Source organism: Crassostrea angulata, chromosome 5 (genome assembly GCF_025612915.1).
Source record: "Crassostrea angulata isolate pt1a10 chromosome 5, ASM2561291v2, whole genome shotgun sequence".
Taxonomy (NCBI): Eukaryota; Metazoa; Mollusca; class Bivalvia; order Ostreida; family Ostreidae; genus Magallana; species Magallana angulata.
The window spans coordinates 55,936,565-56,072,937 of NC_069115.1; the positions used below are offsets into that span (position 1 = coordinate 55,936,565).

Consider the following 136,373-nt stretch of genomic DNA (forward strand, 5'->3'; position numbering starts at 1 on the left):
CATTCAAATCGTAAAAGGCACTTAGAGGAGGAAAGTAACAAATCTAAATTAGATGTAAAACGAACGATTAAATAATAATAATAGTAAAATAAAATAGATAAATAAGAAAAATAGTTGAAACAAATCTGTTTATTTTTCTTTCAATCAATTATGCTCGCATTCCATTTTATTAAAGATCACCCGGCAAGGAAAGCAATATGCTTTCAATTTTTTAAAACAAACAATTAACATTATTAATTGAAATTAATACTTTTGACGTATATAGGGATATACCATATTAGAAATAGAATATTAATGATACATACATGGATATGTAATTATATTAACATTTATGATTGTAGCAAAACAAGTAAGGAAGAGCAAAGTGAATACAGAGACAAAGTCAGAGTTGAAGATCAAGAGCAAAATGATCACAGGAACAAAAGAGTATTAGAAAAACAAACTCAGAATTAGAATGGAGGAACCAAAAGCTCAAGAAAACAAATTAAGTATTAGGGATGACCAAATGACTGCTGAAATAATTCAGAAGAGAGAGCTAGAAGAGAAAGATCGAGTCATCACACAGATGAAGAAAGATTTGGAAGGGAGGGACCAAGTTATCTTAAAGATGAAGAGAGAGCTTGAAAGGAAGGACGAAGAGTTAGAAAAAAATGATCAGTATTTAATACAGATGAATAATATGTTGAGAAGAAAGAACCTCGAGATAACAAACAAACAAGAAGAGTTGGATAGGAAAGACCAAGTCCTGAAACATACAAGAGAAGAATTGGAGATGCATTTAGGAGTATTGGAGAAAGCATCAGATCGAGATGTGGCAAACAGACTTGCAATGAACCAAATTAAACGTATTATAACAAAGACAGAAAGAGAAAACAATTGAACCTAAAATCTGTAATTGGATCGATCACATCATCATCGAGAGAGGTAGCGTATCAAAACAGCTGATTGTAATCAGTTATCTTTTCATTTGTTAAGTTTCATTATTTTCATCAACACATGATTATTGGTTTTTTTTGTAGCCAAAAATTCCGGTATTTGACTTGCCTTATGAAATCTTTATCAAATTAGGACAAATCAAACCTCTTCTCTCCAAAGCCAAATGAAAATACTTGTACATGTAGTTCCTTATTTTTGTTTACTTTTTCCGTTTAACATGCCTATGTATTAAGCATACAAATGTAATGAGCTTTGGATAATTTAATGATGATATAAAATGTCTTAATTTAGGCTAATAAAAACACTTTGATCTTCCTGTAATCCTAGCTCTCACTAATAATACATCATGTTATTTATTCTTGATAATCATTCTCAACACCATCCATTTGTATAAGTTTTTGTAATCGCCTATTTATGTGGGAATTTTTTTTTATAAAATCCCAACATAATAAAATTGTTAAACTAATTGTTAAACTGATTTGATTTAATTGTTAAACTGTTAAACTATGTAAATGTATTTGTATTAAGTTACTGAATTGAATGAAAATTTTGTATTTATTGTATTAATAGTATGTAGATAAAGCAATACTTACGAAAAGGGGACTTTATCGAACAAGAAGATGTATACTATATTCCATCTATATATTTTAATTAATGTCACTTAAATGATATTTCAATTTGCCTTATTCAAACTTTAAAAAAAAACACAAAAAAACAAACCAAAAAAAAACCCCACACACACAAGGGAGATTTCCTATTCTGTTTTATTCATAATTTTGTTTCATTTTGAGATAATTGTATTAATTCTGTTTATTCTTTTTCACGAAATAGCTGAATTATGTTTTATGTATTGTATATATATATAATAAGAATCATTGGAGAGGAGACGTTCTGCTGTTGATAGTTATTCTGAAGATGAAACAGTTCTTAAGTTTTACTTTGGGCAAGTAATATTTGCGTAATATAAATATGTTAATGTATATTTATTCTTCTTTTGAAGTGAGATATTCTTAACGACTGTCGACAACTTTTTATGCGATTTTTTTGCCTCGTTGTTACATGAATTAGATAATTTTTCCAGTACATTTGTATTAAGTATTGTATCACTGTGTGTTTATCCTTTTTCATGAACCGGATAACTTATCCAGGAATGTCGTACTGTATCATACTGTTTACTCTTTTTCATGAAACGATTCTCGTGCAATTACAAAATTTTTAGAAATCCTTACTTGTCTTGATGTACATTTGTACCATTTGCTGACTTATTCTATTTTTATGATATGTAGATAAAATGAAAGCATAGAAAGGGACATTCTCTTGATGATAGTAATTTTGAGGATGATTTATCGTCCTCTTTGTGTGAGAAATATTTTACATGTTATATTTCTTTTATTTGATATTCTATGTGTATTTGAAGTGCCATATCCTTGACAATTGACACAATTTACACAGATGCTTGACATGACTGGTATATTTTTAAATGTATATTAATCATTGATTGGCTTACACGTTTGAAAGCTGATAGGATGGCTATAATAAAATATTTATCTAACTTGGATGTCTAAATGTATAGCCCTTTGGTGGATTCAGGTCTTAAATCTACAAACCTGTAAAAAATATATTTTCTAGTAGGAACCCATTGTCAAAAACTGGCACCTTCTTTTACTTCAAAGCATAGATCCGTCCTTGGTATAGCCTTGTCATTAAAGCATTGGTATTGAATATGAATATTGGGTTGTTCCCCTTTTCTATGCATTTCATTTTATGAACGATCCAGATCAAAAAATTGTTGTATTGAATATTGAAACCATCTTTCGTCTGCACCAGTTAATTCTATTTTGCATTTAAAGCATAAGGAATCATTCTTTGAGTATTATGAGGTGATAATTTCGGTCAGAGTGATCAAATCCAATAAAGCCCGAAGGGCTTTATGATAGTCCGACCTTCTAGCAGTTTTGCATTGAAAAAATTGAAATTTCGATAAAATCACTTCCAACTTTTTTCTTGATTCTACTATAGAAACTTCGGACCACTTTGGATGAGCTTCCACCTCGGCCAAACAAATGACATAAAGGTCAATTTAAGGTCGATGTCATTTGAAATTTAGTTAATTAGTGAGTTTTTATACCTCTTTTCTTTAGGATGGTACAGAAAAATTATTTCATGATCTAATAAGCCATTTTAAGACATTTCAAAACATAGTCCCTTAGCTCATACTTTGAAATAGTTACTAAGTTCTCTTTTATATGGAATGCATGTTATTGCTACTCATAAGTACACTAAGAGAGGTCTACAGTCTAGTCACACAAAAAGGATATGAAAACCATTCTAGCAGTTATTGCCCCTAAAAGTATTGAAATTTCAATAAAACAACTTCCAACTTTTTTACTATTTATCATAGAGACTTTGGAAAACTTGGGATTGGAGCGTCTACCTTGCCTGATCAAAATGATCATATTGAGCAATCTAGAGAGCTATTAGAAAATATGTACCTCGTCGTAAACATTAAAAATGATAGGATGAAAAGTCATCTAATTATTTGAGAACAATTAGTCTACTAGATACTTTAGGTTTGTTACCTACTGACTACGGAAATATAACGGGTTGATTAGTTTCATAGACTGCAAGACGAAGCCGACTCGACCATGAAACTGGTCAAACCGATATATTTCCGTAATCAGTAAGCAACGAAGAAAATACGTGCTTTGTTTTCCGAGGACCATAATTTACAGTCGAACTTTAAAAAAATTTTGTTCTCGTTTTCAAAAAGTCTTTGAAAATTTTCGCTGCACCACTGTTAACTTTCAATTTTTTGTATTTGAACATTTGTTTTCTCCGTTTCCTCCGCAGAGTAAGTAAAATTCGACGCTTCCATCTAATTCTGCCCCAGATACAATAAATTGACGTAATTTTAAAGAGGAGATTTCCCCCTTAATTTATTGGCCGGTGTTTTTGATTTTATACCTTTTTAAATAGTTGTTTGTGTTTTATTTTAAGGGCCTGATTAGAAATGGAAATGTAGGCTTCGCCGTCTATAAGATTGGTCAAGTCGATATATTTCCGTTGTCAATCAGTAAAAAACCTAATAAGTAAAGACTATATTGCCCGGCTAGTTAGGTTTATATTCGGCGATCTGTGTACTGTAAGTTCTTGAAATAAGTTAAAGTATTATAGAGTAGTTGCCCTTTGAAATTACGTCACTTTCGTTGTGAAATAATTGCTTAAACATCTGCGCGGAGAAACCGGATAAAACGTATGAGTTTAATAGCAACTAATCATTAAAGTGAACGGGGTGTATGAAAGATATCAAAGACTAAAAATAAGTGAAAACGATATTTGGTGGTTTCGAAAATTAAAATAAGTACAGTCGTATTTTTGTTGCTACAAATGATATTTTCATCTGTAGACGATATTGTACATGCCTTTAAATTATACTCTTTGTCAAAGAGGCCTGTTCCAAAACAGGAGACGTTTGTGATTTAATTAAAAATACTATATTGGACAATTGACAATGATACATTTCCCTTACTTTGGGAATGATTGGAATGTTATAAAAGTTTCTTTTCATTGATCAGTTTAAAATGCTTAATGCGATATGATTGAGCACCTCGATCAAGTTACTACAATACGAAGATGGAGCGCCAACATTGTTCCGACAAAAGTAAACAACTAATGCACATTGAAACTTAAAATTCCCAATTCGTCAAAGGCCTCGGAGAGCATAGGAATGAACATTCACCACCTTTATATCACTTTCGCAATTTTCTTTTTTTCTTTTTAGTTTTGAGGAACTTAGAGGCGTAGACTACATATAGACACAAAATATTTCTATTCTTTAATCATCTTTCCGATTTACTTTTACTGTATATATGGACCCTTATGAATATTTCTTATGCATTATACCGAAGACTGTTATCTTTTCATATGGTTGTAAATATACATGTAAAATTTTTATAGATATTTATTTGGTGTACTCTCCTAGCAGTTAGCGGCCAACGCGCTAACCACTTGGCCATTTAGGCAAGACAAAAATCTTGCTTACAATGACGAACGAAACGAAACACCGTCCGTTGAGATACAGGTGGAATACAGTTAAACGATAATATGAGAGGATCGGACCGTAAACATTTCATTACTCTCAAACTGACATATATAGGCCAAAAGTGAAGGATATAGATATACATAAAGCACAGGGAAATTCACTATATTGGAGTTCCACCTATACGCCCAGGCAGGGACTTGAACTCACGACCTCTGAAACCCATTCTCCTAGCAGTGAGCGGCCACCGCGCTTATCACAATAAGTCATGAAGGTCATTTTGTGAAAGTTTCAATTAAATTGAAGAATTTCTATCCGTGTTATCGCCGATTATGGACCACCAACGCTAGAAAAAGTCAAAAACGTTAACGTTAATGGGAAACTTTGAGAACGGGTCGTCATTAAATTTTGTGTGCACGCAAGAAATCTCTGATGGAGACCAAAAGATTCTAAAAAATGGAACTAACAATATCTTGAGTACTCGCAGCACCCCCCCCCCCCCCCCCCTACAGCCCGGATCTTGCACATATGAAATTCGCTTTATGTCCTTATCTAAAGTCGAAATTTCGTGGACAGAGATATTTGGACCTAAATGATATACGATTTGATACAAAAGACATGATACAAAAATTTGACAAATAATGTTGTGAACGTATATTTTATAAATAGGTTAATGGCATGAAAACTGTGTGAACTAGAAGATGTTTACTTTGAAAAAGAGTGACATGTTTAAATTGCCTTTCAGTAGTTTGACGTCACCTGACGTCAATCATGAAATATGAAATGGTGCTCCGTAAATCCAATTCATGCAAAATAAAAATCGCTGTAATCTTTTGAAAACAACTTCAAAATCATATGACTGTCGTCATGAGAAAAGGGCCCTTAAGGTCAAAATTTCACAAACTCACTTTTTTGTCAATTCTGATTAGTCAACTCTTTCTGAATACAAATATACTAAGATATCCAAGATCTTGTGTATTTTAAGCATTTTATGACAATTTTAGTAAGACATGTTAACACGACTTTGACGTAGCTCGTCGAAAACGTCACGACGTAACGAACGTCAAATTTTTTATTTTGCATTAATCTATTTATTCTACTTTCTTTCATCGTCTTTAATTGTTTGAAGTAGAGTAAAATTTTCTACAATTCTATATTTTTTACAATTTTAACAAAAGAGATCAAACATTTTGAATATCCAGATATAGTTAATGTTCTGCACACTTCTGATGACTCCACATGCAATAACCCCCCTACCCGAACATAAGATAGATCGATAAAGTATATCTAAGGAAAACAAATATCAAACTTAGCTTATCCCCAACCTTTAAATAAATCAAAGTTATTTAAGCTGCCGAGCAAATGAAATACTAGTAAGCGAACATAAAGATGGTCAAATTCGATGCCTATGTTTCCACAATTTCGGGGCACTGTCAAATTGCATACACGAATTTATTTTCAAAAAGAGAAATATTTATTCTTTTTTAATTAACCCTTTGCCCGGTAATTTTATCGCATATTTACTGATATTACTTTTTAAGTATCTTCATAATTCTGATGCAAGTTTAAAATCAATTATCAATAGTTGTTTTTGAAACTCGGATGTTAAGGTGTTGAATTATTGTCATGATTTCTCTTCTCTTTTATATGTTATCAACAGTTTATTCTTATAAAATTACCGATGGAAAAAATCGGCTTTGATTGTCTCACTGAAAAGTAATTACAACTACAAGAATGTGGACAGTTTATTTGAGGAAAAAGATTTTAACAAAAATGGCATCTTATATTTATAGATTAAAATTCACATCCACTTAGTATGATTCCCTCTATTTCTTACGAAAATTGATTGTAATTCACAGCTATAGAATGAAATCAACTTGGTCCAGTTCTAACCATGCATTTACCGATCAGTCAAAATCTTCAGCAACCTATGAAAAATAACGGATTGCATGATGACGCCGAACTCAAATTACCATATCTAACGTACTGGTGTACATTAACAATAATCTAATGACTTTTACTTACTTTTTATGATCAATTCAATTTATTTATTTATTTGTTAAATGAAAGATGTGAATATAAACAATAAAATGCTTTCTTAGGTGATACATGCGGGCTATAAAGATAGCCACATTACAGAAACGGGTTACATGAATTTTTTCGGTATTAATCGCTACTTTTTGTTTATGTTTATATATACTCGAACACCCCTAATTAAGTGTATCAAATACGACAGACAGCCACCCCACCTGCTAAATCTACACTTCTATTCAATCGCATTGTAAGTTCACGCGTACCGTTGTATTTTTGTGATGCGATTTTATAAACCATAATCGTATCGTTGAAATAATTAATTATATATAAGCATTATTTACTTTTTTTCAAAATGCAAAATTTCAAATAAATTTCAATAAGACTTCTGCATTAATAATGTCCATTCTTTTGCACTTATTGGTAGTACAGTGCTGATAGACATAGCTACTCAATGAGAAGTAACATTTTTACCTGTTGACTAAATTTAATTTTCTTATTATCGATGTTACACGATGAATGAATCTCTCTCTCTCTCTCTCTCTCTCTCTCTCTCTCTCTCATTGAATACAAATAACGGCCAAGTGATAATCAATTTTAAACAAAATGACAACTTAAATGATTGACGTTTATAGAGTGCATAAAGTTGCATACGGTATTCCGAAGTTTTAAGAAATATCGCGATTCTCGGATTTTTTTTATTGCTGTACATTGTAACAAACACACTTAAACATTAACTTCAGTATCATCGAAATTTGTTTCTTGTGTAAAATAGAAAAGATGGGAAACCATCATCTGTGAATAAGAAGTGTACGGCCATGCATGTTATGAATTGTAAATGTCGCATATGTAGTGTTTTATAAATATTTATCGATAAACATGAATTGATTTATAAAACGGCAATTTTATCGACTTGATATCAAACGTATAGTAGTATAATGATTGCGTTTACAAACCTGTTTAATTTAAGGAATTCTGAATCATGTACGTAACTGATTTGAGATGAGTATAATCATATAAAATGCCATAAATCCATGAAAATGTGGTGAGTTTTCAGGCATGTTATGACTGATTTTTTTTTTGCATTTAAGTTAGCTCAAAAAGTACACACAACATGTGGATTTGGGTTGTTAAATTGCCACAAAAAAAACAACAAAATACTGAATGTTGCGCTCAAACAATAAACAAGTTTTTCATTCATACATGTATATATACTTTTATGTTGTTTCATTAAAGGCACTAAGAATCAGATTTTTCCATGAAATCAAATGGATACTTCAGAGTAGATTTTTACGCTGTTCAAATACTTCTCAAACTCTTCTAATCGGTTAGTTATAGCTTTCTAATTCGTTAAATAATTTCAAAATTTGATCGCAAATTCTTAAATTGTAATAGAATATACGAGAATATATTTTGTATGTTGGCAGTAGCACTATAATTGAGACATAGCCGCTACTCTCATGTTCCTTCCGACTAATTAAAAAAAAGTGTAGAATCGTCTCCTGTGAAGTGAACTTCCAAACTTATGATTTGAAATATTTGACTTGTATTGTTTCACAGTAATTACTGCAAAGATAACTGTTAGATTTCAACAATACTGCTCTGCATCGATTCGGTATGTCTCAGCCTTCAACCCCTCTTATCAACAACGGGTGTGCAGTGTAGTTTTTTGTGTTTTGTTTGTTTATTAAGGTCAGACGACACGTTCCTCAATTTTATATAACTTTTTCCAGGAAATTGTTAATTGTTTACTACTACTTTGACAAGCTTTCTTGCAAAAAATTAGGTACCTTACCAGGCATTTCTGCAAAATGCTAGAGTAGTCAATTTCCTATATAATCTTCTTGAAAATACACTTGAATTGCAGATATGAAAATAAATAAATATAGCAAAATTCACTATAATAGAACTCTATCTCGGCCGGGGAAGGGCTTTGAACTCAAGACCTCTAAAACCTATACGCTTCTGGCAGTGAGCGGCCACGGTTCTTACCACTCGGCCATCTAGACATCTAAACATATCCAAGTAAATTTTAATCATTTTAAAAATAATTATAAAATTAACATTTTTTATTTGAACTCTTTATTACGAGGAGATACAAAAAAGATTCTCGAGGAACGTGTCGTCTGACCTTAAATCATACAAATATTGCTCATGCAAAGTTCAGTTGTATAATTTTACTCAGATTACTTTATAAATCATCATCGGAAATCCATGACCAGTCTCGTATTCAGTTATACGCGTATGCGAGACGGGTATTTGGTTTCTAACAATGATTTATAAAAAAGTGATTTCCAATTAGAGTTTTTCATCACACACTACAATGTAAAATGTGGTGTTTTAGTCTCATAGCGGATGCAAAAGCAGCAATTTTACGACGTCTCAGCATCAATTTGTATGCAATATTACGCGTTCGATATGTGAAGATATTGACGGTACATGTGTATATTTCATTTATCAAATGTTTATTTTTTTAAATTAATATGTGTTATTTGACTAAAAAAAAATATTAATCGCGGTATAAAAACAAGGCCAGACTCTAGTATTCAGAAAACACAACACAGACGCAGAAAAAAATTGAAACAGAAAATTAAAAAAACTGCGTTTACAATGCCACAACTTTGACGTCGTTTTCTGATCATTGTGACGTCAAAAGATAAGGGCCCTTTTCTCATGACGGCAGTCATATGGTTTTTAGCATACTTTTTTTCAATCGGTAGTCATTTAATAAAACATTCGTCATCCTAAAAAGAACACAGTAATTTTCCAAAAATCACTTTGTCTGCGAACTTTTCTAACAACACTCGTATACTCAGCATAGATAGATAGATAGATAAATAGATATTAGATAGATAGATAGATATATGGCAAGACAGACAGACAGACGGGCGGACAGACAGAGAGATTCTGAAAAAGTCATGATTTCACAATCATTTCACTCCATAACAACAGTGTACCATGTGCGGATCTAGAAGGCGGGGTCTAATGGGTCCAGATCGACAATCCTCCGGTAGAATTACATAAAATGTGCCTCTGGTCCCAACCCGAACAGTGGAAAAAAATCTGGATCAGTGCATGTATACTGAAGCCTCAAATACAAATACTAGTAATATACGATTTGAAATGGTTTGAAAAATACGCAGCCGATTGGGGTCGATGCTTTGTATAAAAGTTATCTTGTTGTACATTTCAGGCACGTAGCATCAGGGGGGGGGGGCAGGGGGGGGGGGGCCTGGCCCCCCCACTTTTTGTCGCAGCAACAAATTTTTTAAAATGTACATATAAAAAAATGAATCATAATGGAGTTGGCCCCCCCACTTTTTTGGAAGTTAGTAAAAAATTGATATGAAAATAAGGAAATGAGTAGTCAAATTGAAGTTACGGCCCCCCCCCCCCACGGATTACGAATTTCATGATTTGGAGGAAAAAAGTTTTAGTAGGGAAGAATTTTTTTGGAAGCATAGTTGAGTCTCCATCCCCCCCCCCCCCCCACCCCCACGGATTAGGATTTTGACGATTTTTGGAAACTTTAAATTTTCGGTTTTTTTTTTTTTTTTTTTTTTTTTTTTGCTTGTCAAGATTTTTTGGATGGGTCTGCCCCCCCCCCCCCCCCCCCCACTTTCAAAAACGATACTACGTGCCTGCATTTAAAGGAAACTGCGTATTAGGGGTATATTTTTTTTATAAATGTATCTTTAAGGTTGGTACGTTGTTCCATAATCGTGTCTACCTGTCACGTGGTGTGTACTATTTCGAAAACAGTAGACATAAGTCTAAGAAATTGGACGGCACTTTGACATCAAAAGGTATGTTTTTCCAATTTAGAGGCCAGAGAATCAGTTAATTTAGGAGCCTATATATTTCTGAAAGAGGTTTATACCATCGTTTCCCATTTTGCCTGCACACGTTTAATATAAATGGAAAGTACCTTTTCGAAATTTAGATACCGGTACCTTTCGATACCCACGTTACTACATAAAAAATACATAGCCTGTTTAGGCAGGTTGTGTAATTTTCAATATTTTCGATCAGTGCTCTCCGTCTAATCAATATTCATTTCAACATTTCAACAAATGTTCACAATATCTATGTATTTCATTTCTTAAGGAAAGGTGAATTTAAAAAAAAATTAATTTTGTTTTCTGCCACGTATATTAAATATACGTGGCAGAAAACAAACACTTTGACATCAAAAGGTATGTTTTCTAATTTAGAAGCCAGAGAATCAGTTAATTAAGGAGCCTGCATATTTCTAAAAGAGGTAACCATATTTGTACGCTAGCTGTCTCCTTTTTCCGATTATATATATAGTTTATTCTTCGACAATTTTTTCGCTAATGAATATTGATTATATAATTACAATAATTACATAACTTTCATGACTACTACTAGTTAGTTAGAATACATTTATTGAGTGTGTTTTTCTCTTTCTTTTTATGACGGAATTGCAACACCTGCATCATATTTCTGATCGCACTCATGTTAACCGTGTTTTAATGTGTGCACAGTTTGCTAGTGACGAAAGACTGGTGGTAGAAGAACCTGAATTATACACCAGCTTATTTACATGTTCAGTTATTTTAACTAAGAGATCAGCTGATAACAGTGACAATCAAGTAATCAACAAGTCGAATATCTCGGATATGGGATAACTCATATCTAGTTTTGTTTCTCCAATGATCACCACCTTCATAGTCCACATGAATCATTATAGTCAGTTATATCTGAAGTTTTCCTGGATCAAAAAAAAATGAATAGTTTACTTGCAAGGTAAATGTCAGAACCCGCGCCATTACGAAAACTAAATTCGGACTAAAATGATGAAAGAAAGCGTTTTATTGTTTTATATTTACATCTTCTTTGTGGTAAAAGTAACTTTATAATTATTTATCTACATGTTAACGTACGTTAGATTAAAGAAATCAAACAGTCTTCGAATTTGAGTCTGACATGAGTTATCATGATTTTTTGTGCAGTACGTGACTCTTAGGTTTTTGAAGATTTCGACCAATCGACAAACTGATAAAAACTGTATCGTGTAGATTTCAGCACGGTCAATATCTATATCGCTGTGATATTACAATTACAATCGTTTTGCTTACGAAAAAGAGAAGACAGTGTTTGGGAATAGATCATTACAATGTTTGTATCTGTCATTCTTTAAATTTGGGAAACCTATATATATATATATATATATATATATATATATATATATATATATATATATATATATATATATATGTATTTGTATATATGGTCAGTTGATATTCTGGGCAGTGAAAACACAATAAAAAAATGACAGTAATAAAGCATGCCATCTAACTTTGCATGGAAGCGTAACAAAGATTATTGAAGAGATCTGTTTATTTTGGATGATTGTGTTCATACTCAAAGTTATACAAAGTCTCTTAATCAATAAAAAGAAGTACTTTCTAAGGACAAGACACTCCCTTAAACAACAACAGTTGACGTCGAATCTTGCTTAAGACATATTACCACTAAATCATGTGTTACATAGACCACTGTGGTAATAAGTTAATTTTCACACGACTGATTGCTGCAAAAGCCTTACTTAGCTGGTGTTTTAATGTTCCTATTAAAGTGGTCCATGATCTTTAAGTGGAAACTGTGTGTGCTTAGAGCAAATTGCTGTTTAAGATGTAAGACAATTATATTGTTAGCTGCTTTCTTCTTTTTGTTTTTATTGAAAGATGGGGACGATATCTGTCAATTTCCTGTCTTTGCGCACCTATTTAGTGATATCTAGAAGAAATAGGTCAGTGCTGGTCTCATCTCTTAAGTTATTTCATATTCAAAAAAGGCCCACTGGACAGTGACCTTGTATGGTTAAAAAGTACAAAGAACTTAGATGATGACTTTATCATCCATTGCCAGAAAACGCGTTGGACTTTTTTTTGGAGTTGGCCTGATTTCTTTCGGCATTAATACATATCTGAACTGTTCGTTAAAGTTGTTTGCGAGAGCTAGCTAGTGAGTTCCTGGTTATAACGCCATTGACATTCCTATATGCTTATACCCCAGATGCTTCACATTTAGCTTTCAACAAATGACTAGAGTTTCCTGCGAATCTCTGAGGCACTAGGGGTGATAAATGTTATTTATGTTTACTGTTAAGCAAAGTGGATGGTGCGCCGGTATTCCTACTTGAATGCCAGATATATAAATCGTTGCATATGCCAATAGTATATTTATGGGGCAAGGATTACATTTTATTTCCCACCAATGATTTATAATAATTTGATAATGCTGGTCAATCCTATGCCCTCCGTATTAGATCAGGTGATCGAACAAGTTATCCGGAGCTGGTGATCAAAGTCAATCTGATCATCATATTACCCGATCCCACTTTGATCGTTATAATCAGGCCCTTGGATTAAATCACAAACAGCTCTGAAATGCATATATTAAAAAAAACCTGCAAATAAGTTATAAAATGACACTAATTTTAAAATGAATAACACTAATCTGTATTTTCTCGTCAATAAATTTTGATTCTAAACACTGGAACATTAAATATTTTTCAATTATTGTACATATTTTAATTGTTTGTTTATATATCTGTTCCAGGAAGACTTCAAGAAAGAATGTTCCAGAAGTCTCCACAAAGGTGCAAATTAGAAAACTGCTTCAGAAGCTGAAAGCGATATCAACAGAAGACTACGTAAAACAAATGATGGAGGAACATTGTGAGTGAAATTCTTTTAATCTGAAATGTTTAGTATATTAAAGTGAAATACGTTTGGACGCCCTCCAAACTGGCTACCAATGTTAACCAATTTATATCTTTCTTTGTATTTCTTAGGAAGACAAAATAGTAGCAGAAGTATCTTGCATATCTTAAAATTTTAACTTCAAGTTATTGACATGAAATATTGAACAGAATCTCATTTTTATCCAATGTCTTAGATTTTTTTTTCAGTGAGTTAATAAATTATACAAATAATTGAAATTTCAAGATCTTAGTAGAAGAAGGATATTTTTAGGACGCACAAATATTTTTTGGATATACTATTCGTAAAATTTTGAATGTGGACAGGCTATTCAAATTCAGTATGTGTATCAATCATGTTGCAGCAAATGAGTGTCAACGATGTAAAGAGTATGAGAAGAGGTACCGAGAGGCAAACGAAGAGTTAGCGAAAAACAATGAAGAAATCACAGCAATGCGGAAAGAGATGACAGCGATGAAAAAGAAAGAGAAAGAGATGACAATAATGATTGAAAAGATGAAGAAGAGGGAACAAGATATGACAGCGATCAAGGAAGAGATAGAGAAAGAGATGACCGCGAAGAATGAAGAGCTACAGATTACCAAGAATGTATTGGAATCCGCATTTATATTAGAAAGGACCGATAAAATTATCATAAATCAAAGAAATAAAGTAATTAAAGAGAATGACGTATTGATTAATGAGTTGAAGAAAGAAATCCAACGTCTGATAATGTCTGATAAGACTCTTTGCCATATTTGTTTTGAAAAAAAAATCCCTGTTGTCTGCATCCCATGTGGTCACATTTATTCTTGTCGAAAGTGCACACGTTATTTACCAACTCCTAGTTGTTCAATGTGCAGAGCACAAATAAGTGAATATCAAGATATTCTTTGGGCATAGAATGACCAATTTTATATTAAAGACATCTGGATCTCAATCATTGACAGTACAATCATACATTTTATTCAATTTTATACATGATATTGATTTTTGCCTTGAAAAAATAAACTTTGTAGTTTTTTTTTTTCATTTTCTTATTTTTGTATGTATTGAACACATACTTTTCAGTACGTTCAGCTGTCATTTTTATAGTGTCTCATATGTCCTTGAAGAATAACGTTAACATCATTTTACATAATGTGTTCTAATGAATTTTTTGTTGTTTTATTGGCATATGTCACTTGAATACTCACCATTACTTACGTGTTATTATTTAAACAATAAAATGCTTTCTTTGGTGATTCATTCGGGATATGAAGGTAGCGACATTGCAGGAAAAATACATAACCCGCGTAATAGACTTATCGTGTATTACGATTAAATGTAAAGAGATATAATTGACCTATAAGTAAATGAATGTTATACATGTTTGTGATGTCTATAATGTTTGTGTTGTTATAGTGGTGTGCTTATATGTTTTATGTATTGTTTTAGGGTGTAACAATTAACATAATCGATCAGAAGATATATAATTTAGAACCCTACAATCGTCTTGGTGTTTCATTTATTCGCTCAAGAACGGTTACATTTTCATCAATTGAGTTAGAGGGAAAGGACCAAGAATTAGAAAGAATGGATCAATATCTAATTCATATAAATAATATGTTGAAAATAGAAAAATTGTCGAGATAACAAATAAACAATATGAATCGGACAGCAAGGAAAAGTCCTTGAACAGACAAGAAAAGAATTGAAGATGCATTTGGGGGTATTGGAGAAAGCTTCAGATAGACATGTAGCAAATAAGCTTGCATTGAATCGGATTAAACATATTATCTCAAAGACTGATAAAAAAAACCCCAAACTTGATACCAAGATTAAGATCACATCATGCTCGAGAGAGGTAGTTTTTCGGGACAGCTGATTTTATTCAATAATAATTAGGCATTTCTCATTTTTTAGATATTGTTCATAATGCCATCTCTATTGTGCAATGTTCAAACTGTGAAAAAAAAAACACACAATAAAAACGAAACAACCCCTTTAATTTTAATTTTGATTCAAAGTGTTGTTTCATTTTGAGATTATTGTATTACTTGTCTGTACAATTTTTCTTGAAATGGTTCTAATGTAGGTACCGAAATTATGAAAATCCGTGATTGCTTTGATTTACATTTTTTTTTGCACAATTATGTTATATATTTATTGTATGTACTAGATAAAATATGATTATTGAATGTGATACATTCTCCTGTTGACAGATGTTCTGACGATGAGAGATCTTCATTTGGTGTGGAAAATATTTTAAATTCCAAATCAATGTTGCTCTAATATATATTATTCGACTATCGAAGTGCCATATCCTTGACGATTGACAAATGTCATGGATATGCTTGGCATGCAAAGAATATTTTTAATCTAAATTTGGCTCGCCATACTTGTCTGAAAGCTGATTGCATGATTATAATAAAATTTCAATCTCAGCTTGGCTGTCTAAGTTAATAGCTTTGTCATTCAAGCATTGGTCAGCTAACAATATTATATTAATATGCAATATTAATGTTGGGTTGTTCCCCTTTCCTGTGCATTACATTGTAAGAAAGATATAGTCCAAAACCGCTTTAAAAAACATTGTAGTATTAATATAACTATTAAACCACCTTTTCTCGTGTGCAACGGTGATTTTCTTTTTTGGTACTTTGTTTTAGCTCAACTGACTGGTATATTTTATGTGTATCTCTCAACGTTTAATAAATTCCCAAAATAAAGTATTTTTTTAAAATAAACTAGATGATGTTACAACTTAAATAAGCAAGCTTAGAAATTTTTTTCAACAAATGGTTGTAGAGAGGTCACAAATGAACCCCTTTCATATGTTCCCAGATTTTTAAATCTTCAAAATAAGTCTGTAGCAGCGCAGTTTGACGGGTGATTAAAAAGGCATTGTCCTGTTCTTGTATGCATACATGTAAAACAAAATGACATGTAGGAATTTATATTAGTTGCTTTTATATCTTTTGTCAACATTTTTTGGCCAGTTTCGAGCAGGAACAAGCAAGTTTAAGAAATGTTTACCTTTTTATCCTCAAATGTAGAAGATGGCCGCACATCCCCATTAACGGATACCAACAGGGGGTGTATATATATATATATATATATATATATATATATATATATATATATATATATATATATATATATATATATATATATATATATCACGAATCCGTTAATATCCGTTAGTCTGCAACTTTGGGGGTTTTAGAGATGTAAGTGATTTATTTTATTTGAAATTTAATTGGGTTAAAGAGATTAAATTTGGTCACATATTTCCATAATTTGGAAATCTGATCAATTAGTTTAAAGTTAATTAGTGAATCATAATTAATTAATGTTACAGTTTAAGATTTATATCTGAATCAGACCTACGAAACATCTTTTGGGAGATTTTTTTTATCAGTGTTTACATTTAAATTAGGGTAGGTGATTTGAGTTAAGTCACATTCAGAATTTTTCTGAATCAGACTTTTCAAATATTAAAGTTGTTGTGGATTTACTGGAGTTATGAGGGTATTTCAGTGAAAACAAAGGGCAGGAATTAATTTAAGGTCAGACGACACGTTCCTCGAGAATCTTTTTTGTATCTCCTCGTAATAAAGAGTTCCAATAAAAAAAAATTGAATATTATAATTACTTTAAAAATCATCAAAATTTACTTGTATTTGGTTATATGTCTAGATGGTCGAGTGGTTAGAACCGTGGCCGCTCACTGCCAGAAGCGTATAGCTTCTAGCGGTCGTGAGTTCAAAGCCCCGCCCTGGCGGAGATATAGTTCTATTATAGTGAATTTCGCTGTGCTGTAGATGTATTTATTTTTATATCAGCAATTCAAGTGTATTTTCAAGAAATTGCATACTCTAGTATTTTTCAGGAATGCCTAGTCAAAGTAGTTGTAAACCACTAACAAATTCCTGGAAAAAGTTATCTAAAATTGAGGAACGTGTCTGACCTTAATGTTGTTTTGAGGAGGCTATCTATTTATTCATTTTCCGACTTATTTACTATTATAAAAAAAAACCAAACTAAAATTATTCATCTGTTCGAATTACAATGTTGATCAACTGTAAAGTTGTAAAATGATTTTATTTCGACAATTACATTTCATGTACTAAAACAGCACACTCAAGCTGACATACTATTTCCTCTATGTTAATACTAAGGTGTGATAAATATATAATAATATATACATACTCTTTATCCAATATCGTATCCTGTATTAGCCCTTGACCAATATCAGCCCTTACACTTTTAGTACTCTTGCCCCAACCGGTATTGACCATGGTGTCTCGGGCTAATACAGAATAAATGTTGTATGGAATATTGTATGCACGTGTGTTATCCTCTATTTGTTGTTTTATTATCAGCACACAAAACGGGCAACTATAATCAAATAAAATGTTTTGAATTCTCAACAAACATCATTAATTTTTTCTAATATGTGGAATCTTATAGTAAATTTAACTACAGCCACAAACAATGGACTTATAACAATAAAATATTTCTTATGAAATCAAATAAAAAAATGATTTAATTGATGTTAAAAAGATTTTCAAAGCAAAATTATGATTTTATTTTGAAAACACATTTAAATACTAATGTTTTTTATACTTATGCCTGTGTGTTCTTTTAAACGCCTTAAAGTCATATGGCGTTAGCATGAAGCCAAAAAAAACAACAACAACAAAACCAAAAAAAACACCAAAAAAAAAAAACCCAAACAAAAAACATATAAGGGGTCTGTCATAAAACAGTGTATATTTCTATTTATTATGAACTGTAGGGAAACTCGTTGGCGCTTAAATGAAAATGAAATCTATATAAATTTTGACACTGATCATAGAGTTCTGATAAATATATAATCAGTACTGGACATAAAGATATGGTGTTACTAAAAATAACTGGATTGTGCATATCAACTTTAGCAACACTAGGTTAAATTATTTATTAGATTTTATTGTTATTTATGATTTTGTGTACAAAATAATCGAGCAAAGGCTAGCCGATATTTATAAATTAAACATTTTCAGACTGAACTAGTTCTTCAAAAGGTCAATTTAACTAGAATTTTGTGAATAATTTGTATTAAAACATTATGAACAAATCTTATTGATAACAAATGAGATTGTCAAACCTGGTAGATTTTCATAATGTATTAATAAAAAAAAGTGTGAAAGAAATGTTAAAACAAGTGTACGCAGATGAGAGAACTTGTGCAAATTTTTAAACGAAGCCACATCCTAAGAATAACCAATTGTAAAATTAATTTTTATCAGATATATCTATATACTGACATGGTTCAATATCTATGTAATTGTTTACTCTATAATAATATTCATATGTTTTATAGCTTTAATATGCCATTAACCTGAATTTCAAATGCATCATACATTATATCATATAGTGCTAATGTAGTAATATATATATAGATCTGATGAAGGTTAAATAAACCGAAAACTGAACTGATTCTTGCACGTTCTTAATCTTCTACAGTTTACTTAATCTTCTAAAGTTTACTTAAATGATTATATTATGATCCACTACCAAGTTTCATCACCACCAGGACTTCGCGCTTAACATGTTTTGTAAGTCTAAAATAAAATTAAAGTCTAAGTCTAAACGTAAAATGTATAGTTGGTAAGTCTAGCCAGCCTCCTTTGCCACATAAAAAATCCCGCATGCGTACATGAATTTCACACTACCAAATTTCTTTTCCCCTTCTATTTTAAAAAAGATTCTAGATCCGCTACAAAAGAAAAAAATATCAAAAGCAGATAATGAATATTCAAGCTGTGCGCGCGCATGCATTTGTTTGTATATAAACAACCTGCGCATCCTCAGGACAGAAGTAGTCCGTCTGAAAATGATCAAGTCCGTCTGAAAATGATCAATGTCTAACAAAATGCTTATCAAATATTCTTGTATAGACATTTTGAAATTGAAAAAGGAAAGTGTGTTAGTATTTAGTTATTAAAAAAGGATTCATTTATATTGGGAAAATACGATAGCGGAGAAATATGATGAACTCTGCTAGGTTTACTCTGTGTGACTTGGGAACAATAATAATGCGTAAAATACGGAAGGTAGTTAATGTCACATTTATCAAAATAAGAAGAAACATATACATTCCAGGAAGAAATATAATTCTAAATGCAATAAGAAGTTGCTTGGTTAATCTACATTACATAACAATTGTAATAGATTGTGGACATTTAGATCATGTATATGAGAATCGCTCTCATTATGGTCACATACGTTGTTTTCTTTAGCGATAAAATTTATTTTATTTTGTGCTTTACAAACATGCAAAGAACAAGGTAACTTTTTTTTTAAATTGAATATTTTAGAACAAAACAATTTCCAACTTCATTTTAAAACGCATACACAGAAATCCGTACAGTCAAAATAAGACAGTAAAACGCTTATGCGTTGACTTTGCAAAACCGAATGAAAAAAAAATAACTAAGAAAAGCTTGAACGATCACATTAAATTCAAAACATTTTGCAGCAAATTGGAGCATTTGAGAGAAAGCACATGCAAGGCGTCGAGAATATCGCGAACTAACATTTTTCTCTCTCTAGTATAGCCTTATTTCAAAGAGGTGCAAAGCGCCTGCCTTATTCCAAAAGGGGTGTAATTCGGTAATTCGAGGTCGACATTAAAAAATTAACTACAAAGCTAAAGTATATGAACTAGCAGGCACGTAGCATCGTTTTTGAAAGGGGGCAGACTCATCAAAAAAATCTTGACAAGCAATAAAAAAAAAAAATAATAATAATAATAAAAAAAGGAAAACGTTACTTTTCAAAATTCCGAAAATCTTAATCCGGGGGGGGGGGCAAGTATACTTTTAACTAAAATTCAACTGTTTATTTCATTTTTTTTCGATTCAATTTTTTTTTACATTAACATTTTCTGTTAACCTACCTCACTACACCCAAACTTAAGCTTTTTAAGACACTATATACGTCAAAAGATGGCGATTTAAATATTTTGTTAAACTGTTTATATCGTTCAATTTGCCTGTATATAGTCGTAGCTCAGTGGATAAAGTATTTGGCTTCTAAACCGCAGATCATGAGTTCGAATCCGCCTGGAGCTTTTGTTCATGTTTACTAAATTAAATTTTCGAAAATGTAATTTTTTAATCCAAAATTGCATATTTTTTGCCTATTTGACTTAAATACTTCTTATCCATTATGATATCTATCATGATCAAGTAATTTTCTGCTGATTTGAGAAAATATTTTAAGGTGTAGTGAGCCACCTTAATTTAATTTTTTGTATGTGAAATTAAGAAAAATCTTTGCTGCGCAAATAATGGGGGGCCATGTCATTTCTAAAACCTTTTTTTTCATATGATTTTCTAATTAGACTTTACAGGCTGAGATCATGGAATAGATTTCCCCATCTCTGGGTTAAATAGACTAGTCTTTGTCCTACTGTCCTTTCTGATATATTTCATTTTGTCAAATAAAATATACAACATGACTAGTCATGTTGTATATTTTATTTGACAAAATGAAATATATCAGAAAGGACACTACCCACCCCCTTCCGATATTCTTTCATATGGCAGTTTAAAATAGTAACATAGTTGTGTGTACATAAAAGATTTTCTTATTTTTTGACCTCTTTTTGTCACAGTTTGACATAGGACATATTAATACACAATTTTGTAAATTATTGAATTGAAAATATTTTTTGTATAAAGTATATACAAAAGGATTAGAATCAAGTTCGAACATCTTACTAGTTCTTCACAAAATGTAAATAGTTATTATGTTGCACAACTGTCTTTGGAAACTTGACAACACAAATGTACATGAAACATGAAGTATAATATCAACAACTAAATTTTTTGGGTTCTTAAATGTATGTCTGAACATAAGAAAAACATAAAGTTATTTACCTCGGTAGGTTAAGCAGCATTAACCTAAAGTAAAAGGTGTGTATCGATTATAACCTCAGTAATACATCCATAAATTGACATCTAGCATTTGAGCATTTCTTACAAATGAAGAAAAAGTAATTGGCGTCTTCACGCGAGACACAGGAACACAAATGCGAGGTTAACAATATTGCTTCTATAAAGATCATAATTTAAAATGCAGGTGTGTTTTAGTTTTACATGATCATAATTTTATTAAGCAAACGTAGGCCATATGAAAAAAGTGAAAAATAGTAGGGATTGTTCTCAAATTATTTCGTACACAGAAGTAGAACATGTTAAAATTGTTGAAACACATTGATTTACTCGTACGCGTACACGTGCAGTTTTTTTTATTAAACAAAACCAAGACTTGATACATGTCATTGTATCTGTGAACATACTTGAAGCTCCACATTAATACCATATTTTGCCATTGATGTAACTTGATTCAACGGTTAAAACCGGGAACGCTTGTCCAACTCTATAGATGTATACCTTAATTAAGGTTTGCATGGCGTTCCATATTTAGTACGAGGGAAGCTGTAGTCGGCTATACAATTTAAAATTATTGAATTGGAATAAACTATTTATTTAAAAGGAAATACACAGAAAAAGTAAGTTTTCCTAAATATTTTAATCATCCACATACCTATTTTTAGCTCACCTGAGCCAAAGGCTCAAGTGAGCTTTTCTGATCACAATTTGTCCGTTGTCTGTCGTCGTTGTCGTTGTCGTTGTTGTCGTCGTCGTCGTTGTAAACTTTTCACATTTTCATCTTCTTCTCAAGAACCACTGGGCAGATTTCAACCAAATTTGGCACAAAGCACAACTAGGTGAAGGGGGTTCAAGGTTGTTCAAATAAAGGGCCACGCCCTTTTTAAAGGGGAGATAATTGAGAATTATTGAAAATTTGTTGGTATTTTTCAAAAATCTTCTTCTCAAAAACTATTAGGCCGGTAAAGCTTAAACTTGTGTGGAGGCATCATCAGGTAGTGTAGAGTCAAGTTTGTTCAAATCATGGTCCCCGGGGGTAGGGTGGGGCCACAATTGGGGGATCAAGTTTTACATAGGAATATATAGAGAAAATCTTTAAAAATTTTCTTCTCAAAAATTATTTGGCCAGAAAAGCTCAAATTAAAATGGAAGCATCCTCAGGAAGTGTAGATTCAAGTTTGTTCAAATCATGGTCCCCGGGGGTAGGGTGAGGCCACAATTGGGGGATCAAGTTTTACATAGGAATATATAGAGAAGATCTTTTAAAAAATTTCTTTTTAAAAACTATTAGGCCAGAAAAGCTCAAATTAAAATGGAAGCATCCCCAGGAAGTGTTGATTCAAGTTTGTTCAAATCATGGTCCCCGGGGGTAGGGTGGGGCCACAATTGGGGGATCAAGTTTTACATAGGAATATATAGAGAAAATCTTTAAAAATTTTCTTCTCAAAAACTATTAGGCCAAAAAAGCTCAAATTTGATTGGAAGCATCCTCATGTAATGTAGATTCAAGTTTGTTCAAATCATGGTCCTCGGGGGTAGGATGAGGCCACAATTGGGGGATCAAGTTTTACATAGGAATATATAGAGAAATTTTTTAAAAATCTTCTTCTCAAAAACTATTTGGCCAGAAAAGCTCAAATTAAAATTGAAGCATCCTCAGGAAGTGTAGATTCAAGTTTGTTCAAATCATGGTCCCCAGGGGTAGGGTGGGGCCAAAATTGTGGGATCAAGTTTTACATAGGAATATATAGAGAAAATCTTTAAAAAAAATTCTTTTAAAAACTATTAGGCCAGAAAAGCTCAAATTAAAATGGAAGCATCATCAGGAAGTGTAGATTCAAGTTTGTTCAAATCATGGTCCCCGGGGGTAGGGTGGGGCCACAATTGGGGGATCAAGTTTTACATAGGAATATATAGAGAAAATCTTTAAAAATCTTCTTCTCAAAAACTATTAGGCCAGGAAAGCTCAACTTTGAGTGGAGGCATCATCAGGTAGTGTAGATTTAAGTTTGTTCAAATCATGGTCCCCGTGGGTAGGGTGGGGCCACAATTGGGGGATCAAGTTTTACATAGGAATATATCCATAGAGAAAATATTTAAAAATCTTCTTCTCAAAAACTATTAGGCCAGAAAAGCTTAGATTAAAATGAAAGCATCCTCATGTAGTGTAGATTCAAGTTTGTTCAAATCATGGTCCCCGGGGGTAGGGTGGGGCCACAATTGGGGGATCAAGTTTTACATAGGAATATATAGAGAAAATATTTAAAAATCTTCTTCTCAAAAACTATTAAGCCAGAAAAGCTCAAATTAAAATGGAAGCATCCTCAGGAAGTGTAGATTCATGTTTGTTCAAATCATGGTCCCCGGGGGTAGGGTGGGGCCACAATTGGGGGATCAAGTTTTACATAGGAATATATAGAGGAAATCTTTTAAAAAAATTCTTTTAAAAACTATTAGGCCAGAAAAGCTCAAATTAAAATGGAAGCATCCTCAGGAAGTGTTGATTCAAGTTTGTTCAAATCATGGTCCCCGGGGGTAGGGTGGGGCCACAATTGGGGGATCAAGTTTTACATAGGAATATATAGAGAAAATCTTTAAAAATTTTCTTCTCAAAAACTATTAGGCCAGAAAAACTCAAATTAAAATGGAAGCGTCCTCAGGATGTGTTGATTCAAGTTTGTTCAAATCATGGTCCCCGGGGGTAAGGTGAGGCCACAATTGGGGGATCAAGTTTTACGATCCTTAAAAATATTCTGGGAAAGTTTAAGGTCCAAAACTCAGTACTTAGTGTGAAAGCACATGTTATGAGATTAAAGGTAGATTTAAGTTTGATGAAACCATGATTCCCTAGAGAATAGTGGGGCCACGAAATGGGGAAGGGGGGGGGGGGGTTATAGGAATAGAGAAAAATCTTCTTACAGGTACAACAACAAAAGGGGCTTTACTAAAAAATAAGAGGTGGATAAAAATTGGCAGATTTTCAATTTTCTTTTAGCAAGATCTACTGTACTCAGTTGTCAAGATATTTTGATACTGTAATGCTAATTTGATCAGAATTAAGGCAATTGTTGCTCAGGTGAGCGATGTGGCCCCTGGGCCTCTTGTTTTTAGATGGAGTCAAGAAAACAGGGAGATTAGATAAAAACAGTTGTGCACTAGGCTAAGTTGTACTGAGCACCGAACCTGATTTGAAACTGTCTTGAAAGTGTGTTTTCTACTTTCATCAGATTAAACAGACAAACTTATTGCAGATTAAACAGACAAACTTATTAAGTTATATGTTCTGAATCATCCAAAGTTTATCCAATTTAGGTTTTTTGATCCTCGACAGTTTTATTTTAAATCTGGATATGTTATGATCCACCCACCCTGTTCCATTCCTTTATGCAGAGTTGTCTTTCGCTGTGACGTTCAGGGACAACAAATATCATTCATTAATTCAGAAAGCGATCTATATATTTTTTGTTATAGATTAGCTTTTATCAATGTAAACAACAATTATTTACTATCTTTTTACTATCTTGGGGGGGGGGGGGGGGGGCAGCTAATGGGATATGCTAACAAAACCACATTTATAATTGAAGATTTTACTGGAATACATTATGATGCGTGTTTGCAGTTTTCTTTAAAAAAAAAAATTTGAAACTCTCAAATTTTACATTCAGTTCAAACTTTGACCATTGAATTGTGCAAGAATTTTTTGGATTACTGAGTTATTACGGGCCGCCGGAAGGCGGTCCGTTATTTGATACACATTTAAATATTGTCACTGCGTTTCTGCGGGATAGTTCTTTTTTAATAGAATTAATACTATGCTTATTTTTATGAATTAAACGTAAATTTGCATGTAGAAATATGTTTTATGCCTTTTAGAAAATATCACATATTTTTTTGTTTTACTCGTAAATGAAAGGTAGGCCATACTTAGTAGATTGTCGTATTTGGCGCGTTTTTATCGAGACTATAATCTATTCGGAAAATTTCGGAGTTCTTCATTCTTTTCAAAACAATGCATCAGGATCGGTATGCGGGACATACTAAAGACCTAAAATACGAAAGACCTGAATGTCATTAAATTTTATATAAATGATACATTTGAATTTCTATGTGCCGTGTCAAATAAAATGACTATATAATGCGTTAAGTTTTCATTCAATACAATGCAACAAAAAAAAAAAAACAAACAAAAAAATGGTTTGAAATACCCCAGTTAGCACAACAACGTTATTAAAACGTTTTAACAACATTGTGAAAATGTTATGAAAACATTTTCAAAAACGTTATTACAGCGTGATTCTGTGTGGTTTTTTTTACGTTATAATAACCTTTTTTTGTAAACATTGTTTAGCAATGTTTTGAAAACATTTTTTTGAAACGTTATGAGAACATTTTATAGAAACGTTATTACAACGTAATTCTGTGTGGTTTTTTTTACGTTATAATAACGTTTTTTGTAAACATTGTTTAGCAATGTTTTGAAAACATTAGTTTGAAACGTTATGAGAACATTTTATAGAAACGTTATTACAACGTAATTCTGTGTGGGTTTTTTTACGTTATAATAACGTTTTTTGTAAACATTGTTTAGCAATGTTTTGAAAACATTTTTTTGAAACGTTATGAGAACTTTTTAGGAAACATTTTAAAAACAATTTTACGCAACAATTTTAGAAAATGTACCGGAATCGTTTTGATAACCTTAGTGAAAACATCTTGAGAACATATGTTATATATTTTAACATAATTTGATATAAAAATCTTCAAACACTTCAAAAAAATGTTCTCAAACTCTTTCAGTTTTGTGTAAATATAAAATAAAAACAACAGTTAAATTTTCTTTAAAATAACATTTGTATTATTGAAAGAACAATCAATTGTATTATGATTCTGATGGAAAATTGTGTTTTTGAAAAAAAAAAGTCCATATTATTCGGAGTCTGGTGGGAATTCGCCTTCTTTTGGATTTGATTTCTTTCCACGCTTTTTCTAAAATAAAGAAGATTTCAATGTAAAATAAAATTATGGAGATGACTATTTTAAAATGTGTATATTCTATGAAACATTTGATGAAGACATTAACAAAGAGTGATATTGTTTATAACTGTATTATATAGACTGTAGATTTTCAAATGATTTTAAAGCCTATCTAACTCTAAAGACAAGACATTTTATTTACTTTAGCATAATTGATTCCCCCAGGAAGATGTGGAGCAAATCTCAAAACGTCCAAGACCTCTCGTTTAATTGTCTCAAACGGGATAGTTTTCTTCGATGCTTTGCGAACAGCAGCTAAAAAGATTTGAAAAAAGGAAAAATCGGTTAAAAAATGTATATATATGTATTTGTAGATGGAAAAATTCATTAGATTCAGGTTAAAATAACATGACCTATAAACACAAAAACAAATTCAAGTTCTTGAATACTTAATCAAAATGCTGTTTAATACTTACAAAGGATGATTTTGTAGAGGGGTGTGCCAATAAAAGCAATTTTTCCTTTTTGTCCGGTTCCACTGAATTGGCTCATGCAGTTATTTGTCATGATACTTCGCATAACTGCTCTGCAAATCTCTCCAGCATGCTCTCCACCCTGGAGAGAGGCCATGGCATTGATCTAAAACAAATGAAATCAGCAATTTAATATAAAAGTATATTTTATTGGGGATGAACTATTCCTAAATTAATTTACTGATACAAAAAAATATTTACAGAATAATAATTTACATATCAACCATCTTTGATCGCTTTAATTAACTCATTATTATCTTTGTAAACATACATTTTGCATAAACTATGTGCATTTGGTTTCTTACCAATTTCTTCTTTGAGTCGTCATCTAGAGAATCCTGGAATTCTTCAACTTCTGCTGAAGTATTCAGTCTGTTACCAGAGGGTAATAGACTTTCAATAGTATCCAAATCAACGTCCACAGCAGAAATTAGATGGTTTTTTATTGCAGTTATATCCTGTTGCTGCTTATCAAGTTTGGAAATAACTAAATAAGAAATAACAGTTTGCTTTGTTAAATTGGTCTCATTAAAATAATTTAAAAGATATGATGTATATAATCTGGAGCTTATTTACAGACCTTGTTTGAGTAAGTCAGAAATGCTTTCTCCCAGTGTTTTAGTTGCAGATGTTCTAACATCATTGGCAGCGACTAAAAACAAAATCAGTTTTTGTGAATACATGTACTAATTAATATAGCTCCTCCTACAAAGTTTTACGATGTATTTTAATTTCATATAAATAACATACCGGGTAACTGGATAGCTACTGATGGGGTACTTCTTGGTGGTGTAGCTGTCCCAGCTGATAAGGCTGACAGTGTACTTTTTGATCTCGGGGATCTGCGAATGGAGGTAGTTGATGTCAGCAATTGTCTTTTTACTGAGTGTGTGGCCAGGTTTTGTTTCTTCACTGGCACAGAAGATGCTGGGGGTGATGGAGACAGCGGCGAACTGTCTAGTGATGGTAAGGTAGGCATCTTCTTTACAGGTGTTGTACGTTTCTTCTCCTTCTGGGAACATGTGTTTTTTGGGAGAGATGGCAGTGTTTTACCTGTGTTAATTTTCAATAGCTTTATTTATTTGATATTAAAATGTTTCAAAATAGTGCTAAATTTGAATTACTGGTATAAAAATTGATAATGATAAATGTTTTACCTTCAATGTCACTTTCGATATCAGTATCGTTATCCGATTCGCTTATCAGTCTTGCTGGAAGCTTCCTTTTTCGTGATTCCTCCTCACTCTCCAGATTAGATGTCTCTTCCGCTTTTTTTAGATATTTCCTGGCTGTGTCATAGTCTTCGTAATCTGTTTTTTAAAGTATTTGTCAACAACAAAAGTATCGGAATATATTGAAAACACCTGTATGTTGGTAAATTTATATATATGTATTTCTTTATCAATTTGGCAGTCAAGATTTTCAAAAGTGTATCATGTTAGTTTCAAATATTAAAACTTTATATTTTACCTTGTCCAATTTTCCTGTATTTGTACTTTTTCCAGGTGTCCTTGTCTGGTAGGGACATTTTTTGTATTTTTTTCTTCGCATTCAGGTGTGGCCAATAACAGTATTGCTTCAAAAAAGAAGAAAAGGACGTAGATGATAGTTTTTAATCTATTTGATACATAATTCATGAGGAACAAAGGGTTTTTAATTTTCTCATGACCAAGCTATTATATTGAATCAAAGTATGTTAACCTATTAAAAAAAACCATGATTTTTGTTGTACAAATAAGCATTAATAAATATTTTGTTGAGTAAATAATGTATACATACTCCTTCAAGCCATGATTTAGGTACACATTCTACACTTTCGTCATCCACAAAATGGACTACAGCAAACATGTTTTAAATTGGTAATGTAAGATCTGGAATATAAATTTAATGTATTCTAAATATTTAAATACATTATTTCAAGTAATGAATTGAACAGATACCTGGTACAAATACCCAATATTAAACCATTCTTTGCTTTTTTGACATTGTACAGATTATCAATTAAACTGTAAGAATCACATGATATTGATTCAAATTAAGTAATGATGGTTTGTATAAGTAACTGCTCATAGCTACCGGTATTAGAATTCAAGCAACTCTACCTATTTGCATTCCAGTATTTCATTCAGATTCAAGACATATAAGATATTATTAGCAACAAAAATAAATATAGTATTAAATGATAAAGCACATACCATTTGTGGTACCATTTATAGATGTTCTGGTGAAAATATGTTACACTTGAAAGTTGTGTTGCAATGGAATAAATACATATCTGTTGTCATGGTGAGAAGGCACCTTCAGACACCTTGTTGTTAGGTTTTCAGCATCAATGGTTTTTATTGTGTAATTTTGATTTAAAAATTCTGCATGTCCAATGATGTAAGATTCACAGGGATAAGTAAAGGAACATTCGGGTGAATAGTATTCTCTGCAGAGGAATGCCTGTTTCTCCCTGTTGACAGGGCGGATTACTTCACAGAACCTCTTCCTATCTGTTCTATACACATTGTTGGGACTTTTGACCATTATCTTTTTAACTTTAATTTGAGCTGGGACGACATCTGTTTCCATGGACTCAAAAATCCTTTTTACCAATTGAGCTGCAGGATTGTTGCCTCCGCGAACTTTTCGTTTTAATTGTTGCATATAGTTTTCAAAAGGCCAAGCAGCACATTTCTCTAATGAACCAAATGTATCAGCCTCAGACTTTAAGTGCAACAAGGCATGCACATTGTAGACACAAAACTCCTCTCCGTACAATCTGCGGCAATTTCGTACAAAGTAACAAAGTAGGCGATGTGCATAAGTTGCATAATGCAAAACAAGATCCTCATTAACTAAAATAGTTATTGCTACACAAAGGCACATGAAATGTTTGTACAAGTTATTTGATAAAACACCTCTTAATGCAAATTGTCCTGTATATAAAAGGAACTGGCGGAATTCAGTAGCTTTCCATCTATCCACTTCCTCAAGACCCCTTGGTTTTCTTGCAAACTCTTGAGGTATATATTGCACAAAAGAAATGAGTTTTGCACTAATCTGAGCAACTTGATTACTGGACAGTCGATTATTCGCTCTCGGGCCCCGCATCCAAGTTATGAGAAGTTTTTTCATTACTCCAAGGCATACCTGATGCATGTAATCTACAGGGAAATCTTTTATCATATCCATTGGCAGGTCAAGAAATGGACAGCAAGCATCTTTGTGATGTTCTTCCTGTGTTTGGTTACGGAAGGACTCATTTGTTCGGTAAACAAGATTTTCAGTTAATGGGTAGGTCATCCGTCCCAAATATTGCCCACGTTGCTCACATTTGTCACATCCATAATACCCTGAATATTGTTTGACGCACTTAACAAAAGCCTTTGCTGGTGCATCACAAATAATGCATAGAAGTTTGATTTCAAAATGTTCTTCATTGAAGTCAATCCCATTAGTTATCAAACTATTAATGTCAGCAATTGTTTCATTTAAAAATTCAAGGTTCGATGGTTTAGATGTTCCAACAGTCAACGTGATTGGAAATGGTTTGGGGGGCTTCAAATTGCAAATAAGTCCTAAAACTGGCCATGCAGATGTTTTGCTGCTTTTAAATAGGGGAAGTCCGTCAATGTTCAAAGACAGTATTAATTTGCTATTTAGGGCTTCAATTTCTGTTTGGCGATATTTTTTTAACGTATCCAAAATCATTAGTTTAAGTCCGAAATGAAAGTAATTCATATTAGATATTCTTTGCAGATCAATGTTCCTTGGTGTTTTAAGTAGCGTGCGCGAAGAAGAAGGAATATTTGGATTAACAGTTTTTTTTAATCTTTTCAACAGATCATCAACTGCACTTGCCTTGATTTCGTGTGTATTAACCCATTCCCTTAGTGTATCGATTAATGCAGTTTCTCCATCACAGTCATCAGATTCATCATCACTAGATGAGATATCTGCGGCAAAATTCAAACCTTGTTCTGCTGTGTTGTTATTATCTAATGGTGCATCGTCATACATTTGCCGATCATTCAGAACCGGTGCATTTTGTGTATCGTCAATGTTTTCATTAGGATTTTCATCTTGTACAAAACTTGAACATTGAAATGTGTCAGAATCTGTATCTAATTCAGACTGTTGCCTTTGTTTTCTACGTTTTTCAGACATCCATTTCTTGTTGTATAGGCGCCGTTTGTTTTGTTTTTTATTAGGGTCCATTATTTGTTTCTAAAATAAAATAAAAAGGGTTTCTTCTAATTCATAATAAATTTTTACTTGTGTTATAAAAGATCCAGACGTCTTAAGGTATTTCTATTAAAAGAATAAACAGTACAACCAATGTACTCTTAAAAATTTTATCGTGTTTATCTCCTTTTTGTCAACACAGCAGATCGTATGTGTAACTGCACGAGAGAGAGAAAGAGAGAGAGAAAGAGAGTGAGAGATACAACAGTAGTTGGAAATGTGTAAACAATAAGAAAACAAAAACAAATGCCACTCTATAACATTTAATTCAATGAATTGGGTGTTTTATATTGAGTCATAGGGTTTTTTTAATTATAGGGGAGGATAAATTGTTGCCTTGTTTGCTAACAGGAAATAGTAAAACAACCACCCCCCCTCCCATTGTGTTCACCTGTTTAACATTACAAGTCTCAAATATATAAACTTAAATAGACTATAATTTTAAAAAAACTACCATGCATATCATGCTTCATAACTGGCATATATACTTGTAAATGTACATCACATTTGTTAGTCATTGTAAATCATGATCTGAAGATTTTAAATTTTTCTTTTGTTAACTTCATGTAGATTTGCAGAATGAGTCATCAAGATAAAATTATATACAAATCATGCTTGCATTAATATATACCCAGGCATTAATTTAAATTTGAATATTAAATACCAAACTATACTCACATTATGTGACTGTAATTCGCCTCTCGGTCTTTGTGTGAATAGCGCGCGATTGGGTTTTACAAAACTTTGACCTCAAATCGCGAGAAAATTGCATAAGTAGGATCGGCTGTAAGAGGCTTGGCCATAGCACCCCGCTGTGTCATTCCATTAACTCTCAATCAACACATTGAGAGAGCAAGGGAACTGATTCCCTAGGGCAGCATCAGTAAATGAACTAGCTGAAAATTGCCTTTGTTCTAAATATTGAGATAAAACTTTTAATAGAGGAGGTTCAAATTTAGTGAATATAATTTTTTGTCTTATTGAGTTTCAAATTGATTACATAAATATAAAGAGTAAAAATGATGTCACACAGTATGAATACTGTTAATTAAGGAAACATGCACAGTTCTTCTATTACAGTTTTTTTATTACAATGAATTTTACTTCTATTACAATTAAGCGCTATCTGGATTTACACATCCATTTTCAAGTGAACCTACATAAGGTACTTTATATAAAAAGGTGGTTGAATTTGAAAATTAAATGTAATTTTTTACGTTTTAACAATGTTTTATCAATATTTTTAGGCAATGTTATGTTAGTGTTTGCAGGAAACATTTAATTTTATGTAATTGTTTTAAAAATGTAATGAAAAAAGGTTTATCTTTATATTCATATTTAGGTAATTACCCTTATAGGAAAAAATGATGAATTAAGAATGCTTTTAAAATCAATATGAAAACGTTTCTAAAACGTATTTGTAAATGTTTTTGGGAGAAATGATTTAAACATTTTTAGTAATGTTTTAACAATGTTTTATCAATATTTTTAGGCAATGTTATGTTAGTGTTTGCAGGAAACATTTAATTTTATGTAATTGTTTTAAAAATGTAATGAAAAAAGGTTTATCTTTATATTCATATTTAGGTAATTACCCTTATAGGAAAAAATGATGAATTAAGAATGCTTTTAAAATCAATATGAAAACGTTTTTAAAACGTATTTGTAAATGTTTTTGGGAGAAATGATTTAAACATTTTTAGTAATGTTTTAACAATGTTGTGAAAACGATGGCATAATCGTATGAAAATGTTTCGTCAAAAACGTTTGCTTAAAACGTTTTAACAACGAAAAAAAAATGTTATTAAAACATTTTTTAAATGTTTTATTGACAACGTTTACTGATAACGTCCTTACAACAGGAATAAAATGTTATAAAAACGTTTTGTGCTACCTGGGACATAATCTCCAAGAGAAAAATGATAAGTTGAACTTTTTATTAGAGTAATGTAAAAATCAATGTGTTCTCCATTACTTCATACTATGGCAATGATCATACAATTTCCGTTAGAAATGCTTACAGTAACGAAATCGATTCTTTATGATAATAGTAAAATGTTAAACTTCAAAACAAGTTGCTGAAAGTATATTAGAATTTACCATACAAATTAGTACAACCAACTCTTATTTTCTTCCTTGTGGTGTGTTTTTATGTAAACAACCAATGATTTATAAAACAATTATATTTTTTGCGGCCCATTTGACGCTTGCGTCAATATGATTTCTTGTTAATTTATTTATATTCATTTATATCACTTCTTAGTTATATATTTAACAAAGTATTCGTTATATTTTACACAATTTTTCAATTATTGAAAATTTATAACATTGACAGTTTTTGCCATTGTACATTCAGAAATCACATATTAAGTATATATTTCATTATTGTTCATTAATTATATAAATACAGATATGATGTTGAGTAGCTTTGTAGAAATCAAAGTACTCATAGTACTGAAAAGCGCTAACCCAGCTTCTGTATGTGTATAACAGATATATGTATATAACATTTCAGCTTCTGTATACGCACTAAATACTACATGACAGTCCTTGCAATGGTGTATGTAGGCCCCGTACATTAAATTCACAATAGCCCGTATATTAGATTCACAATAGCACGTAAACCACTGAAACTGGTTCCCTAACCAGTTTAAATGATGTATACTTCTGCTCATAGGGGGCGGTTATTCGATGCACCGGTAGTAGAAGTCTAACTACAATAAAGCACTGAGCTATGCTTAGCGCTTTAAAAAATATAAAAACTTAGTCAGAGCTTGTTTTTGTGAAACGCCGGTAAGCGATTTAAGCTATACTTGCCAGAGCACGGGAAAAAGACGAAGCTAAACGCATTCACCAAGATCTTTTTATTGCATCCTAGAATTCCTTCGCGCTCTCTTGAGCGTCTTTTTTTGGTGCTAGAACCATTATGACGTCGTAATGGATTTATCAGATAAATATATAATTTCTTATCGTATAAAATTCAATTAGCTAGATTTGAATTTATAATTGGAAAAGAAGTGAAGTAAATGCATACGGTTCCATTGATTTACTTATCTAAACGTGATTTTAAATGGAAGAGTTCCAACCTACACATATACTTTATTGAACAAAATGTGACTATGTAAGTCACGTATTCTTAATAATTATAAATGTTTGTATAAACTACATTTAAGCTTTCTGAAATATTTCCCTTTATGTTTCTAAACTTTTATTAAAAAATGTATAAGTTTGCTATGACGGTCAACACTTTACGTCGAATCATAGAAAATGAAACAGTTTCTTTATACTCTATATTCAATCATGGGAAAAGTAATCCTAAAACCTTCGTCATAGAATTATTTCGTACTCAGAAGTAGTTAGCTGAACATGTAAGAATTGTTGAAACACATTGAATTACCTCTAAATCGCATACATCTCACCATACAATAAAAATGCTTTAAAAAGACTAAAGCAACATATGCGTACTGAAAAATAATCTGTACATATCATAATTTAATCCCTGCAATCACAATGACTGCATGAAATTAAAGAGCCACGCACTGTCTTACGCATTCAAATTTTATTTGGCATCACTTTAAAATAAAAGATGTACTAGTATGTATGTTAAACATGTAAAAATCAATCATGAAATTAACAGTTTGAAATTGACTCTATGTCTTCATAAAGTTGTCTATGCACAGAATATATGTTTTGAATTTTTTCTTCCAAAAATAGAATTAACCGCATCAAGATCTTACATATTGAGAGAGAGAGAGAGAGAGAGAGAGAGAGAGAGAGAGAGAGAGAGAGAGAGAGAGAGAGAGAGAGAGAGTCTCCAGTATTTTATTGCAAGTTTAGTAACATGTAAATACTCAGACCACATTGCGGTGAGTTGTGGTTGCAAACGTTTAAATATGTTTTTTATCTCAAAGAATGTATTTGATAGAATTTTTAGGAATATAAATAAATCTTTACAGAGTTGCAAATGATATAGAGTAATTTACTTGACACCAAGGAAATGTCACACTGTTCAGTTCACAGATTGTTGGAGAGAAGAGGTAAGTAATATTAAATTCCAAATGTTTCAGTATGAGCTGGGATGTATCATACCCAAGTAATTAAGAGGAAGTAAACTTTGTTTAATTTTTTCAACAATTCATGTCCTAGTCAATTTAAAATAAGAGAATTATTCTTCGGAATTAATGAAAAATGAACAAATAATGTTTTAAACCAGGTTGTGAACGAATGAATAATTATATAGATTAAATAATTGTCTAGCTATATATTGAGAACATAAACACATTTTTTCTTTGTTCTTAGTGAAAGTCATATATATCACATTTATTTATTACAAATGAATTAAGTCCCTCTCTCTTTCTCTTATATATAAATAAATAATAAAGCTATTAATTTTAATATGATATTAAATCTTTAAAAATTGTCGAAAGAGAATGGTGAGCAATCTAAGAAGGACCAAGAGACACAAAAAATGTTGGAAGAAAAGAACCAACAGCCTGCATGGATGAAGAAAGAGATAGAAAGAAAAGACCAAGAAATCACAAGGACAAAGATAGAATTACAGACAACGTTGAGAGTATTGGAGAAGGCCTCAGATCGAGAGGTGGGAAATCAACTGAGACTGCGACAGACTGAAAGGATCATCTCACAGAAGGAGCGAACCATTGAAGAGCAAAAGAGAATTATTCAAAAGCAGGTCATATTGATTCATAAGCTGAAGGATGAAAAGCAACTTCTCTCTGATCAGAAGTTGTGCAAGATTTGTTGTAGTGAAGAAATTCGGGTGTTCCCCATCCCATGTGGTCACCTCACTTCCTGTCGGAACTGTGCAAGAAATACTCACGAATGTCCAGTGTGTAGAAAACGCATTGAAAAACTTGAATCTGCATTTTTACCTTAGAATTACATATATTACATTCGATTATTTTCTGGATCTGAGATATTGGCAGTGCGTTTACTAAAAGAATTGTTTATATGAATTGTAATTCTTCTAAAGGGTATTTATGCTTATGCTTATTTCCAGGCATTTTTGTGTTTTTGTTTTTGTTTTAAATTTAACATTTGATATGCGCTACATCTTATTTTCTTTTTTATCGTTTTATGTATGTACAAATAAGGATAAATGTCGTATGTTATTGGGGGACCAATCAAAATCATGCTCGGTTCTTATCTATTGTCTGTTTAATACGCAATGTTTATCTTTGTTTGTTGGTGTGGGACGATATTTGTTGCAAATTTTACTTGAAATTAAAATATTTATAGTCTTTTTACATTTATCAAAAGGAATTGTATGTTTATCATTTTGTTTAAAACTTTTCTATATAATTTTTTTTGGTAAAAAGTATTTTGTACATATCAATGACAAACCAAATATATGTTTGTTTAAATACCTCTTTAGCTATTCGTTATAAGTTTTACAGATTGTAAAACTTGATGTATCTCAAACTTAATTTTTATTTGCTTTTTAAACAGGTTGAATGTTTTTGCTTCATTGTGATTTAAACTGCATTACGTTTCCAAGAGTGTTGTTTTATTTCGAGATTTTTATATTATTGTATTACTTGTGTCCATTCTTTTTTAATGGACAGGCTCCTATGCAATAACAGAAATTCTGGAAATCCATGATTGTTTTGATTTACATGCATTTGTGTCGGTTGCTGTATTATGCTTTATTTATTGTAAATATATATTGTATTTTTATTGTATAAAATATGATCATTGAAGGGAATATAGTTATTCAAAGATGAGATTTCCTAGTTTTCTTTGCAAGAAAATGTTTTTGCATTCCACGTTATATTTCTTCTATCTTGTATTCGAAGTGCCATATACTTGACGACTGTCAAAGTTCATACTGATGACAGGAACATTTTTAATTTATATTTATAAATGCTTGTATAACATTGTCTGAAAACTGATCGCATGGCTATAATAAAATTTTACTCTCATTTTCGCTGTCAAAAATTATGGCCTTGTCATTTAAGCATTGATCAGCTACCAGCGTCATTGAATTTGAATATGCAGTTGTTCCCCTTTCCTTTAAATTCAATTTTAAGATTTAAGATTTAACACTGTAGCATTAAATATTGAAACCATTTTCCGTGTGCACCGTGATTTTTGTTTTGTATTTTGTTTTAGCTCAATTGACTGCTACTGATCAGGGACTGTATCTATAATGTGTATGTTCTCTTTAAACGTTTACAAGTCCCAAATTAACGTCTTTCATTTGAATAAATTAGGTTCGCTATTGTTTTCATAAAAAGAATTTTTAAAAGTTCTGAAGTGTTGTTTTGTTTTGGTTCTTCATTTCCATGTTCTGTATATATCTAATATTTCTATTTTACTCTTACTTTTTACTGTTATTGTTTGTAATCACAACATTTGACAATCATGTAATTTTTAAAATGTTAATAAACAAGTTCTTCATTATTTTCTCTTTCCCTCTTGATATTCTATTCTGTTGGTTATTCTTGCCCAAGATTCTTGAAACTTTTAAAAATATCAATATTTGTAAGTTGCTTTCCAAAGAGCGATACGATCGTTAATTATTAAAACCTAGAATTTAAAATATAATTGAAGAGTGTGATCATATTACTTCTTCGTTTCTAATCTTAAGTTTTTAAATACACAACAATAACATCAAGGGCATTTAAACAATAAAATGCTTTCTTTGGCCATTCATTCGTGATATGAAGGTAGTTATACATATCCCGCGTTAGCGGGTTATGTAATTTTTTCTGCAATGATCGCTACCTTCATAACCCGCATGAATCATTAAAGAAAGCATTTTATTGTTTATATTAACATCTTTCGTTTTACTAATTAATAAATTGATTATGAAAAGTAAGTAAAATTCACTAAATTATTGTTAACGTACGTAAGTACGTTAGCTAAAAGAAACAGCCAAATCGTCTTCTGTGAGACTTTGAGTCTGACATCATCATGGCTTTTTTGTGCAGTCCGGGATTTTTGTTAGATCACTGTAGGTTTTGACCAATCGTTAAATAGGGCGTGTCAATTCCAGTCCTGTCAGCCGCTGTAGATTTCGTCTATAATCAATAAACGGGGCGTGTAGATTTCAATCTGGCTGTTTCTATAGAGCTATGAATTAACTATAAGTTTCCGTAAGAAACAGAAGGAATAATACTTGGTAGATTTAAATATAATTAGCTAACTTACTTGCTGAATGTTTGTGTAGCGATTAATGGGCGGATCTAACATCTAATTTTACATTACATTGTGTATTTTGTAAGTAATGAATGACGTGAAAAAGATATTTCTGTGCACGTGGTTTCTTAGACATCCAATCTAAAGTTGAAACAATTACAGTCGTATTTACATTGACATTTACGTTGATTTAGTGATGCTACAAATGATATTTTCATCTGTAAACAGCTAATAAAGCGATATTGTATATGTGTTTAAGTTATATTCTTCTTGCTCCAAAAAAAAAAAAAGACGGTCATGACTTGAGAATATTTTACTTGACAATGACAATAACATTATCTGCTTCATTAGGAAATGGTTGAAAAGTTTCTAAAGAGTCTTTTTATTGATTTTAATGTGCTTTGTGCCATGATGGTACACATTATTGAAGGTAAATACAATACTGCTTTGATCTAGATGGAGCGCCAACATTGTTCAGACACATATATAAATGTAATATACAGCGAAAAACTTAAAATCCCAATGCGTCGGAGGCCTCAGACTTTAACGTTGATAGAAGAGAGCTATCACCCTCCTCTTTTTCCTCTTCCTTATCCTCTTCTTTCTTGGGCTCTTCTTCTTTTGGTTCCTCCTCTTTTGGTTCTTCTTCTTTTGGTTCCTCTTTTACCTCTTCCTCTTTTGGTTCCTCCTCTTTGACTTCTTCCTTGGGTTCCTCCGTCACTTCTTCTTCCTCTTCGCTGGCTTCTTCGGAAGTTTCAAATTCCACAATCTCGTCATTGAGTTTCTTACCCTTCTGTACAGCTGTTAGCGTAGCCGTTGGTTTCTCCTCACTTGTCTCCTTGACAACAGCTACTTCCTCTGTAGATTTAGTTTCTTTTTCTTCAGATCCGTCTTTCGCATCTTCTGAACCTTCACCTTTCTCCTCTGACCCTTCACCTTTCTCCTCTGACCCTTCACCTTTTTCCTCTGACCCTTCACCCTTTTCTTCGGTTTTACTGTTGTCCTCCTCCTTCTTCTCCTCTGATTTCTTTTCCGGTGAAGCTTTTGATGTCGCCGCTTTTTCACATTCTTTGGGTACAGTATCACAGACTTTGATATGCGCGTATTCGCCCCCTAGATCAATCTATAGAAAAAAAGATGGTGCGGACATTGAATATACAACAAGTTCATAATGTTCTTGATATAGTTCAACTCCATATTCCTGTATATGAATTTTTTTTTAATTATGAAAAAAGAAATTCCAGAAGCAAAGAAAAATAAACATCATAAGTAATAGCAACATCAAACAATAAAGCACACGGGTATACTTAAAATTTGATTCCATGAAAAGTTAAATAGTCACTTCCTTCATACATAAATCAGAGCTAATCCTCCTTGCTTTGGGGATGTATAGCGTAATATAGGAATGTTTACATCCTTATCTAACAGTTCATACAAGGAAGTTAGACGTCAAAGCGGAACTTCGATTTGCATGTACAGGTAAAGGGGTGGAGATTTATGTGGCGTATCCACCTATGTTCTTTTTCGTCAGTGTGTGTTAAAACTGTATATAGATCATAAGATTTACGAATCACCAGCAAACACTAGTGTACAATAGAGTTTAATGAAAACAGTATAAACCTTCAATTTCCCCACTATCGTTCAGGTCACAAATAACAAATGATGTCAGTGACCTAAATCTACTTATTATGAATCAAGTTCTTGAATATCTGCAGACCCGGTGGAACTCACTTCTACAGCATTGTGTACATTCATTTAATGACATTTACGAACAAGTATAAATTGTAAACACCCACTAACTTTCTTAATTCCAAATTATTCAGTGATGTAAAAGAACGTGTATTTTGCGACGGTCATCTAAATTTGATTCAAATTATTGAAATATAGTTTCAAGCAGTAGTTTTTAACAAATACCATACTACTATCTGATTAGACACGTACCTTTACATAATAGACATTCTGTGCTACGGCCTGCTTCCTGAAAGACACGGGTTCAAAAGTTGTAAATTCTTTTCCATACTGCGCCTCGACATCAGCTTTCACCTACAGTCAAGAAGTATTGAAAAAATTTAGTTCATATTGGTAGGTTAAGATTCTTTTAAAACGCATTCTAATTTGCCTTATTAGATACAATTTACGTCATTTTTTTTTTTTTTTAATACTAAAAATTACTAAAATTTGTAGACAGAGTATTTTGACTAATTAAAAGACTGTGTAGCCAAAAAATAACGACAGTGTATTCTCAATTCTTAACTATAAAGTTTACTAGTATATCGGTAATAGAATCTGAATAAACCAAGTTGACTCGGTTTATTCCCACGTAGCTAAAATTCTGAAATTCTTATTCCCACCTAGCTAAAATTGTGATTTTCACACCTGAGTGAGCACTGAGTATAGTCTGTTTTAGGTGTGAACTACCTGTATAGAAATCACCTGTGATATACTGTTAGATATTATTGATAATATGTTTTAAAAATGTTTAGAACTATTAATTATTGAAAGGTTTCATATTTATAAATTAAATAAATAAAATAAAATTCAAAATAAATAAATGAAAAAAGGAAGATGACCATATATTCTGTATTCTGATGTTAACATATATCAATTTGATTTCTATTGTCATTCTTTTGAGCTACATGGATAAATTTGATTCTGGCTCTTCAAACCCGTCATCTATCCATATAACCTTTTCATGTGATTAAAAAAATCAATTTTAAATTTATAAAATGTTCTTATAAAAGTTAGTACAAACTTTCCAGATAAAATTCTACACTGCTTTATATGCAACGTTGCAACAACAACAAAAATTACATCAAATTCATTAACTTGATTTTTCCATTTTATCTGCAACTTGATCCTTTCGGGAAAATTAGCATAAAAAGTGCAACACCCTCTTTGACCAAAATCGTGATCATGCCCAGTTAATGAAACTATGTCTGTTTAACTTCTCATCACTCAAAAGAATGAATATTGAGTAATTTTAAATAAGATAAAATTTACCCAAGATCAGTCATATAACAAACACTTTTTAATTATTAAAATTTACATCTTTTACAATTAATTTATTTTTTTTTTTTAAACATAATCTGAAGAATTTGTCTGTTATTTTTTCATTCAATTAAAAATTTACGTAAGGTCAATAATTGAACAGACTATAATTCACCTGTAACTAATTTCCTTTGATCTTTGACACCCTTACCTGTGCACCATTCCCACTTAGCTAAAATCAGTCATCCATAGAAAATTCAGAATTTTAGCTAAGTGGGAAGACACCGTTGACTCTACATAAAACAGAATTAAGCGACGAAGTATTAAAAAGAGGGAATGTGAAAAATTGATGCAATGACTTAATGTAGCCGACTTTGGTTTTCTTTGCGCATACTTTTGCGCATTCTTGTAAAATGCCGTGTACAGGCATTTGCACTTTTTAGGAAATTGTTTTGATAACTTTCCTAAACTTTAAGACAGTTTAAGAAGTAAGTATACAAGTTACCAATAGAGATAATTTGAATTTTCAAGTATATTTTATTTATTTAACGCTTTCCCGTTGTTTGGTACATGTATATAGGTAAACGTCGCCATTTGGCATTTTGACGTTATGAAAAAGTGAAGGTCGTAATAATTGATATAAAAGAAAAAGTAAAAGTGTTTGCCTTGGAAAGTTTACGTATAGAAATATGCTTCCCTCGGGGTTATATTTTGTTATTTTTAAATCAATCCTTTGTACTAATCTACTTTTAAATTAGTAATACTCCACAAAAATAGAAAATTCAAATTGAATTTCTTTTTATATTGAGATGATTTCTTATAAAAACAAGACAGTACAAATGAGTGTTTCTAAGATATATGGTAAAAAAAGGATATTACCAATCACATATTGCAATATAAGGACAATATCTATCGTAGCATATTTTTATCATTATGCTTCAAATTGCGAAAAATTACAATTTACTAAATATTTCTTCAGTAAATGTACGTGATTTTGAGATGGCCCATAAATTTTCAAGAAACTTTGCAGATACACTAAATTTTTAAGTAGGTGTATGTTATGCATGGTGACATGTAAAACTAAAGAGCTTTTCTTAAGTATTTTTTACTCAAACATTCCATAGTTGGCCTCCTTAAGTTACTTTCATTTTGTCTCTTTTAAATTAAAAAGAAAATAATAAAGTTTTCTGTATATTTACCTTTGAGACGAGGGCTTTGACCTGGTCGTCTGCTGTGGTGGTTTGGGACAGTTCCCCGGTTGTTGGTTCCTTGTTCTTGGATTCTCTGCAGCCCATGGTGACGAAGATGTCAGAATTCCTGCAATAAGAACAGAAACCATTGACTATAAACAGCAAAATATTCAGTCACTTTATTAACACTGACCAGCACTTCTTGAATTTAAGTCCATGAATTCCGACACTTACTCTAATCGCTACAGGGAGCTGTGGCGTGTGGTTCTGGCGGGCAGTCAGACAGACAATGGCTGGTCATTCCTCCTCCCTGCCTCCTAAAGGTAGAGAGACATGGCGGACATCCTTAAACATTCAGGACCTTAGTCGCCTCCCTGACGTTCATGTGTTATATAGCGCACCTCTACGTCCGCATCCAATACACACATCTTGTATGAACTACTCTCAATAGTGGTCAATAGGGCATCCTGTTTTACGCTGCAGAACCTACCAGCTCTGGAACAAAAAAAATGAAGTTCTTGGTTTGAAATCTACGCGTTCCATGTTCCGACATTAAGTAACTTTGAAGTCTTGTCTGTGTGAATTTTTAACTGTGATTTAACAATCTTTAAAAATGTGTTCAATCTTTCATCTCCCCTCCATCAAACCAAGGTTGCATACATGTAATTAATGGTTATACATGTACATGTATTTCATTTGGTCATTTACGCGTGTTCAGATTTATCGGGATGCTGTATGTTTTAGATGTAGGCCTATCTTATCCTGCACAGCGATTTCATCAATAAATCACTGCATGCCTGTATAGAACTGATATGTCATAACCATGAACACTCCCCCAATCCCAACTCTCTTACACTACAGACCTGTAAACTAGTCGCCAAACCCGGATCTATAGTTTACTATTGAATTAGTACTAGTGTATCAATCTGATGATTGGTTTTATTTAATAAATCGACTTAACTATATTTGTATATCGAAAACATGTTTCTATTTTTTAAATTACAGATAAAATGGGGTCAGGTCTTTTACCAAACCTTGATGGGCAAAAGACACATGCACCTATTTGCCAAATCTTAATTCCTTAAATCCTTACCATATTTAGCAAGTGGGGTGTGGAGTGGAGAAAATGAACAGATGAAAGGGGGGGGGTGAATCAAACGGACCTCTCACAAAGAAAGATAACTCTGCCTATTTCCGGTGGGTTTGAGGATCACATGAGAACGAAGAGGACCAGCTGATCGCTGTAAACAATCGCTATGAAGTGTCACCATTATACAGCTACATGGAAACAGAATCCAGCGGAACATGAATGACAAAGACTTCGACACTGTGCCCGACCAAACGGGGGGTGCGGACGATGTCTATAGATCGCAGCCGCCAGGAAGAGAAGGTGACGCGCCCCGGGGGATGGGCCACGACTCTCAAGGCCAACTCGATTTCTCATTTTCTACCTCTGTTGTACGGGATTTTCCCGAGGGATTGAAAAATAAACATTCTATTAATTCTCCAGATAACAGGAATCATGTTTCAAATGATCATAAAGAGCAGTCTTTTTGTAGAGAAGTGTCTGGTAAAGTTGTCCTTTAGGCTATAGGCTTTTATCTCACAAACCCACTCCATTACAGTATAATTCATATAAGTAGTGAAGACATTTAGTCTGAAACATCCGACGTTTTCCTGGCTCTTTTAACAATTTTGATATTTTACTGGTCAGGATATCAAAATTGTTAAAAAAGATAGGAAAATGTCAGACATATAGGACTATCATATGTTTTGGAGCTGTGTCATTTACCATTAGTAAATCAACATTTGAACTGTCAGTTTACTTCTAATGAGTTTTCTCTTTATATTCAGGCTGTTATGTATGAGCGGCAATTCATATAAATAAAATCATGAAATACTTGAAAGCTAATGTATATGGTCATCATGGTCATATACTATGATAATCTCAGCAAGATTCGTCGAGACTGAAAATTTTTGACAGACTTCTCTTCCCCGTCGAAAGAGGCGTTCGTCAAAAATTTTCAGTCTTGATGAATCTCACTAAGGTTAATACTTTGAATGATAATACAAACAAATATCACAGCTGCAATCCCTACCAGAATGCACATGTCGCACACAAGGGTATATATATCTTGCAGTATTCGTTCCCCAACTGTATAAATCCTCTAGCCATGCATGTAAAATTAAACACATCAGATCGCATAATGCACAATTAAACATTAAACTGCCACTATCCCTTTCAGTGTTTTATGAGAGAATTTTTTATTGAAGAAATACTTTAGGAGTTAATTCTCAGAAAAAAATTATAAAAAACCTCTAATACCTAATCAGTGTATCGATAAAGTTTGATATCAGTGATTTTTAGGCATCTTGTTTTAGAAATTTACATGTTACATTTATTTACAGAAAGAATACACTTGTTACAGGCCACAGTATTCATAGAAGATGCTGCAAGGGTAAGTTTACAGGAAAACATGACTGCAATAATACTCCAGTGTCTGTTACCTCCTTCAATTCCTCCTAGTAGATTTGTTATTATTAGTGGTGTTGTCAATCTGTTTCCTATGATCAGCTCTGAGTGAAAGTGATTTGTTTTACATGTAATATTTGTTATACATGTAATTATAGGGGTTATGTACCTATGTTAGTTTGTTTCTATGATCAGCTCTGTGAATTTTTTAAAAGTGATATTCTTTGGTTTTAGTACAGAGAGATTTGTCATCGAGTGGATAAGCGGGCCCTACAGATCTACCGCATGTATCAATCCAACACCATACAACGGTTCGTATATCTAATCACTACAAATTTTTGTAGTAACTCAGGCAAATATGTATATATTATAAATAACATACAAGTAGCATACAATTTTAATATACCGGTACACTGTACATGAATTTTAACATTCCACCCTCGTGAAAGATCAGCTAAAACATATATTATATGCAAGCAAGACCATGATGCTACATATATGCATTTCTTAAATAGCTATAAACCTTTAAGTTAGAAAATGGAAACAATAATCTGCATTCAGGATTTTTCAGGAACTATTATGTTGACGCCTCTGTAAGAACACTGTACTTCTATTTTTACTCCAGATGCCGCATTGTGTTTATATTTGTGCTTCACATCCTGGCATTCTTTGAATACCCATCCTCCCTGACTCTGTCCTCGGACATTCGTTTCCGTGGCGATGGGGTCAGCATTCCATGTGGGGTCACTGAAGGGATAGAACTGATCTGTCTGTTGTTCTTCGTAATGGATGTCATCATTAAAGTAAGGTTTCAAATTCCACTGAAGGCACTTACATTGAAATTGCATATTCAAACAAAGTAGTCTAACTTTGACCAAATTTGTAAGTTTAAAAGTTCTATTGAAAAAATTGTAGACTTTAGAAGAAGTTCACAATATGTTTAACTTTTTTACAGTATTGGTTGATTGGGTTCGCTCAGTTCCGTAAGAAGAATTGGATGATAGCGACAGTGGTTGTTCTGACATTATCTCTCATAGACTGGTGTGTTAGCATTGGATTCAGGTGTAATGAGGTCAGTATGTTGACCTATTAATTAAAAGAACTGTATTGGTGTCAATGGTCAACTTTAAATTATATATATACATGTACCATGTTGATTAATACGTATATGTGACCAAGATCTAGGGACAAAAGAACAAGTGTGTGAATTTCTGGTAACCCTTGTTGAATGTTTTGTATGAAAAAAAATAAATTTAGACATTTTGAAGGAAACTGAAAAAAAATCAATGTAGTGAATAGTGTCACATTTATTTAGTTATACATACACATGTAATGTTTAAATTAAGTTGTACATGTGTACATTTATGCCTTTTTATGTCCTTAATTCAGGCCACCAGATTCCGTCGTATAATCCGGCCATTCTTCATTATCAACTATTCCAATATTATGAAGAAAACTGTGAAATGTCTGCAGCGGACATTGCCCGAGGTGTTCAGGTATGTCAACCAAGTTTATTTGGCTATATAATTGATCACATTTATCTGCATATGTAAGGGAAAAAGTAATAAAATGAAAACAGTTGTAAAATGTATGATTCTTTTTCTCGAATAATCTCTGTATTCTGAAAATATTTTAGAATTTTTTTTATGAGATACCCGTAGATTTATACATGTATGAGATTAACCAAGTTGTGACTCAAGAGAGATAACTGGTGTTATTGTTTCGTAAATTTTCATTTTAAAGAAATTTTTGCCTAAAATTGCATGTCATGTGTTATCAGCTGAGGTACAAATTTCAGTCGTATAGAATCTTTCATATAAATACATGTATAATGAGAGTCAGAAGGTCAGGAATTTGTAAAAATAAAACCACCCCAAGTAAATTAACCCATCTTGACATGGAATCAGGTATAATGCACCTGCACTTTCTCCCTCCCTCCACCCCCCCCCCCCCCAAAAAAAAAAAAAAACAACAACAACAAAAAACAAACAAATTAACAACCCGAAACAAATAAACAAACATCCAAAAACCCTTTATACATTAATTATTTTCAATTATTAACTTTTCAGTGTGCTGATGCTGCTAGGCTTACATCTGTTTGTGTTTTCTCTGGTTGGAATGCTGCTCTTCCCTAATCCTAAGGTAAATTTATCAAAACAGACAACAATCTGAGCAATCCCTTTTTGTCCGCTGCATTAATGTAGGCTACTTTGATATTTTTTTGTATAAAAAGTGTAGATAAAGGAGTTACTTTATTGCATTATTGATCGTTACTTTTTGCTCTTGATGGTACAGGTAGTTGTAGTAAATTAACATTATCATGATATTAAGGACAATAGTTTACATGTTTATTACAATAAGTAAAATTTTGGGGGAAAAATTATGAAAATGAAATATCCATTGTATAACTTCTGATGCATTATAGTTGGTTCTTACATTTAGCTGTGAAGTCAGCATTACTTTACAATTATTTCTCTCTCTAGCTGTTTGTATTTGTTACAGCCTTATGATACCATGAGTAATGTGACAGATGGCATGTTTGTTGCTCAGTCCAACGTTTCCACACCATCTCCCTCCAACTCCTCAACAGTCGTAAGTTGTTTTTCTAGTTTTTTTTCAACTACCAGTCTGTTACAAGTATGAATGTCATTGAATACTCCAGCCCTGTTTTACTTCGATATACTTGTACATGTTCTTGATTTTCACATGTCTTAACAAATTTTAAAAGTCCATTAAATATTGCCCATGTGATAAATATTTGATGCTGTGATTGTGAAGGGACTAAGACATTTCTCAAGTTTTTCTTACTTCCTCAAGAATCTTAAATACTTTGTTTACTAATACATGTGTATTTAAACTAGTGGAGGGGACAATTGTTCTGCTCTTTGCTTGACTCCTTTACTAGGATTTTTATTTTTATTTTTTAGATAGGGGAGGGAGAAACATATTTCCGGACATTACTGGACTCGTTCATGAATCTCCTGGTTCTTCTAACCACAGCAAATAACCCAGACGGTAGGTTACGTACAGATATATTACCTGTATATACACAACAAACAACCCAGACAGTAGGCTACATACAGATATATTACCTGTATATACACAGCAAACAACCCAGACGTTAGGTAACATACAGATATATTACCTGTATATACACAGCAAACAACCCAGACGGTAGGCTACATACAGATATATTACCTGTATGTACACAGCAAACAACCCAGGTGGTAGGTAACATACAGATATATTACCTGTATATACACAGCAAACAACCCAGACGGTAGGCTACATACAGATATATTACCTGTATACACGGTAGGCTACATACAGATATATTACCTGTATACACACAGCAAACAACCCAGACAGTAGGTAACATACAGATATATTACCTGTATATACACAGCAAACAACCCAGACGGTAGGCTACATACAGATATATTAACTGTATATACACAGCAAACAACCCAGACAGTAGGTAACATACAGATATATTACTTGTATACACACAGCAAACAACCCAGATGGTAGGTTACATACAGATATATTACCTGTATACACGGTAGGCTACATACAGATATATTACCTGTATACACACAGCAAACAACCCAGACGGTAGGTTACATACAGATATATTACCTGTATACACGGGAGGTTACATACAGATATATTACCTGTATACATGGTAGGCTACATACAGATATATTACCCGTATACATGGTAGACTACATACAGATATATTACCTGTATACATGGTAGGCTACATACAGATATATTACCTGTATACACGGTAGGCTACATACAGATATATTACCTGTATACACACAGCAAACAACCCAGACAGTAGGTTACAAACAGATATATTACCTGTATACACACAGCAAACAACCCAGACGGTAGGCTACATACAGATATATTACCTGTATACACACAGCAAACAACCCAGACAGTAGGTTACAAACAGATATATTACCTGTATACACACAGCAAACAACCCAGACGGTAGGCTACATACAGATATATTACCTGTATACACACAGCAAACAACCCAGACAGTAGGTTACAAACAGATATATTACCTGTATACACACAGCAAACAACCCAGACAGTAGGTTACATACAGATATATTACCTGTATATACACAGCAAACAACCCAGACGGTAGGCTACATACAGATATATTACCTGTATACACACAGCAAACAACCCAGACAGTAGGTTACAAACAGATATATTACCTGTTTACACACAGCAAACAACCCAGACAGTAGGTTACAAACAGATATATTACCTGTATACACACAGCAAACAACCCAGACAGTAGGTTACATACAGATATATTACCTGTATACACACAGCAAACAACCCAGACAGTAGGTTACATACAGATATATTACCTGTATATACACAGCAAACAACCCAGACGGTAGGCTACATACAGTTATATTACCTGTATACACACAGCAAACAACCCAGACAGTAGGTTACAAACAGATATATTACCTGTTTACACACAGCAAACAACCCAGACAGTAGGTTACAAACAGATATATTACCTGTATACACACAGCAAACAACCCAGACAGTAGGTTACATACAGATATATTACCTGTATATACACAGCAAACAACCCAGACGGTAGGCTACATACAGATATATTACCTGTATACACACAGCAAACAACCCAGACAGTAGGCTACATACAGATATATTACCTGTATATACACAGCAAACAACCCAGACGGTAGGCTACATACAGATATATTACCTGTATACACACAGCAAACAACCCAGACAGTAGGTTACAAACAGATATATTACCTGTTTACACACAGCAAACAACCCAGACAGTAGGTTACAAACAGATATATTACCTGTATACACACAGCAAACAACCCAGACAGTAGGTTACATACAGATATATTACCTGTATATACACAGCAAACAACCCAGACGGTAGGCTACATACAGATATATTACCTGTATACACACAGCAAACAACCCAGACGGTAGGCTACATACAGATATATTACCTGTATACACACAGCAAACAACCCAGACGGTAGGCTACATACAGATAAATTACCTGTATACACAGTAGGCTACATACGGATATATTACCTGTTTATACACAGCAAACAACCCAGACAGTAGGCTACATACAGATATATTACCTGTATATACACAGCAAACAACCCAGACGGTAGGCTACATACAGATATATTACCTGTATACACACAGCAAACAACCCAGACAGTAGGTTACAAACAGATATATTACCTGTATACACACAGGAAACAACCCAGACAGTAGGTTACGTACAGATATATTACCTGTATATATACACAGCAAACAACCCAGACGGTAGGCTACATACAGATATATTACCTGTATACACACAGCAAACAACCCAGACGGTAGGCTACATACAGATATATTACCTGTTTACACACAGCAAACATTACATACAGATATATTACCTGTATATATACACAGCAAACAACCCAGATGGTAGGTTACATAAAGATATATTACCTGTATATACACAGCAAACAACCCAGACGATAGGTTACATACAGGTAGATTACCTGTATATACACAACAAACAACTTAGACGGTAGGTTTCATACAGATATATTACATGTACCTGTATATACACATATTTACATTTGCAAATATGTTTCCTTATATGAACCTATAGAATAGGGAAAATGTTCAATTCTGTATGAACTTTTTCATGACGTCACAATGATTCTAGCTTGTGCTTATTGCTTGTCGCATGGAAAATTATAAACATAAAATCTCAGTAATTTTAACATTTCTGAATGATTTGTCTTTTTCAAACGTAAATATAAGTAATAAACAGCAATGTTAAAAAGTTCACCGGGAAATGAAGTTGGTTGGTACATGATCAAATCTATTACTGTGAAGCCCGAAGTAACATACAAATATATTACCTGTATATTCATTTAGTATTGTAACATGTCTGTCTATATTTGCTGTTAAGTATAATAAGTCACCAAATAACCCATAACCATGCAAGTCTGGTTAAGATCTCATGTCTATAAAGCCAGCCCCTACTTAATTATTGACCATTTAATTCCACTGGTCTGGCCATTACTCTCTCAGCATGATACTGTCCTATTGATAATAATGATTTGCTTATTTATAAAATTAAGAAAACTCCTACTGGATGCCACAAGAAATGTATGTGTACCCGGTAATTGTGATGGTTGTTTTTCAGTGATTTTTAACAGTTACCATATTTATAAAGTCCTTATACATGTATAAAAGATGACCTCTTCTCTTTACAGTGATGATGCCTGTGTACCAACAAAATAGGTTCTACTCCTTGTATTTCATTGTCTTCCTGTTAATTGGTAAGAAATTTAGTAAAAATAAAATTGAATGATGAAATAAGTAATAAATAGATATCAAATTAATGCCTACTTTTTCATGAAAAAAATGCATGTTTTTGTTTAGTTTAGAATGTAGAATATATTATTTATTTTCCTTTCAATATTTACAAACTGACTGCAGGAGATATGCTGTAATTAGAACATTGATTTAATAAAACTAAAACTTGTGTATGTAAATATGAGCTTCTTCTATATGCCTTTTGGGAAACTGAGGAATTTGTATTATTGCTAGGGTTAAAAAGACAGTTTTTGAAATTACCGGTAGGAAGTATATTAACAGCATTTTTTACCTTTTAGGAAACTATTGTTTCATGAATATGCTCTTAGCAGTTATCTACAATCAGTTCAGAGGATACTTCCAGGTAAATAGTCATACCAGTAATAAATCAGTTACCTGCAATCAGTCATTAAGACTTGTTAAACTGATCGAAGGATAAGAAATAAAAGCAATGAGAATATATTGCTTCAGGGATATAAATGGTTTAGTCTTTGTCCCATTTTCTCACTTTTATTCCTTTAAAAAAAGTCATGGAAATCAAACACTTCTTTTAGTCTCATGGCTTTAAGCCAGGTCTCTTGTAATGCTATGTTGGTTCTTGGTTTACAGACATCAATGCAGTCAGACCTCTTGAGGAGGCGGGTGGGGGTGAGGGCAGCATACGAAGTCCTGAAAGAGACGGACAGGTACTCCAATATCTCACACGCAGGACTCAGGTCAGGGCACATCTCATGTCTCAGCATGATGATCTCAACACATGATTTAAATATACATCTCGGCATGCAGATCTCAACACCTGATCTAAAGATACATCTCAGCACTTCATCTCAGCATACATCTCTGATCTCGCCACTTGATTTAAATAAATGTCTTAGTTTTCAGATGTCAACATTTGATTTAAATGTTTTTCAGATCTCACCACTGTCTCAGCATGCTGATCTCACTTGATCTCAATATAACAGATCAACAGTTGATCTCGCCACATGATCTAAATTAACATCTCAGTATGCTGATCTCACTTGATCTCAATATAACAGATCAACAGTTGATCTCGCCACATGATCTAAATTAACATCTCAGTATGCTGATCTCACTTGGTCTCAATATAACAAATGAACAGTTGATCTCGCCACATGATCTAAATTAACATCTCAATATGCTGATCTCACTTGGTCTCAATATAACAAAACAACAGTTGATCTCACCACATGATCTAAATTAACATCTCAATATGCTGTTCTCACTTGGTCTCAATATAACAAAACAACAGTTGATCTCACAACATGATCTTAATTACATATAACATCTCAGTATTCTGATTTCAATGCATAATCTAAATCAACATCTCAGCATGCTCATCTAACCACTTTGTTTAAATATACATCTCGGCATGCAGATCTCACCACTCGATTTAAATGTACATCTCGGCATGGAAATCTCACTATAAAACACATCATACAGATCCCCCTCAAACTTATGTGTACCAAATTGGTGTATTTTGAACTTGCTTGTAATCTGCAGATTGGTTTGTTTCTCTCTGTGTTGTAGGCATGGTGTATCTCTGTACAATGTCAAGACAGTAATAGAACATGCTGATCTACCTGTCCATGTTAAATCAGCGCTCAGAGAGGTAAGTTCATCCACAAAGAGAAGATTATCTCTCTTACCCAAGTATCTTCTGCATAACTAGAAATTGATATTGAATGTATTTGAAGCCCACCCACAGATCTGTTCATCGTGAGTTACTTGTTGATAAATTCAATGTTTGTACTAACCAATAGAATGACTCTTTGTATTTGCTGCAGGACTTGGACAGGAAGGTGACAATGTCTGACGATTACTTCTCTCTGATGGAGTTCCAGGCGTGCTTTGAAGCCATGGAAACAGATCCACCACAGAAACAGGTACACTATACAAGACTTAGTGTGTGTACATTAACTTTAAATGTTCAAGTTCATGGGGTTTGGTTAAAGTTTTGGAAAATGTCTATTATATTGAACAAAACTTGAATAATGTTATTACATTGTATTAACAGCTAGTTTTACTCGTAATAAGTACTATGTGAATCTATGTATTTTGATTTGTCTTATTTTACTGTTTGATTGTGATTTCAGAAGCCAGAGTTACGCTGGTTCCAGAACGTATGGGTCAGAAGGTTACAGAGATGCGTGGCTCATCGCGTGTTTGGATACTTTGGTAACTTGGTGGCCACCGCAAACGTCATTGTGATCGCTGTATGTCTATTTATCAGTAAAAATTTAACTAACTTGGTCTATAGGTATTGAAATAGCTGTATGTCTTATTAATACCTACATGTAAGTTGACTGTAAAACAACTTCAATGCTTGTTACTTTCATATGTTTTATTAGCAGTTAATTCACCATATTAAATGCCAATAAGATCACCTTTTAACAGTTGATATAATTAGAACATTTTTGTGATAGATGGATTTCTTGTTACAAAATACTTTATTTAAAGTCTTAATCTTGTGTAATGAAAAAAAACCAGTAACTGATTTACTCTTTACAGACAGAACTTTCTTTAGAGTATGATAAAAGCCTTGGAGGAAATACCTCAAACCTCAATGTAAGTAAACCGTATATAGAAGGAAATATTGTACCTTGTATCTCATATTGTCTAAGAAAGAAAATTAAGACAGAAGACAAGCAAATTTTACGTCTTAACTTTTTAATATAGTTCCTCTTGTAAAGGATTGTTGAATGTTTAATCAATCACGAATGAACAGAGGTACCCATCCTGTATATTTACATTTAGAAACTTTTTAAGATGTAATTAAATGCACCTGGTTCTTTTTAAATGTTGACATTTGACCAATAGGATACCTTTCCTGTTACAGATTGTGAATTTTGTTTTTGTGGTTTACTACTTTGTGGAACAAGTGGTCAAGTTTGTGGCGTTTGGGTGGAAGAGATATGTGTACGAATACTGGAACATCTTTGATGGAGTTATAACAGTCATACTGGTGGTGTGTACTGTCATCTATTTACTTTGAAAAATTTCATTATATTTGATATATTATTAAATGAATATTAATATTTCCATGTATTCAAGAATCGACTGACTTTAAAAACTACTTGGTTCTAATCAAGAACTTGTTAAAAAATAGAAACGTGATTTAATTGAGTGTCAGTTTAATTTATTTGCTTCTTAATATTTTTCTGATTGTTATGAAAAACAAGAAAACTTTTTTTCAGATAACTGAATTTTTTGCTGTTGGATATTATGGTTTTCCACTGAGGTAAAATAAAAAGTTGTCCATTGCCAGTGAAAAAATTGAAATTTAGTTCTCACATGAATTCTTGTGAATTTTCCCCTATTTCTATCTTTCCAGTGGCTCAAAACAAGTTCATGATACACCAGTGGTGTGGAACTTTGTACGCATCATCAACATTCTCATCTTGTTCCGACTTCTCCGCATAATACCCAATATAAAGGTCAGAGGACTTTCATAAAGAATTTCTTTGCCCACGTACTTCATTAATTGTAAATATTACACTGTTATGACACTGCGGTAATGTTTGGATAAAAAGTTGATAAAAGTATGTTAAAGTGTACAAAGTATTAAATGATGCATTCTTTATTAGATCATCAAGGAAGCCTCTTTTAAAAATAGAATGTACATTGTACATTTGCAATAATTATTCTTATATTATTATTTTTTTCAGGCAATGACAATAGTGGCTGCTACTTTAGTAGATTTAGTCCGGAATCTAAAGGCATTTGCTGGGATTTTAATAGTTAGTTCTCATATTTACATGTAATGGTTTGGACCTACTATGAATAGATTTTGGTAAAGAGAATTGATAGCTACAAGTACAGTTTAATTATCTACACAGACTACTACAATGGAGCTTATTTTTCTCCTTGTAGGTGATTTATTACTCCTTTGCCATTGTGGGCATAGAAATCTTCCACAACGCAATCACAAATACTCCGTCCAACAGCACAGGGTAAGATTCGGAGACATTTTATCACTGGAAAAATGACCATGTATAACATGTATTGTGCTTGGTTTAATATTTTCATGTTTTGATAAATGGAAAATATAATTTCTTTTCCTCAATTTTAACAGTATAATTTAAGTATTTAACAAAAGGCAACTACTCGTTTGATAGTTACCATAAAGAACTATATATGATAAGAGTTAAGTTTGGCCCCCATAATTCGCCATTTTTTAAGTGTTTCGGATACAATAAAATGTTAATTTATTTTTTAGAAGAGTTGAAATAAAATATATTTTTCATCTATTTATTTGATTTATTTGATTTATTTGCACTCACTGGCAGTATATGACGTCAGAAGTGACGCCATTTCTATAATTCAATCAAAAGCAGCCAAAAATTGACATTTAAATTTCTTATCTCAGGGTTGTCTCTAAAACTTGAAGTAGAAGGGAGAAATAAAAAAGTAGAAGGGGATCTGAAGGTCTAGCTTATAGCTAGATTGTGTTTGAAATGCAATAATAGCCGGGTAATTATGTCACTTTAGGCAGGGAAATTCCCCGCCTCCCGGGTCTTAGAGACAACCCTGTCATCTATTTACGAATGGGAAACATAGAGCGCATGCTTGAAGAAGGAAAATTTTTTTGTCACTTATTAATCTTGGCTAGATACATCTCTGATTAAAATATTTTATTTGTTCAAGAATGCGCTCTATGTTTTCGGAAGGAAAAACTGCTTGAAAACAAGCTGTTTTACGCTAAAAATGCAAAAATGGCAGGAAAAGGTTGTCTTTACAATGTCCTATTTCTAAATTGTGGGCACTTGAACCAAAATTAATATTATGTAAACACATCATATACATATTTGTACTAAGAAAACAAAGAATGATAGTAAAATGATGATGTTCATTTTAGGGGGCCATATTAGGCCCTTATCATATATATATTCCTTTGTAAAACCCAGTATGTGTTGGTGTTTATTCTAGATCTGTATATATACATGTATTTCTGCCTGTAGTGGCTAGATTAACAAAGTAGCTGTGTTTATATTGCTTTGATCAGACTGGTGTTTGAGTGTGGCTCCTATCAGCAGCTAGAGTACTGGGCCAACAACTTTGACGACTTTGCTGTGAGTGTTTAAACAAGTCTTAGACACACAAGTTTTTATCTTCTATGTCATTACACATGTATTTATAAACTATATTGATCTCCTAATTAAAAGAAAAAAAGTTTTATGTAAAGACTTTATATATCAGTAATACAAAATATAGAATTTTTTCTTATTAAATGATAGTGTATAGCTAAATTATCATATAAATTTTAGGTAGATTTCATTTGTACTTTGTTTCATGTACATGTATAGATGACTTTATGATGAGCAAGTTTTTATAATCACTTTGTGGGGTCAGTATGGGTTAAATTGTGAGAAATTGATAACACATACAGGGGTAACCATCTTTTGGGGGAATGCTAGGCAGGTGAAAACTTCATGTATAAGTATTTATTTGTCACATATGTTATCTTTCTCTAAACGTATACAATGAAAAAACTGTGAAATATCATTATGCCAGAAAAAAGTTTTTATTACTACCAGATTCTCAAAAATAAAAAAACTTGTTTGTTGTGGAGGAATGATTGCAGTATTGATAAAATGGAATAACTTTAGAAGGTGTAGAGAGGTTGTTACATGTATATCTGTGTGTTGTTTGTTGTAGGCGGCCCTTGTGGTACTGTGGGACATAATGGTGGTCAACAACTGGAGTGTTTTCTTGAAGGCTTATGCCAAGGTCAAAACAGAGTAAGTACTTGTGCCAAGGTCAAAAGAGAGTAAGTACTTATGCCAAGGTCAAAACAGTGTAAGTTTTTATGCCAAGGTCAAAACAGAGTAAGTACTTATGCCAATGTAAAAAAATGTAAGTTGTTATGTAAAGATCAATACAGAGTAGCGGGGTAAGTTAATATGCCAAGGTCAAAATAGAGTGAGCATGCACATGTAATTAACTAAAATAAGAGTAAGGACTCTGAAAAAAGTCACAAAATTCTAATTAACACTGAAGCTATTGTTTTGGCCGGTGTATATGATAATGATATTCGAGTTTCTATCTCCTGTAGATGGTCCTACTTATACTTCATTATATGGTGGTTGTTTTCGGTTGTCATAGTGATGCAGTTATTCACAGCTCTTATTATTGAGGTAAATTAGTTACTTTTTTTATGTTTATAAATTGCATTATACAGTATACAGTTCAAACACTCGGATTTCTTCCTGCTTTTCATATTAGCTGTTTCAGTAAATTTGTGTCGTGAATATTAGTGATAATTTCCGTTTCCTAGAGATTAAAAGGGTAGGCTATGATCTGTTAAAAAATATTTAAAATGCATTGCCCCCCAAAAAGTATTTACCATATGTATAGCATTCTCACAGATTTAAGGTGGAAATGCTAACAATTTAATGTTACTTAAGATCTTCGAAAACAATCTCTAATTGTAAATGTTTGTGATTTAGAATTTCATAATGAAATGGGATAAGAGTGCCTCCAGAAGAAACAGAGGGAATTCAGACTTTGAGGAATCTCATCACTTTATGTCTGTCCATGATATGTTCAGGTAAACACCAATACACAGATCAGTTTGTAGTTCACATCGTGATATAGAACATTTCATTAAGCAATAATACTGGTGTAAAACATTTGGTACATATACATTTAGTCTTTTTAAAATTATATTCCTATTGCTTGCTAATTATTTTAATCAGACTGAGTGGTTTAGGTGCTCCTTTATAGTTCATTCATTATCCTTTTTTCTCCTAGCTGTGACAACTTTGTCAAAATATACTGGTATTAAAATCTTCTGGTACATGTTTCAGGGAAAGTCTTCATGAGCCGACAGAAGAGGAGATCTTGTTACATATCAGCAATAATCAGTATCTGCAGACAACTTTGTCATAGGGAGGTTATGGACTCGTGATATAGGCTATACATAAGAAGTTTCTTACCTCCTTACAGAAGAGTCGGGCTGTAAAGAGACAAACAAGCTGAAAACAACCTTGTCATAGGGAGGTTAAGGACTAGACTGAAAGAGACTATAAGTCAGAAGGAAGATTAAGGACTGAAGACAGGCTAAATAAGGAGTTTTGTCTACATGTACCTCTTTACAGAAGAGTCGAACTGTAAAGTTTTCTGTTTTAAACATTGTTGACTAATGTTTTTTATCAGCTAAACAAATCCTGAAGCCTTCAGTTGATATTGATTTAATATGTTGTACTTTTTAAAGAGCTGCATTTTGTTTTATCATGTTACACATGCTTTTAGTTATTTAATATTAACAGAGTATATGGAAAAGCATCAGGGCATTATAGAGGGTTGTCGCAACATTAAATTACATGCTCTTGTTGTTCTCAGAGTTATCTGCCCATGTGTCTGTTATCTCTGACGCTCTGACAAATTAGCAATCTATTTGACAAAAAAAAAAAAACTAATTAGATTTTATATTACACATTTATTAATTTCATCACCCCACTACTTGGTGTTTTTTTATACCCCCGCAAACGAAGTTTAGGGGGGTATATTGGTTTCACCCTGTCCGTCTGTCTGTCCGTCCGTCTGTCCGTCTGTCCGTCTGTCTGTAGACGCAACTTTGTCCCCCCTATAGAATTTTTTATTACTGCATGGAACAGTTTGAAAATTTGTACATATGTTGAACACCATCTGAAGATGTGCACCTGCAATTTTTTTTAAGATCAGACAAGATTTAATGATTTTATGACAGTTTTCATTTTCCTTATTCTATATATTGTACACTAATGTTGAAAAGTAAGGGAGGTAATCCTTACAGATTTTATTAATTAATTAATAGAAAACACTCTAAAATATATTTATATAAATACATCCAGATGGAGTTTTTTGTCTTTATGTCTTAATTAATAAAAAAAATTATTTTTTATAAGTATTCTATCAACTGACAATGCAAAGTTTTTGTTTGTCAATGATAAATTCTTAGGAGCTAATAAGAACATCAAAGACAAGTGTGGCTGAATTCATTTGTCCCAAGGGAGCCATTATCTGAGCCATGGTTCAGATGGAGCATGTGTTATGGGGAAATTGATAATCTGTAAAATGGGTGATGGTTTTGGGGCTATTTTAAAACTGTTTCATGTAAACCAAAAGGTCTATCATTATAAGGAAATAAATAATATAATTATTAATAAAGAAGTTAAACTATTTTTAGAGGTTATTTGTCAAGTAAATTGATGAAGTGACCCTATTGGGCATTAATTTAAATGAAATTCAAAATTACTGATATGATTGTAGTGTTTTGGCAATTTTAAAATTGTTTGTAATATTAAATTTTCTTTTTTACATATTTTTACATAGTATGGTAATTATGGTAATGTTTTGGGAGTTTATTAAATTTAACAAGTTCATCAAAGAAAATCATAGTCATATGGGATCAATTTTCTGATATGGAGTTCCATTTTGCCATAGGAGAAAGTGAGGAAAATTTGAAACAACTAATTGCATCTGTCAAGACTCTTATTAGAAAGATATTGAAAGTTTTATCAACAGAAGAGCATTGCTTGGCTACCGGTATTTCTATTCACTGCAAAGGGAGGGGTTATTGTCATTTTGTTGGTTTTTCTTTAAATCAATTAAATTAAAAAAATATATCATCAAATACATACATTTGTAAATGTATTACTGTTATAGATATGTATTTACAGTGAAATTCTGACAATTTTGATTTTAATTTTTCTTTGTTAACTATTTTTTTTTTTTTTTTACATTTCTAGAATTTTTTTTTTGTATGTGTTCCAAACCTTAATTATTATTCAATTCAATTATTTGTCCCATTTGAAATTAGCCTAGCGGGGGTATTAGTCCCATTAGGACAGTTCTAGTTAAAAATTGAACTTTTAACAATACACATTAAAGAGTTTTATAACACAAGAAGTGACACACCCGTATCTCATGAATATATGTATGTTTTTGTTGTACTTTCCGCTGGGATCTTAATGAACAAATTTTGTTTTATTTAATTATACATGTACATGTTCACTTATTTTTTTTTAGCCAGAGGTAATTTTTCAAACTTTTAGTTATTTTGTAATTATAAAAACCAGTTGTTTGAGTTATAAATATACCCAAAATAACATGCCTCAAAAACCAATTTTCATTTCCAAAACATATATGTACTATTAGTATTGTTAGAATGACTGCAATATAAACTGCATTATGTTTTTATTATCTTACATAGTGTATCACGTTCACTGCAGTGATTTAGATGATGATATCTAAGGCATTCCATTAAGCAGTTTTATAGCTTTAATATATCCACATTTGCTTTATTGCTGCTCCTTCCATTAACTGTTTTCTTTTATTTGCAGTCATTTAATCTGTGATATGTTTGTACATGTGGATGTGTAATAAATTGTTTGCTTAATTGGAGTTTTGTCTGCTTTAAATTTTTTTACTGTATCAATTTTTAATGACAGTGAATTGCACGTCGATGATATTGAAAATAATAAGTCAGTAAAATTAAAATTTAATGTATTAATTATGAAATAAGTAATGTGAATGAGTATGTATCAACTGTAATTATGTACTTATGTATTTATCGGTCATAAAATGTGGACTGATAACTACGTTTTCATCACATGGTAACTTCTTCATAAATCAAACTAATACTGGTACAATAAATAAGATTTTGAGCGATTGTATTTCCGCATGTCGATAAATTGACATTTATTTATTTGTTCGCTATTTATAGATTGTTGTCACATTTATTTGCTTTGAAAAGCCGTGTATTTAACGTATAACAGGGGCACATTCAGACGGCGGCGCACCCGTTTTGTACAAAATCCATCGACATACACCCCCCAAACATAAAACCCTGGATCCGCGTGTTTATAGTTTAGCGGTTCACAAAGAAGAGTTTTGTGACATACAAGTACTTTATATATATACTGTAAATGCGAGGAAGTTATTTCGCGTAAAAATCGCGAAAAGCGCATCTTGCGTATTTTAAAGTCTGGCAAGCTTGAAAATCAATATTCTGACGGATGTAAACTTAATGAAACTATGATAAATCATTGGCATTTGCGGTTTTATATTCTCGCGATTTGATGCCAAACGGTGGAATCGCGGAAATAATAACTGGCGTAAAATAAGGAATCTACATTATATGTCTACTACACTCACAACAGTGGTTCTGATAGTGTTTCGTGTGTCATTCCATTAAGCAGCTTAAATACTAAGTATAGAAATAGTGTCACTATTGCTTGTCTTAATATATGAATAATTCATCAAGATCGATTTCATTTATCTGTCATATGACGGTTCATGCAATGCGTATTAAAGTGTTTGTTTATATTTTGACATATTATTCATGGGTGTTTACTAATTATATAATATTAAGATGCATATTATGTTTATAGATGTACATGAATGCTCTATGTTTTCAACCATTATATCAGTACATGTACCGTTAGTGATGGTATGTAGAACTTGATTTCACCGTAGTATACTGTAGGATACCATTTTAGTATTGATTTCATCATCACAGTGTATCGTTTTGAAATGAGGTATCGATCTCTGTGTAAGGAAATGTTTTCGAGTCATTCTGGGAAGTGAAAGATTTGTAATCACAATGGCTTGCTGTTATATGTTATTGTTATACTTTCATGTTAAATACTGAAATCTGATTGGTTAAGACGCAGTTAATAATATTTACTATTACCCTCAGCGTTAGCAACGCACTTGGCAACGGGTAACATTAAAAAATGTTACATGCGCGAAAATTATGCGCGTACGGTTCGGTGTAGAATTCACGTTATTCCTATATAAAAGCAGTAAAATTTTCTTAAGATTTTTAAAAAAGACATTCAGTATAACAAAATAAATAGTGCCTGTTTGGGAGGATAACAGTTGAAATTGACACCCCTCGAAAACCATTGTCAACCTCCGCTTCGCGTCGGTTGACAATGGTTTTCTCGGGGTGTCAATTTCAACTGTTACCCTCCCAAACAGGCACTATTTATATAATAGTACTGAGTCGAGGATTTGATGCCGCTGGAGTGGATAACTTTCTTCAATATGGTTCATTTCGTTTCAAATTTGGCAGGCAATTAGATTCAGGTGTGAGGAATTATCACCCGAAATTTCACCAAGAGCTACAACATTTTATGTAACAATCCATTCAACTTGACATACCCTCGGTCCAATGTCTTTATTTCCACAAATTATAACGTATCAATTCTAGAACGACGTTTTCAGTACTCCAGACGACGGCGCACCTATTTTGTTTACATGCCAACTTAAATCCTTGATCCGTGCATGGTACCTTTTTCATTAAGACGAAGCACCGCCCACACATTGTAAATACCACGTGGCTGACAAAAAACATGAATGAATAAGTTTATGAATGAAATGACATGGTTGGCGAGCCGGGGTTTAACGGAGTGGTGAACGTCCAAACTTTGATTTTGGAGAATTACTATATGAACTAAAATGTCTGAATATTGTTACTTGGCATGTTCAAAAGCTGAAATTTTACTGGCTGAAGGGATTAAGGAGCGCCTATACTCTGGACACTATGACATCATCATTTCATCCGCGACCGATGATTACATTTCATATCAGACTCGGAGAACTCAGATTCTCGACTGTAAAGTGTTTATAGCCATTATAACACCTGAGTTCGTTAAATGTGACATATATTTGTACGAACTTTCACTTGCATTGGATCTGAAGAGAAAAATCATCGTGATACAACATGACACAGTTCAAGAACTTCCCGCGCCATTTCCAAACTTACGATCTGTAAGATGGTGCAAAGAATCAGATTTTTTGGCAGAAAAGGTTTATAAAATTCTTGAGGATCAAAACAGAGGTAAATTCACGTATATACAGATCAATATTAGAACTTGATGTAAAGTGGACATGGGAACAGTCTAGTTCAGTCTGGCTGCGTCGGTGCCCATCCCAATATTTGTTGGGTAGGAACGTAAACAAAGTTTACTTCCTCTAAATTTAGTTTGGAAAATCCTAACTCTGTTGAATGAAGAGAAAGTTACCTTTAAATTTCGGTGATATATGCAGTGTATTACGTTGACATACTCAATTATATATGTTATTATTTTGTTTATTGGATTTGTCATTAATAATAAAATACCAAAACATTTATTCATAATACCTATGATTTTAAAAATAATAAATGGACGAAAAAAAAATGAATCATATTGCGCAATTTTCTCCTAGATACCAATTCATGAATAATGTATATTTAGATGTGTGCACCATTTAACAAGGGATCAAGAGTAATTTGTAGCAGCAGTATGAGCTGTTTTTATAAATAGATGTTATTTTGTAACAAAAATGTCCCCTAAGGTATATTCTGTTTGCTAAATCTTAAAAATTTTACCAAAGCAAGGATGTTCAAAGAATTTTATTTAAATGGTTCTTTGGAATGATTAATCAGCTTTTGTAGCCAGTACCTTCTACCTCTGTTGATTTTAAAAGTATTATAGATAATCAATGAATAAAATTGATCAATCTCAAATTGAGTGTCCGTACTGATACAGGAAACAATTTTTACAGGTTAGTGTGGATTTGGAAATAAACATAATCAAGTTTAGTCCGAAATATCTGACGTTTTTCTGGCCTTTTTAACGATTGATATTTTAAATTTTTTCCTGGCATATATCAAAATCGTCAATCAGGGAAACGTCAGCCATTTCGGACTAATCATAGAAAATATAGACAACCACTGCTAGATCTATTCTCAGTACAAAAGCTACAGAAGCTGATCAATGTATCGAAAGTTTAAATGCATGCTCATTACCATTTTAAATCTGGTTTTATTTTAGAGTTCCTTTTGGAAGACTGCTTTTTTGACAATGACGCCTTAAAACGGTTTATCTGGAAGTTCGAGGAAACGAAAATCGGGGAGCAGCTCTCTCAACACGTAATCCATAATCTATAAATACCTGTTTGCAAATGATGTTACAGATGCCCATGACTTAGGTCATTGTGCTTTAACATGAAATTCTTTGGAAACGTATTCAAATACCGACATATTACAGTATAAAAATATTTTCAATTTGTTTTTAAGATCAATTATTGGTATCTTTGGATATTTTTAAATGGTTATTTAAACATAATGGAATTTTTTGGGGGAAAAGTTTTTTTGGATATCTTTGAACTTTCAGAGATGACACAAAATTTAAAAAAATATGTCAAATAAAACACGTGTAGGATAAACCGGCTTTGTGTATTCACGTTAAGGTGACATCAGGAGAATATGTTTCATCAGAACTTCAACTTCGAGACATTCAAACAACCCTTATCACACTATGTGAGGGCATCAACAAAATTCAAGAAACATCCCAACCTAGGAGAAAGGTCAGCCGACGACAGTTTCCACGTGACATCCGGCGCGTGGCACGGCGTTACCAGGATGTTATAGGTATAGTAGAATTGGGCTCTAAACCATAATTTCTAATGAAATTATTAATCAGTTTTAAAATAGTTCAGTTTTCTTTAGGGTATCAAAACCAAAAAGTACAGAAAAACCTATTAACATTATGTATAACAGTATTGTGAAGGGCAAACAGAAAGAAAATGGGGGATAACAAACAATCTTATTAATTTTCAAAATACACAATAATATAACGGTAACGCTCATTCAGTTGCAGACAAAATATTTATTAAAGTTAGGAGGAAAAAGTACTCTCTTAGTATGTAAAACACCAGGATGTTTGCACTTTTCAGCTTATCCATTAATTCGTCAGTTCGGTCGCTATCTGGATCTGGAGGAGGACGAACTCGATGAAGTAGAACAATTTTCAGAGTATGGAACAAAAGAGGCATTTTGGCAGACGATACGGTTCTGGCTGGAAAAGACAGACTCGTCAGAGCTCACTGTTGGAACAATCATAAAAGCATTGAAGGAATGTGATGTGAATCTCAAAGGTTAGTCACATCATTTGGGCTCAATACAGTCTACACCGGTACATGTACTCTAATCATATTGTTTGTACTTAGGGTATTGCAACAAATGAGAAATGTGTGCAGCTTAGGTGCAAAATTATGTTTCATCCTAAAGGTTGAGTATCAAAACAGCGGCAAATCATAAAATATCAGAACTTCATTTAAATAATTCTTGCTTGTTTTTTTTTTATGAAATTAAATCAGTAGGAATTTTGTTTTAATCTATGATTTTCATGCATACAGGTGACCACTCCACATGTGTAATTGAGTCATGCCTTCGCATTTCTGATTACACAAAAATGAATTCAATACTAATTTTTGATTATCATTTACAGGAAAACAAATGTCCAATGCCCACAGAAAGGTCTTGAAATCAAAGTTAGCCTGTTTAGTTGAAAACATCCAGACCGAACCATTGATTCCTTCGTTAATGTCATGCAATGTTCTCTGTGACGTGACAAAAGCGTACGTTACGGCGCCAAAAACAAGGGATCAGCGGATCAATAGACTTGTCGATGTCCTGATGACCAAAGAGAAGGGGCTCCTTGTTTTCTGTGAAGTCTTACGGACAACAGGATATCAATTTGTAGCTGATGAAATTCTAGGTAAGCAAACGAATGATTAGCTATGTAAATCTCAGAGAGTTAATGCCTCTGCAAAACATTAAGTTTTCTATTTTCTTTTTAAAGCTGGTGTTGAACACGACCCGATTGTGGGGAAACCAGTAGCGGTCCTGCGACCTCGCAGCATGTCGTCTGCAACAGCTTCTGACCCTGAATTATACGTTAAACAAATCATTGACGAACACCGCCTGTCTAAGGCCAGCAGTACCAGTTCAGTGTTCAGCAGACGAGATTCAACGTCATCAACGAAAATCGCCACCATAGCACCCAGTGTAAGCAGCGACCAAAGCGTTGATAATATTGAAACAATCTCAAAAGGCAAAAGTGAAAAAACAAAAACCTCTCGTTCAAAGTATGAAAGAAAAGTAAACAATGATTCCAATGTTGCCAATCAAAAATTTGAAAGGAAAGGAAAAGGGACTTCTTCATTGAACTGTGTCAACGGTTGCTCGTTATCGTAATTTCATCTTATTTCTCCATTTTGTGTTAAAGATATTATCTCCATTATTCATTATTTCTCATTTATTGTACATAAAACAAAACCAAAGCGTTAGTTGGAGACAAAACCGTTCATTATTCTTAAAATGTTTCATTTTCAATATTAAAGAATAAATAGAAAACATTTTTCTTCAGTTTTCAAACCAATCTGTACGTAAAAAATAATTGAACTTCATCCTCTCCACAAAATATGTTTTCAACAAAAGTGAATGACCCATGATTTCGTAAAATACAAATATAATGGCACTTTGTGATAAAACTTTGCAACACCACGACAGTTAGAGGATTCCTTGTTCAAGCCTTGATCAAAAGAATTAATGGGACAGAAGAGTGATATCGATGTAGGTTTCAATGAAAAAATTATTGACGAGGAGAATGCTATAAAAGTTATTCAAATGTATAAAATCAAATTCTTAACCGGCAGCCTGCATTTAAAATTGAAAATGTGGTAACGAACAAAAATACTTTAGAACTGTTACTTGAATGAGATATGTGTCCAATATGTGTTTATAAAGAAGTCTATATATTTTTAAAAAATCGTTTCTTTACATATCGAAGAAAAGGTTTTAATGGTTATATAATTTTATGGATACGTTCAGAGACTAAAAGTACACCCAAATTAAATAAATTAATTTTTATAGCCAGAAGACTGCGACATTCAGAAAGCAATAAGTATTTTGCTTTCTTTTGTAGTTCATGTTTTGACTCACAAGTCATTAAAAATTTTGTTAATCCTAATCCAGCAACTAAACAAAAATTTAAACTGAAAGTGAAATCAGTTACCAGAAGATCGGACCGATATGGATGTGTCACTTGCTTCTGGTGAAAACATCCTTTCTAAAGTTGAGTATGAGAGTGATTACATCCCGAGATAAACATTTTCACTGATTCTTAATTTTGTTTGGCTATTTTGTGCTATGATTTTGGAGAAATTTGAGTAAAATGGAAAGCATCATTGATCGAGTTTTGGGTTATTAATGATACTACAACAACAAAATATTTTTTTAAATAAATGTTTAAAGTTTGGTTTGTAGCGTTTAAATTAGTTTATTATAACGGGCCATATGCTATTCTGAACATTGTACGATATACTAATACTTTGCAATCTTTTTCCCTATTTAATGATAAATGTTCATGTAGTCTTGTCTTGTTTCAATATCTATAAAACAAATTTGAACTGTTAACACATTCAATAAAACCAAGTAATTTAATTCCCCGACTAGGAATATTTCATTTTTTGATATATAAAACGATGTCATTCAAATCAACTCAACTTCCGTAACGAGTGTGCATATCAAGGACTGCGTAAAAGGAAAACCCTTGATGCAGTGAGACCGACAGTGATCATGTGATAAAGGGGATGTCAAGTGTATACTGCATGACACTGGTTGTTACTGCACGTTGTACCATATGGAAGGTTCGAGGAGATTCAAGTGGTATTTCTTTAATAGATAGCCTCCCAGTCATTGTAATGTCAGATTGTTGTTACATGTCTACACAAACATATATTTTAATGATAAAGGAATCGAAGAACTTTTTCAAAATATGTTTGATTGTTGTGTTCATTCAATAAAGTATGAATAAGTACTTTTAATTTTTCAATGATCAATTTCTTTTCCTTCCACTTTTAACGTAGCATATATGATGGCGTGTTTGTTCTGAAGATCTTTGTCTAGGCAATATTGATGTTAAGTCCTATCTGTGCTGATGTTTCTGCCACTGAGATAATTTTTTATTTTTCATTTGGACCTGAGTATGTAGGATAAGTGCCAAGACATCTGCAAAGCCAGGGTCCTCTGTGACCATAACGTTCACTGTATTTCATTCCTCCTGTTTATTGATTTCATAAGTGGCCCTCAGTCTATGTTAAAATCTTAATCTGCAGGTGTCCTATCTTGAGGATTAGGTGGTACTAGCCTTTGTAACAGTTCCGTTTCTTTGTTCTTCTTTACTTTCTAGATGTGTCCTGCCTTGCCTGTCCTGTCTTCACTATGTGGAAAAATGATTCACAGCAATGCGATCGCGTTCAAAGTCTGAAGAAAAAGTATGTTATGTTACAAATTAATCAAATTCGAAAAGGAAAAGAAAAGGGACTTACATCAAAATGTGTCAACCATTCTGCCACTCACTAACCCGAACTCCATGTTCTCACAACATCATTTAAACTTTTTATTTTGTTTTTCATGATATTTGTTTTTATACAAGTTAAAAAGAATGTCCCATCAATAATAGAAAATTATGAAAACAAGAAAAGTTTGAAGGGTTGAATTTTGGCTGCAAAGTGTATTCGAGAGTTGCCGTAGATGCTTTACTTTAACAAGTTATGATATTCAAATGAAAGCTTCTTTATACGAATGTAATTTACAACATAAGATTAAAGCGAGATACAGAGTTCGACATATTTTGTTAAGTAAAAAACAAACTTTTTCCATTTGCCATTTTTACAAATAGTTTGTTGAAAAGAAAATACCATATTTATCTGAAACAGAATCAGATATGGTAATCTCTATTATCTGTCATAGTGTGTTTAATTAATTACTTTTTTAATAAATATAAACTTTTTCCAGTAGACATATATTAAGCTTTTTTTAAAACAATAAAAACACATACAAAGATCTTTGATAAAAAAAATCTAAAACATTGTAAGCAATATATTTTGACAGATCAATGGTATACTTTGAAAATTAACAATCAAAAGTTGAAAAAATAGCTTAATTTCTGACCACGTTCATTCAAACTGCATGTTTATTGTTTAGAGAAATATATTTGTTTAAAATGTTTTTGATTCAATATGAAGATATCCTCATTTCAGAAAAAAAAAACTAGAAGCAACTAGGCAACATTGAGATGGTGACCATCTCAAACGACGCAGTACAGTTAAGGCGGTCAATAAAAATATGGGCAAAGTTTTGTGATGAAAACACGTATACTTTAGTTAAACTGAGTCACTCAAATGCAATATATTTCTAAACTATATATATAACTATGTTCATAGTGGTCACGTGATATGGCAGTCGCATGGTACAAGCAGATGTATTTGTGGTTTTGAGGTCATTTAAATAATTCAATATTGCAAGGGCATAATCATGTCAAAATTCACAACTGAATTATGAAATAACTTGATGTTATAAATATCGTAGATTTTGAAAAACGGTGCGAACTTTTTAAGATAAGAATATTTGTTAGTAGAAACCGTAATTTAATTTATAATGCATATGTTGAATAATTTTGAAGGTCACAGGGTTAATTTCATTAAAAAATAATTAATTTGTAAGATTTTACAAGGATCGTAGAAGTTTTTAAGTTACATAGCATATTTCAAATTCACATGTAAAAGTTTGTCGGGATCAGGTAAGTGTATGCCCTTGCAATTAAGTGATTTATTTAGGTACTCAGATTTTAGATATACGATATTTTATACAAAACCGAGGTGGCTTCTTTATACGATGCATACTTTTAACAAAATGAAAATAAGAATATATAGGTAGTATTCTACTAATAATAATTTTAAACAAAATATTCATTTATACTTTTCCGTTAATGTATGACATTTATTTTTCTTCGCTATAAAACTGCACGATAGCCTTCAATGATTTAACTTTATGCGTCATTTTGAAGCATATGACGTCATATTTTGTAGTACAGCGAGAACGACATCTCGCTTTTTTTTCAGTGTGTACGATATAACGGACATCAAAATTGTAAGTAATAACATTTGTTGTTTTTAATTAAAAGATTAGTATAAGTTAATTTTACTGGATCCGGTTGCACGAACGTTAGTTAAATTAACGGCTAGTTAATGCCGTAACTTGCCGTTAAATACTTAACGGCTAGTTAGCTAACTGTCAGTTAAATTTTTGTTGATCGAAAATAAATTAAAAATAAATTAGCTAACTCAGATTTTATTGATGTTTATTAGTTAACTCTGTGTTGAAATCGTCTGCACGCGCGTGTTACCTTACCTACGGTAGTGAAAATGGCTGTCGCAGTCAAACGAGAACGAAGCAGTAACTGGTCCTTGGCCGAAATCACAATTCTAACCGATTTCGTCGAAAAAAATGAGGAAGTACTCAAGGCGAAGCAGAGTAATTTAATTACCAATGCAAAAAAGAACAGCAAATGGGCAGAGGTTACGGATTTAGTTAATGCGGTGGGCGTTCAACGCAGATCAGTAGAGCAGGTTAAGTTCAAGTGGGGGAACCCGCAACAGGGGGCGAAAAAGACATTCACCGAGGCCCGCAAACATGCGAGAAAAACGGGCGGAGGTCCTCCACTAAAACCCCCAACTGCCGCTGAGGAGAAGATTATCGACCTTATGAAGGATAGACCTAATTTCAGCGGAATTGCTGGGGGGGGGGGGGGTTCGAGTCATCAATGCCAACCACATCAGGTACAGTATATTTTAAATGGACAGGAAACTTGTTCTTAGTTTAGAATCAACTTGAACTAATAAAATTCTATGTGTACTCATATTCTTATAGTATAGTAATTAAAAATTTCCCCATTAATCAACGCTTGTTTGATTGCTTACATTGTCGGCTGACAATGCGAACTGATTGATGACGTCATATTATAAACACTCAACAAAGATTCAGACTGTTCCAGATCCAATGATGTTATTTTTTCTCCGTCCTTACATACTGTTTTATCACTTGCAATGCAATGATTCATCACTTACAAATCAAATCACATACACTATAAATTATACGCATATGTACAAAATGTATATTATAGACAAAAATGAAAGTCTTACATTGTCGCTGCATACATGATCACAGGCTCCGAGTGAAATATTCAGATGTGTCTTAAATGTCACTGGATCCGCAGTACGCATAAGTATCATTATCCTTTCATATACAAACAGTTGATTTGGACCAAATTTTGGATACCCATTCAAATTCAGGATCGCATAGCCTTGATACATCAAAATGCTAATTTAAATACAAATATGACGTCACAAGTGGGGCATAAAAAGGGGTATTCCCATGCAAAAGGCAATACATGTGTATAGGGTCTATTGCTGTAAACTGTAAACCTGAACAAAATATTGAGATCAATAAAACAAAACATCTACTCTACTTTAGTTTATCAAACAAACTATGACTAAAAATTCCTCTGCTAATATTCTACACGAAACAATTTAACTTGTATACATTTAATTAATTTAACACATACTGATAATAAACATAATTATCTGTCCTTTCCGATATATTTCATTTCATCAAATAAGATATTCAACATGACAAAGTAGTCATGTTGTATATTTTATGTGATAAAATGAAATATATCGGAAAGGACATAAGCATAGTATTTCTGAAGTCAAATTCTTAATCAATCAGAGCTGGATTTCACAAAACTATCAAATTTATTTAGAACAATGAAATTTATCGATTGTCATAAAATCTGACGATAATGACAATCAAAAGATATATCAAATTCCTTTCGCAAAATTAACCTAAGTGTAAGAAATTTTGAGACATTTATTAAGACACGCTTCATTTGAATTTACCAATTTTCTTTAGTTTTATCTATTTACATGCGTTCATATGTCAAGATTTTTTTCTATACTTGTGCGGATGCTAGCCGTATTCATTTTGCGTATACCTAACCTTTTCGATAGTATAAAGAGTAAAAAACGGTGGGGCCATTGCTAAACTGAGCTGTGTAAACCAAAATTATGATAAAATTAGGTGATTGAAACATTGGTATTATTAAAAACTATTTATTAATAAAATCATACACACAACTCAAGGAAGAAAAGGTATTTTATAATGTATAATATATATCGCTGTATATGCGCCAGTACAAACAATATAGTCCGTGCGGTCATAAACATCCATGTGAATGTTTTTACGATGGCTGTCGATGAGCGGTGTCCAATTTAACAAACCAATTTAACAAACGCGGTTAAAAATCAGTTTCAATGCAGAATATCTCTGTTGGGAGTTGGAAATGCTCTCAGGAAGAAGACAGAAGATGTGAAGAAAGGAGCATCACAAGTTTTCTCTTTTTTTGGGGGGGGGGGGGGGGGTTGACTAAAGTCTTCAATACAATTTTTCAACTTGAACACGGTTGAAGAAGCATTACTTTCATCTCCAAATAAATTATTATTTTTTGCATTTCTCTCTCTCTCTCTCTCTCTCTCTCTCTCTCTCTCTCTCTCTCTCTCTCTCTCTCTCTCTCTCTCTCTCTCTCTCTCTCTCTCTCTCTCAAATGAATCGAAATGAAGTCTACCTCCAATGGGTTTGATCGTCTCCCCTACCTATCCAAGTAATGTTTTAAACAGTTTAAAATTGTACGTTTTATGCATAGATTTTTTCCCCTCTATTTGGATTGTTTTCTGAATCGGTCTAGATAGGCAAAGTTTATCATGAACAAAAAATGCATTAAATCCATTGAATATCCCCGCACTAGCAATGTGAGGTAAACACACAATCGAATAAGATATAATTATGTTACATGTGTTGATTTTAATCTAATGTGTCTGCTATAGCAGAGATGCCCTCCTCTCCCAAACCCGCTTCGACCAGCAGCTCTACCTTCGAGTCCACCAGTTCTACCCTCGAGTTCAGTCAAGAGGCAACGGCGCCTAGCACGGAGGAAGTAGCGGAACAAGCAATTGAGTCTGCATGTACGAGTGAACCAAACATCGCAAGGTATTGTGCAACTTGAATGCTGCGTATATAGTTCATTTACATGACTGTGTATGTTCATAATTTTACAAGACTACGTTAAATTCAGTCTAATTAAGATTACACTAAGAAAACCGCCCGTACGCTTATATATAGTACTATAAGCGTATTGTATATAGAGGAGCGGTTTTACAATTCAAATTTTAATTAGAATCTGTTGCCTTGTCATGTAAATTCCTAATAGGTTAACCAGTAAGAGAATTGAGTGACCATGCAATCAGTTGTTGATACAGATTTTTATACATATACATGTATTTATATTAATAGCTAATCCACTTACTTTTTTCTTTGCTTTTTTAAATTATAGCGAAGGAGATAAAACTACTTCTCGTGTGGAGATAAAAAGAAGAAAGATCTCATTTGAACAGCTTCAGAAGATGCAGTATGAGGTAAAATAATAAGCATTGTACATTTATCCTGGTTTCATACTGTCGTTGGAAATTGTACTTAATTCTCACATGTAGTTTACTGATTTTAATTTGCTGGATAAGAAATGATATATTTATTAACACTTAAAAGAGATCAGCAGTAAACGACACATACTACAATGTCGTATTTTATATAGAAAATGATCCTTTTCAAGGTTCTATGCTGTCAGAAAAAAAACATCGATCTGCAGAACATGAAGCTACAGAAGGACCTCGAACGGGCGGATCTCGAGAAGCAGAATATGGAATTACAGAATTCGAAGCTGGCGCTGCAGATCGAATGCCTGAAGCAGACTGTAACTCAGAATGAAAATGCTTTGCTAGCACTACACAGGCACGTAGCATCAGGGGGGCCAGGGGGGGGGGGCCTGGCCCCCCCCCACTTTTTCTCGCAGCAACAAATTTTTTAAAATTTACATATAGAAAATTGAATTACCATGAAGTTGGCCCCCCCACTTTTTTGGGGTATGTAAAAAATTGATATGAAAATAAGGAAACGAGGATTGAAATTGAAGTTATATACTACGCCAGCCCCCCCCCCCCCCCCCCCCCCCCCCCCCCCCCCCCCCCCCCCCCCCCACGGATTAGGATTTTGACGATTTTGGAAAACTGTAAATTTCTTTTTCTTTTTTTTTTTTTTTTTTTGGCTTGTCAAGATTTTTTGGATGAGTCTGGCCCCCCACTTTCAAAAACGATGCTACGTGCCTGCTACAAGCCATAACGGACGAATAAAAAAAGCATGCATGTACTACTTATAAAACAGTTGCAGTTTTAAATCATTACATAAATAATATGAAGGGTTCTCAAAATTTATTTTTGTTATGCATTCATTTTAGAAGTATGTCCTGGTTATAAAGTTCCTGATTGCTCTTCCGTCCTCAGGTCCCCGATAAGCCAAATGAACAGCGGCGTTGACGTCTTCTTCGTCCTCATCATCCATCTCTTCCTTAAGAGATATGGCGATGTTGTGCAGAATGGCACAGGCACCAATTATTTTACAGACTTTTGCAGGCTTCATCTTGATTTCGCTATGCAAGACGTGGAACCTTCTTTTCCACCAACCAAAGACTCTCTCTACAGCGTTGCGTGTACGGCAATGAGCCGTATTAAATGCTTCCTCTGACAGGTTTGCAGGATGTAGATAAGGCGTAATTAAAAACATAGAACACGCATAGCCACTGTCACCAATGAGGTAGCCATCTTCGACACCACGGTGGTTTTCTTCCAAGAAGGTACACACCTCGGATGTCCGAAATACGTGACTATCGTGGGTACTGCCAGGCCACTGAGCATCAATGTTAATGAATTTCCCTGTTGAAGGTTTTATGAAAAATTATGATAGGTTTTCTATCTGGGTTTAATTTACTATCTATTTAACCAATTTGTAATGAGATAATATATGTAGACTATATTATAGTAAGTACCTTCATGGTCACAAATGGCCTGTACATTGATGGAATGAAACCCCTTCCTGTTCACATACACGGCCTCATCTTCAAAAGGTGCTTGTATTCGGACATGGGTTCCATCTATACAGCCAATTACTCCTGGAAATCCACCCCGTGAAAAGAAATTTTGCTTGGATTTCAAAATTTCCTCATGATTAGACCATTTTATAAATCTATCTTTCTTTGCAATGAGTGCATTAGTAACATCGTCGATAGCCCTGCTGACTGTACTTTTATCAAACCCCATGGTATCTCCGATAACTTCCAAAAAGCTTCCAGAGGCATAAAAACGTAGAGCCAGCATAACCTGCAAGGTTTGATATAATTTTATGTAACATGTATTTTTTCACGTGTTTTTGAATAGGATCAGAGGGGGCACATGGTACTATTATCGATGTTAGCAATTCTTGTATTTATAAAGTACTGACGTCATAATCAAAGTATCAAAAATGACGTCATTTTACAGCGTTCATATTTGCTAACGTTTTCATTTTTTCTTTCTAGATGTTTGCATTGATAATATGTATAATTTAAGATCGACAATTTTCATTTCATAAACAATTTAATAAACAGTTTACCAAGGATAAAAAGAGATTTGTATTTCTCGGCCCGATGCGTCAAATTTATAGGTATGCAATATACAAAGCATAAAACCTCACTTTGCATGTAACTTAGCATTTTAATAATTGGTCCAGTATGTGTTTATATATATATGGTAGTATAATATTTTGTGATGATGTTGTTTTAATTTTATGAATATGTATTCTGATAACAAGTACCTGCATTTCCACCGATATGGACTGACTACGTTTTGTTGCTCTTTGCAGATCATAACGCACAATGTCCGAAACATACGTAATCGAATCTCGTCGAAATCGAAATCGGGATCGGATTTGCGTGTCGCTCAAGTCTGTCATTTCTATTATCTCTCTGTAGTTTCTTTTTTTCTTCTCCACAAACACGTTTCCAAATAACAACAGATCCGCCATTTTGATTTTAATGTTTAATTAAATATTTAATGTACCTAGGTAACTTGAGTTAAATCTTTAAGTTAAATTAGATAATAAACTAAGCTTTAACTATTAGTTAACGTTCGTGCAACCCATTTAACTCGCCGTTAATTTTAACGTCACGTTAACGTCAAGTTAACGGCTTGTTAAATTTTACTAACGTTCATGCAACCGGATCCTGATAAATAGATTAATAAGTACTTTCGAGGTTTGTAATATACTGTGATGTCATAATGCACATTTCCCGTACTTTTTGTCTGAACGGAGTTTATTGGCAGCCTTAACTGTGCTGCGGACCCACTTAAATAATGGACAATAGAATGAAAAGCATTTTAGAGAATTTTTCTTTGACCTTGCCCTAGAGCTTGACATCATTTAAGGTCACTGCACACTCTTTGTTCGTATGCACTTTGTAATTGAAGTATGAGCCAGATTAGACCAAAGGGAGAAAAGATATGCTCCGGACAAGGATTTTTCATATAGTTCTGCTATGACCTTTACATTTGACCTTGGAACTTAGTTCAGGGTCAATGCACACCCTTTTTATTTAAAAGCTCTGTTTATGTGAAGTATGAGCCAAATAGGGTTTAGTGGAGAATATATACGCTCTGAAAAATAGAATTTTTTCATGATTAAATATGACCTTGACCCTTCAGCTACACACTTCATTTAAAGTCCCTGCACACCCTTTGACCATAGGTACTCTTTGAGTGAAGTATGAGTCAGATTGAATCAAGGGGAGAGAAGATATACTCCGGACAAGGATTTTTCATATTAATGTACTATGACCTTTAGCTTTGTCCTAGAAGCATGGTTCAAAGACACTGCACACTCTTCACCCAAAAGCTTTCTGTGGGTGAAGTATGAGCCAGATTGGGCCAAGAGGAGAGAAGATATGCTTCGGACAAGAGATCTGGGATGGACAAACGGACGGACAGATAGACTGATCACTATAGGGCGTCTGCAGAGCGGGCCCTATTAAAAAGGAATTCTTTTTTTTAAGTTTATGCATTAACTAACTAATCAGTTATAAGTACATTTAAGTGGTAAATGTGGGGGTTTTTAAAAAAATATTCCCAAATGGAAAGAAGTTGCAGAAGTTTATAGCTTTAAATTCCAATACTATTACTTATTTGACTATATTTAACTAAATATTGGTTGAAAAGTGTGAAAAATATTTTTATTATCACTGATCAAGTTTTGAAAGAAAAAAAGTATTTCTGCATGAAGATCTACTCTTATCCCAAACAAAAAAAAAATATGTGACCCCATGCTTTTGAGACAGGAAAGTTAACATTTAGTGTGTTATTAATAAATCGACAGGCGGACACGACTGTGTATATTTTAAATAAGTTAGTTTATTGATAGATTTACGAAAGTAAAACAATAAATAAAGTTGCACAAAAGAGCGTCTGCCTTGATATACTCAAACCATGGAAACTGCGAGTAATGAGGGGGGTTTTTTTATTCAAAATTTTCCCCTTGATAATAGATATTTTTGTTCTCTCCGGAAATCACTATCACTGTATTTACATCCGTTAGTTCTCCATGGTTTCCGTTCTCACATTTGATACAACATAACATGCATAGCATTTAACCAGAACTATTATATTTCAGTGATGAACTGACTTTGTATATTAATGTGCCATATTTGTTGAAAGGATAATTTACTGAAAGAATGTCGGGATATTGTTACATGTCATGCAATAAAACTGACAATAAATTGGCCGAAATGATAAAAGAGTGCCTTTCTTCTGGACAGTATGACGTCATATCTTCAGGAAGCACCGAATGTAACTATCAGAGTCGGAGAACTCGAATTCTCGACTGTAAAGTGTTCATTGCCATTATAACACCCGAATTTATAAAAAAGGACATTCATTTGTATGAACTTTCACTTGCCTTGGATCTTGGGAGAAAAATTCTAGTGTTACAACATGACTTGGTCCAGGAACTTCCCTCACCATTTCCTGTCTTGCAATTTGTAAGATGGCATCAAGATTTGTCCATCTTGGCGAACACAGTTCTCCAGATACTTCAGGAGAAAGAAAAAGGTAAATCAAGTTGGGCAGTCTTTGCAAAGTCTTACGTTTGAAATAACTTTTACCTTCTTTTATTAAAAATGGTGCATTGTATTATAGATTGTTAAAGATATTATTTTCTGACTTGACAGTTACATAGTTCATACTACCATTAAACTAGCTTCATAAGATTTCATCACATGCTCAGCTTGTATCCAAGTGTTTTTACCAACCTTGCTATCTTTTTTACACGCAAAAACGTATCAATCAGCACAAAGTTACGTATAGAATATTAAAATTGGTTCCTTTTGAGGAAGCAAACTTGTCCTTTTTTGTAACTGATGACAGAGAATTGAATTATAAGAAATAGATTTAATATCTTTTGAGTTAATACTCATGTAAACTGGTTAACAACCAAGATTAATGCATTTGAAAACACTCTGCGGTATATTTAGCGTAAACTGTCTAACCAAATTTATATTATAAAATCTAGGGATAATGAACAATTCCAATACTAAAGTCATGGTAGTGTAATGCATTTGACCTATGATTCTTAAAATATTTACACAGGAAATATTGTGTTGCTCTTAAGTAGGTTCAACTTTAACATAAAATATATAAAATATAAGTACACGCACAAACATGATGTATTTTTCTAAACTAAGCGCAGTGGTGTTGCCTTTAATGAAGTAAATTGAATAAGTAGATGATTTGACACTAAAGGGGACATTTTGATCACGTTCAAGGGACAGGAATAAGTACATGCACTTACACAAAACATTTTTTTGTCTTTTTTTATTACTTTTAACGAAGGAGGAATAGTATATGCGTAAACTTTTCCAAAATCTTTAATTCCAGTTAAAAGTGTTTCACTGCGCCACTTTCACTTTAAACTAAAGAAATTTCATTAATCATAATATTATATTTCCCTCTATAGAAACACTGTTTTTAGAACAGATAAATATTTGTGTAAATTGTAAATATCCTATACAGCAGTAAATAATTGTTTATTAAATCTGTAGATAAAACATTTTGTATAAGTTGAAATGAATTATACTCATTTGTTTTTGTCGACTTGTGGAGAGCAGTTGTCGCATCAAACAATCAGTACCTATAATAATTCTATTGATTTGATTTAAGATTTTCTGGTTGCAAGCTAATAATGTTATTGATTTGATTTAAGATTTTCTGGTTGCAAACTATTTATTTGACAACGATGCCCTCAAACGATTTATCTGGAAGTTTGAGGAAACACAAATCGGACGGCAGTTATACCCTCATGTATGTTCCATCTACAATTTGATGTGTTATGATAATTAATATTATTGGTAATATAAGAATGAAATATATAGAAAAACTCATTTATTAATGCTAAAATGCATGAAAATCTAAAAACATGATAGAGGATTTATGTTTAATTATACTTTTTATGCTAATTAAGTGGTTATCAGCTTTTTATAAAAGTGGCACAGATTTTAAATGCAATGATATGATATGGAGATAAGAAATACTCACAATAAAGACACCGACTTAGATATTAAATATTTTATAAGATAGGTGTCAAAAATGTAAAACAGTATTTATAGAATACTGAATTTTTTAAAAATGTAACATATGCTTAAGCAATAGATCTTTTTCTCAGATTTACTTTAAAGAAATAGGACAATTATAATCTATGAGTATAAATTCTGGTAATCTGCAAGGATGGATACTCTTAAAGTGTTCTACAACTGAAAAACTAAATATATCTATCGCAATTGGGTCAGTATCTCTTTTTTCAAATGAATTGATAAACTCTCAAAGGAAAAAAAAAGGCATTAAAATTTTTAGACTTAAGACTTTCTGTTGAATAATCAAAGATGCAATTTGTAGTACAAATAAAAAATGTACCAAGAATATGAGTTATCTAATTGTCTTGTTTAGGTAAAATCGGGGGAATATGCATCATCAGAACTTCAACTCATTGACATTAAAACAACTTTAGTTACTCTCTGTGAGGGCATCAACAAAATTCAAGATTCACCCGCACTAAGGAGAAAAGTAAGCAGACGACAGTTTCCTAGTGACATCAGGCGCGTGGCACGGCGTTACCAGGATGTGATTGGTATGCCAAGATTTGATACGGACTATTCAACTCTAATTGTTTGTCTATCCTGTTGATGTTTAGGAATAAGGAATCATTCTTTGAGTATTATGAGCTATAATAGCTTTAATCATCATGGACGACCATATTTGACCATCTGCTAATATTTAAAGAATAATGCTTTATTACTTGTTTTTATACAATTTTCATCAGTTGTACATGTACGACTAGATATTGATATAAATAAATAATATTGATAAGATATATTTGATTTACCATTTCAAACTCGACTCGTAGGTTTTATCACATACTAAAGAAAAATGTACATACATGTATTAGTTTATAAAGCAGCACTTTTCAGCCTATCCAATCATACGTCAGTTCGGTCGCTATCTTGATCTTGAGGAGGATGAGCTTAACGAGGTTGAAAGATTTTCAGAGTATGGAACAAAAGAGGCTTTTTGGCAGACTATCCGTTTCTGGTTGGAAAAGAAGGATTCCTCGGAACTTACTGTTGGAACGATCATAAAAGCATTGAAGGAGTGTGACGTGAATCTAAAAGGTCAGCCCCACATATGATTTTCAAAATTATTTGACAGTGTGTATATGTAGGAAAGTTATGTCAAAATTGTAGTCTTTGGATTTTTACACTATCTCTCATGAACTATGATTCTGTTATTTTTTTGGTCTTTTCTGGGGGGGGGGGGGGGGGGCGAGGAAACGTAGAACCTATCTTGGTTACAAATTTTTTTATACATATGATTACAGGAAAACAAATGAGCAATGCCCATAGAAAGGTCCTGAGATCAAAATTAACTTTCTTAGTTGATAACATCCAGACAGAACCATTGATTCCTTCTTTGGTATCAAAACATGTTCTCTGTGACGTCACAAAAGCGTACGTTACGGCGCCAAAAACAAGGGATCAGCGGATTAATAGACTTGTCGATGTCCTGATGACCAAAGATGACGGACTCTTTGTTTTATGTGAAATTCTACGGAATTCGGGATATCAATTTGTTGCTGATGAAATCAAAGGTATGATTAATGCACACGATAAAAACCATCATTTTTTTTTTGGGGGGGGGGGGGGTCTGAATAGCTACATTTACATACTCATATTTTCTCTCTTTTTTATGATTAGGCGATGTTGATAAAATTCAGTCTGTGCAAAAGTCTATTACAACTATGAGACCTCAAAGTGGAAGCGTGTCGTCTGATTGCGAAGCTTTTGTGAAACAACTACTGAATCGTTTGTCTGCAAGCAGCAACTGTAGCTCATTATCCAGCAGACACAACTCTACGTCATCAACGAAGATCGCAACTGTTGCACATAGTGTTAATAGGAACGACACAAACTGTACAAAAACTGAAGCAGAATCACGGGTCAAAAGTGAGAGGAAAGTGTTATGCTCAAAGTGTGATAGACAAATCTACAATGATATGACTGGAGCACATCCGAAATCTAAAGATAAAACGAAAAGGAAAGGCTCCTCAACTCGAAATGATTGTTGCATATTATTATAATAGTTGACAAGATGGATAAGTTGATTTAATTTTAAACAAAGGTATTTGAAAATTTGATTAAGTCGGTTTAATTCCACACATTAAAGTTAAAAAAAATTGAATGCAAGTCAAATTGATGAAAAGACATTTTAAAAAATTACGATTTAATTATCACTATGATTCTACCGCTTATTTACTGGTTATGACTGGAGTGGTAATGTTATATAAAGAGTGTGATAATTATCAAGAACATAAAATAATTGTTATAGAACTGTTGAACAGAATTCTATTATTTTTCAGATGTTGAACATATGGTTAATGCTTTTTATTATGTAGTAGTTGTATAAGTATTTATGTTAATTTTAGATTTATATACAGTTAAAAAACTTCTATGACGTCCTCCATTGTATTTAGTCAACGTTTATTTTCACTATTCAACCAGCAGGTGTTGGATATATAAATATCCAACTGATAGGAGTTGGATATTTTTAATATCCAACCGTCAATCAGTTGGATATTCAAATATCCAACAGGGCATTAAACAAAGAAAACTGAAAAAAAAATGTTGAAACGTGTATTTCCAATATAAATCCAAATTTATAAAACAGAATTTTGTCATCCATAAATGCATATCCGATAAGCCACGAATAAATTTTTTGCAGAAATATCTCCTTTTCTTAATTTTGATAGATTCGGGATCTCATATAAATCATTTTCATAAACTTTTAGACTTCCTCTTTGAACCTTGAACCATATCACTCCTTCTAATTAGTTTAACAATATAGGAAATATTGTCGCACTATGACTTCATAAGACTCCTATCAATTTTTTTTTAGATAAATCACCGTCTGTTAATTGACGTCAAAATTCTGATTTTTCCTTTCTCCTTGCAAGTTTAAAATATCATGAATTCAAACGGTATCCATGTCTTTCCAAGAATTGTGGATTTCTATGTACATTTTAAAAAACTTCTATGACGTCACCCATTGTATTTAGTCAACGTTTATTTTCACTATTCAACCAGCAGGTGTTGGATATATAAATATCCAACTGATAGGAGTTGGATATTTTTAATATCCAACCGTCAATCAGTTGGATATTCAAATATCCAACTGGGCATTAAACAAAGAAAACTGAAAAAATGTTGAAACGTGTATTTCCAACATAAATCCAAATTTATAAAACAGAATTTTGTCATCCATAAATGTATATCCGATAAGCCACGAATAATTTTTTTGCAGAAATATCTCCTTTTCTTAATTTTGATAGATTTGGGATCACATATAAATCACTTTCATAAACTTTTAGACTTCCTCTTTGAACCTTGAACCATATCACTCCTTCTAATTAGTTTAACAATATAGGAAATATTGTCGCACTATGACTTCATAAGACTCCTATCAATTTTTTAGATAAATCATCATCTGTTAATTGACGTCAAAATTCTGATTTTTCCTTTCTCCTTGCAAGTTTAAAATATCATTCATTCAAACGTTATCCATGTCTTTCCAGGAACTGTGGATCACTATAAACATTGTACAAGTGTGTACTTTGCGTTAAAAAAATCATCTTCCAAATCTATGTCTGCTCAGTACAGCGGTATGGTTTTTCTATAACATGCGCACCTGTTCACTCGTCCGTGATTAAAACGGTGTGTTTGGTTAGGCTATTGTGTATGGTATTGCTGGAATTATACTTTTGTATGACATCACAGTTGGATATATGAATTGGTCAATGCTTCTTAGAGGCTCAAATGGGGGAATTTTTTTAAGTAAGATAAATAACTCGATAGTGTTGAATAGTTTAGAGAAAACATCCCCTCCTCGGGCCTTCGGCCCTCGGAGGGAATGTTTTCTCTAAACTATTCGACACCATCTCGTTATTTATCCATTACGTTCAAATGTGTACTTTGCGTTAAAAAAAATCATCTTCTAAATCTATGTCTGCTCAGTACAGCGGTATGGTTTTCTATAACATGCGCACCTGTTCACTCGTCCATGATTAAAAGGTGTGTTTGGTTAGGCTATTGTGTATGGTATTGCTGGAATTTTACTTTTGTGTGACATCACAGTTGGATATATGAATGGGTCAATGCTTCTTAGAGGCTCAAATGGGGGAAATTTTTTAAGTAAGATAAATAACTCGATAGTGTTGAATAGTTTAGAGAAAACATCCCCTCCTCGGGCCTTCGGCCCTCGGAGGGAATGTTTTCTCTAAACTATTCAACACCATCTCGTTATTTATCCATTACATAAACCATTATGTACTCCAACTGGAGTTTATTTTCATTGTGTTTTGACATGTTTTGTTAAATCTATAATCTTAATCACACATATTTGATATCATTAGTGGATGAATTTGTTATTTTTAACCGGGTTTTCCAAGGGTAAAATCCGGTTATTAAAATGGTAAAAATGGGGGACGGGCGGCAACCAAAAGGGTATCTCTATTTTTGCAGATCAAGTGTACATATATCACAGGTTTGTATATTGCAAGGATTTTGATTTGTGATTATTTATGGAAAAAAAATACCCGCTGTTAAACGTGCAGAATATTGCATATTGGGTACCCCTATTGTACGGATAAATCCTCCTACAGTTTTCAAGATAGGAAGTTGTTCTTTTGCAGATCAATTATACATATATTATAGGTTTGCATATTGCTAAGACTTTGATTTCTGATAATTTATGAAAAAAAACAGCTTTTGAACTTAGTCATTTTTGGCAAAATATTGCATATAAGGTACCCTCATTGTACGGATAACTCCTCCTATAGTTTTCAAGATAGGTGGTTGATTTTTTGCAGATCAATTGTACATATATTAGAAATATGCATATTGCTAGGATTATGAATTCTGATAATTTATGAAAAAATACCAGCTTTTGAACATAGTCATTTTTCGGCAAAATACTGCATATAGGGTACTCCATTTCACTGAATACGGTAGGTAGTGTTCATCAATTTATCAATATCAACTGTTGTACCACTAAGATACATTATCGTAAAAAAAATAAAGATAGTTAATGACGACTTATTGTGATGGCAGTGTCTGTTAGTGGAATTGACGTTCTTTCTGTTATATGGGCTATACAAACCGTGTGCTTGTTTATGCTGTATGACAAATCAAAGACGATTGTGATGTTGATAATATTTTGGTGAGTGTGCAGTCATAACGGATCATTACTAATTGTAACCCTTAAATATTTACTGGTTCTCTGTCTGTTTGTCTGTATCTGTTTAGATGTGTTTCCTAAATCCAAACTAATATATGCTTATAGTTAGTCAATGTACATTCTGCACTTCCTTCTTCATCTTTTGAAAGTGATTTTATTGATTCATGTCCATGCATTTGTGTTACATGGTGGTGTTGCTGTTGTCAATGCTGTTGTCAATGCCTTTTTAATGATTCATGATGTGTTATCTTGTGTAATTGTATCTTTGTTTTGTTTCTTTTTTTGTTTTTTGTTAGAATGTGCTTAAGTTTCCCCAGTAAATATTGTAAATATGAACGTTTAGGAAGTTCCGCCCGTGAAGTCTCCATATTATTCATTATAGGGAAATAAGCATTTCACGCAAATGCCTTGCGTGATGACTCATTATATTACAATTCAATTGTGAACAATGTCGATTCAATTGTAAACAATGTCAGATTACAACTGCAAAGTGAGAACTTGAAGTCTTCTGCAGCCACTGGATATCTGTTTGGTTAAAATCTTACCAACCGACAAGGAATGCCATTCATCTTGCAAGTTTTGTCGTTCATCTTGTAGATTATTTAGTTTTTGGAAAGCCGACCGGACGTCAAAATTATTAGAATTAACTACTTTCATCTAGTAAACTTCAAAGAAGAAATAATGGCTTCCAGGTGGAACTCAGTCCTGATATTAACGTTGCTGATTAGTAGCTCATTTCAGGTAAACCTTAATAATATTATATATTACATCGATATGTTGATCACACAGTACAAAAATTACAAGTCAATTTAACTGAATTATAATCAATGACATGTGAAATATGAATTGATTCATTTTTCTTCTTTCGATTTAGTTTGCTTCCTTATATAAGTGTTATTGCGTTTGCTTTATACAATATATAGGTTGCTCTGGGTTTTGAGAAACCTTGTGATGTTTCGGATTCAACAATAGAAATTGTCCAATTCTGTCCAACCAGCGAACAGACGTTTAAAGATGCTGCAGAGAAGAAGAACTGTGCAGCCATACCGAACAAGTGTGAATCGTTTGTGTATCACTGTGTACGAAACAGACAGAAAAATGCTTTAATTGAAGTGTGTGCACCATGGCTTTACATTGTAGGTAAGAACCAGATAGTATTACACTTCCCAAAAAACAAATTTTTGGGCAAAATGGAAGGCAGACGAAAAGTTTACATAATTAAAACATTATTTCTTCAAAATAATGTGTAATAATTTCCCAAGGGCATTTATCATTGTATCTTCTATGTATGCAATTTTGTATCATCTTACTCATCTAGTATAGTAAATGCCGATAGTATTGTTGGAAGGATCCAACAATCAGATTATTTTATGGTGTGATGTAACAACATTAAAACAAATACCCAAGCAATATCGAAAAATAACCACCGCTTTTGATTTTCACTTACAATGTAAAATCTTTAGGTAATGTTAACTCCATAAAACCCTTCTAAAATTTTGCAGTGTTTCTGAGCAGATAATTATACTTCCAAAGTGGAAATTCCCTTTTACAATATTCCACTCTTTAAGTATATTTCTAAACTTATTGGTAAACACGTCATATAATAGGGCAGCATATTTATAATGTCAAATTATATCATATTGTAATTTCTTTCGAATTTTTATATTAAGCGTTATTTGAAATGATCGAGTAAGTTCAATATTCAGTAGTCTTAAAAGCGATAAAATCAAGCATCAGTGAAAAAAGAATGGGTGTCCTAAATTTTTTATACTTTAGATGATTACACCAGAAATGTTAATATGATAAGGAAGGTAAATAGAGCGAAGGTTTTAGAAATGAAACATTTTTAATAAATAAACAATAGGTTTTAAAAAAGAACTTTAAACATTATTAATTTTTATTTGAGTTATGGTTTAAAAAAAGCAATTGTTTAATAAAGTATCTAAAAACTAAAATTTTATTTTAAAAAATAATTGTATAACGATTAAAGAGACATATCTTCATCTTTTTTTGATAGCGTTTACAATAAAGGTTTTTTTTTTACTAAAATGTTCGAAAATTGAAACACAAACTCCAACGAAAGCTTTTTCATGCCGTAACAAATCACAACAATAGTATTTGCATTTGAAAAAACCCACTAAAAACCAAATCTTTTCAACAGACAATATAGAATATTGCTAATTCTATTAAAAAAAAAACGACAATTTCATTTATAGCAAATTCATTCTTATTATTTTTTCGTTTTCTTTCTTTTAAACATTGGAAATCTTGAAATAGTGTAAAGTTGTACATAAATTGGTCAGAAAATAATTCCCTTTGCCCGGAACAGCATTTCAACCAATTAAATAAATGTAAATTTTTCACATCATGTATTTTCTACCAATCATATAGGAGAGAAAGTGCACAATTTGTAAATTATTTCAACATTATATACCGTATTCCAAGAAAAACGGCAATAAAGACCAAGTTTTATTTAAATTGTAGGCTTCATATCTATAACGGGGCCCCAAGTTTTCATTTGAATACAGTTTGAAAATGTTTAAAATATCCATTTGTACTTTTGACCAACTATATCAATATACTGTATCAATATACTATCATTCTTGTCAATTGTGGATTAAATCGGATATAGCGGATTAATTTGGGATAAAACGTCTTTCATAATAAGTGGGAATTAGATTAATGAATTCGTGTATATACCGGTTATTCATTGTTATTGACTTCTTCTTGGCTTAAATGGTCACATACTCAAGGAAGGTTTTTGCTCTAACGAAGTTAATAGATGATAAGTTTAACAAAATAATATAAAATATTGGGTTAACAATAACCCTGGTAAGAGATGTGGTCTATGGACCTCCTCTTGTTAGTTTTTCACTTAATTTTATTCAGATCACGTATGTGGGACATATCACGAAGGATTTCATTCTATACGAAGAACAGAAGAACCATGCAATGCTAGAGACAATTGTCCATATAGGTACAAATCAACTGACCAGTTTAAATGTAAGTTCTGATTTTGATTCATAAATACATGCATTCAGATTATTTTCTACAATGATTACTAGTAACTGGTTCCCCCCCCCTTAAAATACCCTTTTTACGCTTTGTAAATTGTTATTTTAAAAAAAGTACATAGACTTCAGACTTAGGTCTACGTTTTTTTTATATTTCAAACCTACATTTATGAAGATCAAAGCTGCTATCAACTTGCAAGTTCATCAACTGTTCCCGCAATAACTACACATCACAGATACACCACAATGGAAACTACATTGCCAAGGGATCCCAAAGAGACCAATAAAGATGGGAAAGAGGAGAGACAAGAGTAATAACTGAAGAAAAAAACATATTGATAGCATGGCTAAGATACATTTTTGGGGGGGGGGGGGAAATAATGCTAAAACTGACTGTAAGAGTATCAAACTTTCCCAGTTTAAAGAATAACAACAATAAAGTGACCATCATTTAAAACTCAATTTGTATCTTAAAATAGTTTAACAAAAGGGTCAAAAGCTGTATACATTTTCATTATAAACTAAGAAATATTACAAAACGTAAATGGTCGATCAAGTCTTATAATGCATAATAGACGTTATCAACATTGTAAATTTTGGGTAAATCTGGTCAAATAATGTTGGAAATAGTGCTAAATTAACTTTAAAACTTTTACATGTACACACTGTATACATTTCCAGAGCCTGAAAAAATAAAATGCATCATGATAGTTTTATTTACTCATTTGCAGATGTTCAGAATTTGTGCCTTTCTCATATGCATTTGGAGCAGCGTTAGGATCAGCCTTAGGATTGTCTTGTATTTGGTGTATTATTCGTGTCTTCAGAAAATTACGTAGCAAAGGTAAATGCTAATAAACTTTGTAATCATAATAGCCTTAGTTTTTTCGAAAAATAAAATCTGCTCGTCAATATTCATTTTTGTTTCACTCTTAGCATGACACCAACAGATCGAAATCCAAATGCATAGACAAATCCTTCGAAATCAAAAAACACTTTAACATGATGTAAAACAGTTAAATAAAAAAAAATGAAATTATACAAGAGAGTTTAAAGCCCTTTGTGATTACAGAAATCATTGAAGTTTTTTTTTTTTTATAAAAATTTCTTAGGAAATATGAGATTTCGGTCAAATTTTGAGAAACAAAATGTGCTTTTAAAGTGTGCATTTCAATTATAACATTTCCTAAATCAGAACTTTAGGTCGATGCACAAAGGATTGTATTCTTTCAAATACATATTTATTGTCAAATTATTGGTTTCTTTTCTTTTTATGAACATTTTAGTCGATTTAAACATTGTGGCGGGATGCTCTTGCAAAAACCATTTCCTTACCAAGAAGTTGTCACCACATGAAGAACAGTTGACGGTAGATGGAGTCATGAATGATGATGAAAATCGAGAACAAACACTTGATCAATCAACAAATGTTCGTCTTACACAGACAGCCTTCAATGTGAAATACACTGCAGATATAGAAGAAAGGGCCAGTTCTTTGGATGATTCTCCTAATGTTACTATCTATGACAATCTACTTGGCCCCTTTCGGATCTCGAGGTCTCTAACACCAGAACCTAGGATTCAAGTACCAACGCCAACGCCAGGTAATCAATTTTATCCTTTCCGCTAGAGTCCTAGACTCTGAAAAGTATAAGAGCACGGAAGAGAGAATGAGAGGGAAAGACAGAAAGAAAGGGAGAGAGAGAAAAAAAAGCGAGTTTAATTTTTGTTATTCCTATAAAAATTTTCATAGCTTCTTTTTTAGATTGCTCTCTTTTTTCTACTTTTTCAAAGAACCTGATGTCCTGAACATCAATAGTGTCACTGAGCAAGGTACAGAATTGCCAAAGTGCGAACATTGCGGAAGAGGTAATATAATCATGATTTATAATAACAGTGAAACCTATTATTCTTTAGATAATGTACTTTGAAAAATGAAGGTAATAGTCCTAAATAATAGAATGTAGATAACAACCCCCGTTTGTTTGAAAAATCGCTTCAAAATGATAACAATATAAAACAAAACTTTAATAAAGAAATAAAAGGGAATTTAATGTCTCGATATTTCTACGGTAATTGTCTTCAATCATTAAATTAATTTATAGAATTTCTAGACTTTAACCAGTGCGTGCACGGGTTGACATTGCATATGATATCGGACATTTACGAAATATATACATGTACATCAACATACAGTATTGTTGACACTTACATAACCAAGCTTTAATCCTACAATAATACTATTAATTTCACTACACTCTGCTTAGTAAGAATAATCTAACTGTGTCTCGGGACAGGCCATCGCCACAGTTAAAATGCCTCCCATATAACCGTAATGTAGAATTTGCAGAATCGCCCCGAAACGATTTTGGAGAAAATTAATGAAGCTGCATTGAAAATAACAGTTAAAGTATTCATAACAAACCATTTTGAGGCTGTAAATATCTTTCATCTAAAAATTTAATTCATATTAATGAAGAATTCAACACTTTTTCACAAACGTTTTACTCGCTCCGAATTTTCACCCCATGTTGACATTCGACTCTCGGTATTTTTTTCATATTAAATGTACTGAGAGTTATTTCCCGTATTTCCTTTGATGAACAGAATATATGACAAATTTGAAATGAAAACTTACATGTATTTGTAATATCGTTTCTGAGTTTATCCATGCAAATGCGATATTGTGGAAACATAAACTAAAAAGCCTCCCGTAATTAAGAGTGAATGTAATGCGCATGCCCAAGATAATAAAATCCCAAAAATCCAGATGATTTCCGGATTTTTAAAACTAATTTTCGTTGATTATTGATTAGCGAAGCTTGATTGAGAAAAAATAAAAACAAATTGGTAATCTTCAAGTACCAATGATGTTTAAAATATATAAAACAAAGGACAGTACTCTTCCGATTTCTCGGTATTAAAGCCCAAATATTCGAGTCTATTATTTTAATATTGTAGTAAAGATTCTTTATTGAAAAGCTGTAAAATGCCTTTATATATATAAGCACAGATATTTATTATTGAACCACATACTGAAAAAATATATACGTTATACCCTGAAGTGAATAACAGCCTCATGGTTGTTATCAATATGCCATGAGTTGTCATTTCGATGATTGTTTTTTCTTTTATCTTATTCAAAATATTTGTATTTGAACCTTTCAGCTGCATAGTAATTTTACTTTAAAGTTTGAATGGAATAATATCATTTCTGAGCATTTTTCAAGCAAGAAAAGTTTTATTGAATAAAACAGTGGTTCTTATATGTAAAACATCTTTTGTAGGAGACGCACTTAAACAACTTTCTAAGGTAAAATTCTTTTTAAAACTAGTATTTCAATGAATATTAGCAATTAAATTTCCCAGCTGTGGGATTCTTTAAATCTTTGAAAGGAATTCAAAATAGGTTAGATATTTACGCAAAACATATGAAATATTTCATCTTAATGAACTTGGTAATGAATAAATATTGTCATGAACTTAGTTAATGATTTTAGATATGTATTCTTTGTTGTGTATATTAGATCCACGATACTGACAAAAATGAGAAGCTGATTGAAGAATTGCAAAGCAAAATAAAGAAATTGGAGGAGGAGAATTCAAAACTTAAAGAAAGAGAGAAAATTATTAATTAGAAAAGGGGAAACCAATCTCAGTACGAGAAGAAATCACGAAAAAACAGAGAGAGAGAGAGAGAGAGAGAGAGAGAGAGAGAGAGAGAGAGATATTTAAACTGGCAAGTACATTTACATGTTCAATAAGTTGTACATATGATAATGCATTTTTATGTAACTACTAAGATATGGTAATTTGAATATTCTTAAAGGAATTTACAAAGCAGATGATTTAATTTTTCACATATATGTATCCATAATGCGATTGTAAATTCATTAGTACAGAAATACAAACCTATAAATAAATTCGCATTTTAATTATAAACATCTTTTAAATAATAGGATTTCAAATTAAAGGAAACTTTGCACAGTTACTTGACCAAACTTTGAGCGCGATAAACCAATAAACTGTATGGTCGATTTTTCCTTTTTCTTCTCTATTATTTGACACATTGTTTACTCATAATTTAACCTTTTATTTGAAAAAATGTAAAGGAAATCGTATGTTTGAAACATTCTCCCCCGAGACCCCTTAAATATGTACATTAGCTATATATGCACAATGCAACTTTTAATTATAACCGGAAGGAATATTATTTATCTCAATTGTTAGGGGGGTTATAAAAATTGCCGTCGACTTCTTGAATAGGAAAACATTATACTTGACGACCAATACCTATTAAATTTCTACAACCAAAGTCTTTGTAAAGTTTTTTTTTTAAGTTGATAAGAAAAATTAAAATCAATGCGTCATTTCCGAGCAACTCTCACATAAGATCTAGACATGAGCATTTTAAAGACTATATTGACTGTGTAACTGTAACATTTGATGGATTTGTTAGAAAATATAATTTGTAGTAAAAAAAAATTAAATTTTGACTGCTTAAAGAGGTTTGCTTCTCTCTTTTTGGGTAAATATTTTATGTCACCTCTTATCTATTTTTTTTTTGCATCATATATTGATTCTATTTGCATATTTATATTTTACAATGTCAAATAAACAATATTGAACAATTATATATTTTGTGGGGTGAAGTTTTCTTAACTCAATAGTTTTAAAGTACTGTTACTTTAGCTTCCTAATTTTCAGCGCAGACTAAACTTCCAGATAGTTTATGTATTACGATATATTCATGTTGTTCTGAAAAACATTTATGAACAATATTTTGATATTTCTTTCGATATATTTTGGCATGTTTAGCTTATATTTCATAGAAGTCTAGAAAAAATTAACTCCAATTTTTGCCTAAAATTAGCTTTTTTCATGTCATATCTCAATTTGTTTTAGATGTGACACCTACTGTTTAAAATATCAAATATTAATACTAATACAACGCCGAGATATCAATCGGCATGTGTAAAATTGACTCGTGTTTAAATTAAGATTAAAATACTGTAGTTGCCCATGATTATTTCCGTAATTAATGCTTAAACTTTTTACAAACTTAAACACATTTAAGACAATATTTGGGTAAACCTTGCCTGGCCAACCAGTCATGTACGTACATGTATATATACTGGTGTGGGAATTAATATTTGACCAACAGAAATAGTGTAGGAAGTATTGAATTGTTAATTGGTCAACAGCTGTACAGCTCATAGACATATACTCACATCTCAAAAAATTAAGATATGACATGAAATAAGCTAAATTTTTATACTTGTATATTTTAACTTCTTTTTGATTTTTTTTTAATTTATGTTTTTATTCATGACTTTCACAGCTTAATTTCTTACATACTACATTTCTTTTGGAATCTCAACATTTTTTTACATACAATATACATGCAAGAATAGATATATGATAATTCACAATGGTGTGAAAGTTTGTTTTTTATGTTTTTAGTGGGGGTGAGAAAGGACAGAACACATTGAGTGAAATAATATGCATATAAACACAAACAAAAGAAACAAAAGAAGAAAAGCAAATAAAAAAATATAACACATTATATATAAATTAATAATAAAAAATAAATTGACAGCTCTAAATTTAAGGATTTTCCAAAATGTGATTATAATATATACAAACAACAGCATGAACATAATATTTAGCACGTACATGTACATATTTTTATTTATGAGAGAGAAGAAGGCGGAGAGAAAAAAGCTGACGGGGCAATGGTTGCTTTGCGGCATAGCTGTTTATCAGGGTTTGCTTATCAAAAAGATTTATTTAGATATTTTAAAAGCATCATACATTCTTTTAACAAATAGTTGGGGATATAGTAAAGACTTGCTAAATTCTTTCAATAATATTCTCCAAGTATCTCTCAAATTTTTCAAATTCACAGTTCTTTAAAAGTGAATATTTTTCCACAGGAAGCCTGTTTTCAATTTTCCTTTTGAGTTCCAACACATTTAGGTTGGGTAAGTTTTAAGTCTACAAGTGAAAATATACTGTTTTACAATATAACTTAACAGGTTTTGTATTCTATACATATGGTAGTTTTTATATTTACCAAAAGGTATACTTTGCTTATCAAACATTAGGGACACCCTATAGTTTCTTAAAAATAACTCTTCAATGTCACTCCATAGTTATTTTACAAATGGGCATTGTACAAAAAGATGACTGATTGTTTCAGAATCTTGTTCACAAAAAGATGACTGTTTCAGAATCTTGTTCACAAAATGATGACTGATTGTTTCAGAATCTTGTTTACAAAAAGAACATTTAGGGGATTCAATAAGTTTAAGCTTATGCAAGTAATAATTTGTTGGTAATATCCTGTGTAAAATTTGGAATTGTAACCAATGGAATTTAGATTCTTTGGTTGTCATAAAGGGAAGTTCAAATATTTTATACCAATCATTTATATTAAATATTGTGTCATTCTCTTCCCATTTTAGTATTGCTTTATTTTGGACCCTCTTTTCCCTTATCAAAATATTATACATATCTTTACATCCTTTTCTATATTTGTAGAATATGGCTAGTGTGTTTGGGATATATGGTCCAACTGTTGGTTTAATTTCTTTTATATTGCATTCACCTATTCGTTTTAATATACTCTTTTTAGACCATTATATTCAACAAAGTTAGTCTTAATATTAAGTTCAATTAAAGATTCAAAACTTCTAAAGTCACCATCTATATCAAAAATGTCAATGATGCAAACAAAACCAGCATTAAAAAAACTTTTCAAAAATATACTTTCCTTGTTTGTCTTTACCCTTGGGTTATACCATATGTGTTCAAAAAGTGGATCGGTGTTTTGGGAGATTATCTCGCTTATTTTTATGTAACTTAGGAACACCTCTGACCAAAATTTGTTACCTATACTTTTACTGTGTTTAAGTACATAATCCGAGCCCTTTATCCATAAGTTATTTATTTTTATTTTCATTTGAGCTTCTAATAAATTAACCCACTTGGATTTTGATGTGAGGAGTCTACGAATCCAACTTGATTTCAAAGCATGTGTAAAATCTGAGTAATCAATCATTTTCAAACCCCCCAGTCTATGATCTTGAATGACAATTTTTTTTTATTTTGTGGACTTTGCCAGGCCATAGGAAATAATATAGTTCTTTATCAATTTCTTTTAACATTTCATTGTTAGGGTTTGGTAAGGTAAGAATAAGGTGGTTAAGTTTTCGGATAATTAGATTTCTCAAAACCACTAGTCGTCCAAAAGGTGTTAGTTTTCTGCGTTTCCATTGTTTCAAAGTACTTTGAATTTTTTGAAATATTGGGTTGTAATATAAATCAATCATTTCAGTAAGATTTATGGACAATTTAATTCCTAACAAGTCAAAAGTGTTATTTCCCCATTCTAACTTCCATCTTGAATGATGAAAAACCTCTTTTGAAATTTTTTTGCTCCCAATCCAAACAAGTTTTGTTTTAGAAAAAATTATTTTTAGTCCTGATAAGTCAGCAAAAAAATCTAGTTCTCTTAGAATTCCATCTAATGATTCTGGGGATCCATCTGAAAACAGAGTAGTATCATCTGCATACTGTGAAAGTTTATATCCTTCTCCTTCTATAAGTATACCTTTAATATCTTTGTTATTTCTTATAAGAATCCCTAAAACTTCTGCACATAAAAGAAAAAAGATGTGGTGAAATTGGGTCACCTTGTCTACAGCCCCTTTGAGGGTAAAAATAATCTGACGCTATCCCATTTTGAATAACAGATGACTTGATTCCACTATGGAAAGTTTTTACCCAATCTTTTATTGAATCACCAAAATTAAATAGATCAAGGGTCTGGTAAATAAAATTCCAAGATATGGAATCAAATGCTTTTTCAAAATCTATTAACATTAATAATCCTGGTATTTGGTTTGGTTCAGTATAGTTCATTAAATCATACACTAGTCTAATATTTTCTCCTATGAAACTCCCCTTTAAAAATCCTGTTTGGTCACTACTGATTAGTTTGTCTAAGACTTTTTTTAATCGTTCCGCTATACATCCAGAGGCTAATTTTTAGACAACATTTAATAGACTTATTGAGCCAAATTTTTAAATATTGCTTATGTTTTCCTTCTTTGGGAATACAGGTAATAATTCCTAATTTATAAGTTTCTGAAAAGTGTAACAATTCATATGAGTTATTTATTGCCCGTGTTATAAAGGAACCCAAGTCTTTCCAAAATTTTTTTATAAAACTCGCTAGAGAAACCATCCGGTCCAGGACTTTTATTATTCTTCATTTTTTTAAAGAGAGTTTAATACTTCTGTTTTGATTAATGGGCCTTCAATGTATTGCAATTCCTTAGTATCTAATTTTGGAAAGTCAAACTGATTGATTTTTTCTTTAACAAAATTTTCTCCAGCTTCCTGTGTTTTTTACTAAACAGCTTCTCATAGAAGTTTTTTGTTTCATTTAAAATTTCATATTGATCATATATTATTATTTCGTCTTCTTGCACTTGTTTTGGTATTTGCCTATTGATAAAGTTTTTAGATTCTAAAGAAGTAAATTACTTTGAAGGCTTTTCACCTTCCTCTTTCCATTTGCTTCTTGACCGTAAACACTGTCCTTTAAGCCTTTCTTTTCTAATATTCTCAAGTTCATTTTGTTTACTGGTAATTAAAAGAGATGACTTTGAATTTTGATTGACAATATTAAACTGAAAACTTTTATTTAGCGGATATCTGGGTGATCCCAGACACAGTTATTAGTCAGTTCAATTTACATGTACAAATATTTAAGACAAAAATTGACTAGCCAGATAGAAAAAATTTTCTGTACAGATGTCATATGTTATTCTTCTTAAGACAATTTTACATATAATTTTTCTCAAAATTTTATTTTATTGACCAACGAAACAAAAAACTTTCACGAAGAAGGGGATTAAAAAAATATTTCCGGACGCAGAGCAAGTAATTTCGGACGGTTTTAGAAATGTATAATATAGAAAACGGAGCAAATTACATGAGCAGTTCCAAAAACGCCGTGCTTATCATGTAAAGTTGGTTTTCAGTGCTCAAATTAATTTAATGTAACACATGAATATTTACTTCTAGAGGGAGACACATTACGAGAATGCATGGACACACCAGGAGAGAGAGAGAGAGAGAGAGAGAGAGAGAGAGAGAGAGAGAGAGAGAGAGAGAGAGAGAGAGAGAGAGAGTTAAAACATATTAACATGAATTGGTTCGGGCTGGGGTGATGGGGCTGATTAGAGGCGATCATTCTAATATGTTAATCAAAGTAACAGAAATTGTAAAATATACATGGATGATTGAAAAGATAAATTAATTGGTATCCTCTACCTTGGGATTTAAAATTGAGCCTTTCCTTTATTTCTTATATATTTATGCTAATTTAACTGAAATTGGGAATCCAGGTGGACACAGGTGAATTCTACCTGTGCCCCTTTGGAGGACCCCATAATTGCATAAAATAATTAGGTGTTTGTTTTGGCGAGTAGCCGTTCGGGGAATAAACCGTTACAATATTACATGTACATGTATGTTTATTCACTGCTTTTGACAATGTATGGAGAGTAGGTCTATTGCAGAAGTTTATACAAAATGGTATTTCTGGAAAATGCTTTGATGTGATAGTTAAGATGTATTCTGAATGTAAGTAGAGAATTGCTGTAAATAATAATTTTTCTGAATATTTTCCATGTAGAATTGGAGTGAGTCAAGGGGAACATTTATCACCATTTTTGTTTGTTTTACTTCTTAATGATGTAGAATCTTTTTTGATAACAACTAACAATATTGGTGTTTCTACAATATCATATGAAATTGAACATGAGCTTGGGATATTGTTAAGATTGTTGATTATTTTGTATGCTGACGATACAGTTTTACTCTCAGAAACACCTGAAGATCTTCAAAACCAACTTAATAGTTTCCAACTTTATTGTCAAAAATGGAAACTTGAAGTTAATTTTGAAAAATCAAAAAATAGTTATCTTTACAAAGGGACGAATGAAAAATAATGTTTTTATTACAATGGTGAAGAAGTTGGGATTGTAAAAAACTTAAAATATCTTGGAGTTATATTTTCATCATCAGGTTCCTTTATTCAGACAAAAAAATAGGCAACTGAAAGAGCTACTAAAGCTATGTATGGGATTCTAAAAAGGGGTAATCAACTGCATCTTTCTTTAGATGATCAGTTGCATTTGTTTGATAAGATCGTAGTTCCTATACTGTTATATGGCTGTGAGGTATGGGGATATAGTAATGTTGATATAATAGAAAGAATACATGTTTAATTTTGTAAACTACTTTTTTATCTTAAGTCTTCTACTCCAAAGTACATGATGTATGGAGAATTAGGGAGAGTACCATTATTTGTACATATCTAAACAAGAATTATTGCATATTGGTTAACAATTATTCATGGAAAACAGTCAAAATATTGTTACATAATGTATAGTTTACTTTATGCTAAGTATGTAAATGGTAAAGAATCCAAATGGCTCAAAACCTTGAGATCAATTTTAGATGACAGTGGGTATAGTAATATTTGGATGAACAACCAAGTAGTTATTCGTGATTGGCTAATCAAAAGCTTAAAACAAAAGCTAACAGATCAGTTTCAACAAAACTTGAAATCAATCTGCAATAATTCTTCAATGTTATATGTAAGTTGTTTACAAATTTAGACTTTAGATGCCAACCGTATGTTAATTGTAATTTAAGTAATTATATGAAACAAGTTTTAGCTAGATTTCGAACTTCAACCCATAAATTACCTATTGAAACTGGTAGATGGAATGACATAGAAAGAAGTAACAGGTTATGTAATTTATGTAACAGAGATATTGGAGATGAATTTCACTATATTTTGTTTTGCACTGTGTTGAAAAACAAAAGAGAAAAGTATATACCAAAATTTTATTTCTTTAGACCAAATATTGTTAACTTTGACGAGCTCTTTTCCTCAAACAATGTGAACTTATTAAGCAAGTTATATAAATTTATAAGCATTGTTAACGAAAAGGCTAAACCTCCTGGTTATTAATCTACATTAAAAATTGTACTTTAATACTTCTTATATATTTTGTAGAAAACCATTATAATTGGTTTTAATTCTACTCACGCATAAAGTATATATTGTGTATATGTTTGTAATATTCTCTATGTTGTAAATTACAACCAAAGAGATAAAATAAACTGTTCAACTGTTCAACCAATCAAGGGACCTCGGGGGCATATGCATTAAAACAATACAATTAACATATTTATAACAAAGTTATAACAAAGTTTGGATGAAATACATAAATATTGTACTTTTAAGTAAGCATAGTAAGTTTCAATAGGAGTTGCATCTGATATAACACATACCAAGTTGTTATACACATATGCAAGGGTACACATTTATTTGCAGGTACAGAAATAATCATGCAGCTATAAATACACTATCCCTCAAAGCAATACGTTAGTATTGATACAGACACATTATATACAGCCCCCAATATGTATTTGTATTGCATATAAATTGTATGTAGACATATACTTGTATATAATTCACATAAAATTTTAAACAAGTGAAGTTTTGGTTCTAGCGGTCACTTGATCAGTTTTGTAGTTCTTCTGTATGGTCGTTTGTTTCATTTTGAAATCAAACTTATTGTTGTGCTGCCCCTCCTGATTTGTATTTGATGTATTGAAATTTGGTACGATCTCTACGTAATGGTTGATTAATGCAACATGTTTTATTAAGATGTTCGGCAATTTCAATCTAAACGGAGATTTTTCTCGCAGCTAGAAATATATAAGTATATATATGATGAAAAATAAATAGTGTTTTTTTTCCTTTGTTTTAGTGCATTTTTCTATTGTTTTAATTGTTTACAAATTTCTATTTACTAATCTGAGAGTCAAGCTTCGAGTTATGAGCAAGATACATAGATTTGCGCATAGTGCTACTGTATGTTTGTACACAAAACTGAGGTCATGCTTCAGTTCGTTTATATTTTTAATGCAGCTATGCTGAATAGGAAATACCAAGTTAATAAACTCATACAAGTTGCTGTCCTTTAAAAAAAGGACTGCAATACGTGGACCATTTGCATGTGTTTCCAACGAAAACGTGAAAGCCTTAAAATTATCACAGATTCCACCGACTCTAGCCCCCTGCTTTTAACCACTAAATTTGTACTTTGTATTATGTACAATATATATGTATAGTTGACTTTTAATCTCAGAATTTTTAAAAGGGTTCATACTTCTAAAATAATAAATTTTATGATATATATTAATGAAGCTTGCATGTATAGTATCAGGCATTCGGCGATTTCTACTATTTGCGCACACATTACGCTTCGCACTACTTTGTTAATTATGCAGTGACAGCTTTGTGATTTTGATGCATTTATATTGAGATTTAAACTTTTATACAACCATCTATTATATACAGTCACATAATTATCCAATCATACTAAGCTACATGTGTATTCGGAAAACAACAAAACATTGCAAATTATGCTATTTGATGCATGCTGTAGTTTCGGCATAACTTTACCTTATTTCATAATACTGACAGTTTATATCACATGCCGCCCAATCATTTCTTTAAAAGGAATACTTTGTTTCTGTAATGTTTACCGACAACTTTACAATTACAGCGCCTTTGAACTTACATGTGCATATGGCATGGAATCCCGATCCCGATTCAGATAAACCTGTGCTAGCCTGGTTCCCTGAGTCATTACGCACAGGAACCAGGCTAGCTCATGCGCAGACTGAATTTTCCCCATAGCATCCGGTTTAACCTCGCTTATATATTTTCTGCGTGGACCTCAGGGTCCACGCAATGAACAAAACATGACTCAAACCAAGCTATGTATCTTGCTTATATTTCTTCGATTAACGCTGAAATTTTGGTTGATCAATAGAAATGTCTTGCTAAAAGGATGATATGCTGTAACTACTTTCTGCCCCTTCTTAAACGATGAATTGCATACAATCTACAAAAATTTTTAATAGTTTTTCGAACACAAATAAATAAAAACGACGTTTTTGGGAGTTGATTTTAATCAACTCTCCTATGCAGTTACTCTGGCAAACCGAAAGTGAAACAGTGTTTGGACCTAAGCACAAATCAGCACCGCTGACAAGACTTAGTTCTTGAAAATAAAAGACAAATTCGATGTAATGTATGCTGAAGCATTGTTTTTCAAAGAAACTTATCTATAAACACTTTGAAAATAGTCAGATTTTACAAAATACGAACAATTTAGATATTTTTGTACTCTCATGTATTCCTACACCAGAATTTAATATAGTCTCCTTCAACCAAACGCTTGGCTTTCTCCGTAAATCTCCGACAAGCAGAGAGGCTCTCTTGCTTGTCAGAGATTAACGGTGACAGCCGAACGTCTGGTTGAACGAGACGAGAGTTCGATATCAATAGTGCTTGGATCCATACAATTTTTAGAATTGTTTCGATTACTAATATATTATAGTTTAAAATCAATCTTTAAATTTTACACAACATGATTCATATAGGTTTCTCGAAATTCTTGTCAGAAAAGTCTAAATCCATATTATAAGAAAGTGCGTAATTCAAATACAGACTAGAAACTAACTGCCATGCAAGATAAGTTGATTTTAAAATAAATAATAATCAATAAAATCAGCTCCCGTCCGTACTTCAGTACTTTGATTTAAACAGTTTCCATAGTCCTGACACATATTTATTATGAGGATAAAAGCATTATCGTTGTTCTTAAAAATTATTGCAATGGAAAATCATCTTTAAAAAGTTTATTTGTAGACATTTGTTGTTTTTTCATAAAGATGAAAAAAAATTGGGTTGGCCTTGGTACAATAGAGCGACATGCCTGCCAATACATTTATTTGAATTATAGCTTTTTAACATAAATAAGTGGCAACATTTTTATGCCCTTTTCACAGAAAAGATGTTTCCGAGGGAGGGAGGCTAAGTGTTTTACAAACATCTCTTGTTCGGTTAACTTTATTCATCAGTCAAGTGAGTAAGGATATGAAACGTCATACGACATGAATTCATGCCTGTTAAACGACAATCGTTTATAATGGAGAAGGCCAATTAGATATTTCAATGTTTTTAATTTAAGGAATTGAGCGCATTCATTCTGGTAGACGACAATCGTTTATAATGGAGAAGGCAAATTAAATATTTCAATGTTTTTAATTTGAGGAATTGAGCGCATTCATTCTGGTGCATTAAGGTACATTTTTCTTATTTTACATATAGGATTTTTTTTTAGATAAAATACAATAACTAGTACTAGTAAGTAGTGGAAGGAGAAAATGTACCTTTTTGCTCTCATGTATTTTAATCGTTTTATAAAGTGATGGGGGGGGGGGGCTAAAATGAAGGGAACTGGAAGTTCACCGTGAACACCAACTAAATATTTAGTTATTTATATTGCATATGATCTTATTTTCGGTAAAATAGGTATTCCATAAAGGTAAATATGTCAAAGGTTAAGCATATGCAAAAATAAGTGTAAAATTCGGATATTCATTTTTAATTAATCTACCGAGGGGACATGTGGCACAATATCCTTTGAACGCCCATATAAAGCCATTTTTGCTCAGGTGAGCGATGTGGCCCATTGGGCCTCTTGTTTTATTTATCATCCATTTTAGGTGAATACTATAGATAAGTTTAATTTGTTACTCTGCATCGTTTTGTTCTGTAACAGCAATTTACATATCATTATAATGTAAAAATATCGTCGAATTTACCTCATTAATTAAGGGGGAAACAATTGCATGAAACCCCACCTCTTGTTATATTCGATAAATAAGAAAACTATTTCAAAAAACAGTAGACAATGACCAAAGCAACGGACTTTCGACTTCCAACGAATACCCCCACCAATCGTAGATCTTCTGAATTTTACCATTACAAAGTATGAAAATACAATGTGATTTTAATTAGTCAACATTTTTCAAATGAAAATTGCAGGGTTTATATTGGCTCAATTCAAATTGATAAGCCGGTTACTGGTAATTGTATACATGATAGTTTTGAGAGTAATTCAGTCAACATAAGACTGTGATATCTATTATTGGTAAAAAAAAAAATTCTTCGATAATTAAGTGAAAATGCCGCATGTTAAGATTATTGTCGAGTAGGAACCTACATTTTCGTATTGTTTCAGAGTATATAAAAGCTTACACGGTTTTTTTTATCCGTTGCCATATCGTGATTTTTATTTTTTTTTTTAAATTCGAGTCTTTGGAGTTCAATAACATCTTCATAGTGATTTAAACGTTTTGAAACTAAATTGTAAGGAATTTAACACAAAATTAACGGATAATCAAAAAAATTATATTTTATGTTAATGCTATTTGAAAGAAGGAGCTGCACGAGTTATCTCGCTTCTAACATTTCTTCATCGGAAAGAATATATATATATATATATATATATATATATATATATATATATATATATATATATATATATATATATATATATATCCGCACACGTAGTCGTATATGAAAAAAAACCACAACACTAAACTTGTTGAGATGCAACTCCTGCTATCAGACTACTCTTAAATATGAAGTTAGCGAACATTGTAGAAGAAATGAATAAGTTTTCTTGCTATGTCAAAAATGAGATAAGTTTATCTATGTGCCCTGAGAGCGGTTAATTCACACCGGAAAAAGTTATGTTGCCCTCCTCGAAAATTTCATATGAAATAGTTATTCTGCCGTCCCCAAACTGTTTCATTACTCTAGTAAGCAATTATTCTTCATATCAATTATTGATTGAAATGGTGAAATTTTGATTCAATTTGTCACTAGCTGGTTAAACAATCTAATGCCTCAATATGTTTTAATTCAATAAAAAAAATATAATGTATTGTTTATATGCAACGAATTTTTCGTAGGCAAACATGGTGGTCAATACACGTAATCTATAAGTCTTGTCTGGTGGGTTTTTATGTTAGTAAAAAGGCATCCTTGCTGATTCCAAATCTGTCTATGCACGGGCTGAGCTTTTACTTAGGGAAAATTTCATTACTTAAATCTCCCCAATACCACAAGTTTTAAGATTAGGTTACATTACCTAGTCCCTTTAATGGTGCAGTACGGAATACATGGCTGCAGCCAAGTCGATGGTTTTTTTTATATAAGTGAAAGGTGTTGCCTTCTCAGTTCCCCCGCACGTGGCAGGTTGTGGCCCCTTTCCGGATATTTGCTTACAGTGTTGGTTTTTACTATTACTAAAAATAGGGTGTCAGTGTCTGACATGATACTTTGATCACAGATAACCAAATCATCGCGAAATTCAGGAACTCTAAAGGGAAAGGCGATGCTACACTAACGACCTAAGTCTCTGTGTACCATACAAGTCCACATATCTCTAGCATTTCAAAACAAGACGCGTTTGTCACGAAAAAAGACTCTTAACATTGGCGTGTAGAGAAGATACCCACGTTGAATTCTTAAAGGGTAGTAACTCAACCGAATGATGGAAGATTTTTTTGTATTTCCAATCAGTTCAGATTTCTCCAGATAAAAAAGATTTTTTTTTAAAGTTTCATTTTCACTGAGTTAATGACAATAATATATATGATTAATGGCAGTCTAGTAAATGCTGCGTAAGTTTAAAGAATTGTATTTTAAATTGGTGAGAGGTGTCGTGTGGATCGTAAAACATCGCTCCTCCTGGCAATATGTATAATTCAGCTGTATATTAAAATTTAGGTCAACGATTTCAACGAAAATAAATAGTCAAGAAAAACGCCAACATTTTGAATCAGTAAAATGTCCAGGGGATTTTCAAATACAGCTGAAATAATTCATTGTGTAAATAATGTTTAAATAACGCAAAGTGCAAATATTGTAGTAAAAAAAATCTGATAAATATAAGATACTGCAATATGCAAATAATTTACTGATTCGATTTAAAGAAGAACAATACATGTTATGGGTTAATAAAGAATTTATAAATTTATTGTATTTTAAATAAATTTAAAATAATGCTTTATGCAATTAATCTGTAATTTTCGTAAACACATATATATAGACGTATGATCCTAATGTTTGCGCACTGTGCCGTGGTTCTAGGCCCGCGTTTACCACGCGCAACAAACAATTCCTTTCCGGGTCTTGTTTTACAGCGCACGCGCAACAAATCGGTCTGTTAGAGCCCTACCACCTGTATATTCTTACAGTTTAGACATGATTGATATCATCACTAATCTTGACCATCGATACTTGCGGGATGATTGGTGAGCCTTTGTTGGAATCTGTTGATACACCACAGAAAACTGAGCGATCGTGTATCGAACTTTCCAGACCACCTGCTCCAATGATCTTCAGCGCCCCGCATATCGATGCACTAATGGGTGGGTGGGAATGGAGGGTATGCGTCTATAATTTTTCCCCTCTTACTTTTATTAGCGCCGACGAAAGTCTTGTAAAGTTCTTTATTTTATTTTAATCTTTATTTTTTTTTGGAGAAAATGTTCTTACAACTTGACATATCTGGATAAGATTTGGGAGGACAAATATCTGCACTTAGATTTGAGAGGTAAAAAGACAACTGCAGACTATTTGTTTGACCAGGTTTTAGACTAAAGTTGGAACTCAAATATTTGCCTGCCTTGTCGTGTGCATGATATGGGGTAGAAAATGGCTCCTTATCTAATTTTGAGAAGATTACTACCTTTGTCTCAATACTTTTTTACCAGCCAGAATTAATAATTTTACAAGTTCATTCCTTTTATACTTCCATTATAAACTTCTCAAAAGTCATTTGTCATCCAAGTTCAGAGTATTGCATTACCGTGATTGCTGTGTCAAAATTTGGTCGTCCAGCTGCCTCCATATCAACAGGTAAAGAGTCGCCAGGGAAGCACTTTTCTTTTTTCGTTTTCAGCTTCGTTGGAGCGTGTCTAGCTCGAACCCTGGCACGTGTCTCTCGCGCGAATAAATTTGATTGACAGATTAAGGTCTACCAGTAGCGGACCCGATCTGTAAATGAGGCACTCAGGCACGGGGTGGGTGGAGCTTCTTGGGGCTGGCTTAGTATTTAAGCCGACGCCTGACAGGTGTTGTCCCAAACGTCTGATATCACTCCTCCATGGTCGCGAGCTAAGAAGTACGCCAGCTCCACACGACGGTCGCGCGACGAAGTATCAGAGACATCGCAATGACAACCACACTGAGTTTGGTGCCATTACATACTTTATCTACATCAACGAGCAATGGGATCCAAATGACAACGGGTCCATACATATTAGTGAGGGCGACGCTACCAACGGAAGCTCCAGCAAAGAGAATATTGAAGAAACCGGACAATGTTTTATCGAAAGAACCAGAGGCTTTGCGCTGCAAGAGAAGGACAGATTCACAGGGTCTACATAACATTTTACCGAGACCACAACCTGCTGCCGTGGCAAGGCGGAATGAAAGGGAAAGAAACAGAGTGAAAATGGTCAATCTAGGATTTGAAACACTTCGGGAACATGTTCCAAATGGAAAGAAAAATAAGAAGATGAGCAAAGTTGACACATTGAGAGCGGCAGTGGAATATATCAAACAATTGCAAACAGTGCTTCAAGATGAGAATATGGACACAAATTGTGCATCATCATCCGCTGCCTTCAACACTATTGACTTTTCGGCGTTTTCGCCATCACAAAGCGATTTCTCCCACACAAACTCCGGAGACCAGCTCTCACCGGCTCCCAGTATGTCTTCCGACGCCTTCTCAGAGTCCATGAGTTCCGAGGAAGAGGAACTTCCGGATCTCGGTCCCTGGTTCTCTTGAATTTATCGGAGACTTTTTTTTTCTCTAGGTATGCATATAAAATTTCATATTCATACACTTTAATCGCTAAGATTTTTATCAATCCTATCATAAATTCGGGCGATGTTTATCAATATTTAATTTGCATTTAAGATTTTAATATCTTGGGTATAAACCGAAGTAAATCGCACAGCACTTTAAAATCAAGATAATATGCCACTGCCGGCGCGCTCTTGCCGTAGAAGTAACTGTCTTCTCGTCTCGTGTTTTACAGGTAAAGCCGTTGTTCCTTATGTAAATATTTAGACGACTCTGAATAGAACAAATTTTAAATTTTGTGTCACCTCCGCCTTCAGTTCACGGGAAGGTTCGCTGCGCCATTATTGCCCAATTTTCTGATAGCAAAATATGTGCCATCTGTCACTAAAATCAGAAGATTCGAAAAAGAATTCGTTATTTTAGCTTGGATGGATTTTACAATTTTTCTGATGGCCCTAAGACAGGTTTACATGACTCTGTAGCGCGGTCAGTGGCAACTGAAGAGAAGCGTGCATTGAACTTGATTTATTACAGTTCGGGGCTAAATTGTGTTTATTGCTAGAAAATGGCGTAAAATAATCCAATATGATTATCTCTTTTGCAGATTTGTATTTAAACCTGTATTACCATGACAACGGAGATGTGTGCAATGACAGAACCAATCGGGATCATGTTCCTATGGAAACAACCTGACGTTCTGCGAAACAAGAGCTGCCTGTTACTGTGTTCAAGGACTTACTGACTGACTGATCTCTGATGTATTTTACTTATATACAAACTGTGTTCATACTTATCAACCATTCCAAGTGGTCTATTGTTACGCCCGCTGTGTTCTACTTACAAAGAGTGTTAACCGCTCCTCGCCACAAAGTGCTTCCCTGTTATTTTCCATGTTATTTATAAGAATTTTTAATCCAGTTTTTTTGTATGTTTTTTACTGCAATTGTATATATTGACACTGTATATGTTACACGATACTATAGCAAATTTTTGTACATTGTTGATGTTTTAAACTATAATATGCATTCCATATTTTTTGTCTTTTGACATTTTTATTATGGCAAATAAATCTTATGAAATATTAACAAACTTTTTTTCTGTTTCGTTACCCGCATGCTAAATAAAAGCTCGAGGCAACTCTGATCAAAGATTATGGTAACAGCAAGTAACCCAGACTGCCTGCTGTTTTGAGTTCTTGGTCCCGTGACCACAAACTGAAAATAGACCAGCTAAAAATGCTATTTTGATTTTTTTTAAATTCACATAAATCTTATAAATTATTTAAAGTATACCGTTTGTTTTAATAATACTTATACGAAACTATAACATAAATTTATTAAATTTTTGGTTTTAAGATTTTTAACAGTTATCAATGGCCAAATTCTTCCCCCGAACGAGCCAAATCCGTTGCAACAATTTATGGGGAAAAATTATTGAAAGAAGAAATTGTAATTGTATTCCCTTGCTTGGCAGTTTTGATTGAAAATGAAAACATTTATTATAGAATTCTAGAAATAAGGTGATTCTACAGTTACTCTCGTGTATATTCATCCATTTAGTTTGCGGATTTCAGATAAAACAATTTTAGACTTTGCTTTATTTTCACTGTAAAGTTAAAAATGATTTTATTGTCATGGAATCATTCAAACATCCATGTACATGTAAGTTATAACCGAGGGACCATATTTAGAGAGCTTATTTGCAAACAATCACAGAATTAATTTATACGACCTCATTTATTGAATTAATAAATTCTAGCCAGAAAATTTTGCATAAAATAGACACATTCTAATATAATTTGAATAAGAAAACATAACCCCGGCGACCGGGAAATTAACATTATTTTTGTAGAGAGGGAGAAATCAATATCGCTGACACATCCCGTTCGTCATCAAGAGTTATTATCGAAAAAGAACTTTTTGTTTGGGTTCTGTCGTTAGATTCCCGCGCGATGATCCCTACAGATGAGTGAAATTCAATATCCGGGAGGCGCTCTTAGGAACTTGGTGTCCATTTATGCTTGGCAAACGTCACCTCTAAATGACGTCATCAAATTCTTAGGAATTGTTTTTTGACAACACTGAAATATAAAATGCATCAACATACATAGTTGATTGACAAAAATTGTACAAATCTCTTTTGCTTTAGAATACATGCATTTTGATTTTTTTTACCTGTGTTTATACTTAAAAAATTTCAAATTAGTCGAATTAAAAACCACAACCTCAAATTTATTTTAGATTTAACACACGAAAAAAAACCCTGAATAGATGAACGTCCATTATCAAAAGAAAAAAAATCAAAGGTTGTATTGCCTGTTTATAGGAAGCTACCCTCAACTCCTCCATATTTAGTATAGCGGGTGACCGGCGAGGGGATCAAAGGGGTCCTATCTTTTATCTCAACCACAGAACACTTGATGTGAGTTGTTTAAATCAAAATTTTACCCGATTTGATCCTGAAAATTATCTTTTAAGAAAAGCGCTTTGCCTACTACAGAAGACGTTCGACCTTATTTATTGACACGGTTAATGCGATGTATATTGAAAATAATCAGGTTTATTGCTTGTGTGCATCCCTAGTTATTATATTTCGCTCTTTGTGATTAAATTCTAATATTTCTTTGCGGACATAGCTGTCTCTCGACCAAAGTCGTCGCTCTCTGTGTTGACTCCGGAGATCAAAACAATTCAGTCACCGACTCCGTCTTTCATCTTATTTCTCGTAATGGCTGACGACATTTCGGCTTTTCCGGTTCCTTTGATAACTTTTTTTGATTTTAAAAGAACAAAGTTTTTGAACTTATATTTGTTTGTACTGTTTCATATTTATGTCATTTATTTTAGAATCTAAAGCTTTCAAGTGTTTGTTTAATCGCAATATACCCAGTTTATGTAAATTTTATTTACTTAAAATAAACCAGTTTCTTCTTTGAATCCTGGCTTTACTATTCCTCTGCATCATCATAGATTTGCTTCAAATGACACTGCGTCATCAATTCAATCACAAAATAAAAGAACTACATTTTATAGTGAGAAAATCGTAAATAAAGATGAATGCAACGATGTTCTCTCTTTTTCATTCGATAAAATTTTCACAATTTTGCGCATTATTTGACGGCGGTCATAGTGATACGAAAGGTGACTTGCGAGATTATCTATACATGCACTAAAGTTGTTAATATTTGGCGATACAGCCCAGCATAGAGACAATAATGTATAATTAATAAAATGTCATCTGTTAAGCTGCATTATCTCATTTTATAGATTTATAACCTGCACGAGTATTTCGTATTTAATAGATCCGTGACGGGTTTTTTTATGTTTCGGTTCTCTTTAAAAAAAATAAACGAACTCCATCTTTAAATCCCTAATTTGTACCCATTTTCCTGTGATATTTTTATTCCTTCTAATTCTGAATGTAAAGAGAGAACTTTCGGCGGATATTGTCGCCTTGTGGGACGAACTAAATTCAACAAAGTCAATTTTATGATAATTTTTGCCAGAACTTTGGACGTACGTATTGAACTAGACCACGGTGTATTCTCCATGGCTGACAGACCGGAACAGTGAAACCATCTCATTTGTTTGATACCACTCGATCAGTGCTCCGTCTCCCGCGATAGTCAGCTTTGAAATCTAATAAACCGTCCCCGCCAGGATCTCTATTAAATCCCAGCCCCGACAACACTATGCACCTCTATCCTCGCCGAATGCTACCGTTACCACGCAGACTTAAGTTTTTGTTTACTCGTGTCAAAAAATGCACGAGAAAGGCGCGTGCGACACACGCGCAAGAATCGATGGAATAAATGCACGACGCCGTTGGAAAAATAAATGGTTTTAAGATCAGACACGTACATGAATAATAAACAAGAACAGGTTTGAAATTTAGAATTTTCTTTACAAGAAAACCCTGTATTTCGGATTTTATCTGGGTTCTGAATTTATGAGATCTAATATTATCAACAAGAAAACTTTAATAAATTGCCCACGCGCTTGGGTTGAGTATGAAACTTCTCGGTGTTTTTATCCCAAGTAAATCTGCTATTGATTTTTGTGTTATAAATTCGAGCTTCTTGTCGACAAAAGATTACATTAAAGAATACAATGAACCACCGAAAACGTGTAATTGTATTCAAATTAGCTAGAACACTGCTTACAGCAAACAAAGTCAAGTCCGCTCTCTGATAAAAAATTGATTACTTTCTTTCTCTAACTTTAAAACTTATTTCAGCTATATTATTCTAAATCCACGGTGTTAATTTCACGTCAAAATAAACTAAAGCAAGAACCAACACCCGCCTGTTTTGAAAATCGAGTGAAATTTAATTCCCCCTTATCCCCCAGCGCCCCCGTCCTTTTTTCTCCCATAAACGAAATGTTTTATTTTTTCTGTTTTTTTTATTTTTAAAGAAATAGTCAAATATGTTATAAATGTTAAATATGAACTATGTCAATACTTTTTTAGTTTGAAATCATTAAAGTGATATTCCTTTAATGTTTTGTTTGAATGTTCGGTTCACACTGAAACCCGGCGAAAAGCATCAAATTTTTATTCGAACCCATCCGGTATCCAGTCAGCAAAATCGCGGCGCGACAAATTGACAGCCTTTCGCGAGTAGACGACAAAATTGGGAATTCTTCGACAATTTGTGACTCTTTATTTCAAAGGATTTCGGAAATGAAAAACGATATGTCTTAAACTCCCGGCTCTTAAGAGCTGGCGATGGTTCCAAGCCAGGGTAAGAGTGTGAATACGCGAGACGGGCTGAGGGTAAATGGCGGCCCATGCGGCACTCTCACGCCCCACGGTGACAAATCAGCCCGAAATGTTGTCATCTCGAGGCCTTAATTGACTCGGGTGACCACACAAAACTTCGGTCGTAAAAAGTAAGGATTATCACATTTTTGAAAAACTTGTCGATGGCCGGGTTCGTTTCAAAGATTGGAGAGATGAAACGACCGAGTTAGCTCTATCGGGCCATCACCGGTCTCTTATTAAGCGGTAGCCCGATCACATAGGATCAAAGCCCCTTTACAACCGAACACTTAAAACTCATACATAAATTTCATACATCTATTTCGCTAAATTCATTTTGGCCCTAACACCTTTATCCTAATTCCGTATCAATGCGAGTTTTTATTTATGTACATGGTTTTGGGGACCAATGTAAAAAGGATACGGGTCCCCGAATAATTGAGAAAGTTTCTGAGTGAAGGACTAATTTCGTATCTCATATAAGCCACTTGTCATTTCGTATTTATTATCGTTTTATACTTTCCAAACAAAGTGTCAACGAAAATCTAATTCATGTCTATTAACCCTTTCTAAAACCAAGTTCAACAAACCAAGTGTCAAGTTTTTATGATACAAATAAAACCTGCGGATTAATGTGCACCGCATTACAGACCTCCGCCGTAGAAGTTAGAACAGGTCACTTTAGTTTCCAATTATTCCTGGTAATGAAGGTTTCGGTCTCCCGTCAGGAGGCGCTAATAGCTCTTCCTGCCTCTACCTCGCTCTGCAGTGCTAGCAGCAGGACCTGTTTAACGTTCGCACCCGACCTAGAATAGCACCCCGTGCGCGATGTTCATTAAAAGACGAACCAAAGGGGACAGAATCATTATTTACGGATTATATAAGTATAGAAGTCTTGACATACTCCTTACGGATGATTCGTCCTTAGATATAAATTAGAGCAGCCTGATGAGTCTTCTTAGCAGTTGTACAAACTATCTATAACCTCTCGCTGTCCCCGTCATCGCTTCAGTGAATTATTAAAAGTATTAAATTTATTTTCATTAAATTGAAATATCTAAGTTTAGAAATGTTGAATGATTATTAATAAGACTTTTTGCATGCAGCTTTCAGTTAATCTTTATCTAATCTCCATTCACAATATGAGATTATTCAGCCCGTAGAATGCATGAACTTGGTCAATCTTGGTCTCTAGTGTGTTTGATGATGCACATCAGCCGGATCAAATTCCCTCATCCGGACTTTCTAACGGTTTAACTGTCTGTCAGGGCCATCACATCAGGGCACCAAGGACAATGCAGCCCCCAAAAAACCACCCAGAGACGACAAATTGGTATTGTATTTTTAATTTGTCATTAAGCGACCATCCTTTTGAGTCGGAACGGGGCGATGAGGGTTTTAATTGAAGGTAGATTGTTGGACATTGGACCAGGTAGCAAAAGGAAGATACGGGTCGATATTAAAAGTCTTCACACAAGACGGGTGAAGGGATTTATCACAGGGGTACAGAAATACTTTATTAAGATCGATGGCCTGAAAAATCAGTGGCTTCTTCTTCAAAGAACTGACCCCCAATCTCCAGATAAAATCTGAATCCCCGGACCTGGTCTTACTGCTGTATAATCGCTTAATAGAGAGATAGAAAGAAAATAGAGAAGTATAGAAATGAACAAGATAGAACCCATACTGATAATCCCGGTTCAAAACTATGTGTCTGTTCTTTGTATAGGGAGGTGACATCCCCTCCCCCTTGTTTGTCCTACATAGGTGTGGGTCTACCCGAGTTTGTCACGGTGGTAGGGTCAGTCGAAGGCCGCTCACTACGGGGCACCATCAAAATTAGACGTCCAAAATTACTGCTAAGTCTGGCAACAATAACACCATTGTGCTCCTCTATTCTAGTCTTCCCCGGCAATTATCATATGTGAGGAAATCTATCTAACTTTGATTTTCATTCCAAAAAATACTGAAATCCCCAGTGATGTGTATTGCATTCTTCCTGTGCCGCAATGCATGCTTCTGTCGGTTTCCCGTGTCTGCAGCAGTGTTTGAAGGTTTCTAATCAGGGTCATAAATATTGTACCGTTCACCCGTAATTATCGCCTACGGTCCCCTGATTTGTTCCTACCTATATGTAGGTATCGGGTTCTTCTACTGAAATCTCATTTTCAAACAGTGTGGGAAAACGATTTGCTTTTTCTACAAAAGTCTACCTTTCAAGATTAAAAGGCTACTCGAATTACTGGGTTTGATTCGACTGGATAGAGAGTCGTAGATTTTTTCCGAAGAAAAATTGTTATTTTATGTTGAAATTTGTAAAGGTAAACAATTTGTCCTGTCACAGGATTCAGGAGAAGTGCTTCACTTTACAATATAAAGCGGATATAGTATAGCCCGGATGTGAATTATGGTGCTTTAGTTTAGCAGAATACATAGATTTTTACGGGAAACCTGTTGTCTATGGTCAGTGCTATCCGCTTCCGTGAACTCTTTTAGAAGGTCAGTTTATTATGAAGTGTTTTCTGAAGCAAGAACCGTGAGAAAATCCCGAAGGCTGCGCTCTTTATTGTCAGAAGTTACGAATGGACCTTCAGACTGCATTCTGATCTCTTAAACGTTTTGTACAATTGCAATAAAGGTCGTGGCGACTTGTATAGCTCTGCGCATTCTTAACGCTGACAACCCATTGTAAATCCAATTTATAGCATGCCAAAGTAAAACTGAATGAAGACAAATCGCCTAAAACCTTTACAAAAAAATCTTGCCACAATGATCAGACATGCGGCTTTGCAATATCTTACAAGTCAGACGACTATTTCTGTAAGAAGAGTAAACACAAAGCCCGAGTCCTGGACGTATTGCAAGCTATATATCTACGTATATTCAATATTCAATTATGAATGATGTATTTAAGATTCTATTTACCTCATGTTTACTACTTATTTTCATAATCGTTTGTGTTTAGCTATGTGTTATTCATGACCATGCATGTCTGTATGCCTTAAATGGTTGACCCCAATATTAGCTTAATGAGTAGAAACAAAATTTAGTATAATATGACTTAAACGGCTGTTAAATTGTTTAATTTGTAATAAAGAATACCTGATTTTACAGATGGTAGATCTGATCACCTATGAGTTCGATATGTTGTATTTTGTCAGTATTGTAACGGCAAACAAATTATGGTAATGAACGTCTAGCATTACGAGGCAATGTCACTCCGTGTTATGTTTGAACTCCGTTAACACACGTGTGTCAAGAGCCAATTTCTACAAAATGTTTAAGAAGTTTGAACTCTGATCGGGCTTACCGGATGTCCTCACTTAAAATATAAAACCGAGTCCTTAAAAAAAAGAAGTCCAGGTGTTCGGAAGGGTATCTTGTTCCCCCAAAATACAGCCCTGGTCCCAACACACTGAAACTGTGAGGGTCATCGCCCCCTCATCTCACCCCGCCTCACCCTCACATATCTAACCGTCATTTTTCTTTTTCATCCAAGGACTTTTTGAAACCCTTTCCTCGGTCGCCAACAAGTTTGCTTTTTAGAGTACTACCTGGTTGCATATCTTTTGCAATATTTCGAACTGGTCATTTTTTATAAACATGTAGTTTTTTTCTCATTCTATTTTTTAAGTGTTGCCACATTCCATATCTGTGATATATATTTCTAAGCATGTTTTATTTTCCCGACTTTTTTTTTTACATTATTTTATTGTTTGATTCCTCTCTTTAAAGAGTAAATATTTATCTAAACATGTAATTTTAATTTCGCAAAACATGTTGTTCGAAGAAAGAGAAAAACATTTGTGGAGAGGTTTGCATCATGTCTATGTGCAAGAAAGGAAACAAAAGACGCGTAGAAGGTGACTTCAAGAACATCAGGTATAGGTGAGAGAGCGGGTGAAATAAGCTGGGGACGAGAGGAGCTAGTGCGCTTGTTAACGTTATCTGCCCGACATTCTCCGTTATTTGTTACATCTTTACACATAGCAACAATTAAAATGAAGTAATCTGATCAACTAAGAAGAATTAAAAGGATAAATTTACTGCCATTCTACCCTCAGATTCCTATCATTTCATTTGAAACTGCACGCGTTCCATCAGAAATTGCCCGAAACGTACAAAAAAGGGGTCCGTTTTCTTATTACGGTACTATGGTGGTATGTATTTCTATATAGATAAAATGTATTTCTTCAGAAAACAGATAAACCATGTTATTAAATATTAGCATACGAAGACAAGAAACGGAGTGAAATTTCAGAAATTTGTGTATCCAAGAGACGACAAATATACACTCTAGACATCATTTGCATATTTTATGTGAATTCCCGTTTATTTACAGTTATGATAAACTGAAGAACTTGAAGAAACACTAGCAGTGGGCATTTGGTTTACACATATATACGTGCGTCTGTTGTCGCCCTTCACGCCACGGTAACAGCAGACATCTCGTTTTATGTGTGACACACTTTGTATTCTAATATTGACACGATCCTTCTTCTTAAAAATTTACATTTTCAAAAATACATTAATTATATAATATTTATATATCATTTATCCGTTCTCGTGCGGGACGCCAGCCTGGCTGATTTACGTTACTTATTTCTTGATAATTATCAATTCAGACGAGCGACTGGGGACTTAAACAAAGTCAGCACCTTCAAATCTAATATATATTTGTTTCCTATATTTGTAAGATTTCTGACTAGATATTTCTCACCGGTATTTTAAACATTTGACAATATAACATAATGGTGGACTGTTTACAAGTAAACAGCTCTCGCTGGGCTCCCTCTATAGACCGGTCTGTGAAACTCAACACCTGGCTCTGTTTCTTAGCTGATTCCCGTGAGATTGAGGAACAAGTTGAGCCCTCACACCCCCCCTCCCCCGCCATCGATTACAGACAGAATCCTGTCCACTCCAGGAAAGAATTTACCTGTAATTTATTAGAATTTCCTCTGGAATTAGCTACAGGCATATCAACTCCGTACAATTGCATTGCGCATCCTAACGGGTTCCATGGTGTTTATTCAGTAGAACCCAATGCTAGGTGTTGTCACAATTACCCTTCATCGGAGAAAATCATTGTCCTGTGTATGAAAAACGTCCGTCGTTATTATGTATATTGATTTTGGATTACACGATTACATGAAAGAGATTTAGAGGTCTTTGTGTGTGTAAAAATGATGGCATGACCCTAATTACATTGAAAAAGTTTCGAATGACATTAACTGCACTGTCTCGTTCCTAAATCAATAGATGACTACAAAGACTGTATCGGAAAACCTCGGGTGTCACCCCATCAATACACATTGGGATGACTTTAAAGATGGAGGTTGAAATGAGCGAGGGATTAACCATCTGTTTGACAATCTGAGGATGATCGCGCCATGGCGAGCTTTTTTGTCCTTATCGAGATGAACGTGCATTGGTCGTGTCATGAGACAAATCTGATAACTTATAATCAAATTCTTAATTACTAAATTAATAGTCATGTGATAAGGTATCACGTGACCAAGTGAATATGGATTTTTCCTCCTTAACAAAAGGAAGAGGGGTTGGAAGAATTGCATTTCTTTCAGGGTTGTTTTATGCGGTAAACTTGTGCGCTTTTATTTATTTATTTTCTTTCAGTTCTGAAACATTCAAAGCCTTGGATATTTCTTTAACATCAAAGCATTTTACAGTTCATTAGGTTGTCGGATTCGGATTGAATAATTCATTTTTAAAGAAAATGCCAATTTAGAATTTATAGAATTTATATGCAAGTCTTAATATTTTTTGCAATTTAATGTAGAAATCCTTTTATTGGGACTTTCAGTTCTGTAATTTTAGGGTTTTTTTTTTACCCATTTACCAATCTTAAACGAAACTCGGCAATTATTTGGTGAGATGAGAGAAATTACCATAGTGTTCAGACTTTTGAATTGGAACACGATAAATCAATGGAAATGGATCTTAATTAATACAAGATCTAGAACTTAATTTGATCCCAGTGATCACGATGCCTCGTTGGCAACTTGTGAATTGATTTGTATGTTTACTTGTCTTAAAGTCAGACTAATAACCAATGAATTTATTTTAACTCAATCACCATGTTTACGTGATGTTTACGTTACAGATTGTTTTATATATATATATATATATATATATATATATATATATATATATATATATATATATATATATATATATATATATATATATATATATATATATATATATATATAAATTCTTGACAAGCAAAAAAAAAGATGGGAAAAAGGGTTTTTATTCAAAATCCTGAAAATCCTAAATGGGGGGGGGTGGGGTGGGGGGGGGGGGTGGTATACCTTGAACTTCAATTTCATCGTTTATTTTGGTATTTCCATTTCAATTTTTTACATGGTCCCATAAAAGTGGAGGGGCCAACTCGATGTTAATTCAACTTTTTGTATACATTTAAATTTAAGAAAAACCTGAAAATTTAGTTTATCTACTTTTATATGTCAGCATATATTAGTAATATTTATTAAATCATCGATCATTCCATTTGTACCGCTTTGTTTTAAGTCATGTTAGAGGTAAATAGTGAATACAAAAATAGTTTGAATACTTCATTTACTTGCACTCATTTTTTTAAAACTTTAATGCAACAACCTTATATCAATTGATCCTGTACCTGGTATATGTATGGTTGGAACCACACATTAATGTGGCACCATATGGATCTTTTATGGCCCCAGTCTGCGAGGCCAACATGCTTATTTCAATTACATAGGATTCTATCTGATAGGAATAATAGTGAATACAATTTCCTTTTATATGTCGGGATCGGAATGTCGGATAGGTGGGATAAGGCGTGACAAGCCAATGTTAAGTTTTCATCGTTAAGAACATACTAGCCATTAAGATTTATCTTTAGTCTAAAGAATGCCACTGACCATGTGTAATTCTAGCATTTTCGGGTATTCGCTTCTTTTTAAGAATCAAGACCACTGGAAAATGTCGAAATAATGATGCATGAGAAAAAGAGGAAATATGGCGGCTGTTTTGAATCGGTTATACACTTGAGAAACCAAGAATAAACCCATGTTTTTGGGAGAAAGATTCGGGGTGCTCTATCGGACCCAGGTCCTTTGTATGGGGGTCACAAAGAAAACTAATACAGTGCACCCCTCTATGATTTACCGGACAAAAGAGGACTGGAGCAATAGAGGAGAGGGGTTCCTCCAAGGTCACCAAATTACATACTGGGGGCAGCCAGTCGTCCACGATTCGGGATGAAAAATATTCTCTATAATCGCTTGAACATTTCCTATTTATATGTATAGGTATAGAGAAACTCTCGAGAATTCTTACAGACCTCTTATCATATCGTTCACTTTCTGCTTCTGGAAATTGATAATAGCAGAATCTATATATGAACTTTTAATAATTAGCACTTCAAAGCAAACTCTTGATATAGGAAACTATATATGACTTGTGATAAAAATTGTTCTTAGATTACACAACGTTAAAATCAAGAAATATGGTAATCAGTGAGCACTGGAGATTCTTAGAGATTATGTGGTTTCTTTGTAAAAAGAAAGGACTCTGTGTGACCTCTTCCTGGGACAAACGTTTTCTCATGAGGGACAGGAAGTTGTCTTGTTGAGCCGTGTTGAATGTTTCAGCTACAGCGAGCATTGATACCGAGGGGGCCCACTCGATATGCTAATGCCTTGATCCACCGTTCTTCTACCCCTACTCTGCTTTGTAGTCTTGTCGTGTCAACTATGTAAATTTATGTGCAACTCTGCACACATAACTAAATACAGTCAAAGATGTCTTCTAAAGAATAACCCGAGGGTAAAAGATGCATTATTGAATGGGATGAGTGTGTGATTATGGCTTAGTAAGTATGAGCCGTAAATAGACCTTGCCGGGCTTTTCCTTTCCCTGTATCCTTAGCAGCGCCCCCGTGACCCCGGCGATGACTTCACGTCGGGTGTTTAGATTCATTTAGGTTTTTAGTTTGTGCCGTCTAATTAAGAATGTGTCGGCATACAGGGTTACATGTAGCGCTATCATTTAGCCCTGGATCTCTGTCATCATGGAAGCTTGAATCTGATTTATGGACGCCACGTTAATGAAAGCGCACGAATGACTACGCCCCGCGGCAACGCCACCCGAGTGTCCCCCGCCGACAACTAGCTGCTTTACGCGACAGAAAATAAAATTAAGAGTAAAAGAGTATCGTTTTGCTTAATGTTTTCTTGCAATCAAAATTTCGATTACTCTTACATCCTTTTATCCTGGGGCCAAGGTGTGCAATCGTGATTCGAGCAGTCAGATGATAAATTGCTTATTCCCTTCGCATTGAAGCCTGACTGATATATTAATAGTAAATTCTTCTCCATTCCTGACTTACATATTTTAGTTTGTATTTCAACATTGTTAAGTAATGAATTATTTTCTTTCTGCCATGTGTATCGGTGAAATATGATGGATGTCAAGTTGGTTGCGTCCTTTTGTGATTTGGAATATGCAAATACAACGTAGGTTCTTTGAATAGAATAGACCGATGCATGTTTTACCAATATACGTTGTGAATTCTATGTTAAACATTTTGTGTGAACTATTCTACTTCAGTATTAATATGTATGAACACACTTTCCTTTCTTTGATGCAGACTATACGATACAAGAGCTCAGATTATCAAACACTATAACATTTTTTCAACATTTAGGTCAATGCATTAATTTAATAAAGTCCAATAAAAGACGGCACACAATGTGCGATACTTTCAATAATAATTATAAAAATAAATCAAGGTTAATGTATCAGTTCATAATAATGGAAGCAGACTCTACAAACGCCGTGAACTCCCATTAATATTTCATTGGATATCGTCAAATCTTGTCAAAAACTTTCTCCTCGAGCAGAAAGATGGATCAGACGATAATAAAAGATCAAACGCATGAAGTTAGACCACGCCCCGAAAAAGTTTAAGCCCCGCCCTCCAGTCTCTCTTTAACGTGGACGTAATGCGCGAGTCTGACGCGTGTCGAACGACAGTAACAAACATCAAAAAACCAATCAAAAGCCTTGTTTCATTGGCGGCCATGTCGCAAGCAATAATTTCATAACATGCCTCATGATAATACAGCGGCTCTTTAAAATGCAGGTCACGCCTGGAGATCTTAAGGATACATTAGAATTATGTTTTAAACAAGATAAAACCTACGCTGTTGTCGCGTGGCCACTGTTTGAGAATCCCTCATCAATTACATCCGATTACTTTTATCTGCATATATGTATATATTTCTTGCAAGTCATGCTTTTGATGTGTGGAGTAAAATATTTTCGTGTTTTTATGCGCCATTCATAAAAATTCCTTTTTTCTTTTCTCCCGATTCAAGAACAGGGGTAAAAAAGAGAAAGTTTTACAAACTCGAAAATTCATAACCAAATTTAAATAAGGATGACTAAACTTTGCTTCTGTGTGCGGTGATATGTAGGTTTCATTAAGGTTAAAAAACAAATCCAGCAAGGGTCGCTCCATCAAATCACGTACATTAAAAAACAGGCCTAGGATGAGAGGGGGTACTACGGGGTAACAGAGCGGCCTGACTTTAATGTTAATCAAAATTGACACCAATAGCACCAACAATAAAGCATGTTTTCATAACATAGTCATGAATTTCAAAATAAACAGATCTACAGCAAAGACCCAAAGATCTTAAACGACAAACATGGCGTCCCTAAATCTGCCTGGTCTACCGCCATGACAGTTGTTGGGCTCTGCGAGTCAGGAGCCATTTCGTGCAGAATGGCGCACCTGAGTTTTCCCGCTGATTACAATGACAGACTACAAAATTCCTTTGCATTCATTAACACTTTTTTTCTTAATTAGTAATTAATGCGACATTTTGTTAAAGATATCAAGTGGAAGGAAAACTAATCCATAAAATGCATCTGCACAACCGTCATTTAAAAGAAATCATTTTCGACATAAACTGGTCTTTAAAATCTGGATAGGAAGCTGTCTTTTAAGTTGTTTTTTGGTACTTGTTCTGAAAATAGTTCTTGATTTTCAAAGTTAGCAGTATGTCTAGGGTAACTTTATGCATCAGTTTCTACGCATACATACCCAATAAGGCTTTCAACAAAGTACATGGAAATTGCATGAATGATACATAGACAATTTGCGAGAACATTTGATATGTATTTGAATATGGATTGACTAGTATTTTAAAGAAAAAAGCGACCCATTCCTACCACAGTAGTGGATTTTACGATTGTGACATAGACAACCCCCTATTTTGTCATGAATACGTTTTCTTTTCTTTGCATACTACCAAAATAGTAAATAGTTCAGATTTTTAATGAGCTTATTAGTATATAAATAAACAATATATTACGTTTTTTATTCACAGAATATATACGGATGGACTTGAATATACACTCTATAATAGTTTTTGAATAACAACTGGAGGGGCTTAAGTAAGTGGATTCAAAATTGCTACAAATTTTGATTTCAAGTTCTGAATTTCTTTCGGCCGTCATCATAACCTTAGTAACATAGAGAAACTTTAATGCTACACATCTCCGGACTTCCACACCGGCTTCCTTTCTCCTTCAGTAAGTTCTTCTATACATTTTACAGACTGCGCACGCACACAGAACGCTTGATATTCCATGTTTGATATTGTAGAAGTGCTGATGATTCAGAATATTTAATTTCAGCTAAATCCTCATAAAACATCATAAAAATAAATCCAAATTATGATATTTTTATCATCTAAATGTTTAAATATTCACAAGGTTGTTTATTATATCTACAAGTATACATTCATATATATAAGCAGTAAACTTATTTGAATGTATACCTGAAAATAAACCTCAAAGGACGAATCCGAAGCCACTCATTTCGATAAGGATTTTTATTAAGATCTTTCATTTTGGTGAATGTAGAGAGTGAACAATTACCAGGCATTAAGGGCCCCTCAAATCACCGTTATCCGAGCTTACATCGCCGCGTGGTAATGAAATTGAAATAGCGTTCTCCCTGACTGAAATAAAGTGCATTCAATTTCTATTATTGCATTCGGAATTTTAATATCCTCATTTTAAACATTGACAAAACATGGCAATTTTAAGACCTTTCTTTGACGGACAAACTTTATTTACAGAAAGCGGTCGCTATTATTTACAGATGGTGGTTTAGTGTACATTCTATTAAAAAAAATCTACCTTTTAACGGGATTTCAGAATCTAAGCACGCGTGACGTCACGCTGGATGGGTTCACCTGTGTCCGATATATAACCTTCAGAATTTTTTTTTATTTCCTTTATATTCTGCATATTTTACTCAAGTCTTGTTCTTATAAATATATTTGACGATTTCTTTTATTGCCAGATGACAGGAGAAATCCCCAGTAGTTGAATGTCCGATGTTGATGTGATAGTTCAGGTCAGGTCTTTTGATTCCCCCTTACGTTGTATGCACTAGATAGGCTAATTTATCATTCCGAAACCTTTAATCTTTTCTGAGAAACTGTATAAAATATACCCAAGGCTATTTTTTTTTTAAATAATTAACCACTAAGCGTTAAATTGCGCAATGCAATTTATATTTTATTTTTACAAAAAAAGGGCACGTTTTCATTATCAAATTCTCGGAAAAGAGTCTTTTCCAATTTCTTGTCCGCGTTCGTTCTAGCGTTTTTACATTCTACATGATATAAATATTTGTACATCTCTTTTTTTTATTCTAAATCGCTCAACATTTGTCTTTTGCTGCATAACAATATATCAAGTTGAAGGACTTATCTTGCAGTAACCCTGCGTTTAATGCATGCACTTTATACATGCAGGTACTTAACCAATATGCAAAATCTCTGTAAATATGCTGTGAAAGTGTTGGCAAGTGCCAACACATCGTAGAGACATCTGAACTCACAAGAGTTTCCCCAAAAAAGCACTGACAGTTAAGCGGACATGTGTGGGTGGGTAGACCTATATAGCTTGGGTATCGCTGCACATCCGGTAAGAGTATGCCAGTCTCTCAAGAGCATTGCTACTCCTGACACTTATCAACAGGGAGATATTTCATACCCGACCCCGTTTTCTGTATCAAAAGTGGAGGTCGAACCCGATTCCATCCTATCCGGTTCCTATCTATTCTTGTGTCGATTTTTTTTCTTGTTTCCCATTTTAGTATATTACCTGTACTCTATACCTGAGAATGAATTTCCTTTTCTATTACAGGAACTGCGTCCTATAAAAGTCGTTATGCATTGTATTGTTCGTCGTGGTATAATAAGAAATGTCCTGAATTTGAGAAGTGTAGGCATTCAATGACATGATTAAAATCTCTCTAAAACAAGCGATTGCTGGAGATGAGGTTTCTCCATCCTTTCCTGTCGATCTCTTTAGTAAATAAACTCTGTAGACAATTTCAACTTCTCGTGCTTTCATTGAAAAATTTCATGGATCTTTTAGAGTAATTCAACGTTAATCTTGTGTGTATCGGTATGCACAGGTAAAACCGTCTTACTCATCCATGTTGGGTGTGTAAGGTTGAAACGATTCTCAAAAAGAGAAAGGTTGGTGAAGGCTTTTGAAAATTTTGGTTAATTAAAAAAACTAAACTATTAACTAATCTCCGATTACTTAACGGCTTACTGTTTAAAATTGTAATCTATGAACACAAAGGCCCATCAACTACATGTATTATGCAGTTTACTGAAAACGGTTACTACAACCCCCTCCCCCAGACCAACATTTTATTTTTCCAGGGAAGGTGTATTGAGCGCGTCCCCTTTTGAGTGAATTTTGATGAATATACGTTTATGATTCACGGAGCCACACGTCTTTGATTAAGATTTTGTAGACCACTGGTTTGAAAAATTTTCAATCACATTCCTGTATGATATACATCGAGTTTCGTCCAAATATGATTTTCAATGTTCTAATCGGCCCCCAGAATTTGAACACCTGAGACTGCGATAGACCATGTGTGTAGAAATTCAATGGAGCGATCGGAAATAATTAAAGCGATTTGATTTGCATCAGTTGGATTTGTTAATGGTAGATTATTGTCAAAACAGAATTAATAGACGAAATATTCCTTGCTTTTGTGAAATTCTTTTTTATAATCACATCCAGATTTGGCTTTGTAATGGTTTTTGGAGTGGAAGGATTTTATTTGGTTGCATGAATTGAATAGGATAAATATTATGTATGTATGAAATATCAAATCAAATTAAAGAATATTAAAGATCAAAAGAACACTATTTAATGTAGGAGTGATACTTGTCTCTTTCATGTTACTTGCTGATGGTTGTGAATCATTTAAGGTGTAATATCAGCAGGTACAAAACTATCCCCACCTCCAACAAAAGCTTGGAGCACGTGCAGTGTTCATACTTTCCACGTATTTCAACCACTATTTGTTATAATCATGACTGTATTATTGTTGGGTTTTTTTTTAAATGTATATGCCCCATTATGGTCCTTGAGTAGTGAATAAACAAACAATATATGGTCAAACTATATTTTACTACTAGAAAATTTACCAATGCCTTTTCTGTTTCTTACAGAATAAACAGATTTAAAATGGTCCGACAATGGCTTCCTTTGGTGGAGCTACAATGACTAGAAATGAACATGAAAGCGGGTAGTATCTCAATAAGCACATACGTGTACATGTATATAACTCAACACTTTGAGCTTACTCAATAGAGTGGGTAACATTTTTCTTCATTGTCTTAGATATGTTCATTAACAGACATTTAAAATACATGTACAATATAGAGGTATTATGGCTACACAAACAACTTATCAGACACGCGGACATACAGAAGTGGGGACGTGCGGGCGTGCAGGCAGACGAACGGAAGGAACGGACGGACGGGCGGGAACAAAGACAGACGGACAGACACATAGACATGTAGCATGACAGATCACTAAGCATCACTACTTGTTTGCAACAGAATCACCTCCAAGCAGAACAAGTACTAATTTGGTTTTTAGTATACCATTATAGATGTACTACTAAATAAGTCCAATAAATCAGTACATGGACGTTATAGTAAACAAAATACAAAGGGGATTGTTGACTTGATTATCACTTTGGGTTGTTAATGAACTGTGAAATCAAGCCATTATTTCTTGGGTCGCATTCAAAAAGGTATTCATACAAAGGTATTTCGTTCAAATGTCAGTATTTGATTTGCTTCTTTAAAGAAGAGTCGAATATCACAAATTTTAGCTTAAATGATTTTTGGACAAATATTTTCTATTTCAAATCTTTTTGTAAAACTGTGTGATTTTGTGTTGAGTGTAATGACTCCATATATCAAATATCTACCTGAGGCGGTATACTTTGGTAAATCTCGTTCCCTTGCTGAGATTCTGTAAATCTCAGGCCACGGATGGTCTGTGATGAACGCCTCGTTAAAGGCGATATAGAAAGCAGTAATATCAAAATAATAAAGTGAGGCTGAAAAGAAGAGAAATAATGAAAGACAAACGACACTTGACCTGGACAGATCGTGGTCACGGATGCGCTTTGGGCAGCCATTGTCTTCGTCTGAGGGGGAGAAGCGATCTGTGCTGACCCATTGTATAGGGGTGCGCGACTTTTACCATCTGTTAAGTTTGCATGTCTTGGTTTTCCTGATCAAATTGATCCCTGAATTCTGACGTGCATCAGTTTTGACAACTGTTAAGCTCTCCCCTCGGTGTGCTATTTTGTTTGGGGGAAGTGCAGCGGAACGGTGCAAACAGGGCGGCGTGATACGGGGTCATTGCGGAGGAATTATAGGGGGAATCAAATGCTTTATTATCGTCCCAACCCCGGGATAAAAGAAAACTTGAATGAAAAGGAGAATGAAATTTGATTTACCATAGAAGATACATGCATAATTTAATTGAAGGTTAGCAATTTAACGATTTACATTTTTTGCGAAGTAATTCCTCTTCAAAGAATTCGACTTCACGACAGACCCATTTGGATTAAATAAGCATTACAATTGTGCCTTACTTTTAAAGCACCATAAAATTCCACACAAACGCGCTGTCCTGGAGTTGTAACGAGTAGATAGAAGTAGTTTAATAGGAATTTAATGGATCATATAGATTATAATGAAGCTATCTGTTCCTCAAATATTTTGTGAGTTAGTCAAACTGTTGTTTAAACCATACATCATAAATAATCCAAACTTCTTAAATTTAAAAAATACATAAAATTTATCCTAATCAAAGTTGATCTAAATCGTTGGGTGTCCTGGTCTAATTGCCACATTTTTATGTGTGTACACCTGGAACCGCACTCCTTCATATATCACAGGGAAAAAAAGGGCGTTTCTTGGTGCCGCTTAAGTCCCTGACATTGCTGATAAGTCCTTTTTGGGGGCCGCTGATATCCTTTCGGGGGCAGCTAATGTCCTTTTGGGAGCTGCTAGAGTCATGACATATCAGGGTTGCTTATTGCCTTTCTATCTATGTTTAAATGTGGATATACGTTTTTTTTATTTTTAGAATAATTGCAAGTTGAAATGTTTTGCAATTAATTGTTATAAGAAAAGTTTCATAAACAGGGAGTCATACAGAGATTGCATGCCATGCAAGCATTTTCAATCTTACTTCAATTGCAGATTATAATTTGTACTTTTTCAACGAATATATTGACTAAAACCCTCGCTTACTAGAGTCTTTTGTCTCAGTAATGGACTAAAGCAAATGGTTTCATTCAAATGACGTGCATAAAATTTTAAGATTTATACATAACTAAATCATGGAAAAATAAAAATAAAAAAATATTATTTCGGGAGTCTATATTTTTCTATGATATGAAGTGTAATGATTCCTATCAAGTACTGGGCAGATAAATGGTATATATACCGGTAACAATCTTTTAAAAAGTAATTTTGATATTACTTGCACTTGTGGCAATAAAAATAAAAGCAATGGTTGCACCTTTTTCAGATGTTCATGTTTTGCTGCAATGAATGAAATGTAATACTTTGAATATTTGTTCCGCTTTGGGAGAAAATGAGATTTTTCATCGTTTAAATGACACGAGAAACTAGCATGTGGACCATGGCAAGGAATTATTCTTCCTCAGTCGTGTTTAATCAAATTAATTACCGACTCCACGGAAGGAGATTTTCGGGTAAAATGACATATCAGTAAAATAATTGAAAAGGTAAATGAAAAAGTCTGAGGCCCAAACCGCCACGTGACTTAATTATACACTCCGGTGATCAGCGTATATTAGAATTGAGCGGCATTAGAAGGGCGCTAACAAATTTATAAAACTCTGTTACTAAGCTAGTCACTGGAACACTTTGTACAGAGAGATAAAGTTTGAATGCTTTCACTTTCTTAAAACCTAGCAGTGTGTGATTAATGACAAGACAATTAATGCACTCTTCTGTGAGTGAAAATAAAAAAGTTGAGGACAGTGGGAACCCCCACATATGGCAACATAAAAAAGAAGACCGTCGGAATCTGGCTACGACAGATGGCCAATCATTTTGTGTTTTCGATGTCGCGTATGTAAATACCAGTCTTGCCACGCGAGGAACGAACGAATGCATTTAAGCTGAGCCGCCAGGTAGATTCATAAGATATTGACAAGAAATACTTCAGATCTTCAAGCCAAAAAACAATATCTGTCAGCAATTTAACGACCATAAGATGGATTAGGCAGACATTGCTATTTTTTCTAAAGAACTTTTTTTTGTTAAAAAAATCCATTGTAAATCAACGTATCTCCTGAACTTTGTCTTTAACAACGATTCAAGAATTTACACAAATCGCACAAAAAATATCTCAAAAAGAGGTATGGCCCCTATTAAATAAGCAAGAATTCTCATCTTGCTCGGAAGGGTACTTGTGTGTGATTTGAAAGTCTAACGAACCAAGGGAGTTATTGAGCAGGTCCGCCCCAGGGCCATCTCAGAAAGGCATGCACCGAGTCCTTCCATTTCAATCAAACAGTACAGAAGACTGCAAACACTTCCTGAGATCTAAACCAATATTGGTCTTCTTTATTTTTTGCATCTTGTAGAGTTCGAGTAAATTTCAATACCCGCGCAAAGAGAACAAAATTGTTGTGGATTGAAAAACAACAAATTAAAGTGCACGCTTATGGAGTGTGGTTGGACTCGGTACATAACGGGGAACAAAGCGTGCTGGGGGTGTTGTTGTACTCACGGGGTATCTAGAGAGACCGCCCACCTCACCCCCGCGACACGCGGTCGATGTCTGCTACCCATCCAAGAGTCATATCTCAAACTAAAAACAAAACAAATCTAAGTATTAATTGCATGTATGTAAAATTATAGGAACGATTTATGGACTATTAACAATGCATTGCATCTGTATTGCAAAAAAGAAAAATCATATCAAGGGAGAAATTTTATCAAGAACATTTCAATATGATAAATCAAAATTATACCTTCTGAAATACATGTAATATGAATTCATTGAACGGAGATCTCTGAACAGTGTGCAGAGTTTCAGAGTTCCTAGGAACATTTATTCTGTATAGAGTAAAAACTCGAATTAGACTCGCTTACAGAGGGCTTCATCATGTTTACAAATGTTTAAATCATTTATTTTGGATAGCGAGAGTGATTAATATGTTGTAATTTACATATTCATGAACACGTGGTCGTTTTCTGCGTTGAAATTCCCATTCATCATAACAATCCGTTATAATAAATTAGGGACTGCATGCAATTAATAATGCGAAAAATGGAAGACTGTAAAAATTTTAAAAGTGTGTGTATGGTGACAATTTTACAAATCACATGTTCACTGACCAAATTAATGTTCCTACAAAATGGCGAGGTCCTGTTCTGGTCCATACAAGACCAGAGTCACCCCGGCGCCATTGAACTGCCATGAAAACGAGCTCGTGTAGACCCCAGTATTGTTAACACCAATGAAGTAGTACTTTCAATTTTAATATGATTATAGCTTCGCTTTGTAAATGAAGGCTTTGTCACACCTTCAGTGCGCAATCGAACAAAACCGCCATTAAATCTCCCCGTCTCGTGCTGGGCGCAGGCTCACTACATTGTACAACGATAGCGACATGATACCATTGAGCGGCCAAAAACAGGACATCGCGTGCACAGATTCTTTAGTATTTTTACGTTATGTTTGAAATGCAATATAATTAGCATAGAATATTTAATAAATCTATGTTAGAAATTCAACACCGTCAAATCATGGTTGTCAATGAGTTCTGCATGAATGCAATGCAAGGTTATTACAGATAAACTATGATACCAGGTATATGCTGCAAAAAATAAAATTATGTAACATCTATTTTCCTAATACTAAGATCATATAAGTTCAATGATTTCTATTTCATCATCACCAATATTGCCAGCTTTAAATGATGATGAACTTATGTGTATAGTAACTGTAGCGATGTACTCGGTACAAGTATGCCCTGCATGCATTAACGTACTAAGAATCTCCATATTTTACAGATTTTTAAATTCTGTTTATTTAGAAGTACACGTACTTAATTTGTTTACTTGTCCGTTCTTAACGTAATATTACCTCAACCTCACTGTAGCAGCCAACGGGAGAAAACTCGAGGATGCTCCCGCGATTTCACGCTCCATCGGCACTCAGCATGTGCCCGACTAAAAAGTCGACGTTTAAACGGATTCCGATGGATTACTACAATCATGAACAGTTTAATTTCTACATCAATATCCACAAAGTATGTTATCCGCCTATATTGCCTTTTTATATACATACACAGAGATTATCGAGATTTTTAAATGACTATGGAACAGCCCCCGGCGGATAACGGAAGCACTCGACCAAACTTCAAAGCCAGAGACAGATAGACATATCCCGGAATGTGCCGCTTTTCACGGCTGATTTCATTAATAGTTACTTTCTTAAATAAATCTTACAGACGAAGCAGAATTTGGGTTATGATGGGTTATAAAACAGAATGCGACCCTGTGTAATAGGACCTCATCTCCGTTAGATCTTACAGGGCGATTAGAAAGTAAGCACCTCATGGTAATTAGATATGATGAAACTTTCACCGGCATTATCATTTTCTTTTAGTATGCGTCTGTATAAGTTTAAGGTCAGTTACCCAAAAACAGCATAAAGTGGTCAGTTACATCCAGTTATCAATATTTTATCTGTTTGAAGTAAGGGCCATCAAAATTCGCCAGCCATGAAGGTCGCTCGAAATTCAAAAAAAGTGTAAAGGTTTGAAAGTGAAAATGATCATCAAAACAAATAAAAGTTGAAAAATTGTAAAATATATATGGCTATGATGATTACGGAGAGTTTAGATGTCTATTTTTTAACACTTTTGGTCTAAACAAAGCATGATTGCAAAGTTGCAGAGAAACCCAGGTAGGAAGGGGGTTGTTGTTGGTAAAGTCTATATATCAATATGGGCAGTGTAAAGATCCCGTGCCGGATAAATTTACCCAGACCGTCACGCAAGACTGGTGTCGTCGGCGCCCTAGTAAAGGAATTATTTCATAAAAAATAGCCATTAAAAGTTCTATGATATTGACTAAACGATTGTTATCATTCAGCTTTTAATTTGGTTAAATGTGATTCTTGATAAGATCGGTGCTGATGTACGCCGGGATTTCGTGATCCCGGCTATTGTAGCCCGGCTCAACACATTGTCAAAGCGCCGCTAGGATCGGGTAGATTCGCGCCGAAATATGACATTCAGGGCAAAAGGGGTTGCAATGAAGTCTATGAACAAGAAATTGCTTCCATTTTTGCATGTATCACAGAAAATACTTTCATTTACGTATACTTCACATAAACCCAAATTTAGAACATGATTTTGTGCTTTTCGTTTTTCATAATGTATAAGCATATCAAATTCTTACGTATTGCAAATTTCAAACAATGCGTTTAATGCACTCTAAATGTGTTTGATATCTAGATTTTCATATTACATTATATTTGAATTACTTCTAATTAAAAGGCAAAACCAAACGTGTCAAAAAATGACACTTTCTCTGGTGCGGATTACATAAGATGATGCAGTGGAAGGTTGACCCGGGTTCTATCATGCGCGGTTTCCGGACCCACCTGCCGCAGGGAAATACTGTACGTGTGTCGGCCCTCCGTGGTTCTATAAGGGCTCGCGTTACATTATAATTTTGTTTTTTATATCAGTCTGATTCGGGTCTCTTTGGTTGCAGCTAAGTAGAAAAGGGTCATATAATGCAAAGAAGCTGGCCCTATATAGGTGACAATAGTATGGAAAGTGATATAGGACATGGGCTTATTTGATATATAATCCTAAAGAAGATCACAGGGTCGCAGAGTAATTAAACCAGAGTAAGGAAGCTATCAGCCTGATCAGGCACTAACATTTAATAATTTGGCAGTGAGTCTGGTCAAAACTGATAATTCTAAATTAAATATATCGACACGCGCTTATAATTTTATTTCTAAATTTTCAGGAAGTCTCTGAAATACTCAAATATTCTTAATTCTATAGCAATTAAAATATAAGAATACAGATATTAATATATAGATTGAGATTGCTGCTTATTTACCAGATATTCTCTCTCTCTCTCTCTCTCTCTCTCTCTCTCTCTCTCTCTCTCTCTCATTATTTGTCATTTCAATAAACTTGAAGAATACTAAATGCAATTAAATATCAACAAATTGCCAACACCTCTCTGCTGTGAAGAAATTCAGAGAGTGCCCGCTGTCAGATATCTCTGCAATCAGTCGGAATAATTGCATTGACATTGTCTTCCATATTTAGCGCCATGTCAAAATGGCACCGTCAGAACGAGGCAACTTTCGTGGTCATTACTCTCACCATCTTAAACTTATTTCTGATGGAAAGAGTAAGAATAATTTTAGGACACTTTAAAAATCCCTCAATCGCCATTGTCCGTAACTTGTCAAGGGACTTTAATTATTTGCCATTGTGTCGGGGGCCCTGGATTTGGTCTGTCCAGTTAGGACCAGCTAATGAGCCGTGAGCTATTTATAGGGTCACGTTAATGGCCTACTGTTTCCTCCTCAGTGTCAGCTTCCAAAACAAAATTAATTTGATTTTGATGATTAATGATTTTCATTGTAAATATTCTTTGGAGATTTCTATATTTCTAATAGTCATATTTCCTCGGCGTAAATATCCTTTAAATCCACACCTGTTGTTTCATTTCCACACTGCCTTTACTTGTCAACGAAGCCTCGACCGTTTCTTGAGCTGTTCGCTTTTTCTTTCAATTTCATATTGCAGGGGTGTCCTTAGATGATATAATATGTAATATAAATGAGGTAATTTTGGAGGATGCATTGTTTATTTTGTAGGCGTTTGACTACAGGACTGATGCTATGTTGAGATTCTTTTCTATTTGAATAGTTTTATCAAGTTTCCATATCTCGACAAGGGTTCATGTTAGAATTTATGAAATCTCGCGTCAAAAAACGAGAGTTCCGGTCTCAAGTTCTATATCAAATTCAATAACATGATCCGTCGGGGTATTAAAGAGATTATACGAAAAAACAAAATTTACAACTAAAAGGGCGACTCTGGGCAGAGATAAATCGAGTTCCCCTGACGTGCACCCACAGTTCTCGCAGGGTCACGGCGACACGGGGAGGGATTTGAAGGTAAATGACCTTAACCTAACCCATGGTTACCCGCTCGTACATCAGTACGCCGATCCCGACTTCGATGTTTATAAACCAGGAAAATTATAGTTTAAGATTTCTAGTTTAAACCCTTAATTGATTTTCCGATTAAAGAAATTTGAAAAAGCTAATGAGATAACGGGTCTAATGTGATTCTTCGCTCGTCATACGCTGACAAAGGGTTCCATGGCGTTAGAGGATGGATCTGGGTGTCGAAATGAGTTTTACCAGCTTAATGAGGCGGCTCCTTGGGCTAATAGGTCTGATGACGAGACAGATAGTAATATAGGTAAACAAATCGGAGAAGACCCTATACCTTTAACTGTTACGAGAGCCGGTTCTCTCAATGGCAACTAATAGGGATCTTGTTTTCGTTCAAGGTCAATTTGTCGGTGTTATTAATCTGTTTCCGGTACACCTTTTGGTGTATCATCAAATGCTAGTAATACACGTGACAGACTGATTGTAACAATTTACAATGTTTTTATTTACGCAATGATCGTCTCTCAGAAATATGGTCATATAGTATACCGATTAGATTAATTCACATTTTTAATAATTGTTTCTTTTTTTCCCCTTAAAATGTTTATGTACTACTGTTCAGTATCTGACCTTATATTGATCTCTTATATTCCGTTTATTTGTAAGTATTGTTTTTACCTGGTACACAAATGATATGATTTGGGAAATAAACAATCATATATAAATGTTAAAGCAAAATTTGGGAAGGGATAAAAGTAAAATATGGTAAAGTGGAAATAACAGTTTAAACAGCAACTTGATGCCAACATTTTAAAGCTTTTCTCAAATTAATGACATACCGGGACCTACAGGTATAAATATAGGGATTCTGAAGTTACATGATGAATGATCTGTAGAGATAATTTTTCAAAATGTCGTGTGCCTTTGACAACTAAGCTAACACGAGCAGCGCGAGTAATTGTTGCGTTTTTGGTGTCCTCTGATCTGACTGCATTTGTAGTAATGGTTCCCATATGGTGACTTTTGTTCTCATTTCTTTGGACTTAATCGAACGCGGCCTCGTCAATGGCGGCCTGCAGACTGACAAAGACTTGTGTGGAGGGGTTTTCATCAGGAACTGGACAGTGGTACGCCCTGTCTAATAATACCCTTGTTTGGAGGGGCTGGCTTACAAACAAAAAACTTAAATGACCCCCAAGGGAGGTCAACGAAGGCCCTGCGTGACCAAAACTTGAAAAGTTCGCAAAAGTCCGAGAACGGCGAACAATGGCCGTAAAACTAGAAAACAGGACACGCTCAGAGTGCTCTCCTATACGTGCGACAGAGAATCAACCGCTGGCCATTCAATTTTTGAAGTGTAGGGTTTTAATTAAGTGTCCCTATAATTTCCACATTGAACTCCAATAAGGTCAACTTTCCAAACGAAAACGACCCAGCATTGGGGAAGATCTCAAATAGATCACTTGCCTCGTTGATTTTACAAGTATTTATTGTCAAAAGAGGATAAGACTTGGCGATCCTAAAATCACGAAATGATACAGACGTTACAGCGATATGTCGATTCTGAAGAAACATAGGAGGAGAATGAGTTTTATCGTTGTACGTGAGCAATTTTGGTCCGAACGTCCGCGACGATTTTCCCGCGGTTTACATTGATTTCGTCTGACTGATAAGATGTGTAGGTTTAAAATTTGAATCATCGGTTCAGTACTACAGTATCATATTTACACATCAGATCATCGGGTCCACATCAAGGAAAATACGACACGACACAAAGGACGAAAGGCCCCAAGGCCCTCCGAATCACGCGAACAAACAGCATGTTAAGTAAATAACATAAAATCAACAGTCAACAAATACAACTGTATCTAGAAAACGCCAGCCGATCCGTATTGGTTGAAATAACAGCAAATACTTGATTGTCAAGTGGATTTCTACAAGGGATTGTGCAAGGTTGATATCCGCATGCAAACACATCTCTTCTTTTACCCAATCCCCGTAAACCTTCAGCGTTAATTCTCAGTAGCTTCCGATTAAGATTGAGTGAGTACCGAGAAGAATTCCGAAAAAAAAACCCACATCTCTATCAAAATCAAAATACTTTGAAATTATTGATCATTTGAAGGGCAAAGAAAATCTTAATAGGTCCTTGAATGGAATATCATTAGATGATTTTCTCATTAGGGTAATTAGCTACACAACCCAGACCGTTCGTCTATACGGTTCTTTTATTCTTTGAATACTGAGAAAAAAATCTCAACGCTGAAAATGAAAAGTAAACAGGGATTTTCTTTAATCTTGAACATAGGCCGACTCTAAACACACTGTTTCTATTTATCAAGTGGACTCTAATACCCATGCAGAGACGTATATTATTTACATCTCTCTAATACCCCCAAAGAATAAAAAGCCCAGCACCATGCCTGGGCACGCGACTGTTGGAAGGTCCACCTTGCAACACATTTGGAGGTGGTCCTGTGTTTATTGTTATCCGTTTGTAAACCGGTATATTATGACGCGATGTGATTAAGAGGACTCGCCGTCTAGATATTTGGGACCATTTTTAGAATATGTAAATTTTCCTGAGAGGAAGAGCTTTATCATTGGAAAGCTCATATCTGGATTTTTTTCTTTACCGAAGAGTAAAAACTTTAAAACCGTATCTAAATATCATAAGGTAAATCTGATGGACAATTTATTGACCACCCAGCCCCCTTAATAAAGACCCTCGCACTTTGTGCAGATATTCCCGACCATGCCAATTTATAATTCGGAGTCCAAAGTCGCGTAAACAAAATATGTTGATTCATAATAAAAATGTTCTTGGTTATTTTTGTCTAGCGAGTTACGTCAATTAAATCGTCTTCAATGAAAGGCTGTTTGCGATCTACAGAAGTGAAAAATTTTAATGAATTGAATTTTACGGCTGAAAAGAAACTAAGCCAAGAAAGACCAGAATGGAGAATTTTGGAGTATCCTGTGTTAAGGCTTTCAATTTTTCATAATCCTAATCTTTCAAATCGGTCTTTTAAAGAAATAAAGCATAAAAAGATTTTTTTTTAAATTAAA

At 33.4% G+C, this 136,373-nt stretch overlaps 9 protein-coding genes and 1 pseudogene across 13 annotated transcripts; 7 read left to right on the forward strand and 3 right to left on the reverse strand.

The window, feature by feature from the left end:
- Positions 1-26,309: 26,309 nt before the first annotated feature.
- LOC128182885 (DNA topoisomerase 2-alpha-like) lies at positions 26,310-30,923 on the reverse strand. Of its 2 annotated transcripts, XM_052851653.1 has the most exons (10): positions 29,368-30,923; positions 28,952-29,043; positions 28,643-28,748; positions 28,330-28,482; positions 27,923-28,225; positions 27,753-27,824; positions 27,478-27,659; positions 27,116-27,278; positions 26,842-26,954; positions 26,312-26,651 (listed from the first exon to the last, which is right to left on the reverse strand). In XM_052851653.1, exons 2-10 carry the CDS (start codon positions 29,018-29,020, stop codon positions 26,592-26,594), a joined length of 1,221 nt encoding a protein of 406 aa, XP_052707613.1. In that variant the 5' UTR covers positions 29,021-29,043; positions 29,368-30,923; the 3' UTR covers positions 26,312-26,591. The 2 variants fall into 2 exon arrangements, with proteins under 2 accessions (XP_052707614.1, XP_052707613.1); XM_052851654.1 differs by lacking the exon at positions 27,753-27,824 and having other exon boundaries at positions 26,310-26,651.
- Positions 30,924-35,870: 4,947 nt separating this feature from the next.
- On the forward strand, positions 35,871-36,299 carry LOC128185517 (baculoviral IAP repeat-containing protein 8-like). Its single transcript, XM_052855099.1, has one exon. It carries the CDS (start codon positions 35,871-35,873, stop codon positions 36,297-36,299), a length of 429 nt encoding a protein of 142 aa, XP_052711059.1.
- Positions 36,300-38,861: 2,562 nt separating this feature from the next.
- LOC128184643 (uncharacterized) lies at positions 38,862-43,129 on the reverse strand. Of its 2 annotated transcripts, XM_052854205.1 has the most exons (5): positions 42,976-43,129; positions 42,751-42,868; positions 40,505-40,606; positions 39,542-39,686; positions 38,862-39,499 (listed from the first exon to the last, which is right to left on the reverse strand). In XM_052854205.1, exons 2-5 carry the CDS (start codon positions 42,844-42,846, stop codon positions 39,075-39,077), a joined length of 768 nt encoding a protein of 255 aa, XP_052710165.1. In that variant the 5' UTR covers positions 42,847-42,868; positions 42,976-43,129; the 3' UTR covers positions 38,862-39,074. The 2 variants fall into 2 exon arrangements, with proteins under 2 accessions (XP_052710165.1, XP_052710164.1); XM_052854204.1 differs by having other exon boundaries at positions 38,862-39,686.
- A 784-nt stretch (positions 43,130-43,913) lies between these two features.
- LOC128184734 (two pore channel protein 2-like) lies at positions 43,914-59,124 on the forward strand. Of its 3 annotated transcripts, none has more exons than XM_052854308.1 (26): positions 43,914-44,311; positions 45,151-45,200; positions 45,449-45,525; positions 45,840-46,017; positions 46,170-46,286; positions 46,604-46,710; positions 47,284-47,356; positions 47,717-47,806; positions 48,142-48,229; positions 51,529-51,594; positions 51,931-51,995; positions 52,241-52,347; positions 53,180-53,261; positions 53,437-53,535; positions 53,746-53,865; positions 54,161-54,217; positions 54,489-54,617; positions 54,847-54,890; positions 54,984-55,086; positions 55,318-55,389; positions 55,523-55,602; positions 56,655-56,721; positions 57,308-57,390; positions 57,705-57,786; positions 58,099-58,199; positions 58,459-59,124. In XM_052854308.1, exons 1-26 carry the CDS (start codon positions 44,047-44,049, stop codon positions 58,538-58,540), a joined length of 2,484 nt encoding a protein of 827 aa, XP_052710268.1. In that variant the 5' UTR covers positions 43,914-44,046; the 3' UTR covers positions 58,541-59,124. The 3 variants fall into 3 exon arrangements, with proteins under 3 accessions (XP_052710268.1, XP_052710269.1, XP_052710270.1); XM_052854309.1 differs by having other exon boundaries at positions 52,241-52,317; XM_052854310.1 differs by having other exon boundaries at positions 43,915-44,131.
- Positions 59,125-62,956: 3,832 nt separating this feature from the next.
- LOC128186373 (uncharacterized) lies at positions 62,957-68,483 on the forward strand. Its single transcript, XM_052856175.1, has 6 exons — positions 62,957-63,479; positions 64,456-64,553; positions 64,874-65,054; positions 65,360-65,560; positions 65,914-66,183; positions 66,268-68,483. The coding sequence occupies exons 1-6, from the start codon at positions 63,098-63,100 to the stop codon at positions 66,660-66,662; spliced, it is 1,527 nt and encodes a 508-aa protein (XP_052712135.1). The 5' UTR covers positions 62,957-63,097; the 3' UTR covers positions 66,663-68,483.
- A 2,099-nt stretch (positions 68,484-70,582) lies between these two features.
- LOC128185933 (uncharacterized) lies at positions 70,583-74,551 on the forward strand (annotated as a pseudogene).
- Positions 74,552-74,565: 14 nt separating this feature from the next.
- LOC128185934 (putative nuclease HARBI1) lies at positions 74,566-76,414 on the reverse strand. Its single transcript, XM_052855645.1, has 3 exons — positions 76,047-76,414; positions 75,244-75,574; positions 74,566-75,130 (listed from the first exon to the last, which is right to left on the reverse strand). The coding sequence occupies exons 1-3, from the start codon at positions 76,254-76,256 to the stop codon at positions 74,652-74,654; spliced, it is 1,020 nt and encodes a 339-aa protein (XP_052711605.1). The 5' UTR covers positions 76,257-76,414; the 3' UTR covers positions 74,566-74,651.
- Positions 76,415-77,848: 1,434 nt separating this feature from the next.
- LOC128182829 (uncharacterized) lies at positions 77,849-82,264 on the forward strand. The gene is made up of 6 exons (XM_052851583.1): positions 77,849-78,331; positions 79,482-79,579; positions 80,222-80,402; positions 80,743-80,943; positions 81,150-81,419; positions 81,526-82,264. Exons 1-6 carry the CDS (start codon positions 77,956-77,958, stop codon positions 81,906-81,908), a joined length of 1,509 nt encoding a protein of 502 aa, XP_052707543.1. The 5' UTR covers positions 77,849-77,955; the 3' UTR covers positions 81,909-82,264.
- A 1,880-nt stretch (positions 82,265-84,144) lies between these two features.
- LOC128184900 (uncharacterized) lies at positions 84,145-99,154 on the forward strand. The gene is made up of 9 exons (XM_052854540.1): positions 84,145-85,801; positions 85,984-86,200; positions 87,950-88,063; positions 88,250-88,385; positions 88,806-88,918; positions 89,361-89,678; positions 89,869-89,943; positions 91,362-91,387; positions 91,602-99,154. The coding sequence occupies exons 1-9, from the start codon at positions 85,742-85,744 to the stop codon at positions 91,710-91,712; spliced, it is 1,170 nt and encodes a 389-aa protein (XP_052710500.1). The 5' UTR covers positions 84,145-85,741; the 3' UTR covers positions 91,713-99,154.
- A 7,008-nt stretch (positions 99,155-106,162) lies between these two features.
- LOC128184384 (achaete-scute homolog 1-like) lies at positions 106,163-107,989 on the forward strand. Its single transcript, XM_052853831.1, has 2 exons — positions 106,163-106,920; positions 107,515-107,989. The coding sequence occupies exon 1, from the start codon at positions 106,272-106,274 to the stop codon at positions 106,890-106,892; it is 621 nt and encodes a 206-aa protein (XP_052709791.1). The 5' UTR covers positions 106,163-106,271; the 3' UTR covers positions 106,893-106,920; positions 107,515-107,989.
- Positions 107,990-136,373: the final 28,384 nt, after the last annotated feature.

What these genes read in the sequence shown, in the direction of transcription:
- LOC128186373 (XM_052856175.1), top strand. Translation starts at nt 63,098, where the DNA reads ATGTCTGAATATTGTTACTTGGCATGTTCAAAAGCTGAAATTTTACTG. An exon ending in GGGAGCAGCTCTCTCAACAC is followed by an intron (nt 64,554 to 64,873) that starts GTAATCCATAAT and finishes ATTCACGTTAAG; the next exon opens with GTGACATCAGGAGAATATGT. An exon ending in ATGTGATGTGAATCTCAAAG is followed by an intron (nt 65,561 to 65,913) that starts GTTAGTCACATC and finishes TATCATTTACAG; the next exon opens with GAAAACAAATGTCCAATGCC.
- LOC128184734 (XM_052854308.1), top strand. Translation starts at nt 44,047, where the DNA reads ATGAATGACAAAGACTTCGACACTGTGCCCGACCAAACGGGGGGTGCG. An exon ending in TAATGGATGTCATCATTAAA is followed by an intron (nt 46,018 to 46,169) that starts GTAAGGTTTCAA and finishes ACTTTTTTACAG; the next exon opens with TATTGGTTGATTGGGTTCGC. An exon ending in CAGATCCACCACAGAAACAG is followed by an intron (nt 53,536 to 53,745) that starts GTACACTATACA and finishes TTGTGATTTCAG; the next exon opens with AAGCCAGAGTTACGCTGGTT.
- LOC128185517 (XM_052855099.1), top strand. Translation starts at nt 35,871, where the DNA reads ATGTTGGAAGAAAAGAACCAACAGCCTGCATGGATGAAGAAAGAGATA.
- LOC128185934 (XM_052855645.1), bottom strand. Translation starts at nt 76,256, where the DNA reads ATGGCGGATCTGTTGTTATTTGGAAACGTGTTTGTGGAGAAGAAAAAA. An exon ending in CCATATCGGTGGAAATGCAG is followed by an intron (nt 75,575 to 76,046) that starts GTACTTGTTATC and finishes CAAACCTTGCAG; the next exon opens with GTTATGCTGGCTCTACGTTT. An exon ending in GGCCATTTGTGACCATGAAG is followed by an intron (nt 75,131 to 75,243) that starts GTACTTACTATA and finishes AACCTTCAACAG; the next exon opens with GGAAATTCATTAACATTGAT.
- LOC128182829 (XM_052851583.1), top strand. Translation starts at nt 77,956, where the DNA reads ATGTCGGGATATTGTTACATGTCATGCAATAAAACTGACAATAAATTG. An exon ending in GACGGCAGTTATACCCTCAT is followed by an intron (nt 79,580 to 80,221) that starts GTATGTTCCATC and finishes TGTCTTGTTTAG; the next exon opens with GTAAAATCGGGGGAATATGC. An exon ending in GTGTGACGTGAATCTAAAAG is followed by an intron (nt 80,944 to 81,149) that starts GTCAGCCCCACA and finishes ATATGATTACAG; the next exon opens with GAAAACAAATGAGCAATGCC.
- LOC128184900 (XM_052854540.1), top strand. Translation starts at nt 85,742, where the DNA reads ATGGCTTCCAGGTGGAACTCAGTCCTGATATTAACGTTGCTGATTAGT. An exon ending in CAGAAAATTACGTAGCAAAG is followed by an intron (nt 88,919 to 89,360) that starts GTAAATGCTAAT and finishes TGAACATTTTAG; the next exon opens with TCGATTTAAACATTGTGGCG. An exon ending in CACTTAAACAACTTTCTAAG is followed by an intron (nt 91,388 to 91,601) that starts GTAAAATTCTTT and finishes TGTGTATATTAG; the next exon opens with ATCCACGATACTGACAAAAA.
- LOC128184384 (XM_052853831.1), top strand. Translation starts at nt 106,272, where the DNA reads ATGACAACCACACTGAGTTTGGTGCCATTACATACTTTATCTACATCA.
- LOC128184643 (XM_052854204.1), bottom strand. Translation starts at nt 42,846, where the DNA reads ATGGGCTGCAGAGAATCCAAGAACAAGGAACCAACAACCGGGGAACTG. An exon ending in TCAAAGCCCTCGTCTCAAAG is followed by an intron (nt 40,607 to 42,750) that starts GTAAATATACAG and finishes TCTTGACTGTAG; the next exon opens with GTGAAAGCTGATGTCGAGGC. An exon ending in AGAATGTCTATTATGTAAAG is followed by an intron (nt 39,687 to 40,504) that starts GTACGTGTCTAA and finishes TTTTTTCTATAG; the next exon opens with ATTGATCTAGGGGGCGAATA.
- LOC128182885 (XM_052851653.1), bottom strand. Translation starts at nt 29,020, where the DNA reads ATGTTTGCTGTAGTCCATTTTGTGGATGACGAAAGTGTAGAATGTGTA. An exon ending in TATCGAAAGTGACATTGAAG is followed by an intron (nt 28,226 to 28,329) that starts GTAAAACATTTA and finishes AAATTAACACAG; the next exon opens with GTAAAACACTGCCATCTCTC. An exon ending in CCTCTACAAAATCATCCTTT is followed by an intron (nt 26,955 to 27,115) that starts GTAAGTATTAAA and finishes AAATCTTTTTAG; the next exon opens with CTGCTGTTCGCAAAGCATCG.